The sequence below is a fragment of the Heterodontus francisci genome, chromosome 26, assembly GCF_036365525.1.
Source record: "Heterodontus francisci isolate sHetFra1 chromosome 26, sHetFra1.hap1, whole genome shotgun sequence".
Lineage (NCBI taxonomy): Eukaryota > Metazoa > Chordata > Chondrichthyes > Heterodontiformes > Heterodontidae > Heterodontus > Heterodontus francisci.
Genome location: NC_090396.1, coordinates 57,884,516 through 58,028,694, shown reverse-complemented (window position 1 = coordinate 58,028,694; position 144,179 = coordinate 57,884,516). Strand labels below are relative to the sequence as shown.

The 144,179-nt window shown below is 43.3% G+C and overlaps 1 long non-coding RNA gene across 3 annotated transcripts; it reads left to right on the top strand.

The window, feature by feature from the left end:
• The first annotated feature begins 60,888 nt into the window (after positions 1-60,888).
• On the top strand, positions 60,889-128,477 carry LOC137384568 (uncharacterized). 3 transcript variants are annotated; one of them, XR_010977614.1, is made up of 4 exons: positions 60,889-60,947; positions 89,689-89,798; positions 119,775-119,948; positions 127,798-128,477. It is a non-coding gene; the product is annotated as an uncharacterized lncRNA (long non-coding RNA). The 3 variants fall into 3 exon arrangements; XR_010977613.1 differs by having other exon boundaries at positions 60,903-61,079; XR_010977615.1 differs by lacking the exon at positions 119,775-119,948 and having other exon boundaries at positions 60,903-61,079.
• Positions 128,478-144,179: the final 15,702 nt, after the last annotated feature.

Sequence of the window (144,179 nt, the reverse complement as noted above, 5' to 3'; positions counted from 1 at the left end):
CCTTCATTGGGTGGAAAGTGGTTTGGGATGTCTTGAGGCTGTGAAAGGTGCTAGACAAGTCTGTCTTTGTAGAGAGAAAATGGATAATCTCATGAGAAGACTGCTTAAAAATCATGAGGGAGTCAAGACGTTGTTTGAAAGTCTCAGAAGAGACAGGCTGATATTTCTGACAGAAAAGAGAAATACTGTGTGTATTTGAAAGTTATCTACAAAAACTTAGTTCGGCTCCTAGAGTTGGGATCTTTAATTTTATGTACTCAAGGAGTTGGAAGAAAGATGTTCAATAAATACATAACTGTATTTGATCGCTGTTAGATTATTTGTATTGCATTTTAATACTTCAAATCCAGGCTCTGGGATGCTTTATCTCTTCTAAGACTGAACTGTAATCTTATAGAGGAATAAGACAGTCCAGTGTGTAAAAGCAGTGCTTGCTGATTGTTTACCTGGCAGTGCTACAAGAACTTACAAAGATCTCAAAGGATAGATGGGCACCTTGAAAGCTTTGGAGGGTTGAGATTCACCCATGACATCAAATAATCTAGGATAAGAATATATATTTTTTAAAGTGATACCAACCTTTATGTAAAATTGTGTTAAATGTCAATGCGTGAAATTGTTCAACATACTTTGTCAACATTAACGTACTTTTTTTTTGCTTTGTAGGCTATTCGAGGTGCTGGCCATTTTGTGTATGTTGATCAACCAGAAGTCTTCAATCAAACAGTACTGCAGATTTGCAGTACTGTAGACTAATGATCCTTCAGCACTGGGAATCTGCAGTACTGTACATTAACAATCAAACAGCACTGGGAAAGCCTGCTATCTGATCTACCATTTTTCCAATCAATCAATCTTTTCTTTCACTGAAATTTAGCTTCCAGTCCGATCCCTCGGTATTGAATTCATTGAGTTTAGGAATAGCAGTAAGAAAATGATAATTGGCCTCTGTGTTGCTCATGTTCAAATATTCATGGCCTTGTATACCAACCCCCCCCCCCCCCCCCCCCCCGCCCAACCACTCCAAATCTCTACAGCCCTACAACCCTCTGAAAACTGTGTTGACTAAAAAAGGGAGGGGGTAAGGAAATCACTAGGTTTGTACCCCTGATCACTATCCAATGAACTTAGCCACAAAGTGCTCATGTGTGAAAATTAGGGGCAGGGGGTGGGGGCGTTGATTCCTGGAGATGGGATCAGGCTCAGATTCCCCACAACTCCATCTGCAGGAATAACCTGCTGCCGGAACGGATGAACCAGATCACAACATTGGACAAGATAGAGCACAATAACCTGTTTGAAATCATTAACTTTATTATGATAGTTAGGTCGGGTGCGAAAAAAATTAAAGGACTCGGGCTCAGGTCAGGTTCGGGTTAGATGTGGTCGGGCCGGGCCCGGCCCGGGTCATGTTTCAATTTTATACCCGAGCAGGCCTTTACTGACATAGTTCCAGGGTCCATCGTGGAATTCGGTTCATTCTTGATTTATGAGTGAATAAGCCAAATCTGAGTTTTGGGCAAAGGAGAAAATGGTGATTTTGTATTTTAAAATATGGTCCAGATGATGGAGTGAGAGCCTTTTCTGTTGCCACACTCAAAATGCTTTTTTTTAAAACTTACCACCAGCTATTTGTTTATACAATGTTCATTTTTTAAGTTTATCCTTACAGTTTTCCTATTTTTCTGATCCAAAAGGTAAATAATGTCAACAGTCACAAATTGAAAATGTTTCTACTTTATATGGCTGGTGCTGTTTGTGGAACATTTCTGTGCACAAATTAGCTGTTACGTTACCTACATTATAACAGTGACCACACTTCAAAAGTACTTCATTGGCTGTAAAGCACTTTGGGACCTCCTGAGGCTGTAAAAGGTGCTATATAAATGAAAATCTTTCTTTCTTGATAAGAAAATATTGTAAGAAAAAGGTAGTTATTGTAACTTATGTAGTAAAAGCTGAGTTGAAATAGCAGTAAGAGAGGGAGAGAGTGAGGGAAAACGCCAGAGGCAAGCCAAAGTAAAATGCGCTGTTTTATATTAAATTATTTTAAGTGCTTGTTTTGTAGTTTATTATACTGATGAAACTACTTCTGATATCTGAGTAGTTTTATTGTTGTGATATGAGTGTTGAAAGTTAAAGCAATTTTTTCAGCAGTCTAAGGGTTAAGTTAATCTGATTTTGTAACTAGCTAAGGCGTACAAGCACTTCATGCAATGATGGCATGCTTGAATAATCTATGGCTTAAAAATAGGTTCAGTCAGCCTCTTCATCCCAATTCTGGTTCACATCCAGTTCCAAATATTTATTGTCTGAGATACTGTCACATACTGGCCTGCGATCCAGCATTATCTTTGAAGTGTTAAATGCAAAATGTAAGCATGATCCAGGTTGCACTTACTGTTCTGGTCCAAGGCACCACAATCCATTTTCTTTTAAAGCTTTCTGGCTCAGATTTTTTTTTAAAGATTATTTTCAATGTCATCTTCAAAATGCAAAATCATTTTCTTTTCTTTAAAATATTGTAGACAAATGCAAGCAGGTGAAGCCAAAATGCTAATTGCAAAAAATATTGGAAAACAACAGCTGTTCCCAAGTTCTAGTTTATCGGGTCCAATTGGCAGAGGATTTATATAGTGAAATGCTACACCTTGACGCTCTTAAGCTTGACATTGAAGGGCACAGCACAAAGATATGTAAGATGAGGGAGATCATTCAGCCCATCTTACTCATCGTTCCATAGCACTGTACACTCTCCCATCCCAACTGCCTTTTCAGTGACTCCCAGTAGCTGCACTACTCAGAAGACCATTCCCAGTATTAACAACTCATTGAACGATGAACTGCTTCCTGATTATAGTTCTGAACTTTCCTTTTTCAAGTTTGTACCTGTGTTCCCCCACACTGCCTCTCTCAGTCTTACAGTTAGGGTTTAACTTTAAATAGTGCTCAGGATTAGTTTTCTTCTAAACCTTATATAAGGTTTCATCTTTATTTGCTTCCTCCCAAGGCTGAAATGTCCAAAATTTTTTAAAGTCTTGCCTCATAACTATGACACCAAGGATTAACCTGACAGCCTGTCTCTGCACCATCTTTTGGGCTTGGATGGTCCCATTGGGCCTGAGTAACCAGAATTGTACACTGCAATCATTGTGCACCCTGACCAGAGCATTATACAGCACTACTCCCTCAGGCTTAGAAAATGGACATATACTAGTTACTAGGTAAAGCCAACTGCCCATTTCTTCATGCATTTGGTATGGTTGCTGCTGTTTAGCAAAAACACAACTATAGTAGGTGGTAAGAGGATGTGTAAAGTTTAGGGCTGCTTTGAAGACATAACACATTTGTGTTTCTCTGACTTTGAATCAAAGCCCAACACCTAAATGTATTGGGTTACTTAAATAACTGTGCACTGTAAAACTGACTTCCTGTTTGCATTCAATTAAAAAGAAATTTGGTACAACCCATATATCTCCTCATTTGCACTTACACTGGATTTGTAATTTTGTGCTGCTGTGGTCCAGGCAGTGGTGTAATGTCATAAAAAAAGATTTCATTCAGCTCTTGAGATCACAAGCTGTATCCAAACAAAAGCTCGTGAGCTGTGATGTGGTGCTGCTGTTAGGTCTTTACAGTGCAGTTACATTGTGGATTGTGCATCACTGCATAAGTAGATTTCCATGTTGCTATTAACACTAATTGGAGGTAAAACTGCAGCTCAACTTGTGTCCATCAGGCTTTTATAATGAGCATCAGATCACCTCAAACAGATCGTAACATTGCTCCAGCTTCATACCAGCTGTGTGTCTGACCTAGGAGCTCAGAAGTAATGGTCATTGGTAGCCAGGACATCACTGTTCCTCAGGGTAGTGTCCTAAGCCCAACCATTTTCAGCTACTTCATCAATGACCTTCCCTCCATCATAAGGTCAGAAGTGGGGATGTTCGCTGATGATTGCACAATGTTCAGCACCATTCACGACTCCTCAGATACTGAAGCAGCCCGAGTCCCGATGCAACAAGACCTGGACAACATCCAGGCTTGGGCTGATAAGTGGCAAGTAACCTTCGCACGACACAAGTGCAAGGCAATGACCATCTCAAACAAGAGAGAACCTAATCATCGTCACTTGATGTTCAATGGCATTATCATCACTGAATCCCCCACTATCAACATCCTAGGGGTTATCATTGACTAGAAACTGAACTGGACCAGCCACATAAATACTGTGGCTACAAAAGGAAGTCAGTTGTAAATTCTGCAGCAAGTAACTCACCTCCTGTCTCCCCAATGCCTGTCCACCATCTACAAAGCACAAGCCAGGAGAGTGATGGAATACTCTCCACTTGCCTGGATGGTTGCAGCTCCAACAACACTCAAAATGTTTGACATCATCCAGGACAAAGCAGCCCACTTGATTGAGACCCCATCCACCACGTTCAACATTCACTTTCTTCACCACTGACGCATAGTAGCAGCAGTGTGTACCATCTACAGGATGCACTGCAGCAATTCACCAAGACTCCTTCGACAGCACCTTCCAAACCAGGTCCTCTACCACCTAGAAGGACAAGGGCAGCAGATACATGGGAACACCACTGCTTGCAAGTTCCCCTCCAAACCACACACCATCCTGAGTTGGAACTATATCGCTGTTCCTTCACTGTTGCTGTGTCAAAATCCTGGAACTCCCTTCCTAACAGGGCTGTGGGTGTACCTATCACCCAAGGACTGCAGCGTTTCAAGAAGGCAGCTCACCACCACCTTCTCAAGAGCAATTAGGGATGGGCTGTAAATGCTGGCCTTGTCAGTGACGCCCACATCCCATAAATGAATAAAAAAAAGATGGCACCAATTGAACTTTAATATTCTGGTGCTCACCTCCATGTCTTCAGCCTGCCCCAAAATCTTCATGGATCGTCTCTGGGAGGAGGCAGGCCACAGCACCTCTTTCACTAACTCTGCCCTTGTGGATTCAGCAAGCAGACCAATAGGGAAATGAGGCAGAGGCTGGGAAATGTCCCTTCCTGCTTCCTTGCCATAGCTTCTACTGGAAGGTGCCAGATATGCTATATCCCTCAGGAATGCCCAGCAATTTCAGGGCTGCAGACACCCAGTAATCTGGGGCAGGATTTTGCAACTGGGATCAGGAACCCAACGTTGGAAGTTTTTCTGGGTCCAAAACCCCACACCGAGGGGGTTCTGTCGTGCGGGCCCAATTTAAAGGCACCACATCCGCCATTACTGTGGCAGCTGTTTTGAAGCAGTAAGCAAGCTGCAATGCGACAGGAGGAGAGGCAGAGGCCTGGAACCTGGAGCAGGGCTACCCCACACATCAAGGATGCAGATCTTGAGGTGCCATTGGAGGCTGTGAGAGAGAGGCGGGAGGTCTTGTTTCCATGTTATAGAAAGCACAGACCACCCCCATATGTGAGATCCGTGCAGGAGTGTAATGCAGGTTGTCACCTGACCAGTTTAGGCACCAGAACTGCGTCTTCTGAATCCCAATGGCCTGCTCAATGGTGGTTGCTCAATGGTGGTCCTTGTGAGCAGATTGGTTCAGCTGTAGCGCCTCTGAGGCTCCGTCTTGGGGTCATGTAGAGGGGTGGGTAGCCATCCATCCACGGGGTTTTAATTGTGGCATGAAGAGCTGCTGCACCCTGGACTGCCAGAGGATGAAGGCACCATGCCAGCTGCCAGGACAGCAAGCGCACACATACATAAAGCTCTAGTTGTGGTTTCACACCAGCTGGACATTGAGGAAGTGGAAGCCCTTCCTGTTGATGAATCTCACTGTCCATTCACTCAGTGCCTTGATGATGTCCTCCACCTGGGGGAATCCAGCAATGAAAGCAAAACCCGCTGCCCTTCGTGCCTGTGAGGCTTCATCTATTTGAAACTATGTGCACTACCCAGCTTTCGCAAATAGTTGTTTCAAGACTGCTTCCGTTTCTTTTGTAAAATATGTCTTAAAGAACTTATATGAACATACGAATTAGGAGCAGGAGTAGGCCACTCGGCCCTTCGAGCCTGCTCCACCATTCAATAAGTTCATGGCTGAACTGATTACACCACATTTCCACCTACCCCCGATAGTTTCTTGATAAGCAAGGGGGTGGACGGTTGTCTACCTCTACCTTAAAAATATTCAAAGACTCTGCTTCCACCACCTTTTGAGGAAGAGAATTCCAAAGACTCACGATTTCCTCAAATTTGTCTTAAATGGACAACCCATTATTTTTAAACAGTGGCCCCTAGTTCTGGATTCTTCCACAAGGGGAAACATCCTTTCCACGTCCATCCTGTCAAGAACCCTCAGGATCTTATATGCTTCAATCAAGTCGCCTCTTACTCTTATAAATTCCAGCAGATACAAACCTAGCTTGTCCAATCTTTCCTCATAAGGCAGCCCGCCCATTCCAGGTATTAGTCTAGTAAACCTTCTCTGAACTGCCTTCAATGCATTTACATCCTTCCTTAAATATGGAGACCAGTACTGTACACGGTACACAGTACTCCAGATGTGGTCACATCAATGCCCTGTATATGGTTGAATTCTGGACAGTGAGTCTTATGGAGATTGCTGAACTTTGTGTTTTAAAAAACAAAAGGGAAGGTCAACAGATGGTTGGCTGGTGGACAGGTCTTACTGGAAAGCATCTGTTTGCAAATAACCCAGCAGGGGGTTGTGTTTTGACCTGAAAGGATGTTTGCAAGAGAATGACAAGTCAAGATTTATAGATGTCATGCGACTTGCTGCTGAACAGTTTACTTTAATTGTGAACTGTTAAAAGCCAGTTGGTTTTAGGCCTAAAAACAGAAGGAAGAAGTTGCTGTGTGCTTGCCAGGAGAAGACAGCTGGTATCTGTCTCTCTTTGAAGAATCCCTGCATCTTTAAAGAATTCCTGCATCAAATTGTACTGTTGCTTCCTGTATTTGAAGAAATCCTGCATGTTTGAAGAAACCTTGTATCTTTGAAGTAACTTTGCATCGAATGTGTGAGAATTGAAAGTTTTGTTGCTGCACACCTGACGCAAGACCTATGTGAAGCCTACTGTGGCTCCACCTCTTTGAAAGCCTACCCAAACGGATCATCAACATTGCCTGGAAAGAACTGTTTTAGGAAGATTCTATTGACAGCCACCTATTTGCCTTTGGGACACCTTGTCAAAACAAAGGACTTCCATACCTCCTTTTCAGTCTAAGTGTTTTTTTATTCCTTCTATTTCTTTGTGACAGCTGTAAGCAAAAATCCATTTTTTCCCGGTTAACCAGTTGTGTATGCATGTTTGTGCGTGAAGGCTAGGATAAAATAAGGGGCTTTAATATTTCCATTTATGTGTATGTTTCACTTCATCATTGGTTAAGACTTGGTTTATAATAAACGGATAATTTTGTTGTATATTAAAGAAGGCTGGTTGGTGTGCTCTATTCTGGGGAAAATAGAGTATCTGATTGATGGTTTCGGTATGTGGGAAAATTTAAATATATGTTGTGACCTATGGAGAAGTGGGACTGAATTAACAGTGCACTCCACCCGCCTCCGTCGTAACAAGGTCATCAGTGACCTGCGAGATGCAATGATGTTCTGCTGCTTGAAAGGTGCCACCAAGGTCCGCAGCTGATCCTTGGAAGGAGCCAGAGGTGAAGAGGTTCAAGGCCACTATAATTTTGATGGTTACTGGCAGGGCATGACGAGCAGTGCTGCGAGGTCTGAGGTCTTCTGCTACGAGGGCACAAATCTCGATTAGCAGCTGCTTAGATAGGTGCTGACACCTGCTGCATAGTTCTCTGACATGTCTAGGTAGCTTCTTCTGCAGCAGTATACCCTATGTTGCGGGTATGGCCTCCCCTGCCTTCCTGCCTCTTGTTCCTCTCCTCAGTCCTCCTCCTGCCTGGAACTCTGCCTCTAATGTTGATCCTCATTGCTACATGAGCCAATCTCTGAAAACCTTAATCCCATGTCCAGCTGCTGTCTTGCTTGTGGTCAGTTTCACTCACAGTGATTACTAAACTCCTCCCCCCACCCGCCCCCACCCCCCATAACTCTCACCTTACAACCAGCTCCACTGCCTGAACATGCACAGAGCACTTGCTCTGCTAACTCTGCTCATCCTTTGGCCCCTCTCAGCCCTGCTCCCTTTAATGGGCACACCTAATTCCATGGTGCCACCATAACTGGCTCCCAGTGGTGGTGCCGCCTCCTTGCACCTGATCCAGCATGCAACACATTCATTCCCACCAAAAACTGGCCCTTGACGAGCTGACAACAAGCTCGTTAACAAGATCAGTTGGTCACTTATCCAAATCGGGCGGGTTGCTGGCTCCAACTTACCCCATCCTGAGCAAAATTGCCAGCGGCAGGAACAGCAACGTCAAACCAGCACACCGGCCAACGCGCCAAGTTTCGCACCTGCAACCTCTGCACTCACCCCCATCGGGGCCTAAAAATCCTGCCTCTGATTTCCACCCCTTTTTTCTAACAATGCCCATGGAATGGGCTATTCCTTCGAGGCAAAGGTCAGGAAACTCCACTTACCTAATACTTCTGGAGTATTTGTCACAAAGAATGATAACAAAACTGGTTTGCACTGAATGAAACCAGGCCAGCATAAAACAAATAATATAAATTGGTATCCTTTACAGCATCCATTAGCATGAATTTAAACAAACACAGTTTATTTGATTTTACTCGGTTCTGTTTAATTTCAAACATCAGATCAAGTCATCCTAGTTTTTATGTTTATGGTCCTGGTAGGCACACACAGGACAGTTAAATTAATTTAAGTTAGTTTTATTTAGATTATTTTTGAACGGATTATCTACCTGAACCCCAATTGCCTGGTAACAATATGATACGGATCTGCACTGTCTGGGACTTACAGTGCAACACCAGATTGCCACTATTCCTGGGTTATTACAACAAATTACATCTTTAACATTGAAGGTGTCCCAAGGTGATTCATAGCAGTATAAAGAGATTAGGAGTGCTGAAGCAAAGTTTGGTCAAAAAGGTGGGTTTTAAGGAGGGTTATAAAGGAAGAGGGTTGGGTGGTGATGAGGGATTTAGGGAGAGAACTGCAGAGTGTAGGGCCTAGATGGCTGAAGGCACAATTGCCAATGGTGAGTTGAAGGAAGGGGGAAAATGCACAAAAGGCTCAGGTCCGATGAACAGAGAGTTCTTGGGTAGTGGGATGGGAGGAGGATTGTGGGGCTAGAGAAGGTTACAGAGATAGGGAGAGACAAGGCCATGACGGGTCTTAGACACAAGAATAAGTATTTTAACTTGGGGGACTGGAAGCCAACATAAGTCAGTTTCGACAGGAGTGCTGGATGATTGGAACTTGGTGCAGAATAGGACTTTGGCAGCAGAGTTTTAGATGAGATCAAGTTTGCACAGTGTGGCGGCTGGGAGACTGGCCAAAAAAGCATTAGAATAGTCAGGTCTTGTAGTGTATGTTTAAAAAAATAATGTGCTGATACATTTCTGCTGCCTTGCAAGAAATAGCATCCATTTTGGATTTGACATGTCCAATTATTCAATCGGACTTTGGTTGTGAACTTTCCATTGGCTATCTGAATTTAATGGGGCTCCAATCAGAAGCCCCATTTTTTATACTCCTATTAGATGATGCACTTACAGGCAGAGGCGTGTTTACTGCCAACACCAGACAAACAACAGGAGGATGATACACTCTCTGGAGTTATTGTACATCATCTAAATAAATGCTGGAAAATAACTTGGCTATTTTTATGCACAATCTTTGCAAACATAAAGATCAAGAATGTGACAACAATGAACAAAAATTATTTGGCACTGGCTGATGATTATGTACAAGACTGCTACTGGCAGAGTAATTTATCATTGTGGCATTGTTGTGTGTAATATAATAATTAGACATGTTGTAAGATATCGCAGACACACAGTAGTTCAAGGCCCATATTTATGTAATGGGAAAGCAGTGCTATCATAGGCTCCCCATTGTGTTTACCTACATGTAAACTGTTGTTTCATTAAAACAGAACTTAAATTCTATCCCATTTATGTGATGACTCACAAATATCGGAATAAAGTTTCCAGCATGTTTATCCGAACAGAGTAGCATAAATAAGTTTCACTTGAGTTCCAGAGCTGTATTTTCTTTGAATCTACCCCATGAAGGTCAGAGCATGACTTTTGCATTCTGTCCTGGCCTAGTTTCCTGGCTCACTGATCATTAAGTATGCAGGACAGGCACTTGATGGGATGTAATTGCTGCCAGCCAGAAAACTTTGCCCAGAACTGCAGCAAGAGCACTACTGAAGAGGAATAGGTCACTCAAAGGGGGCAGAAGAGCCCTGAAAATCAGAAAGGGATCCTTTTAAAGCCTCAAACTTGGCTAAGGACAAAAAAATGGTGTGTTTGAGCTCTGAAGTGAGGGAGAGATGCCTAGCAATGGGCCATCTCCCTCCAAATTGGGCCTCCCACCCCAGTCCCAGGGACTACTGCCACTCCTTGTTTTGTGAAACTCTGATTTTAGAGGGATCAAGAGCAGAAAGCAGGGATGTGGAGTGTAGTGTTTGTTTCTTTTTATGAAGCACTGTTAAGCAGATCAGTGAGTCTTAAGGATAGATGTAGGCTTGATATTCAGGTTCAACACAACACTCTATTACCTTAACTGTTTACATTGTATGAGCTCTACACATTTCTCAGGTCCAGGTCTTGTCCATGCTGCTGTGTGTGCTCTGTCTGCAGGCCGTCTGCTCAGTATCTTCTTACAAGATGGTGTCTCCTGCGTGTGTGTATGTGTATATATATATATTATATATGTATATATAATATATATACTATATATATAATATATAATATATATATATATACAATAATATATATATAGTCACACACACCTGAAGTATAACAATCAAGGCCTAACTCTGAAGAGTTATGAAAAACAGACTTAGTCTTTAAAAAATTAACCTTTATTTTAAAAAGTGAACAATGGTCCAAAATGGACACCAAAGAAAGGGGATTTGCTTTTTGTGTATTTTGTGTATTCAAATTGTCAGACAAAGACAAAGGACAAATCTTCAAAGCCAAAAGATGTTAATGGAACCCATCTTACACCTATCCTAAAATGTTCCAGAACTGAATGACATCTTCTGAAACAAAGGAGGTGTGAAGTTAGCCATGTTCTGGACCATTGTGCAATCACCATGGGGAAGAGAGGTGAGAGGTGACACAGTTTTACCTTAAGAAAGACATCCAGGGAGCGAGACATAGTCACCCAGGTGAGAAGCAACCTGTAACAGCTGGTATTCCAGCCAAGCCTGCTGAAAAATTCTGACATCTACATTATACAGTAGAGAGAGCCAGAACTGACCCACCATCTTCAACAGAACCTTCAATCAAGAGAAAAAACTACAATCATCTCAGGCCTGCACCCCTCAAGAACTTGATTCTCAAGAGAATTCAACAGGTTTATCGTAACCTTTCCCCCCACTGAAAACCACCTTCCTTTTTTCCTTCTCTATCTGTCTCTTGTTTGTCTGTGAATGAACGGATGCGGTTGTGTGTGTGTGGTGGTGTTTTCAGTTACATCAGTGACTTGGTCTCTTAAAGGTGAGATCACCACTACATTACATGGAGCAGCTGTCAAGGCTCTACCTCCCAACCATCATTAATGTGTGGTGGGTGGGGAAGGAGTGTTACATAGCCTTTCTGGCTGGGGTAGTGGGAGGAATATTGAGAGTGCGGTAGGGATGTGGCTGGAGGCCGATGTTCCATTTTTCACTTCTATACAGCCTGTTTTATGGCTGCAAAGCAGTAGAAAATTCAGGCCTTAGCATCAGGTTGGAATAACATTGTACTGTAATTATAACCTGAAATTATTAAGAACATACATAAGAAAAATCATAGACATGGAAAGCTATTTAGCCTATTGAAGCTCATTCTCTTAGTACTTTAACTTTTTCATCCCAGTGTCCAACTGTATTTTGAGCAATATTGATATTTTCAGGGACAGGCACCAACACGTTGCACCATGGACATTTGACAAAATTATTGACTCAGTCATAGACATAGGGACAATTATTTATATATGAAGTGCATAGCCAACCTAATGACATCAAAACACAATCTGATTTAAAATGCATTTCTCCCTATTTAGTGAGATACCTGGCATTGTTTTTGCTTGCACAAGTAGTCAATGTCTGCCCACACACTTGACGTAGTGATGTGGAGCATACGGATAGGTGTCAATCTGTTAGGTGTGATCTTGATCTCTTTCTCTCCCTTCTTGCTCTCTCCCTCTCTGTCCATCTCTCATCCCTCTCTCCCCTCTGTGTTCATCTCTCCCCCCTTTGGGTCCATCTCTCTCCTCTCCCTCTCTCCCTCTTCTGTGTCCATCAAACTCCCCTCTCTCTCTCTCCCCCCTCTCTCTCTGCCACTCTCTCCCTCTCCCCCTCTCTCTCTCCCCCGCCTCTCTCTCCCATTTCTCTCTCCCTCCCCCTCTCTCTCTCTCCCCCTTTCTCTCCTCTCTCTCTTTCCCCTCTCTCTCTCCCATTTCTCTCTCCCTCTCCTTTCTCTCTTTCCCTCTCTCTGTCTCCCTCCCTCCTCTCTCTGTCTCTTTGACAGTTGCAGAGAGTAGGAACTCTCCCCAGAGCAGATTTGTGATTGGTCAGTTTTTAAAAATAATTCACAGCTGTCAATTTCACAGCTGACAGGTGCCTGGAGCGGCTTCCGAACTCAGGGCAAGTTTGGGGTTTCCAGCGGGCTTTTAAAAAAAAAAATCAGAACCTGCCAGAAAAACCCAAACTTGTCTTGAATTTGGAAGCTGCTGTTCCAGCTCGAAATATCTGTCAGCTGTCAAACTAACAGCTGTGAATCTTTTTAAAGTCAGACTAATCTGGAAAGAAGCTGCCAATGGGAAATTTCTCATTCCTGAAATTTTCAGTCATGGACCTCAAAATTTTTACCACAGACACTGGTGTCTGTGTATGGACACGTTGCCAACCCCTGAATATTTTTGATTGTGCTTTCTTGTCAGGTAGATTATTTCAAACATTTAACACTATTTGAGCAAAAAGGTTCTTCTTAATATCTAATCTAAATATCATTCTAAATGAGAGAAAATTTAATTTATATCCTCTGGCTCAACATTCCTAGCTTCTTTTGAAGTAAGGTTCATGCCTTAAATTATTTATAATCAGTTAATTTTGTATATGCATCAGAGCATCTCTTTAACCACTCTGTTCCATACTATAGAAATAGAGCTGAGCTTCTCATAACTCACAACCTCCGAGCAGTATTGTTGCCCTTCTTCGTATCTTTTCCAACAGATTTTGTAGCTAGTGATTAAAACAGGACACAGCATTCCAAATACACTGTGTGATAATAGTTTAGTTTTTATTTAAAAAAAAAGACATTTGCACCTATTTCACAGAGTTTTCGAAACAGCTGGAATTAAAATCAACATAGTTTTTTGCTGTCAACATTCAACAAAACCTGAGTAGCATTTTAACTCAAGTGAGCCATGTTTTTGGGCATTTTATATGTTTTAACACCAGATCATGCCAATCAGATGAAATTGGGACTTAATTTACTGTCAGGCATCACAAGGAGACTATTTGTAAGTGTTAATGTTTGTGGATTGAAGCATTCAATTTCTCTAATTGTTGAACTAGTAACAATAATAATTAGCATTTTAATTGCTCCTTTAATGTAGTAAAGTTTCTCAAGGCACTTCACAGGAGCATAAACAGACACTGAGGCACAAAAGGAGATTTTTTTTATTCGTTTGGGGGATGTGGGGGTCGCTGGCTAGGCCAGTATTTATTGCCTATCCCTAATTGCCCTTGGGAAGGTGATGGTGAGCTGCCTTTTTGAACCGCTGCAGTCCATATGGTGTAGGTACACCAACAGTTGCTGTTAGGAAGGGAGTTCCAGGATTTTGACACAGTGACAGTGAAGGAATGGCGATATAGATTTTAGGACAGGTGATCAAAAACTTGTTCAAAGTTGTAGGTCGGGCAGGTATCCTGACCGGTCAGCTCTTGACGGCTCCAGGGGGGATATCTGACAAGGGACTTTGCCCATCCATCAGGTTTCTGCTGGAATCACCCGCATTGCTTTAATGACTGACCCAAAAAATATTTATTCAAAAAGATAAAGCGGTGTGCTTTTTCATTCAGAATGCATGTTACAAAGATTAGATGTTGGTAATATAGCTGAGTTCTTAATTTTTTAAAAAATAAATCATAATTGCAACTGTATTGGTGCACTTTATGCTGCACATTTTGCATAACTGCAAAGTAGCTTTAATAATGCAGCAAAACAACTTATGCAGTGTAGCTACAAGAACACTGAGTTCAGCCTTTGTCCTAGAGTGAGACCACTTGGATTGAAATTTCACACGACTGCTTTGTCTTCACACTAATTACAGTAAAACTTAGGAGTTAAGAAAGGATTTCTCCCAAATCTGGATGAGCAGAAAGCTGGCCTGCTGAGGTCTGTGAAAATCTGTAAACATGCTCACGCAGAGTCAGACCAGTGTGGACTAAGCAAAATAACTCTATTATCTGTTTGCAGTGCTCTCAGAATCATACTGATGTAAATCCAATCCATGCAACATAATTGCACCATGTGAGGCTATTTACAGGAATGTATTGATTCCTTAAGTGGACCTGCAGAGTTTGCTTAGGTATAATCAATTCCTCAAAGTACATAATGGGGCTAACAAGGTGGTTCTACATAATTTGACCGGGGTGAAGTTTAAGAAAGAATAATACCTGAAAATGATATAACTCCAGAACTTCATATATTGTGGCATTTCCTTGGGAAGTGGGCAAGGCATTAATATTTATTCTATGTTTTGGTTTAGTACACTATATCGAGTTTAAGAGATTACCTTTGCACTCCTTGTCAGTTCATTGATGTTTCCTGCATTAAAATGCTCACGATTATAATGCCTTGCTTTTTCCAAGTTATAAGCTATGATAGCCACAATTATTCTGTGTCCAGGAACACTGGGAAGTGTGGAATAAATGATGGCTATCAAGGCTGTTGCTGCCCAAGTGATGCCAGCAGCCTCACGACCCTCTCCGGATTCCTACCACTTACCACTGAGAAAGGCAAGTCTTACAGCTCCAGCAATGGTTACTCTGTGGCACTTTTGAAGCAGCTGAGCTTTATTTTGGGCCTCTGCATTATTTTAATCGGCTCTTCCCATAGCCCTTATGGCCCCCCCACAGTGTTCACGACTTGTATACCATGCCAAGTTCCACATATGACGTTCTCCACATTCCTTTCCTTTAAAAATTGCAAACTGTTGCTAACAAGCCTGTTAATGAGCTCCTCAATGAGCTGAACAGGCACTTAATGGGAGGCATGCGGCATTGCCGATCCTCCCGGTGACCCTTTAAAAATGGCTTTGTGTTCCAGCGGTGGCGGGACCCAGTGCCAACCTCAGAGAATGTGACCTTTAAATTGCGTGCACGCCCACCCTACACCAAGCGGGATTTAAAAATCTGGCCCAATGAGGTTGACTCCAGAATATCTTTCTAATCTTACCTTCCATGTTGTTTGTCCTTAGATAATTGTTATCTTTGGCATGATACTTCCATGATCCAGCAGCTCGGGAATCTTCATGTGTAATAGATTTGATCAGCTCTATCAGTCCTCACCTTATAACCTGCAATCAGTTCCTAACCAGATAGAAAAAGGTATTAATTGGCACAACAAAACACTTCTAACTAAGGACATAGAAACATAGAAAATAGGAGGAGTAGGCCATTTGGCCCTTCGAGCCTGCTCCGCCATTCATTATGATCATGGCTGATCATCCAACTAAGTAACCTGTTCCCACTTTCTCCCCATACCCTTTGATTCCTTTAGACCCAAGAGCTATATCTAACTCTTTCTTGAAAACATACAATGTTTTGGCCTCAACTGCTTTCTGTTGTAGCGAATTCCACAGGCTCACCACCCTCTGGATGAAGATATTTCTCCTCATCTCAGTCCTGAAAGGTTTACCCTGTATCCTTCGACTATGACCCCTGGTTCTGGACTTCCCCGCCATTGGGAACATCCTTCGTGCATCTACCTTGTCAAGTCCTGTTAGAATTTTGTAGGTTTCTATGAGATCCCCTCTCACTCTTCTGAACTCCAGCAAATATAATCCTAACCGACTCAATCTCTCCTCATACGTCAGTCCCACCATCCCAGGAATCAGTCTGGTAAACCTTCGCTGCACTCCTTCTATAGCAAGAATTTTGCCTTGCACCAGAATCCCTTTTGTCATTTAAACTCTCCTGCCTTCCATCCTATCACAGATCCTCCCTTTTGTTCTTCCCCCCCGCAGCCCCCCACCGCCCTTTCCCTGTACTTTCTTAAAACCTGTCACATCTCTAACTTTTTTTCAGCTCTGAAGAAAGATCATTGACCTTAAATGTTAACTCTGTTTGTCTCCAGGACCTGCTGAGAATTTCTGCAGTTTATTGTAGTAGGCATGGCTGCCCCATTTGTAAGGGGAATGCAGTGGAGCAGCCTTTTGTAGAGGAAATATGGGTGGGTCCATCTGTTTGTGAAGGGAATATCAGGAGCAGGGGAGAATGGTCCTGTCTGCAATGTGAAAATGGGTAGAACTATGCCAATTGTAGAAACACAGAAACTTCGGCCCTTTCTACCTGTGCCAAACGCAGTTTATTCCAACTGCTATAATTCATCTAGCATTGATCACTATTTGTCATAAAGCATTCCACATTAGGATAACACTTTGTGAAAAAAGTTGCTTCTAATTCCCCCCCCCCCCTTTATCTTGTGCCCATTTTCAAGATCATTGCCACTTAACTACGAACAGAAATAGTCTATACATGTTTGCTTTGCCTATTCCTTTTGAACACCTTTATCAAATCCTCCTCTATCGTCTCACTTTGAGAGAACACAATCCTAGTTGGACCAGCCTTTCTCCATAATTCCAACCTCTCATCCCTGGTATCATCCTGGTAAATGTGCATGGTACTTTCTCCTGAGCTCTTGTATCTGGCACAGTGGTGCAATAGTTAGCACTGCAGCCTCACAGCTTCAGTGACCCGGGTTCAGTTCTAGGTACTGCCTGTGTGGAGTTTGCAAGTTCTCCCTGTTTCCGCTGGGAATTCCAGTTTCCTCCCACAGCCAAAGACTTGCAGGTTGATAGGTAAATTGGCCATTGTAAACTGCCCCTAGTATAGGTAGGTGGTAGGATAATTGAGTGAAGGTGGGGGTGTGGTAGGGAAATGGGATTAATGTAGGATTAGTATAAATGGGTGTTTGATGGTTGGCAAAGACCCAGTGGGCCGAAAGGCCTGTTTCAGTGCTGTATCTCACTATCTATCCTTCCTCAGATAAGGAGACCAAAACTGCACACAATATTCCAGGTGTGGCCTCACCAAGGCCCTGTATAATTGCAGCAAGACATCCCTGCTCCTGTACTTGAATCCTCTTGCTATGAAGGCCAGCATACCATTTGCCTATTTTACCGCCTGTTAGACCTGCATGCTTACCTTCAGCGACTGGTGTACGAGAACACCCAGATCTCGCTGCATATTTCCCTCTCTCAGTTTATAGCCACTCAGATAATAATCTGTCTTCCTGTTTTTGCTACCAAAGTGGATAACCTCACATTTATCCACATTATACTGCATCTGCAATGGACCTATTCCATTTATCAGTCCTTCATTTACTATGGAAGAAGGGAGAATGCTTCTAATCTTAAATCTTGCCTGAGATCTATTGATTTTATGCTTGTATCCTTCAGTTCAAACTATTGACTACCATCTATATTATCCATTCCTCAGCATTTTCGAAAACCTAGGTTATGTCTCCGTGCAATCTTAATCTTTAATGAAAATAGGCTGCATTTCAATGCATTACTCAGAGTCTGATATCACAGAGCGTCCTTCTCGTTCTATTCAAACCAACATATCAAAGTGTAAAAGTTCCCAAAATTACATGGTGGGCATGTATAATACCCAATAAACATTAGTATGGATCATAGGGAATAGGAGCAGGAGTATGGTTCACTATAGCTTTTCATAGACTCGATACTTTCAATAAATGGTTGATAATCCTTTTCCTTTTGGAGATCCCTTTGTCATGTGTCTGTGATTAATGCCTCCTGCTCCAATGTGCATAACTTTACTTTACCATCTGTAAAATGTCTCCACCATTCCTTAGCCCAGCCTTTCAATTGGAATTATGGATCTGTGCAGTCTCCCTTATGCTTGTCATCTGACCACATTACTCACAATCATTTTTCTCACTATTGTTATTCGAACTAACTGTCTGTAGTTTCCCCACTGATATCTGCCTCATGACCTGTGCTGAAGTTCCTAGGATCAGCTCCTAAAAATATTAATCAGGGACTTTCATAGTCCTTACGTGTTTCGTTGAGGATATTGTGGCATGTACCATTTGCTCCAAGTGCCCTGTATACAATTAATCCATTAAGATTCTTCCTAGCATATGCCTTACTAACTTCCACACCAGGCACAGATTCCTGAACGAATTTGGTTCTGGATTTTATGCACATTTTTTTTTTCTTGACGACTGATACAATTTTTTTTTTAGTTCCTGGCTCCCCCATGATATTTTTACCCAAGCTACTGCTTAAAGACCCAGCTACTCTTTAACACTGTCTACTTCCTACAATGCTAAAACAGCTTATCTTGATTCCTTGTGGAATCTAGTGAAAATGCAGTTTTTCTGCTGCAGCCCATGCACTTATAAATTTAGTAATTTAAGCTCTACCTCTGCCTTAAAAATATTCAAAGACTCTGCTTCCACCACCTTTAAAGGAAGAGAATTCCAAAGACTCACGATCTCCTCATCTCTGTCTTAAATGGACGGCCCCTTATTTTTAAACAGTGGCCCCTAGTTCTAGATTCTCCCACAAGAGGAAACATCCTTTCCACATCCAGCCTGTCAAGACCCCTCAGGATCTTATATGTTTCAATCAAGTTGCCTCTTAATCTTCTAAATTCCAGCATATACAAGCCTAGCCTGTCCAATCTTTCCTCATAAGACAGCCCGCCCATTCCAGGGGCTGAATTTTATTCGGGCGCCACGCTATGTGGTGGCGCACTTTCAACTTAGTGGGGTGCCCTCATTTAGCGGCCGCCACAGAGTCCCCGCGATACTACGCGAGGGGGCTCATTAGAATCACGGCACCAACCCACCCTCCCCATACTGCCTGGGGAGAGGCGGGACATTCGGCGCAGTGAGACAGTTTTTGACAGTTGTGCAGCAGGTTCTGGGGCCTATTTTAAGCACCCCAGCACCTACTTCCTGACAGCTGTCAAAGAATACTTACCTAACCACTGAAGAGTGGGGCTATTGTTAATCTGGCAACAAAGCAGAAAGTGCTGCAGAAATCCAGCAGGTCAGCCAGCATCTGTGGAGAGAGTAGCAGAGTTAACTTGTCCAAGTTCACAGACCTGAAAGTTAACTCTGCTTCTCTGTCCACAAATGTTGCCTGACTTGCTGAGTTACCCCAGCACTTTCCACTTTGCTGCCACATACTTACCCTGCTGTGTCCCAGTGTCCTGTGAAGTTGCGATCCTCTTTTAGGGAAGGCATGATGAGGATGTGATGAGGACACAAAGAATCTGCAAAGGGATACAGATAGGTTATGTGAGTGGGCAAGAACATGGCAGATGGTGTTTAATTTGGGAAATTGTGAGGAAATCCACTTTGGTAGGAAGAATACAAAGGCAGATTATTATTTAGATGGAGAAAGACTACAAAATAGTGCAGTACAGAGGGATCTGGGTGTTCTTGTACAGGAAACACAAAAAGTTAGCATGCGGGTGCAGCAGGTAATTAGGAAGGCAAATGGAATTTTGGCCTTTATTGCCAGGGGGTTAGAGTTTAAAAATAGGGAAGTCTTATTACAACTGTACAGGGTGTTGGTGAGGCCACACCCGGAATACTTCGTACAGTTTTGATTCCGTATTTAAGGAAGGATATACTAGCATTGGAGGCAGTTCAGAAAAGGTTTATTAGGCTGATTCCTGGGATGAAGGGGTTGTCTTATCAAGAACGGCTAAACAGGTTAGACCTTTATTCATTGGAGTTTAGAAGAATGAGAGGTGATTTTATTGAAACATATAAGATTCTAAGGGGGGCTTGATTTGGTAGATGTTGAGAATATGTTTCCACTGGTGGGGGAATCTTGAACTAGGGGACATAGTTACAGAATAAGGGGGCACACTTTTAAAACTGAGATGGGAAGGAATTTCTTCTCTCAGTGGGTGGTGAATCTCTGGAATTTTCTACCTTAGAGAGTTGTGGAGGCCAGGTCACTAATTGTATATAAGGAGGAGGTAGATAGATTTTTGAAATCTCGGGGAGTCGAGGGTTATGCGGAGCAGGCCCGAAAGAGGAGTTGAGGCCTGGGACAGATCAGCCATGATCTTATTGAATGGCAGGGCAGGCTCGAGGGGCTGAATGGCCTACTCCTGCTCCTACTTCTTGTGTTCTTGTGTGTTCTTCTCCCACTCAAGTGTAACATTCCTTCTTGTAGGCGTGCCGCACCAGGGTGAAAAAAGTTGAGGCCCCAGCGCAGTTCCCTGTGGCACACCACTCGTTACATCTTGCCAACCAGAAAATGACCCATTTATGCCCACTCTCTGTTTCCTGTTAGCTAACCAAGGTCTTAAAAAAACTGACTGTGCTGTATAATAACTATTTCTCATCCACATTCATTTCAGTCTGAGGAATTTCGAGAGATTGCCTGGGGCGCTACGTGCCGCTATACCTATCAAATTATCCCATTGTGGAAATAGTGTGGCTGAGTAATTTTCCAGTATTTAATCACATGCTGAAAAACATGATTCTTGCACACGTCCAATTATACTCAGTATAACCCTTTGTTTTTCCCTCAATATTGAGAATGCAGGCTAAAGTTAATAGGCACCTTCTTTACATAGACAATTAATATGGCAATTATATTTATTTATTTTTATTTAGAGATACAGCACTGAAACAGGCCCTTCGGCCCACTGAGTCTGTGCCGACCAACAACCACCCATTTATACTAACCCTACAGTAATCCCATATTCCCTACCACCTACCTACACGAGGGGCAATTTACAACAGCCAATTTACCTATCACTTGCAAGTCTTTGGCGGTGGGAGGAAACCGGAGCACCCAGCGAAAACCCACACGGTCACAGGGAGAACTTGCAAACTCCGCACAGGCAGTACCCAGAATCGAACCCGGGTCCCTGGAGCTGTGAGGTTGCAGTGCTAACCACTGCAGCGCCATATGTTCCATACCACAACAAACAAAGCTACCAAAGGGACAAACAAGCCCTGTATTCATCACTGATGATGTTGGTATCTCCATTGTGCTGATTGAGTCAAAACATGAGAAATCTCAAATGACCAATGACATGAGTTTTGCGGAAAAGTCAGGTTGTGTTATGCCTTGAGCTGCTGTCACCAGTATCTGTTGTATTTAGCCATTCCTGTTTGTCAAGTCAGAGCCCTCTCTTTGTTCTTCTGCTTTGCCCTCTGTCATTTGTGGAGGACGGTAACAGGCGTCCGTCACTATCCTCCACTGCTGATGTCTCGAAAGCTGCTGTCAGGTTTGTTCGGGCACTCTAGCTCCAATTTCTCCAGAGCCACACTTCAACTATCTCTAAAAATAACAGCTGTATATGATGTCCGTGGTGAGTCTGTGAATCACATGCTAACTACCTTTGTTAATGATGTGTCGTTTACAAAGTGATTCATGACAACGCTTCGTCAGTGCCGACGTCATCATGATGCGCCGCGGTGCGCACATGCGCAGACGGTCTCCTGCTCTCTGCGCATGCGCTGCGGTCCGGCTTTTTGCTGCATGTGCCAAAACAGCGCCACCTACCGTTCGCATTGTCAACAAATGCGGTCATGTGTTTAATGATGCAAATTTGTCCTGCACTTGTGAGGATGAATAAAGCATGCATAGCAATAACAAACATACCCTTTAATGCAGACATATCATTAAACATTATTACCCAAAATGCTTGTGCTACTAACATGTACAGTTTCCAGACAAAATGGGGTATTGCTTTAGTGCTATGTAATTAGAGATTAAAAACCAGGATCATTGGGGCAACATGCCGTGGGTCAGAAATTTGCATAATGATGGGGAATACTGTCTAAAGATAAAAAAAATGGACTTAATTTTGCATGCACCCCCACTGCCCCTGCCCCACCATCCTGAAGACATTGACTGCTGGAATTCCCCAGGTTACAGCTTCTCTCTGGTACTGTGCCCAAGTGTCCATGCTTCATGTGTGGGCTGAGTCAGTTAATGATGAGAGGCTATACAAATGCAGAGAACATCAGAGCTGAGTCTGATCTTGTTCAAATATAAAAGCAAAATACTGCGGATGCTGGAAATCTGAAATAAAAACAAGAAATGCTGGAACCACTCACATCTGGCAGCATCTGTGGAAAGAGAAGCAGAGTTAACGTTTCGGGTCAGTGACCCTTCTTCAGAACTAGCAAATATTAGAAATGTCAAAGGTTATAAGCAAGTGAGGTGGGGGTGGGGCAAGAGATAACAAAGGAGAAGGTGTAGATTGGACAAGGCCACATGGCTGACCAAAAGGTCATGGAGCAAAGGCAAACAATATGTTAATGGTGTGTTGAAAGACAAAGCATTAGTACAGATAGGGTATTAATGGACTGAAGATTGAACAGCAGCAAGTACAAACATGAAAAAAAACAATGGGTAAGCAAACTGAACAAACTAAGATGAAATGAAATAAACAAAAAAAAAATTGTAAAAAATGACAAAATAAAAGTAAAATGGGGGGCCTGTCATGCTTTGAAATTATTGAACTCAATGTTCAGTCCGGCAGGCTGTAGTGTGCCTAATCGGTAAATGAGATGCTGTTCCTCGAGCTTGCATTGATGTTCATTGGAACACTGCAGGAAGCCCAGGATAGAGATCTGAGCATGAGAGCAGGAGGGAGTGTTGAAATGGCAAGCAACCGGAAGCTCAGGGTCCTGCTTGCGGACTGAGCGGAGGTGTTCCGCAAAGCGATCACCCAGTCTGCGTTTGGTCTCCCAAATGTAGAGGAGACCACATTATGAGCAGTGAATACAGTATACTACATTGAAAGAAGTACAAGTAAATCGCTGCTTCACCTGAAAGGAGTGTTTGGGGCCTGGAAGAGTGAGGAGAGAGGAGGTAAATGGGTAGGTATTACACCTCATGCGACTGCAGGGGAAAGTGCCATGGGACGGGGACGAGGTGGTGGGGGTAATGGTGGAGTGGACCAGGGTGTCGCGGCAGGAACGATCCCTTCGGAATGCTGACAGGGGAAGGGAGGGGAAGATGCGTTTGGTAGTGGCATCACGCTGGAGGTGGTGGAAATGGCTGAGGATGATCCTTTGGATATGGAGGCTGATGGGGTGGAAAGTGAGGACAAGGGGAACCCTATCACGGTTCTGGGAGGGAGGGGAAGGGGTGAGGGTAGAGATGCGGGGAATGGGCCGGACACGGTTGAGGGCCCTGTCAACAACAGTAGGGGGGGGGGGAATCCTCGGTTGAGGAAAAAGGAGGTCATATCGGAAGCACCGTCATGTAAGGTAGCATCATCAGCGCAGATGCGTCAGAGATGGAGAAACTGGAAGAATGGAATGGAGTCCTTACAGGAGGTAGGGTGTGAAGAAGTGTAGTCGAGGTAGCTGTGGGAGTCGGTGGGCTTATAATGGATATTAGTAGACAACCTATCCCTAGAGATGGAGACAGAGAAGTCGAGGAAGGGAAGGGAAGTCTCAGAGATGGACCATGTAAAGGTGAGAGAAGGGTGGAAATTGGAAGCAAAGTTGATAAAGTTTTCCAGTTCGGGGCAGGAGCAGGAAATGGCACCGATACAGTCATCAATGTACCAGAAAAAGAGTTGGGGGAGGGGACCTGAGTAGGACTGGAACAAAGAATGCTCGACATATCCCACAAAGAGACAAGCATAACGAGGACCCATGCGGGTACCCATAGCAACACCTTTTACTTGAAGGAAGTGAGTGGAGTTGAAGGAGAAGTTGTTCAATGTCAGAACAAGTTCAGCCAGGTGGAGGAGGGTGGTTGTGCATGGGGACTGGTTGGGCCTCTGTTCAAGCAAGAAGCTGAGAGCCCTTAAACCATCCTGGTGGGGGATGGAGGTGTAGAGCGATTGGACGTCCATAGTGAAGAGGAGGCGGTTGGAACCAGGAAACTGGAAATTGTCAAAATGACGTAGGACATCAGAAGAGTCACGGATGTAGGTAGGAAGAGACTGGACCAGCGGACAAAAGATAGAGTCAAGATAGGAAGAAATAAGTTCAGTGGGGCAGGAGCAGGCTGACACAATGGGTCTGCCGGGACAGTCCCGTTTGTGGATTTTGGGAAGGAGGTAGAAGCGGGCTGTCCGGGGTTGCGGGACTATGAGGTTGGAAGCTGTAGAGGGAAGATCTCCAGAGGAGATGAGGCCAGTGACAGTCCTGGAGACAGTAGCTTGATGTTCAGTGATGGGGTCATGGTCCAGAGGGAGGTAGGAAGAAGTGTCTGTGAGTTGGCATTGAGCTTCTGCAAGGTAGAGGTCGGTACGCCATACAGCAACAGCACCACCCTTGTCTGAAGGTTTGATGACCATGTCGGGGTTAGACCTGAGAGAACGGAGTGCCTCAAGTTCAGAGGGGGACAGGTTAGAGTGAGTGAGGGGGGCAGAGAAATTGAGATGACGAAGGCCTCGCCGACAGTTTTCAATGAAGAGATCAAGAGCGGGTAAGAGGCCAGGGAGCGGGGTCCAGGTAGAGGGAGAATGGTGGAGGCGGAATGGGTCTGCTGGTCAGGGGGAGGACTCCTGGTCAAAGAAGTGAGCCCGGAGGCGACGGAAGAAGAGCTCAACGTCATGCCAAGCGCGAAATTCATTGAGGTGGGGACATAAGGGGATTGAACTGAGACCTTTGCTGAGTACAGAACGTTCAGCATCAGAGAGGGTTCAGTGAATACACGGCAAGGGGTCAGATCAGAAGGGGTGGGGTCAGAGGGAAGTGAAGCAGAAGGAGGATCTGGAGGAGCATTCGTCCCCATCAGCTGCTGGAGCTTGCGTTGCTTGATATCTGAAAGGAAGAAAAACTGTTTTTTGTTAATGCATCGGATGAGACAAAAGATGAAATGTAACTGCGGAGTAGAATAGCTTTGAGATGAGGTGAGGCGGTGCTGCTGGGGAGAGAGGTTCAGTGTGTGCATGTGGCGGCGCATAGCACTGAGTGTGGATCTCAGGATGCGGCGAGAGTAGCAGTCCGAGGAACATTGTATTTCTTGGAGATACCTGTAATCCTGGGTGGATTCAAAACGTAATGGGTGAAAATGCAGTTGGAATCCATGTGGAATAAGTCGGAGCCAGAGGCAGTCACTGAGGAAGGAGATCTGGCTGTGAAAACGAGTTTTGGTAGACACTTTATCAAACACCAGGAGGGAAATAGAAAGCAATGAAGGTGAACAAGGTAAAAGAGACAAACGAAAATCCCGTCGGAGAGAAGATCAGAACTTCTTCAAGGTAGGCATTCCTGGAAGAGAAGTGGCAGTGAATTAAACACTAAAATGATCTTGTTCTAACTTGATATCCACAAACATACTTTCCAGAACAGTTCACTGGACAGTAATCTGGAATATAAACCTTGCCAGGCACAATAACAATGGTTGTTCATCTCCATTGCTCGCCCAGCTGAGATCGACCAATTCAGCACAGACCCAGGATCGAGCCTTTCTTTGTTTAGCACAGCGCCAGGCACCCACTGGGTCATGCTTTAAAACTGCCCCCATTTTAATTGCCCCGTTATACTTTAACTTATTTTTGTTCATAATTTCTAGTCAAGAGCTGTTACTTCATTTACAAACCTGTCCGTGCTGAGTTTATTACTTGTTTATTAAAAACAAAAAACTCATAGTAATGTCCTATCAGAAACAGTGGTGGAAACAAAATATGTATTTTTTTCAAAGGGAAGTGGATAAATATTTGAAAAAGGATAGACGGTGAAAAGGGCCTGGGAATGGACAGGCAGATGGGAACCAAATGGAAAGCTCTTGCAGAGAGCTAGCACAAGTGTGATGGGCTGAATGGCCTATTTTTGTGTTGTAAAATTCTATATATAGTTTCACAATGTTTCTGTTTCTGTTTCACAAGCTTGAGCAAAAGTGCTGCAAAATTAACCTGTGGGGGTCCTTTTACACATCCGATTGTATTTTTCCATCTACACTATGGAAGATCATTTTAATAATAGTTGGTTGCAACTGTCCCTAACGTATGAACACTCACAGGATAAAGGGAGAATGTTGCTTATGAGATGCATGGATGTTCTACATTAAATGTTATGCTTGGACCAGGAATACTGTAGAAACGGAATGAGTAGGAAGCATGATAAATTGGAATTCCATGCTTGGTCAGAATTATGCTTGGTTCCGGTACACATTTACATGAAGTCAGTTACATTGGCAGTGTGTACTGGGAATTCAAATGGATTCATGAATTAGGAGACATTTGTCACAGAATAGTTTCCTCTGGAAATAGTTATTGGCTTGTTAATAAACAGTGAGCTTTCTTCATTGCAGCATTGAAAAGTGTAAGAAAGAACTTGTATTTATGCAACAACTTGCACTTATCTTGCGCTTTTAACATGCAAAAACATCCCAAAATGCTTCACAGGAGTGTTATCAAACAAAGTTTGACACTATCAGTTGCAGAAGGAGGTATTAGCTCAGGTGACCAAAAGCTTGGTCAAAGAGGTAGGTTGGAAGGAGCATCTTGAAGGACGATAGAGAGGTAGGAGGTGGAGATGTTTAGGAAGGGAATTCCAGAGTTTACAGCAGGGCCACCAAGGGGAGAGATTAAAATTGGATATGCACAAGAGACCAGAATTGGAGGAGTGCAGATATCTCAGATGGTTTAGGGCTAGAGGAGGTTCCAGCGAAAGAGAGGGGCGATGCCATGGAGGGATTTGGAAACAGAGATGAGAACTTTAAAATTGAGGTGTCGCTCAACCAGGAGTTAATGTAGGTCACAGACACAGGGGTGATGAGTGAACAGGACTTGGTGCGAGTTAGAGTACGAATAGCAGAGTTTTGGATGAACTCAAGTTTACAGAGGTTGGAAGATGGGAGGCCGGCCAGGAGTGTGTTGGAATAGTCAAGTCTAGAGGTAACAAAGGCATGGATAAGAGTTTCAGCAGCAGATGAGCTGAGGCAGGTCAGAGTTGGCCATTGCTACAGAGGTGCCAATAGGTGGTCTTAGTGATGATGCAGATATGTTGTCATAAGTTGATCTCGGGGTCACATACGATGCCAAGTTTGTTGACAGTTCAGTTCCAACAGTTGTCAGGGAAAGGGATAGAGTCAGTGGTTACGGACTTGAATTTAGGATCATAGGAAATAGGAACAGGAGTAGGCCATTTGGCCCCACGGGTCTGCTCTGCCATCCAACTAGATCCTACCTCAACACCATTTTCCCGCACTATCCCCGTATCCCTTGCTATCTTTATTATCTAGAAATCTATTGATCTCTGTCTTGAACATACTCAATGAATGAGCCTCCACAGCCCTCTGGGGTAGAGAATTATACAGATTCAACACCCTATGAGCGAAGACATTCATCCTCATCCCAGTCCTAAATGGCCTACCTCTTATTCTGAGACTGTGGCATTTGTGGCAGAGACTGTAGGCAATGGTTTCAGTCTTTCCAATATTTAGTTGGAGGAAATTTCTGCTCATCCAGTACACAATGTCAAGCAAGCAGTGTGACAATTAAGACACAGTGGAGGGGTCAAGAGAGGTGGTGGTGAGGTGGAGCTGGGTGTCATCACAGTACAAGTGAAAACTGATGTTTTTGTATGATATCATTGAGGGGAAACATGCAGATGAGAAATAGGAGGAGTCAAGGATAGATCCTCAGGGGACACCAGAGGTAACGGTACAAAATGGGAAGAAAAGCCATTGCCAGTGGTTCTCTGGCTACGACTGAATAAATGTGAATGGAATTAGGCAAGTGCATTCCCACCCAGCTGGTTGATGGGTGGAGAAGCATTGGAGGAGGATGGTGTGGTTGACTGTATCAAAGGCTGCAGAGAGGTTGAGAAGAACGAGGAGGGATAGTTTCCAATGGCCGTAGTCACTGTGACTTTGAGAAGAGCTGTTTTGGCACCGTGGTAGGTGCAGGGAGGTGGAGGGATTCAAACATTGTGCTCATGGAAAGATAGGCACAGATTTGGGAGGTGACAGAGTGTTCAAGGAATCTGGAGCGAAAAGGGAAGTTGGAGATGTGGCGGTTGTTTGCAAGGACGGAGGGATCAAGGGTTGGTTTTTGAGAAGAGGGGTGATGACAGCAGATATGAAGGGGAGGGAGCAGTACCTAAGAAGAGAGAACCATTAACAATATCAGTTAATGTGGGGACCAGGAAGGGAAGTTGAGTGGTCCTGCAGTTTAGTGGGAATAGGGTCGAGGGAGCAGGAGGTGGGTCTCATGGACAGGATGAGCTCAGAGAGAGCATGAGGGGAGATAGGAAAGAATCTAGAGAAAGATGTGAATTTAGGGCTAGGGCAGGGGGGCACTTTAGAGTAAATTTGGCCTATTGGATTAGGGGATGAGAAGGAGGTGGCAGAGGCAGCTGGAAGGATGGACTTAATCTTACTGCCAAAGAAGTCCCTAAACTCCTTGCACTTGTTGGAGGTGAAGGTAAAGGAGCAGGAAGAGGGGTTTAAGGAGATGGTTTGTAGTGGAGAAAGGAACACGGGGCTTATCTTTGTATTTAAGTATGATCCTGGAATAGTGAGCAGTTTTGGGAGAGAAGAGTGGGGCCCTACAGCAATGTTTCCTCCAAACCTTCTTTGTATTGGGCAGGCTAAAAGCCGCTGTGAACACTTTTGTCCATGGGCAGTTTACACTTTCAAAGTCATGACTTCCATACGCTGGAAATTTCTCCTGACGAATGGACGACCTGTTTAATTCAGCTTGTGGTTCATTCAACATTGCTGCGCATCTACACATGCAAGCATCTTGGAGGAACATTTCCCAATAGCGCTTTATGTGGTCCAGCCAGATCTGGTGGTGAATAACTTAACCAGTTGTCCACCACAGTGGCGCAGTGGTTAGCACCGCAGCCTCACAGCTCCAGGGACCCGGGTTCGATTCCGGGTACTGCCTGTGTGGAGTTTGCAAGTTCTCCCTGTGTCTGCGTGGGTTTTCTCCGGGTGCTCCGGTTTCCTCCCACAAGCCAAAAGACTTGCAGGTTGATAGGTAAATTGGCCATTATAAATTGTCACTAGTATAGGTAGGTGGTAGGGAAATATAGGGACAGGTGGGGATGTTTGTTGGGAATATGGGATTAGTGTAGGATTAGTATAAAATGGGTGGTTGATGGTCGGCACAGACTCGGTGGGCCGAAGGGCCTGTTTCAGTGCTGTATCTCTAATCTAATATACATTCAAGACGGTGTCCCTTGGACTTAAGGGGGCAGAGATGAGGGTCTTCCAGGGAAAAATGACCAGGGTGAGAGAGGGTAATTGTTTTAATGAGAACAGGTCATCAAAGGTGGAGTTAAGGGTATGGTTGAGCAGATTGGTAGCTACAGAAATGTGGTAAATGGAGGGCCAAAGGCTAAACAGTTGGGATTTTGAAAGGTCCCTTGCGAGTGAGTTGGGAGAGAGTTTTGTCGAGGGGCGGACACAGAAGGAAGTAGGTTTGGGAGATTGAAGGAGGTTGTGTTTGGAGAGTGCCTTATTATTTTTCTCAGAATGTGCAGATGTGCTTCACAACTAACTAATTACTTTAACGTATTGCTTTGTCACTGTGGCAGCCATTTTACACAGCATCTTATAAACAGCAATCAGATCATCTATTTTTGTGGGTGAGGTAGGAGTGCGGAGTGTTGGCATGCGAAAAGAGAATTGTGCTTGTTTGACATGAAGAGAGGAAAAGAAAAGACAAATGTATTTGGAAGAAAAAGGGAAGTGTCTTTGTCTGCCCTTGTGATTGTATATTGAAGAAAATGATGGAGGGAAGTAATAATTGAGAATGCAGGGGAAAAGGATGAGAGAGCTATTGTGAAGTGTTATTGAAAGCGGTGGAGTGGTGAAGAGCTGTACTTATTCTTGCTGCTCATTTGAGGTCATTAAACCTCTTCCTGCTTTAACCCCAAGTCCTGGACTGATGCTTTTGGCACTGGCCCTATTAGCCACCTCTCTTCAGGCCTGCTGAAGTATCCTTGGGGATGGTCTTTCTGGGGAATAGAAGCTCCAACCTGGCCCTCACTTCCTCAGGGAGACTTCAGAAAAGCTGATAGAGGAGAGGGAAGGGAAGGAGGGGCAGCGCTTCAATTCCTCTGTGCTGCCAGCATCTTTTTCCAGCGTTCATCTAACAAAGATGATAGAGGGGATTGCAACCTGTCTTTAAGTGGTACATCCCTGCGTTAAGCAGAGCTGGAAATTGCTTACCTCGTGGGCTGGGCTGCCAATTTTGCAAGAAAGTGGGAGGCCAGCTAATCCTCCAAATGTTAATGAGGCTCAGAAATTAAAATGGCCCAGTCCTCATGCTAACAATGTCATGGGGGTGGTCTGTCCAATCCACTATCTGCCCCCCGACCCCCACCACCGCCTGATTCCCGCCCCAAGTTAAAACCAACTCTACTGTATTTGTGATAGAGGTTATTTGAAATCTGTAGGGCTAAGCTCTCAAGTGGGTTTACGTATCTCTTATAAACCAGAAAAGACTTGCGCATTCACCTCTTTCTTCGCAGTAAAGTAAGTAAAGTAAGCTAGTCAGTTGCAGTGGATAATGCAACTGCACTTGATGCATAACATCACATTGTAGCAGAATCACTGACCTCTTGACCTATGCTTTCCTTGCCAACCTGGAAGGATTGTAGCTCCACACACAATCAGACGGGAAACTCCTCAACCTATCAAGACTAAAAGCCAAGACAAAAGTACAGCATGTCCTGATCAGAGAACTTCTGTATGCTGATGGTGCTGCACTAGTTGCCCAAACAGAAGACCAGCTCCAAAGACTCATGGATTGTCTGTTCCATGCCTATGGCATGTTCTCCCTCACCATCGCTGTCCAGAAAACTGTAGTTATGGAACAGGGTGTTGTGCCTTCTCCATGTGATAGGACTCAAGAACACACAAATGGAAGCAGTCAGAAAATTTTGCTACCTTGAATCTATGGTGTCAGATAACCTGTCACTTGATGAAGATGTCAGCACATACATTGGAAAGGCAGCCACAACTTTGGCCGACTAACAAAACAGGCATGGAAAAACAGCAAACTGACCCAAAGAACCAAGATCCTTATCTACAAGGGCTGTATGGCAGCAAAGCCTGGACAACTTACACGACCAAGAAAAAAGGCTCACTAACTTCCATCTCTGATGTCTATGACGCATCCTTGGCATCACAGTCACCAATGAAGCAGTGAAGCAGTCCTTTTTAGGGCAAATATGCCAAGTATCTTCTTTGTGTACATCCCTATGTCAGATTTGGCATATCACAAAGAAAACAGTACTATCTCACCTTTACATGCAACAAGGAATAAAACCATCCCTTATGTATGTGGCTCCTTGTCACCATGATTGACTCAAGAAAGCATCACAAGTACGTTAATGTAAGATGCAAAGCAATACTATCACATTCTGTTAATTCAGATTACACCTATATTGTATTATATTCAATATTAGTGGATTTTACCTGATTACAGCAACCCCCTGCAGACAAGGGTGATGCTGTTGTTGTCTGGCGTACCAACTTCTACCTTGCAGAAGCTGAGCGCCAACTCTCAGACACTTCTTCTACCCTCCCCCTGGACCATGACCCCATCACTGAACATCAAGCTACTGTCTCCAGGACTGTCGCTGACCTCATCTCCTCTGGAGATCTTCCCTCTACAGCTTCCCACCTCATAGTCCCGCAACCCCGGAGAGCCCGCTTCTACCTCCTTCCCAAAATCCACAAACAGGGCTGTCTCAGTAGACCCATAGTATCAGTCTGTTCCTGTCCTGCTGGACCTATTTCTTATTTTGTCTCTATCTCGTCTCCCCGGTCCAGTCTCTTCCCACCAATATCCATGACCTTTATGACGCCCTATGTTATTTTGACAATTTTCAGTTTCCTGGCCTTAACTGCCTCCTCTTCAGTATGGCTGTCCAATCTCTCTACACCTCCATCCCCCACCAGAATGGTCTGAGGGCTTTCCGCTTCTTCCTTTAACAGAGGCCCAGCCAGTCCCCATCCACCACCACCCTCCTCCGCCTGGCTTAACTTGTTCTCACATTGAACAACTTCTCCTTCAACTCCACTTTCTCCAAATAAAAGCTGTTGCTATGGGTACCCGCATGGGTCCTAGTTATGCCGGTCTTTTTGTGGGGTATGTCAAACATTCTGTGTTCCAATACAACGCAGTGCCCCTCCCCCAACTCTTTTTCCAGTACATTGATGACTGTATCGGTGCTGTTTCCTGCTCTTGTCCCGAACTGGAAAACTTCTTCAACTTTGCTTCCAATTTCCACTCTTCTCTCACCTTCACATGGTCCATTTCCGACACTTTCCCTCTCTTCCTCGACTTCTCAGTCTCCATTTCTGGGGATAGGATGTCCACTAAAATAAGCTCACCAACTCCCACAGCTACTTCGACTACACTTCCTCGCACCCTGCCTCCTGTAAGGACTCACTTCCATTCTCCCAGTTTCTCCATTTCTGACATCTGCCCTGATGATGCAACCTTCCACAACAGCACTTCTGATATGTCTTCCTTTTCCCTCAACCAAGGATTCCCCACCCACTATGATTGACAGGGTCCTCGACCGTGTCCAACCCATTTCCCGCACTTCTGCCTTCACCCCTTCCCCTCCCTCCCAGAACCGCAACAGGGTTCCCCTTGTCCTCACTTTCCACTCCATTGGCCTCCACATCCAATGGATCATCCTCTGCCATTTCTGCCACCTCCAGCGTGATGCCACCACCAAATACATCTTCCCCTCCCCTCCACTGTCAGCATTCCAAAGGGATTGTTCCCTCCGCGACACCCTGGTCCACTCCTCCATCACTCCTGACACCCCTTCCCACGGCGCCTTCCCGTGCAAATGCAGGAGGTGTAACAGCTGCCCTTTTAGCTCCTCTCTCCTCACCATTCAAGGCCCCAAACACTCCTTTCAGGTGAAACAGCGAATTACTTGTTTTTCTTTCAACTTAATATACTGTATTCACTGCTCACAATGTGGTATCCTCTACACTGGGGAGACCAAACGCAGATTTGTGGAACACCTCTGCTCAGACCGCAAGCATGACCCCGAGCTTCTGGTTGCTTGCCATTTTAATTCACCACCCTGCTCCCATGCCCACATTTCCGTCTTTGACCTGCTGCAGTGCTCCAAGAAGCTCAATGCAAGCCCGAGGAACAGCACCTCATCTTCTGATTAGGCACTCTACAGCCTTCTGGACTCAACATTGGGTGCAACAATTTCAGAGCATGACTGCCATTTTTTATTTTTTTTATTTTTGTTTACTTTCTTTTCCAACCATGTGCATATCTTAAACTTGTTTTTCATGTTTTTGCTTTCAGCCAAAGCTGCTCATTATTCTGCCATTAACATTCTCTCTGCTTTGTCTTTTCCGACAACTATTAGCACTCACTTTGCCTTTTGTTCCATGACATCACTGTCATTTAATTTCTCCTGCCCTCCACCCAAGCACACACCTTCCCTTTTGTTCTTCTCCTCCTCCTCCCCGCTTTCACTTGCTCATAACTTATTACATTTCTAACTTTTGCCAGTTCTGATGAAAGTTCACAGACCTGAAACGTTAACTCTGTTTGTCTCTCCACAGATGCTGCCAGACCTCTGAGTATTTCCAGCACTTTCTATTTTTATTGCTGCATTCCCTTCATCAGACAGGACTTCACCATCAACAATATTATTAAGAGGTTGGTTCCCATATGACTGAATTCAGACACTGGCATCAAAGAGTGCATCAATACTGGAGCGGAAGTAGAAATTTCCTTTGTTCACACAACCCAGTAATTACTCATGCCAATATTAGCATATGACACAGTCAGAAAACATTCCTTTAATGTAAGCATTAATCTGTCTATTTTACCTGCCGTGATGCCTTTGCACTAAAAACCAGATGGAGGAATGTGATACAAATGCAGTAAGCAATATTGCCAACAGAAATTTAAATTTTTTTATGCATTAACAACATTGTAAACACAGAGAGAAAGTTTCCTATGTTTGCTACATCTAGACAATTGGTAAAAGTAATCTAAATCTTTTAGTGTCACCTTGGTTCAGTTGCACTTTAGTATGACTCAGTTGGTAGCAATCTCACCTCTTGAGAAGAAGGTTGAGAGTTCACAGTTCAGTCCAGGCTTTGAGGGCATATCCAGGCTGGTACTATAGTGCAGGTCAGAGGGAGTATTGCAATATTGGAGGCACTGTCCTTCAGATTTGAAGTTGAATTATTCTGGTGGATTAACACATCCTGTCACACTATTTAAATAAGAGCAGAAGGTTTCTTTCCATGAACTGGCCAATACTCTTCCCTCAACGCAGACAAAAAAAAAACTGCTAAACTGGTCAAGCATAGCATTTTCTATTTGTGCGTGATTGCCATATAGAAATTGACTGCTGTGACTGCAGTTAGTAAAACAATTAATTGAAAGTCTTAACATTGCACCTGGAAAAACATAGTATGATTAGCATGGTTTCACTAAAGGGAGATCCTGTTGGACAAATTTAATTAGAGTTTTTTGAGAATGTAACTAGTAGGGTAGATAAAGGGGAACCAGTAGATGTAGTATACCTGGATTTCCAAAAAGCATTCGATAAGGTGCCACATAAAAGATTAATAGGCAAGATAAGGGCTCATGGATTTGGGGGTAATTTATTACCGTGGATAGAGGATTGGTTAACAGACAGGAAGCAGAGAGTGGGCATAAATGGGGCATTTTCAAGTTGGCAGGCAGTGAATAGTGGGGTGCTGTAAGGATCAGTGCTGTGGCCTCAGCTATTTACACTCTATATTAATGACTTGGATGAAGAGACAGAGAGTAATGTGTCTAAGTTTGCTGATGATACAAAGCTTGGTGGCAAGGTAAGCTGCGGGGAGGATGTAGAGAGGCTGCAAAGAGATATAGACAGGTTAAGTGAGTGGGCAACAAGATGGCAAATGGAGTTCTTTTGGGCCTCCTTATCTCGAGAGACAATGGATACGCGCCTGGAGGTGGTCAGTGGTTTGTGAAGCAGCGCCTGGAGTGGCTATAAAGGCCAATTCTGGAGTGACAGGCTCTTCCACAGGTGCTGCAGAGAAATTTGTTTGTTGGGGCTGTTGCACAGTTGGCTCTCCCCTTGCGCCTCTGTCTTTTTTCCTGCCAACTACTAAGTCTCTTCGACTCGCCACAATTTAGCCCTGTCTTTATGGCTGCCCGCCAGCTCTGGCGAATGCTGGCAACTGACTCCCATGACTTGTGATCAATGTCACACGATTTCATGTCGCGTTTGCAGACGTCTTTATAACGGAGACATGGACGGCCGGTGGGTCTGATACCAGTGGCGAGCTCGCTGTACAATGTGTCTTTGGGGATCCTGCCATCTTCCATGCGGCTCACATGGCCAAGCCATCTCAAGCGCCGCTGACTCAGTAGTGTGTATAAGCTGGGGGTGTTGGCCGCTTCAAGGACTTCTGGGTTGGAGATATAGTCCTGCCACCTGATGCCAAGTATTCTCCGGAGGCAGCGAAGATGGAATGAATTGAGACGTCGCTCTTGGCTGGCATACGTTGTCCAGGCAAATGGAGTATAATGTAGGAAAGTGTGAAGTTGTTCAGAAAAGCAGAATTTTTTTTAAAAGGTGCGAAACTGGTAAGTGTTGATGTTCAGAGAGACTTAGGGGTATTCATACAAGGAATGCACAAAGTTAACATGCAGGTGCAGCAGGTTATTAGGAAAGCAAATGGCATGTTAACCGTTATTGCAAGGAGATTGGAGTACAGGAATAAAGAAGTCTTACTAAAACTGTACAGGGCTTTGGTGAGACTGCACCTGGAATACTGTGTGGAGTTTTGGTCTCCACATTTAAGAAAGGATACACTTGCACCAGAGGTGGTGCAGCAAAGATTTACTAAATTGGTCCCTGGGATGAGGTGGTTGTCCTATGATGAGAGGCTGAGGAAATTGGGCCTATATTCTCTGGAGTTTAGAAGAATGAGAGGCGATCTAATTGAGACACATAAGATTCTGAAAGGGCTGGATAGGGTAGAAGCTGAGAGATTATTTCTACTGGTCGGGGAATCTAGAACGCTGGGGCACAGTCTCAGCATAAGGGGCCAATCATTCAGGACTGAGATGAGGAGAAATTACTACACTCAAAGGGTTGTGAATTTTTGGAATTCTCTCCTCCAGAGGTGGATGCTCCACCATTGAATACATTTAAGACTGGGATAGATAGATTTTTTTGTCTCACAGGGAATTAAGAGATATGGTGAGCGGGCAGGAAAGTGGAGTTGAAGATCAGCTATGATCGTATTAAATGGTAGAGCAAGCTCGATGGGCCATATGGTCTGCTTCTGCTCCTATTTCTTGTGTTCTTGTGGATGTGAAGCAGTTTGAGACATCTTAAGTGATGTGATAAGATGCTAAGCAAATGAAAACTCATTCCTCTTTCACCATTTTATACAAATAGTGATCAGAAGTAATCTTCCTCACCCGATGGTCAATTTTGGTCTGCACCAGTCTTCATTATATTTCTCTGAGGTGATTGATCCCACATCAGTCTTCCATTAACAAAACATTATTCTTTTTTCAAACAGTCAGGTGAAACTACTCTTACTCCTTCTAAACAGCATTGTTCTACTCATGCAGAATATTGTTAATTAATTCAAAACATGTTGTTTGCCTCAATATGAAAGGGGCACAAAGCAAGCAATTTGAAGATCAATGTTCGATAGGGGCACAGTGTTAATTACAGTCTGGGTAATCTACAGAAAGGGATAAAGTGTCTCCAATTTGAAGTTGTTAGAATAGTCGGTATCCATGTATAGGTAAATGGAGCTTCTGTTACCGGATTATATTTCACAGGATAAACTTCAGAAGCTTAATGGAAAAACTTCATTGTTAGTCACTATGCTGTTCCCTCTCTAGTTACATTTGTCAACTTACGTCTCTCAATCTATTTTTTGAGCTTGATTTTTTCCCCTTGACTTTTTCGGAGTAACTAACCTAAAATCCCTTTCTAATCAAGGACGTAAAGTTATATTTTCCATCAATTAGCACTGCTACAGTACACAGCTATCAGTCCCTGAAATGTTTTCACTGTTAAATGAGGTGATTTTGCAAAGCTTTATGCTCAGCAGTGAGCAGAAGGTGGGTCAATGGGGTCCAATGTTACCGACCTATCTCTGCTATCACGTTTGCCACTGGTCAGTTTCTGAAAAGGAATGGGATCTCATATATTCTTCTTCTTTGGCCTCCTTATCTCGAGAGACAATGGGTAAGCACCTGGAGGTGGTCAGTGGTGTGTGGAGCAGCGCCTGGAGTGGCTATAAAGGCCAATTCCAGAGTGACAGACTCTTCCACAGGTGCTACAGAAAAAATTGTTTGTCGGGGCTGTTACACAGTTGGCTCTCCCCTTGCGCTTCTGTCTTTTTTCCTGCCAACTGCTAAGTCTCTTCGACTCGCCACACTTTAGCTCCGCCTTTATGGCTGCCCGCCAGCTCTGGTGAACGCTGGCAACTGACTCCCACGACTTGTGATCAATGTCACAGGACGTCATGTCACGTTTGCAGACGTCTTTAAAACGGAGACATGGACGGCCGGTGGGTTTGATACCAGTGGCGAGCTCGCTGGACAATGTGTCTTTGGGGATCCTGCCATCTTCCATGCGGCTCACATGGCCAAGCCATCTCAAGCGCCGCTGACTCAGTAGTGTGTATAAGCTGGGGATGTTGGCCACCTCGAGGACTTCTGTGTTGCAGATACGGTCCTGCCACCTGATGCCAAGTATTCTCCGGAGGCAGCGAAGATGGAATGAATTGAGATGTCGCTGTTGGCTGACATACGTTATCCAGGCCTCGCTGCTGTAGAGCAAGGTACTGAGGACACTGGCTTGATACACTTGGACTTTTGTGTTCTGTGTCAGTGCACCATTTTCCCACACTCTCTTGGCCAGTCTGGACATAGCAGTGGAAGCCTTTCCCATGCGCTTGTTGATTTCTGCATCTAGAGACAGGTTACTGGTGATAGTTGAGCTTAGGTAGGTGAAGTCTTGAACCACTTCCAGAGCGTGGTCGCCAATATTGATGGATGGAGCATTTCTGACGTCCTGTCCCATGATGTTCGTTTTCTTGAGGCTGATGGTTAGGCCAAATTCATTGCAGGCAGCCGCAAACCTGTCGATGAGACTCTGAAGACACTCTTCAGTGTGAGATGTTAAAGCAGCATCGTCAGCAAAGAGGAGTTCCCTGATGAGGACTTTCCGTACTTTGGACTTCGCTCTTAGATGGGCAAAGTTGAACAACCTGCCCCCGATCTTGTGTGGAGGAAAATTCCTTCTTCTGAAGACTTGAACGCATGTGAGAGCAGCAGGGAGAAAAAAATCCCAAAAAGTGTGGGTGCGAGAACACAGCCCTGTTTCACACCACTCAGGATAGGAAAGGGCTCTGATGAGGTGCCGCTATGTGGAATTGTGCCTTTCATATTGTCATGGAATGAGGTGATGATACTTAGTAGCTTTGGTGGACATCCAATCTTTTCTAGTAGTCTGAAGAGACCACATCTGCTGATGAGGTCAAAGGCTTTGGTGAGATCAATGAAAGCAATGTAGAGGGGCATCTGTTGTTCGCAACATTTCTCCTGTATCTGACGAACGGAGAACAGCATGTCAATGGTCGATCTCTCTGCACGAAAGCCACACTGTGCCTCAGGGTAGACACGCTCGGCCAGCTTCTGGAGCCTGTTTAAAGCGACTCGAGCAAAAACTTTCCCCACTATGCTGAGCAGGGAGATTCCACGGTAGTTGGTGCAGTCACCGCGGTCACCTTTGTTTTTATAGAGGGTGATGATATTGGCATCGCGCATGTCCTGAGGTACTGCTCCCTCGTCCCAGCACAGGCAAAGCAGTTCATGTAGTGCTGAGAGTATAGCAGGCTTGGCACTCTTGATTATTTCAGGGGTAATGCTGTCCTTCCCAGGGGCTTTTCCACTGGCTAGAGAATCAATGGCATCACTGAGTTCCGATTTTGTTGGCTGTACGTCCAGTTCATCCATGGCTGGTCGAGGCTGGGCTGAATTGAGGGTAGTCTCAGTGACAACATTCTCCCTGGCGTACAGTTCTAGGTAGTGCTCAACCCAGCGGTCCATTTGCTTGCGTTGGTCAGTGATTATGTCCCCTGATTTAGATTTGAGGGGGGCGATCTTCTTGATGGTTGGCCCAAAAGCTCTCTTAATGCCATCATACATTCCTCTGATGTTTCCGGTGTCTGAGGCCAGCTGAATATGACTGCATAGGTGTTGCCAGTAGTCATTTGCACGGCGCCTGGCTGTTCTTTGTGCAGTGCTTCTGGCTGCTTTAAGTGCTACGGATGTTAACCCGAAGGGTCACTGACTCGAAACGTTAACTCTGCTTCTCTTTCCACAGATGCTGCCAGACCTGCTGAGTGAATCCAGCATTTCTTGTTTTTGTCTCATATATTACCATTTGACTAAAAGCAGACATTTATCCTTTCGCTTCCATATTGTTTAGTTTCCTTCCTTCATTCTTTCAATAACTCCCCTCTTAATTTCTTTAATGGGTAAGTGTAGTCTACTGAATTGCTCTATAATCCTAAACATTAACAATGATTATTAGGTATTAATAAGTATATACACTTGTCATCAACTGTCAGTTACCCTAGCACTACAGTACTACCAAATGGATAAATGGAGTTGAGGTACAGATCTGTCATGGCTGAATGCCACAATAGGCTTGAGGGGCTGAATGGCCTACTTCTGTACCTATATATCCTATGTATGAGGAAGCTCAGCAGTGTATTTTCTGCACACCTGCCTCACATGACATCCACTCAAGTAACATCATAAATGGGAATTTCTGCCCACAATAGCTGGTGGAAGTTAAATTCAGTTCATTAATAAAAAATTGTCTCAGTAATGTTGCCATGAAACTATTATCGATTGTCGTAAAAACCCATCTGTTCACTAATGCCCTTACCTGGACTGGCCAAAATGTGACTCCAGACCCCCAGCAATGTAGTTGACTCTTAACTTCCCTCCAAAATGGCCTAGCAAGCCACTCAGTTGTACCAAACTGCTACAGAATGGTCAAAAATGAATAAAACCAGACAGACCACCTGGCATCGACTTAGGCACCGGAAATGACAACAGCACACCCAGACCTACAAAGTCCTCCTTCCTAGCATTTGGGAGCTTGTGCCAAAATTGGGAGAGCTGTCCCATGGACCAATCAAGCAACATCCTGGCATAGTCATACTCACAGAATCATACCTTACAGCCAATGTCCCGAACACTGCCATCACCATTCCTGTGTGTGTCCTGTCGCATGAGTAGGACAGATGCAGCAGAGGTGGCAGCACAGTGATGTGCAGTTGGGAAGGAGTTGCCCTGGGAGTCCTCAACATTGACTCTGGACCCAATGAGGTCTCATAGCATCAGGTCAAACATGAGCAAGGAAGAGTCCTGCTGATTACCACTTACTGCCCTCCCTCAGCTGCTAAGTGCTCCATGTAGAATATCACGGAAGAAGTACTAAGGGTGGCAAGGGCATAGAATGCACTCAGTCAGGGACTTCAATGTCCATTACCAAGAGTGATTTGGTAGCAGCACTACTGGCTGAGCTAGCCGAGTCCTGAAGGACATATCTGCCGGACTGGGCCTGTGGCAGGTGGTAATATAACCAACAAGAGGGAAAAACATATTAGACTTTGTCCTCACCAAGCTACCCATTGCAGATGCATCTGTCCATGACAGTATTGGTAGGAGTGACCACCGCATAGTTCTTGTAAACACGAAGTCCCGTTTTCACTTTGAGGATAGCCTCCATCATGTTGTGTGGCACTACCACCATGCTAAATGGGATAGATTCAGAACAGATCTAGCAGCTGAAAACTGGGAATCCATGAGGCGCTGTGGGCCATCATCAGCAGCAGCAGAATAGTATTCAACCACAATCTGTAACCTCATAGCCCAGCATATCCCCCACTCTACCATTACCATCAGCCAAGGGATCCATCCTGGTTCAATGAAGAGGGCATGCCAGGAGCAGCAGCAGGCATACCTAAAAATGAGATATCAACCTGGTGAAGCTCCAATGCAGGACTACTTGTACGCCAGACAGTGAAAACAGAATGCGACAGACTGGGCTAAGTGATCCCACAACCAACGGATCAAATCAAAGCTCTGCAGTTCGGCCACATCCAGTCATGAATGGTGTAGGACAATTAAACAACTGACAAGAGGAGGTGGCTCCACAAGTTTCGCCATCCTCAATGATGGGGGAGCCCAGCACATTAGTGCAAAAGACAAAATTCAAGGATTTGCGTCCATCTTCAGTCAGAAGTGCCAAGATCCAACTCAGCCTCCTTCTGAGGACCCCAATATCATAAATGTCAATCTTTAGCCAATTCGATTCGCTCCACATGATATCAAGAAATGGCTGAAGGCATTGGATACAGAAAAAGCTATGGGCTCTGACAAGTTTCTGGCAATAGTATTGAAGATTTGAGCTCCAGAACTAGCTGTGCCCCTAGCCAAGCTGTTCCAGTCAGGCTATAACACTGGCATCTACCCAACAATGTGGAAAATTGCCCATGTATGTCCTGTCCGTAAAAAGCAAGACAAATCCAATCCAGCCAGCTACTTTCTCATCAGCCTACACTTGATCATCAGCAAAGTGATGGAAGGTGTCATTGACAGTGCTATCAAGGGGCACTTACACACTAGTAACCTGCTCACTGATGCTCAGTTCAGGTTCTGCCAGGGCCACTTGGCTCCAGACCTCATTACAGCCTTGGTCCAAACATGGACAAAAGAGCTGAATTCAAGAGGTGAGGTGAGAGTGACTGCCCTTGACATCAAGACAGCATTTGACCAAGTATGGCATCAAGGAGCCCTAGCAAAATTGAACTCAATGGTAATAGGGGGGAAATCCACTGGTTGCGGTCATACCTAGCACAAAGAAAAATGGTTGTGGTTATTGGAGATTAATTATCTCAGTCCTAGGACATCACTGCAGGAGTTCCTTAGGGTAGTGTCCTAGGTCCAACCATCTTCAGCTACTTTAAAAATGATCTTTCCTCCATCATAAGGACAGAAATGGGGATGTTCGCTGATGATTGCACAATTTTCAGTACCATTCAGAACTCCTGAAGCAGCCCATGCCCATATGCAGTAAGACCAGGACAATATTCAAGTTTGGGCTGATAAGTGGCAAGTAACATTTGCACCACAAAAATGCAAGGCAATGACCATCTCCAACAAGAGAGAATCTAACCATCTCCCTTTGACATTCAATGGCATTACCATCACTGAATCCTCCACTATCAACATCATGGGAGTTACCATTGAACAGTAACTTAACTGGACCAGCCATAAAAATACTGTAGCTACAACAGTAGGCCAGAGACTGGGAATTCTGAGGTTAGTAACTCACCTCCTGACTCCCCAAAGCCTGTCCACCATCTACAAGGCACAAGTCAGGAGTGTGATGGAATACTCTCCACTTGCCTGGATGGGTGCAGCTCTAACAACACTCAAGAAGCTCGACACCATCCAGGACAAAGCAGCCCGCTTGATCGTCACCCCATCCACAAACATTCAGTCCCTCCACCACCGCCGCACAGTGGCAGCAGTGTGTACCATCTACAAGATGCACTGCAGCAATGCACCAAGACTCCTTATACAGCACCTTCCAAACCCGTGATCTCTACCAACTAGAAGGATAAGGGCAGCAAATGCATGGGAATAGCACTACCTGTAAGTTCCCCTCCAAGTCACACACCATCCTGACTTGGAACTATATCGCTGTTCCTTCACTGTCGCTGGGTCAAAATCCTGGAACTCCCTTCCTAACAGCTCACCACCACCTTCTCGAGGGCAATTCGGGATGGGCAATAAATGCTGGCCTGGCCAACGATGCCCACATCCCATGAATGAATAAAAAAATAAATAAATAAACTAAGTGCCCAGTTCCCAGCATATAGCAGCTATTGTTTTGGTACGTTAACATGTAAGTCTCAGAGGAAGTCAGATGGCATGTGATTTACATATATCTCCATGTCCCTTAAGAGATGTCATCAAGGCAATGGATTTTAAAAAATTCTTTCATGGGATGTGGGCGTTTGTGTGGCGCAAATGTTACTTGCCACTTATCAGCCCAAGCCTGTATATTGTCATTTCATTTAAGATGTGGCAGTTCATTACAATTCTCTTCATCAAAGCTTTCCATTTTCTTTTTATGCTGTTCTTTTTTGTTTCAGTTCTAACTTCACTTTTCTTCACTGACGTTTTTTATTATTTATCCCCTTATTTTTCACGACTGTCTTTTCTATTTCATTTCCTGTCTGTTTAATTATTTTGAGGGTACATTCTTCCCAGCAAATAAGAATGATCAGAAGAATGCGAGGGCTCTTTTCTGAAAAGCTGCATGGATCTCCACCACCCCCGCCATCCCCCAGCCATCCCCCCGCCAACTCCCCGCCCACCCCACTGCCACCCACCCCCAACCCCCTAATGTCTAGTATTTGAGCCCAATAGTTTTGGTGTTCTCTTGCTGCAGGTATCCTGATATTGCTTTCCAAATATCTATGTTAAAAACAGAGAAACGTGAGAAAATCAGACTGAATGAGTTTGAATTTATCGGAATGATCCCATTTAGGATCATTTCAGCCTTTGTATGACACACACTGGTCAGTTCAGGTAAGTACAGCTGACAGTTTTGGAAACAAATGTTCAGGTTGACAATATTCCACCATGGATTGTAAAGAAACGTGACCCTTTTTGACCCTAACCCCATACACTACCATTGCGAAGTGAATCCGTTTGAAGTGTTGGCACCGACAGCAGTAACTCCTGTGGAAAATCATCCTGACCCACTGTTGAAAAATTAAACTCTCCAACTCACCAGAGAGGAATGGCAATATCAGTTTGTAAGAGCTGAATGGCAATGGAGCACATTTGCTTTGCCAGTCATGTCAAGACGTTCCTCATTCCATTTGTGATCCTTTGTTATTTATCTGTCTGCTCCTCCACACCACCTTCCTCAACCCCAGAAACAACTATTCTTTTGTGATCTTTTGCTATTCTACAGGTGGTATTTTTTGTGCTCAGATTTTTTTTGTTTTTTTGCTCTGAGTTAATGTTCATATTTTTGCGCAATGATTTGGGTGTTTTGTTTTAAAAAGAGGAAAAATTTCTGACACAATACGCCAGACATTGAAAAGAATTTTCCAGCATTGTGCTGGCTGGCTTTCCTCCTGGCACTCTTATTAATGTCAGACCATTTCTCCATCTCTCCAGCCTCTATCCTCCTAAAAGACTTCTTGACTATAACCACTCTCCTCAAGGAATTCCGGATTCAGTTGTGGCTGAGTTTCCTAAAATTCCATGTGTTGCCCTTCTTTTCTTCCAGCAAGTTCACCATCTTTTATTCAATAAAGCAAAATTTCTCCTAGTAAAAGATACACCCGCAATATGGAAAATCTAAAAGGCTATGGAGGCTTTTGGATCAGGAAAGATTTTGCTTCAGTGAGTATTTAAAAACCAATATAAATAGAGTTGGAATATCCTGCCATGGATTCAACTGATTGGGATTTAAAAAAAATCAATCTTGTACAGTAGACTAATGTCAACAAATTACAGTGCCACTCAATCGAAGTAATTGTGCCAAACATTTCCAATATGAGGTCCCCATTTGAGCAGTCTGGCAAACAGATGTACCAAGTTGTCAGGAGATACTCTCTAAATTGGCAGGGTGAGGGATAGTAAATTTGAATCTGACTAATCCTGTACCACTCTTTTTTTTTCATTCATGGGATGTGGGCGTCGCTGGCCAGGCCAGCATTTATTGCCCATCCCTAATTGCCCTTGAGAAGGTGGTGGTGAGCTGCCTTCTTGAACCGCTGCAGTCTATGTGAGGTAGGTACACCCACAGTGCTGTTGGAAGGGAGTTCCAGGGTTTTGACCCAGCGACAATGAAGGAACGGCGATATAGTTCCAAGTCAGGATGGTGTGTGACTTGGAGGGGAACTTGCAGGTGGTGGTGTTCCCATGTATGTGCTGCCCTTGTCCTTCTAGTTGGGAATGTCTTAAATGACACTTTATGACAGGTCCAAATCTGATGTATGTGTGTCAAATGAAATTTGAAATTTTGTCGCTTTATTATTTGGAGTGTGCTTGAGTAGTTGGGATGGTTTAATCTATTTTGTTCTTGTGCCTCTGTTACTAACTGAGAACAGCAAAAGGGTTAACTTAATGAATCAAGTCCTGAAGAGGCAGCCCTATCATTTGAGTAAGGAGATGAATTTAGGAATAAGTTCTAAACTTAAGATTTTAAATGTAAACTGGAGCTTTTTAGCCAGAATAAATTTTGCATTTTTAAACTATAAAAATCCATTCATGAGGCAGTTCGTACTGTCTGTTTATAGGATATTTGGGGCAAGAGCTCTAGATTGACATACCTCTCTGAAATTATTATAATTATTTTTATCTCGAGCTACGCAATATGGAAGGAATTGTAAAACAGATTATTTAATGTCATGTCAATTTGATGAAATCACTTCTGTAACAAATACAGGTAGTAGGTATAAGGGTGGATTTTCTTTGCCTTGCACTTATACGAACATTTGAATTAGGAACAGGAGTAGGCCACTCTAAAGGCCTACTACCCGAGTTGAACCCGACAAGACCTGACAACATGTGTCAGGTTCGGATCGGGTTGGGCCCATCTTCTGGGTCCGGCTTTCGGGTTCGGGTCGGGTCGGGCAGAGTCCGGGTCGTGGTCGGGTTGGGTCTCTGGACACACACGGTAAGTGCTCTGCCGGTAAGTATTAAAAGTAAAAAACTTAGCTGAGCTGGGAGTCCGGGATGAAACTGAGTCTGCGCAGTGAGCGAGTGACATCACTATGACGTCATCACGCATGCGCTGCAGCTTCGTGGAGTTTCCCAGTCGGAAGGTAAGTAAAGGGATGGTCGGGTCGGGCCGAGTGGGGTCAAGTTCGGGTCGGGTCTGGCTCGTGGCGAAAATGGAGGGCCTCGGACCGGGTCGGGCTCTGGTCTGCTGTGGATCGGTTGGATTCGAGTTGGGTTCTTTTTCCCGACCTGAGCAGGCCTTTAGGCCACTCGGCCCTTTGAGCCTGCTCCGCCATTCAATAAGTTCATGGTTGAACTGATTACTCCACATTTCCACCTACACCGATAACCTTCCAACACCTTGCTATCAATTACTTGAAATCTAAGCTCCCAGGTTATTGACCTCTCTGCTAAAGGAAATAGGTCCGTCCTATCCACTCTGTCTTGGCCCCACATAATTTTATACACCTCAATTAAATCTCCCATCAACCTCTTCTGTTTCAAAGAAAATAACCCCAGCCTATCCAATCTTTCCTTAAAGCTAAAATTCTCCATTCCTGGCAACATCTTCGCGAATCTCCTCTGTATCTTGCTAGCTGCTTCACTCAGCCAATTCCTTATGCCCCAGTGCGATAAGAGGAGGGTCTGCCCACTTTCATTTAACTACACTGGCATGTCTCCTGTGCCTGACGGAGAGAGAAAGAGCACAGATGAAGTACAAAATATAGAAATACAACATTGAATATACATTGGACATGGTCCGATTCATAGTGGGAAGACAAAGCACATCACCTCCCTAACATATGCCAAATGCCACAACTTGTGTGTGTGCTTGCCTGTCTTCTAATTGTAGCAAGGTGGTGTGAATTATTTAAAACATTAAATATGCTTCCACCCTTTAGTGTAGCAGTCAACTTAGATATACCCTCCTTCATAAACACTAGTAAAATGTTTGAATCCTGTAATTGTTTACACTTTAATTACCCATGTGGAGTTTTATTTATTGCAAACAAAGATTATTTGGGCTCATATCCAATGCTCATCTGTGATAAAATATGCTCTGTCCTAACATGCTTATATCCTGAATAAATATAGGGGATACAAATAAGCTGCTCAAAGCAAAAGGAAAGAGAAACAAAGGAAAGCATGCTTGAAGGAGGGAGGAGATTGCTACTCATCGTATTTCTATTAGTTCTAAACAAAAGACCAACAGCCAATTCGAAATGCCAAACATTACTTTGCACTGACTCTAAAGGCCAATGGTAATATAAACCTCTAGGACATTAATGTCAGTTTTGTGGCTAGTATACTATTATTTATTGTGGCAGTTTGTCAGTAAAATGCAAAATACTTCCTGCATAGACTGCAAACCAGGAAGGTAAGTTCACCACTGTTTTGCAAAGAGGTTATAATACAGTGATGAAACAAGTAAACTTGTTGAATATTATGATTGCTTAATGTCACATTTTTCACGCAAATATTTTAACCGATCAGCTTTTCTACCATAGTATGCAAGTGTGCGTTATACTATGTTCATATGACAATATTGGTGGCTAGTGTGTGCATACCATGGCCGGAATTTAACGTTGAGGTGGGGGCCCCGCCCACCGGCTAAAAAGTCAAGGGAGAGCCCGCCATGCCAGATCTGGACGACACACTGCTATTTTGCGTGGTCCAGGCCCTTAATTGGTTTAGGTCAGGACTTCCGCCCTCTTCTTATGTTTACGCTGGTTTTAATTTTGATATCCAATTTAACTCTGAGCAATGCAGATATCACATTGTGTTAAATAAACAACTGGTTTATTTAAAGCACATTAACTATAAAATGCCTTACAAATTGTGGCACATGTCTTAATAGCAGCATGTGTTCTGTGAGACAGAATCAAAATGTCTGTTGGAAGCTTCCAGAAAACTCCCACACTTCCACTCTTGCTCAGCCGCTCCACTCGGAGGCTCAGGCAATCAAAACTGATCAGTCAAACACTACACCTCTGAGGCAAGAAGTCCCACCTCCAAAAGCTGGCGGCCAACCAGAGGGCCGGCAGATCTTCAGTCCCAGCAGAGCCACCGGGAGTGGTGGCTACTGCTGGGACTGCACCCAGCAAGAAGAAGAAAGATGGACATCGCCCTTCGAAGAGGTAAGTGGGTGTCGGGCCTCGCCAGGGACAATCAACTAGGCCCCAGTGAGGTGGGAGGTGGGTTGGAGAGCAGGGCAGTGAAGAAAGTTTTAGTGGGGGTAGCCTGTGTTGCTGGGGACCATCCATCGGGCAAAGGGTGCCTGATCAGGAGTGCACCAGGTATTACTGGGCAGCCACCTCTAGTGAAGTGCCCGTCCTCTGCTGATAAAGTAGCAGCGTCGGTGGGAGGAAGCCCTTAAGTGACAATTCATTTGCCACTTAACGACCTCAATTGGCAAGCAAGATGTTTGCCCTGCCGTTGGTAAAAGCACAGTGGGGCAGGTAGGCGACAGGCACGGCTCCCCCTCACCTCCCACATAATTCTATGCCCCCCATATACTTACTAACCTGCTCCTGGGTTGGGGGGAGGAGTGGAGGGGGGGGTGGTGGGGGGGTGAGGCGTTAAATTCTGGACTATAATTTTCACATCTTTCCAAGCATTCTTGGGCATGGACTAAAACTGTAGTATAAAATCTACTCTTAAGCAACAGTGTAAAATTTAACAAAACATTTCTATTGCAGATTCAGTTTAATTTACCCACCTTCCTAGTCCTTGCAACTGAGATAATTTGCTTTCCAGGAAGGCTTCTTTAAGGTGAAATATGATGCTTGTAGGATGCAACATATCGTGGAATCAGTGCAGGTAGCAGTGTGAAAGAACTTCCGATGCGCTGAATTCGAGCAAGGTATTTTAAAATATTACCTTTTGTTGACTGAGTTTCCACTGTTAGTTATAAATATAATAGAAGGTAGAAAGGAAAGAGATTTTAATTGCATGAAATGCAAGCACTACAATGGTGGGTGCTGTGATTTTGTAGTAAAATCTGCCAACGTGAGAAATTCCCAGACACAGAGAGAGTGGAATTCAGTGCTGTGATGGAAAATTAATTTCCATTGATGTTTTATAACGTCATGACTTGGACTTCATACCTTTCTCCCACTGACAGTGAAACAAACATTGGCAGTATCTGCACAATCTCCTGATGAACTCCAGGAAACATGATGAACTCAGGCCAGTCATTAAATCTCTCTCCAAGCTTTCACTTGAGTGAATAATAAACCAGTTCTTGCTCCAAACTAGCCCTCTGATTTCAAAGCGTGATATGGGCAGTGCTGGTCACCCAAATCTTCACTCTGATCATGTGGTTAGCTGCGTCAGGAAACAGCAAGTCACAGAGGAAATACATGGCGGTTCATAGAAAGAACTTACAAGTGAGATGGACAGAATGTGGCAGTGGGGGTCGAAACAATTCTGCAGTAATGACAGACCTATCTGTACATCAGAATCCTGGAACTTCCTCCCTAACAGCACTGTGGGTGAACCTACACACACGGATTGTATCGGTTCATGAAGGCAGCTCGCCACCACCTTCTCAAGGACAAATGAGGATGGGCAATAAATGCTGGCCTTTCCACTGATGCCCACATCCCATAAAGGAATAACAAGAAACTTGGGCAGGTTGCAGTTGTCTGTGGATAAGAAGCATCTAAAAAGCATAAACTGCATTTATATAGTGCCTTTCACATCCTCTAGACATCTCAAAGCACCTTACAGCTAATGAAGTACTTTTGAAGTGTAACCTCCATTGTAATGTAGGAAATGCAGCAGCCCATTTGTGCACAGCAAGCTCCCACAAACAACAATGTGATAATGATCAGATAACCTGTTTTTAGTGATGTTTGTTGAGGGATTAATAACAAGCAGGACATCAGGGACAATTCCCCTGCTCTCCTTCAAATATTGTCTTGGGATCTTTTGCGTCCCCCTGCGAGGGCAGACACAACCTCGATTTCACTGCTTTTATTGTCAATTGTTTCATCTTTGTCTGCACACACTGAGTTGATAAAGTGGCATAAGAATCCCCAGCAAAACTCCTGTGTCTTTGTGCTTATGTAGACAACAAAAGATTGACTGCATGAAATTAGCAAAAAGATAGCACTCTGATAAAAGCATTAATCCTCCAACAAGATACACAAATGGAAGCTGAAAATCTCCCTTTACTTCATGTGAGCAGCATCTGAAAACTGGAAGTGTTTTACCTGGAAATGTTAAACACTCATCACCGTAAAATACATTTACCGGGATATTTGTTTGCGGGAATTAAGTCAGCATAAGAATACACCCCATTAAGGAACAGCAGCATGCATGTAAATATTACTGTAGCAGATTGCTGTGGGAACAACCCTGCCAAGACTCCCACATAAAGCACCACACGTCAGTGTAAAATTCAATTACTGTAACATAAATATCATCATCTGGTTCAAAGGAAAAAATGCGTCCTCAAGCTCTGTGAGGACCAGATTCAGACATTTTGTTCTAAAGCATTCCTTGCTGTTGTAACTAAACTGGAAGAAGTAGATAAAACAACTATTATTCACATGGCATTAATAACCAGTATCTAGGCAATTCAGAAGTATCTGATACAGTAGGACAAGTGCTGCTATGGAAACACAGTCCTTGATAGGAGTGCAAGTGCCAAATGTAAGATCCTCTTCCCATCTGGAGTACACTGTGGGCAAGTTTAGTCATCAAAGGAGAGATTATGGACTAGTTCTGTGTTAGTGTGAAATTAATCTACTGTGATCAGAGGCAGATCCTTTGCTGCGTCATTTATCTTTCATACAGCTTGCGTCTGCAGTTTCTCCATGATTTCCTTTTGAGTTCACTCAGGACACATATGCATGCATGCCAGACTAGAAAACTAGCAAACACTGACCCAACGGCTTCAAAAAAACAATTTGGCACAGTCCAAAATAACTGATAGCTCAAACCTGACCCTAAATATGAGTGTATGATGTGTGAAAACAAGCAGTTGCATTGAAAATGCAGTGGAACTGAAGCTGCCCAGATATCAAGCATCCCAGTGCTCATATTGCCAGAGTTAGTGGGGGAGTAACTAGAGTTCACAATGGCCTGAATGGAATTGTGAAAATTGGGAGATTTATTTTTTTAGGGGTGGGCATGGTCCTTCAAATAAATTGGATTTTGATATTTTGGGCTGGATTGTCCTCTTCTATAGTAGAAGATGAGGAAGGGAAATGGAGTGTGGAGGCCTAACTGCTTTATCTTCAGCCCTGAAATGATCCTGTCCCTCCCTTCCATGCTACATGGTCACACAATCTCGTGGTCACATGACCTTTGAGGTCTCTATTATTGATAGAACTCTCTCTGACCACTTCCTCATCTCCATTCTTTTACACATCCCTCTGCCAGCCCTATACCTTGTCACTGTCAATTTTTAGCCTTGTTTAACAACAAAGTACCCCAAGCAAACTCTCATGTTTCTAATTTAAATCTCCCCCTCCTCTGGCCTGTCACCTGCAATGACAAAACACCTCAATAAATCTCAAGTTATCTTGTTTCCTACCTTGAAGCCTTCATTGGGCTGAGTCAGGAATCTTGGTGAGCCACTTGGCTGACTTCTCCTGTGTTCACTCCATCACCAAAGCCTTTACCTTCCACCTCCACTCTCCTTATTGCTGTCCATACTCCAGTTCATGTTTTTATTGCGTTGAGGCTCACTTTATCTAAAGTATTTTGAGCTGACTTTCCTGCCTCTATAATTTGCAATTCCATGGGAGTACAGTAGCAAAGTGGTTATGTTATTGGACTATTAATCCAGAAGCCTGGATTGATGATCTAGGGACATGAGTTCAAATCTTATCATGACAGCTGGGGAATTTAAATTCAGTTAATTATATAAAATCTGGAATGAAAAATTTGTATCAGTAATGCTGACTGTGAAAGTACCAGATTGTTGGAAAAACCCATCTCACTCACTGATGTCCTTTCGGGAAAGGAATCTGCTGTCCTTACCTGGTCTGGCCAATATTTGACTCTTAACTGCCCTGAAGTGGCCCAGCAAGCCACTTAATTGCATTCAAGAAGGCAGTTCACTGCTACTTTCTCAAGGACAATTAGGCATGGGCAATAAATGCTGGCCTAGCCAGTGATGCCCACATCCTGTGAATGAAAAAAAACCCCGTAAACATGCTATAGCCTGCATCCTCACCTGCACAAGGCTCTTCACCACCTCTGCCCCTGCCTCCTTCCTCTCCACAGGCAAGATTTTAACTCATTCAAAATCCATCCAGTTAGAATCGGGCCCCATGTGTACTAACTGATTTCAAAATTCTCCTCGATGTCAGATCCTTCCCTACCTGTACTCCACCCAACCTTAGTGATCTCCTCCCACTTTACGCTCACTCACACACCCTCTGCTCCTCTAACACCAGGCTTCTCCTTACCCTGGCTTCCTCTGCTCCTCCACTGGTAGCCACTCATTCAGTCATTAGGTTCTTGCCCTCTGGAACTCCCTGTCTAGTTCCCTCTACCTTGTTACCTCCCTTCTCTCTCTCTTACTGATCCTTCAGCCCCTACCCTAACCCTCTCAGTTTTCCCTTGCGCTCAATGCCCATTGTCTTTTAACTCATGAATGTAAGGCATTTGGAGATGTTTGCCTGCAGGTGACATGTTGTTGTACTACACAAACCTGACTCAGCCTTACAAAACAACCTGGGAGGTTGATGGAACCAAAGAGGATAGCTTTGTTCTGCTGACATTAAACTAGTGGAAATGGTGGCTCATCATGGTCAGTTCTGGATTTTGAAGGGAGATATAATTCATCCTGAAAAATATATTAGGAACCATGTACCCCCTCAAACTGCCACTGATTGCACCTATAGGATTAGTAGAAATTTTTCTGTGCTTTTATTTAACAAATTATTTGATGTTTTAATGTAACAGTTCGCATCGCGGTCCACCCACCCCACCCTCCCTGATCTTTGTTCTTTCCCATGGTCTATTTTATTTTTAACTTTAATTCACTTTCTATGATAAATTTATTAGTTCTACAATCCCATTGGGAGCTCTGCTCAAAGGGAGTTCAGGTCGCCAAATGAGCGTTGCGTTGTTGTAGACCTAACTCCAACCCATACTCCCTGAGTACAGTTGTTGCTGGGAATTTGACCTAATCTAATCTATCTACTCTTTCCTAACCCTTTCCCTCCCCATAAACTTTAAAATCTTCTATTTCTCTTCCTTCTTCTGAGTCTTACATTTTGGACATGGGAGCAATTTTGGACAGAAAGCCTATTTGTTGGTTTGAAACGCAGTTTGTTTCCAGTCACTCGATGGGCTGAGATGCTCATAAATGCAACCAGGTTAATCTTGGATCCTATTTGTATATGAGAACAGGAAGAATCTCTGCTAGGAAGTAAACACCTCGAGGATCACAAGAACTGCAACAGTGTCAAAACAGGTACGCCTAGCTACTGTGAGTGAAGGGTTTAATATCCTCATTATATCTAGCAACTCTCTGAGGCTGAACCAGTCTGTTCATGACCTTGGTGTCATACTTCACCCTGAGATGAGCTTCTGTCCACATAACCATGACACTACTAAGTCCAACTATTCCCATCTGCATACCATTGCCTGACTTAGCCCCTGCCTCAGCTCATCTGCTGCAGAACCCCACATTCATACCTCTGTTACCTCTAGGCTTGACTCTTCTAATACACTTCTGGCCACCTCCAACATTCTATGCACCGTAAACATGAGGTCATCCAAACTTCTGTTGCCCGTGTCCTAACTCGCACCAAGTCCGCACCAAGACTTAGTAGCAGACCTTCCATGTGTGGAGGTATGGGGCTTCTCTGCAATAGGGATGGGTTTTAAATATATAAACAGGCAAAGGGCATACTGTCTGACATGGTGCTGTCCTTTCTCCTAAAGGTTAACATGGTGGCATTTTTGGATCGAACTTCTTCCGTCGACATTACTTCCTGAAACTTTTCCCAGTAGTGGAATAGTGAATTTGTACGATTCTACAGCAAAGTAGCATGGGGTAGGTCTGGATTTTACAGGCTCAGCTCACATTATGGGACGAGCTATTTTTCTGATTTTTAAAAAAAGACTTAGTAGCAGATTAAGAGGGTGCAGCCATGATTTCAGTAAAGGCTGTGGCCAAGCTCACTTCCTGAGGCATCCTTTGCTGAAAACCACACTTGAGAAACACCACCCAAGTTTGCACTGTTGGCGAAGCTGTTGTCACAATGATGTGAAACTACTTACAGTCTAGCTCCTGAGCTTTCACTTTCGCTAAACTGCACAAAAAGCAAATAGAAAAACTTTTTTGCAGCAGGCAGCATCAGAAATATTTCGATATCGCAACATCGATGATTGCAATTCTCTGTGACCTCAGGAAGCTAGATAATGACATAAGGGAGAAAGGAATGGAATAATATGCAGATGGGCTTAGATGAAGAGGAGTGGGACGAGGAGGCTCGTGTGGAACATAAACACTAGCGTAGACGAGTTAGGCTGAGTGGCCTGTTTTGGTGCTGTATATTCTGCTTGACCTGTCTCCTTCTGCAACAGGTCTTGTTCTGCACCATTGAACGTGGGTGCAATGTAAACACAGCAGTCTGAGCACACATGCACAGTGGCAGGTGGGCAGCTCCAGAGAGACAGGGACCAGCAAGGTACAATGCATTGACTTTCACATACAAATGTGAATTAAGCATCCAAATGCTGAGTATCCGTGTTAAACACACTTTCAGCATTTGCACATGTGGTACAATTATATTGTTATGCCTGATAAACACTCAAGTTGGTGTGGTAATGTAATGGCTGCTTTTATTTCAAACTCTCTGGAATATTGTCTTCAGATACAATTAACAATATAAGAGATGACCCTCGCTGCAATTTCTGGAAGATGCTTACTCCCCAACAGGGCACCCTCTAGTGTTCAATTTACAACATGCAAATATAATACATATCATGACAGAACGTCATGGTGCACATTTTTAATATATAATCTCATACATATTGGTAGAGTACATGTATTCAGTAGCTTGCAGCAATTTGGATTTTTATGACATATCTTAGTAGTCTAATATACGGAAAGCTGAGTCACTTGTCAAGAATGCATTACAGAACAAAACGGAAAGGAAGAACAGCGATGTCCATACTTTTGGTCATAGCTGTGATAAACACCTTTTATGTGGTGGAAAGTTGTATATTTGTGACATTACCCAGAACTAGTTCAGCAATGTGCTTACAGCAAGTTGTTGTATAACACTGTTTGCCCCCATGATAACTTCAAGGAGACATAGAATTTAAAGAAACCGGCCATTCAGCCTAACTGGTCTAGCTTATACTCCACAAGGGCCAACCCCTACTCTAATTATATCTCCCCACCCTGACCCCCACCACTGCCCGGATCCCTCTTTTCCTTCATGTATACAACAAGCTTCCTGTGAAATGCTTCAGCCACTCTGTGGCTGCAAGTGTCACTATACTCTTGTGTAAAGATAAAATGACTGAAAGCTCTTAAATAGCTCAAACTTTTCTGATTCAGAAGTGATAAAAACAAATTTGTTTCTAGTGATGGGTCTCCTCAAATGATCATATACCCTTGACATGAGTTACTGACCTGATCACACTTCCCAGTAATTAGAATGCATCCCTTTCATTACAGTTATATTAGCAAGGTAATGGGTAAACATTCACTGGTAAATACTAATATCGACTGTCTGTAATTAGTACTCTATTCCCCACAGTTTCTGCTGATATTTTGAAGTATGATTACTTATGGCAAAGGGGACTTAAAAAAAGAAATTCCACAGTTCCCATCCTATAAGAGATTATCTATAAATATTAATGGGGGAGTCTAGGACAAGGAAACAGAACCAGAGGGAATCAGAGTCAGACCATTCAGGAAAGAAGTTAGGAAACATTCCTTCACAAAAAGGATGGTCGAAATGTGGAACTATCTCCCAGAAAAGCAATAAATGCTAGCTGAATTAATAATTTTAAGTTTTGGATCGATGGATTTTTGCTAGCCAAGGGTATTAAGGGATATGGAGCCAAGGCATGTGGATGGAGTTAGGGTTCAGAGCAGCCATGATCTCATTGAATGGTGGAACAGGCTTGTGGGGCTGAATGGCCCACTCCTCTTCCTATGTTTCTAACATAGAATGCCAGAGAAATGTACAGAAACCACTTAGGTGTCAGCCTTGACTCAATGGTCACACTCTTGCCTTTGAGTAAGAAAGTTGAGAGTTTAAGCCCCATTCCAGAGACTGTTGAACTGTCTTCCATTGCAGGTAGATGTAAAAGATCCCACTGTGTAAGAAGATCAAGTGAGGTCACCTGGCTAACATTTATCCTTCTGGTTAAAATATATTATTTCACCATTTATTTGCTTCCTGTTCTGGGAAGTTTGCTGTGCACAAATTGGCTGTCGCATTTCCTTACATTTAAAGATTGGAGTCGTGTTAATTGAGAAATCATGAAAGACATCATATAAATGCAAATTCTCCTTCTGCTTGTTCACAGAACAGGATAAAGGATTATATTAATCCTTTTTTGCAGCAAAATTAGTTGAAGGTGATTGTACAGATTATGTTGTGTAACACTTTTAGATTTACTACAATTAAATGAAATGCATTTCCTGAACACAGTATTTCCTTCCAACTCCATGATTCTGCTCATTATGTTTACAATACTGGCATCACAATTGTTAATCTCCCCATGTCATTTCTGCGCAATTTACACAGAACTCGTGACTATCACCAATTTGGATGGTACTGCTTTGAATGAGTTGTCATACATTTTAAATAGAAATAAAAGTCTCTGTGAATGGCTCAGCCTCAGCTGGAGTATTGCACCCTATCCCTTGTGTGTATGTGAATTTTCCTCTTGTAATTATTTTAATTCACATTTGAGTCAGTTCACAGTAAAGGGCACTCAAAAGTATGACATCACGTCTGTTCCCCCTTATGCAACCTTTGAGGAGTTAGTCTGTCTAAGCACTGGATTTTCTGGCAAAGCGTGAGGAAATAGGCATGGTTAATGAAAAACAGTCTACAGTGGAGAGGTCATTAAAGAAAAACTGGAACCATTTAACAATCAAGCAACATATAAATGAAACCCACATAACAACAAAAAATCACAGTAGCAGCAGCAGATTCAAAGTATTGTTGGGAAGTCAAAAAACAGATTTGTCCTGTGCCACAATCTCTAAAGTGTAATCGGCAAAGAACTAGAAGAGTGTAGCCATCTGCCCTTTTAGACAGGAGCATGGAACTCCCTATCTAACAGCACTGTGGGAGTACCTTCTTCACACAGCCTACAGCGTTTCAAGAAGGTTCACCACCATCCTGTCTACTCGGGATGGGCAAGAAATTCTGACCTTGCCAATGACACCCATATCCCATGAATGAATAAAGCACAAAAAGTGCTGCAATACTTTTGGATAAGACAATTGACAGCCATCTCAGACCCTGGACTTGACCCTCCGGTGGGAATCACAGTAGCTTATATTGTGCCTGAGGGTGGAAATGCCACTGAAACCAGCATAAGCGATAGAGCAGAATTTGGAGAATCTCATGGCTGTGATAAAGAGCCATTAGTAGTTTCATTTAACAAGTTTATTGATGTGCTCCAGGTGACTGAACCTTGTTTCGTACAGCTGTCTCATAGTATTAATGTCTGGCAATGATGGTAAATATAATTAAACTACCATTGTTTTAAACCCTGGTTTTAACCCTAAGAATCATTAATCCGCTTGACAGTCATTAACCACTGTTCATTTTTCTGCTTTGCACTTCCCAGGAGCTACTATGTTGGTGTAAGTGTATTATAATATGTGCAATTAAACGGTAAAAATCTAAGTATTTCTATGAGATACATATGTTTAAATCCTTGAAAACCTTTACGTAAATGAGAGTTAATAGAGCTTTAATATAGTGAAAACATTAACTATTTACTCTGTCAAAAATAAACAATTTTTTTCTGAGTCAGGGGACTGACAAGAATCCGGGGCTCAGTTGCATAGACCAGCTCAGTGCAGTTGAGCGTTCTAATTTCATTGTAGTACTGAGGAAGTGCTGCAATACTTTTGGATAAGACATTTAACCAAAGTTCCGTCTGTCCTATCTGTCTGGCATGAAATATCCCCTGGCACTATTTGGAGATGAGCAGAATAATTCGCACAGTATCCCTCAACAAACACCACCAAAAACAGATTATCCAGTCATTTATTTCATTGCTGTTTGTGGGACTTTGCTGTCTATAAAGTAGCCTCTGTATTTCTGGGTTATCTTTTGCTACAGATTTAACAGTCTTATTTCGCTTTATAAGATTACCTCTCATTTGCTTCCTCACTGGGCAGAAAATCTTCCCTCATAACTCACTCCTGATACTGGAGATCATGGTTCTTCTGTACTGTACCCAAGGCTTAAATATTGCCTTATTTGTTGGCAATTAGAACAGTATTCACGGTGCAATCTGCAGTCTGAAGTTTGATCATTACCTCCTCTGACGTGCATGTTACTTTTTTGGTTAAAAGATTCAACATCCTCGTCTTCCTGGGACTTCTATCGCATTCGTAACAAAGTCATGGAATTAACTTGGAATATCTTTGTTTGGAGAGGGCATGTTGCTGATGTTTACCTTGTGAATACTTCGAGGAATTAGTCATTCACAATATGTGTGCTCATCTTCTGTTTCAAGTCTGTTTGCACCTTTTATGAGTTTCGCTTTTCTGACTGTCCTATTGCTGTTGTGGATCATAAAGAATGTTGTTTTACTGTTATGCTTAGCATCTGCTGTTATGCTTTTCTCCAAGTCTCTCTGTTCACCTTTTTAAAGGGTTTACACAATTTCTTGTAATTGTCCCAGTAAGCCCCTTCTCCTTTCCTCCTGCTCAGTTTGCACTTTATTTCATTTTTAATTTTTTTGCATATTGGTTTTATGTCAGTTTTCTATTCTGATCTTGTTTTGGAAATGTATTTACCCTGCATGCTAACATGCTGGCTCAGAATTTTCTGGGAAAGTAACAGCGAGCTTAACACACTTGACATTATTTGTGTGTAAGTAACCCAGCAATTTGTGGCCAGGAAGTGATATGGTGTGAGTTGCCACAAATTGCTGGACAATTTGCGTTGCTTTTCCGTTGGTCTCTCAAAAATGGGAGCCCGCACCTGCAATGTTGAAACTCGCTGCAGAAAATTAGGACTGGCATTTAACGACGTAAAGGCCCTTTTAATGACCAGATTTATGTTCCTGCCACTCAATCTCTTCACCCCAGAAATGGAAGAACTGAAACTATGGCATTTCATTCTGTAGGTAGGAAATTGCTCCCAGAAGTTTTTAATATTTTAAATGCTTTAATTTTATCCTTTCTGTCTCTTTTTCTTCTCTTAACCCAATCTCTCTTTCCCTCTCTATTTTCTCCTTCTAAAAACATAGAAATATAAGAACATAAGAACTAGGAGCAGGAGTAGGCCATTCATCCCCTCGAGCCTGCTCCGCCATTCAATGAGATGATGGCTGATCTTCTACCTCAGCTACACCTTCCTGCACTATCCCCATATTCCTTGATTTCCTTAGTGTCCAAAAATTGATCATAATTGAGTGAAGAAATTTGTCTTTGTCTCAGTCCTAAATGATCAACCTCTTATGCTGAGACTATAACCCCTAGTTCTAGACTTCTGAGCCAGGGGAAATATCCCCCCAGCCATCTACTCTGTCAATCCCCTTAAAAATGTTATATGCTTCAATGAGATTGCCTCTCGTTCTTCTAAACTCCAGGGAATACAGGCCTCGTCTATTCAATATCTCCTCCTAGGTCAATCCCCTCATCCCAGAAATCAGTCCAGTGAATCTTCATTGAATTCCTTCTATGGCAAGTATGTTCCTCCTTAGGTAAGGAGACGAAATCTGTACACAGTACTCATGGTGTGGCCTCAGCAAGGCCCTATACAATTGCAATAAGAATTCTTTACTCTTATACCCCAATCCCTATATAATAAAGGATAATTGTGACAGAAACTACAATCATGCCAGTCTTGTATCTAATTTGATTCGAATTCACCCTATTTTCTGCACCGTTGTTCCTCTGTTCATTTTATTCTTACTTAAATCTCATTGGTTAAGGAGGCAGACTGTTGGTCTCATCATTCGTCAAGTTCCCAGATGCCCCGTTGACTTCACACTTCCAGCAGTTAGCAATGGAATTTTGTTCTGAGCTTAAGAATAAGAAAAAGAATTTAACAACTGGGGCATTGCTATGAAATCCCCCATTCCAGCAAGTTCTGGGCCATACTTTTAAAGTGTTCCTTTTAACCCCAACTGAAGGTGATATTGGACCATATATATCCCTATTCTTTAAAACAAGCAACATTTAATTTTTTCTGTAAGAAACAGCAATACATGATCAGGTGCCAACAAAATGCAATAATAGTAAAAGGTCTTTCAGGTCCTAATAATTCTATATAAAAGTAAAATTCTGCTGGATGAAGCAGAATTTTAACCTGGAGCAATTATGCATTTACACAGTGCATAACATTAAACTCACCAAATCCTTTCAGGTGCAATAACTCTACAGTCTTCTGTACTCAGCAGAAATACCAGAATGGTTTAATTTATCAAATTGAATTGATTATTCATATTTCCTCCTGTAAGTGTTACCAGCTTTTATTTTGAGGGTTTTAAGTGGTTGAATGTAGCCGGTGGGGGAGGGGCGGGGAACTGCAGAGGTTGGAGCAAGTTTAATCCAGTTTGGATAGCAATTTTTTTTTTGCAGACACTGCAAAGATGCACAGGAAGCTCAAGGATCGCATGAATAGTGCTTTTTGGTAGAAGCTGCCAAGGTTGTAATTTCTGTTATGATTAGTCCCTCTATTAATTAACAGCATTTATTCTGCATTCTGTTTCTCAGTGACTGCACACTTTAGAAAAACAAATGCTACATTTTCACGAAAGCTCTAATTGTGAATGCTCAGGTAAGTAATATTTGTTAAAGGAATGTTTACTTTTTAAAGTCAAAATTTACAATGAAGTAGGTTTTAAGGAAATAGCTGAGTTCTGTTCATATCAAATATGCTGATCTTCTCGATGCTGCATTTCTACTTTGGTGTCATCAAGTAAGTTAATTTCAGTTTCCTTTCTTTCTGTTTCATTCAATTTTTTTTGCCATTTTTATTCCTCTTTCTATTTTTGCCTGCCTTGCAACCATTAATTTTGTAATGAAACAATGGGCTGGATTTTATTCCAGGGACAGGTGTACTGGCTGTGGGCCGGACGATGATGGGGAGAATCCACCTTGGCCCTCCATTGGACCCCCGTTGCAATTAACGGCAGGCAGCCAATTAACTGCCTGTCATCAGGGAAGCCGTCCCTTTCAGGGATGAGCTCCCACCTCCAAGAGCTGATGGCCAATTGGAAGACCGGCAGTGGACATTGTCGGTATTGCAGGAGGCCCTGCAGATGTCAGAGACCCCCGGGACAGGTCAGGCGGCTGGATTTTAAGAGCCTGCCGCAGCTTTTGGCGGTGAGCTCAAAAGTGGTCCATCCTCCAAAGATACGCCGCAATGTCCCGTGCAGCAGCTCATTTAAATAGCCAAGGCAGCCCGCACCCCCCTCCCCAATCATGTGGAAGGGGCAGGCTGCCCTCCCCGGCAATGGTGTCAGCTGCCTGTGCGCAGGCGCTGGTGCCATTTTTAAAAAGCAGTCAGCCCTGCCAGCACATTTACATTTTTAAAGAAGTAATCCCAAAAATTAAATAAATAAATTTATAATGCTTCTATCCCATCCCCCCAATTACATTAACTATTTTCCCTCCCCACCCCCCCTCCCAAAACACCTACCTTTTACATCTGACCTTTCCCCCTCTTACGAAAGTGCTTCTGTTTTTGTTAAAAATAATTTTATCAGGATTCACAGTCAAACTGAAGAAATGTTGGAGCAGTTTTTTTTCAAGAGGGTCATCAAGAGGACACTGAAAGAAGTTGTTTGGAAACAACAGTTACTGGTAGTCACATGACTCAAGTTAAAAATAGAACAGAAACCCTGGTAACTGGGGGAAGATGTATACAGAGAAATGACAGGTCAGAAGGTGGACTTTCTGTTTCCAGTTTCACTTTTGAGTTGGGAATGAACTGTTGAAAAAAGGCTTGGAGTTTTTAAAAATCAGCCTGAAGGGTAGAACCCCAGCTCAGCTGAGCCTCCAGGAGAAGAAAAGAAGATAAGAAAGGAGAGAACTTCCAAAGAGAGAAGAGAATTCCAAAGGAAGGAGAGAAGACTACAAACCCAGCTCAGCTTTTCAGCACTTCTCTAAAAGACCCCGAGAAGTAGTTCATTACTGGTTAAGACTTGTTTTATAATCAACCAATAATTTTGTCGTTTATTAAAGAAACCTGGTTCGTGTATTTTATTCTGGGAAAAAATAGAGTGTATGATTGACTGTATTGGTAAGTGGGAAAAAATTTTAATATGTTGTGATCTGTGAAGAAGTGGAACTGGAATAAACAGTGCACTCCTCCCGCCTCGGTCGTAACACCTGCCCCCTCACAAACTGTACAAAGTTTAAGGTTCAACGCTTCCCACCATCCTGTACACCCATTACGTTTATTTGACCCTGTCCCTCACTCCCCGTACTGACAAATTTACCTACTCCCCCCTCTCCACATGTGTGGTGCCGCACTTCTCCGCACAGGGATGTGAAGGCATGGGAGTGCTGGCTGGCGTGCCGAAAATCACGGCGGGCCCTCAAGATCGTTGGTAAGTCTATTTAAATGTATTCTTTTTATTGATTTGAATATGTTAATTGTGGTCCTGTTACCCAGCAGCGGGGTGGGGGGGGGGGGGGCACCACGGAGCAACGCCGCCGCCGGGAGAATTGGGCTGGACCCTCCCAGCATCGAGGTCCGTGGAGGGCCTCATCCAGAGCCAGCTTCAGGCTCCCTTGCTATGGAACCCGGTGCCTGAGGGAGAACAAAATCCAGCCCATAGAGTGAGTGGGGTCGGGGTCTCCGGGGCCAGTCAGTTAGGCCTCAGCGACAGGGTGGGGGGGGTTGGGGAGGGTCTGCATACCTACAAACATACGAACATACGAATTAAAAGCAGGAGTAGGCCACTTGGCCCCTCAAGCCTGCTCCACCATTCAACAAGATCACGGCTGATCTGATTGTAACCTCAACTCCACATTCCCGCCTACCTCTAATAACCTTTCACCCCCTGGCTTATCAAGAATCTAGCTCTGCCTTAAAAATATTTAGAGACTCTGCTTTCACCTCCTTTTAAGGAAGAGAATTCCAAAGACTCACGACCCTCAGAGAAAAAATTTCTCTTCATCTCTGTCTTAAATGGTGACTCCTGGTTTAGATTGTTCCACAAGAGGAAACATCCTTTTCACATCCACTCTGTCAAGACCCCAAAGGATCTTATATGTTTCATTCAAGTCGCCTCTTACTCTTCTAAATTCCAGTGGATACAAGCCTAGCCTGTCCAACCTTTCCTCATAAGACAACCTGCCCTTTCCAGGTATTAGTCTAGTAAACCTTCTCTGAACTGCTTTCAACACATTTAGATCCTTCTTTAAATAAGGAGACCACTATTGTACACAGTACTCCAGATGTGGTCTCACCAATGCCCTGTATAACTGTAGCATAACCTCCCTACTTTTGTATTCAATTCCCCTCACAATAAATGATAGCATTCTATTAGCTTTCCAAATTACTTGCTGAACCTGCATACTAACCTGTTGCAATTCATGCAGTCAGACACTGTCATGCTCGGCCCCCACCTGCCAAGAATGAGGCACATTAATTTTGTCATGAACATTGATTTTAAACTTTTGCTGGAACGCGGAAGTGACTTGTTAAACAGATCAGCCATGGCTGGTAAAGACATTTGCATATTAACAGATTGTGCTTGGAAGGACAAAAGCCCATTCCTTAACGCATTCAACCTGCAATGGACCTTGATCACTGGGTATTGTGTGTAGGAGGAGCATTCCAGAGACTGCCAAGGTGATACAATCCAGGACTGGATGGACCAGCTGGTCACATGACTAATTGGCTGTTCCAGGGTCTTTTGAACTTGCCACAGAGAGTTTGAACTGAGAAAGACTGTTTGCTCCTGGACTGAGAAGATCTCTTCTATCTGCTCCCAACTCTTTCTCAAAGGCCTCTGAATCCACTGAAGACACATGAACCCCAAGAGAGAAAAGTCTCCTACAACAAACATGGTCTAAGAAGAATACTGGTCCCCAACAAAAAACCAAGAACTACCTACAATCAAGGACTCTACAGTGAGCTCCAAGAACCGTAAAAAAAACTCTTCAGATATTGCCTCAAACTTTTCCACTTTATTTTTCTTTTGCTCTTTTCTGTCTCTATTTGCATGTGTGTATCACGTTTGCATGCTAGCGTGGGCACGTCGTATATCCATAGGCGTCAACTGAATTAGGATTTAAGTTTAATAAAGAACAAAGAACAAAGAAGAACAAAGATAATTACAGCACAGGAACAGGCCCTTCGGCCCTCCAAGCCTGCGCCGATCCAGAGCCTCTCTCTAAACATGTCGCCTATTTTCTAAGCTTCTGTATCTCTTTTCTTCCTGCCCATTCATGTATCTGTCTAGATACATCTTAAAAGACTCCATCGTGCCCGCATCTACCACCTCCGCTGGCAATGCGTTCCAGGAGCCCACCACCCTCTGCGTAAAGAACTTTCCACGCATATCCCCCCTAAACTTTTCCCCTTTCACTTTGAACTCGTGTCCTCTAGTAATTGAAACCCCCACTCTGGGAAAAAGCTTCTTGCTATCCACCCTGTCTATACCTCTCATGATTTTGTACACCTCAATCAGGTCCCCCCTCAACCTCCGTCTTTCTAATGAAAATAATCCTAATCTACTCAACCTCTCTTCATAGCTAGCGCCCTCCATACCAGGCAACATCCTGGTGAACCTCCTCTGCACCCTCTCCAAAGCATCCACATCCTTTTGATAATGTGGCGACCAGAACTGTACGCAGTATTCCAAATGTGGCCGAACCAAAGTCCTATACAACTGTAACATGACCTGCCAACTCTTGTACTCAATGCCCCGTCCGATGAAGGAAAGCATGCCGTATGCCTTCTTGACCACTCTATTTACCTGCGTTGCCACCTTCAGGGAACAGTGGACCTGAACACCCAAATCTCTCAGGACATCAATTTTCCCCAGGACTTTTCCATTTACTGTATAGTTCACTCTTGAATTGGATCTTCCAAAATGCATCACCTCGCATTTGCCCTGATTGAACTCCATCTGCCATTTCTCTGCCCAACTCTCCAATCTATCTATATTCTGCTGTATTCTCTGACAGTCCCCTTCACTATCTGCTACTCCACCAATCTTAGTGTCGTCTGCAAATTTGCTAATCAGTCCACCTATACTTTCCTCCAAATCATTAATGTATATCACAAACAACAGTGGTCCCAGCACGGATCCCTGTGGAACACCACTGGTCACACGTCTCCATTTTGAGAAACTCCCTTCCACTGCTACTCTCTGTCTCCTGTTGCCCAGCCAGTTCTTTATCCATCTAGCTAGTACACCTTGGACCCCAAGCGCCTTCACCTTCTCCATCAGCCTGCCATGGGGAACCTTATCAAACGCCTTACTGAAGTCCATGTATATGACATCGACAGCCCTTCCGTCATCAATCAATAAATTTCAACTTTTCTTCTTTAAACCTAAGAAAACCTGTTTGTGCTGGTTTCTTTGCCTTGTAATTGGAAAGCGGTGAACAAGGATTCAGCAAGAGGTAACTAAAAACACGGTGTGTTTAAAATTAAACCCTGTTACAGTAAGACCAGGTGAAGGCTGAAAGGGAACCCAAGACCTCTTTCTCACTGAGTTTTAACAACAGCCAGATCCCTCTGCATCTCAGAGTTCTGCAATCTCTCATCATTTAGATAATATGTTTCTTTTTCATTCTTCCTGCCAAACTGGACAATTTCCCATGGTGAGGGTTGGTTGTGGGGGTGAGGGGCGGGGGGTGGGGGGGGGATGGTGGAGGTGGTGTGGTGAGGTTCTTGCTGGATTAGGTGTTGCAGCCAGCGCCACCAGGGGGCACCTCTGGTGGCCATGGATTGTCCCCAAAGGAGGGACCCCACCCCAAGCCTGCTGAAGGCTGCCAGGTCTCACCTGGCGGTGTCTCCACGTGGCAGCAGGCCCCCTCCCCCACCCCCACCCCACCCGACCATTGTCCACAAAATTATAGCAGAGGTGGAAAGAGGCCCTCAAGTAGCCATTAATCATATCCCACCCTGGACAAAATGGCAGGGGGCTGGGCAATGTCAGGAAGGGCATCCTTTGCTATTTTGTTTGCCCCCCCCCTCCCTCGCCTCTGTTCCCATCTCCAAGGGCAGGATAAAATCCTCCCCCCATATTTTCAGATGCTGCTTAAAAATGCAGAGGAGTATGAAACAATTATATGAGTTCAGAGGAATACGTGTTGGCACTAGTGAGAAGAATGCTTGTAGCTGATTCATGTGTTTGTGATAGATCTTGAATTTGTGCGATAATGTAAAATGGATGACAGCAAATTGCAGCCCGTTTCACAATTCTCTCCGTTTTTCCCATTGACTTCAATGGAAATGAAGATGTAAAACTGGCTGATGTAAAACAGTTTTGATGAAGGGTCACCTGAAATGTTAACTTTGCTTCTCTCCACAGATGTTGCCAGACCTGTTGAGTATTTCCAGCACTTTGTTTTTATTTCAGATTTCCAGCATCTGCAGTATTTTACTTTTATGTAAAACTGGCTGCTGTCTCACTTATCACTTGTTTTACATTATCACACAGTTATGATCTACCGTTTGGCCTCTGACCCAAGCTTTGGATAGATATGGTTTGTTATACTTTCCTACATTACAACAGTGACTACATTTCAAAAGTACTTCATTGGCTGTAAAGTGTTTTGGAACATCCTGAGGTGGTGAATGGTGCTATATAAATTTTTTTGAAAGAATTTTGATTTTTGAGAGCTATTGAAGAGTCCAGAGCAGAGATTGCCCCGAGTGTGGCGTTTAAGCATATATGGGAAAAATGCACGAAAAGAAAATTTCATACTATGAATCAGGCAATTTTTAAAAAAAGGTTTGGGCATTTAAAATACTGAAGGTACTATGATGGGTGGATATAGATGTATTTTCCTGAAGACCAGAATGGAAGTAGGGAGTGTGTGTTTATATCACCTGAGCTACACTTAATGGAAAGAATAATGCTTATTGAATATAGAAGAGGCTTAATTCTAAAGGAAATTGAACAAATTCTTTGTTCACAAAGGATAGCGAGATTCAGGGTTTGGTTAGTAAAATGTGTTGGTATTATCTCCTTCCTTTTGAAAGAGACTTGGGTGGTTTCAATGGTTTTCTACCTATGGTGTTGGGGGTGGTTATTGGCTCTGTATCCAGTACATTTTTCTTCTTTTCAATTGTTACTGCTGCTCAGATACCTTTTATGAAGCATCCTAAATTTCTCAACAAGCTAGGATCAGCTGCTTGCCCTCTTTAAATGAGTGAGTGGATGCAATCCTGCTGGCATTATTTTATGAAAACTAAGAGTGTAATTATATTGCTACATCTGTATTGTGAAGTGGTTTCTGCCATGCAGTGATATTGTTCAGGGAAGTAGCATGGCAGTCTGTAGGAAGAGGCTCGATACTGTATTGAGTAGAATGCCAATATGGTGTGCAGCCTATTTTTTTGAGGTGCTCTAGGGCAGTGTTGTCTATTAGAAATTGTTGACCAGCCACAGATGGGACTGTGGTGGGACTGTTTTAGCCACATGCATTAATTTTAATGGAAAACGTCTTACAGACAATCCAAGCAAAAGTGCTTCCTGTGTATATTTATTTAGCAAACATCTATCACCATGTTGGTAGCCAAGGTAACAAAGTACTCACAACAATCAAAGAACATTCATTCTCACTCTCTGTCACCATATCATTTTACCAACAAACGCACAAAAAGGTTAAAGCGCACACGCATACACCATGTGAATGAGTCTTGAAATCACATGCTCAACAATGGTTGGCTATTACTCAATTTTTACTTACCACTCTGAAGTACAATTAGCAACATCTGGATTCACACTTGTGGCTAGTGGCAACTGCTCTCAGGACCCATTGGCTCTCCAAAGCAGCTTGTCTTAAATGTTCTGAGGGTGCACTCTGCCCCCTCACACTTCCAGTAACAAACTCACTTTCCGGGAGAGTGCACAAGTACAGAGCTTTCCTAGTGACAAGTGTTGGATTCAGTCAGGCAGTATAAATAAAGAACTAAAATAAAAGCAAAATACTGCGGATGCTGGAAATCTGAAATAAAAACAAGAAATGCTGGAACCACTCAGCAGGTCTGGCAGCATCTGTGGAAAGAGAAGCAGAGTTAACGTTTCGGGTCAGTTTCGGGTCTCTTTCCACAGATGCTGCCAGACCTGCTGAGTGGTTCCAGCATTTCTTGTTTTTATTTATTATATTATAAATAAAGTACTGTCAGCTGCTGATCTCACTTTCGAAGGTTGAATTTCTTTGGCAGTGAAGGTCCTATATGAATTGAGTTTGTGGCTGTAGGCCATATCACAAACCCCCCTCCCCCCTTTAACGCGAGTTGGCATTAAATCGTCCATCTTATTTAGAACATTAAGTTGGCTAAATTGGGAAGGGGGAGGAATTCACTCTGGTGCACTTCCTTGGTTAATGTTAAACCTGTTGGATAAAATAGAACAGGCAAGCTGATTCTGCATCAGACTGTATATTGGCCTAGGACTGCTAGATGCTGGCACTGGGAGCCCAATCTGGAAAAATGTTCTTCCCCCGGCACTATTGTCTTGCCATCAGCAGATTTGGAACAGTCAGACTGGTACTTGAAGAGACTGTAATAAACTTCAGGTGGTTTCTCACTGCAAGTGATTTTTACCATTTTAGCTTAAGATTGTTCATCTTCCATATGATTTTTATTTACTATCAAAATGCCACATGGATGTATTGTGCTGCATCCTTGTTGATTTATTTGTATTTCCACACTGATGTCCCAAGACAAGACTGAGATGAAAATTCAATCTTGCCAACTTTGTCCACATGTGCTGGAACTATTGATGCCAGCTGTGTCAACCAGTGTGGCATTCCCAATGGTGAAAGCTGATGCAGTGCTAACTATAGAAGCAGAGCATGATGACAATATCAGACACAGTAGATGAACTGTGAGAACTTAATTTTTCAGGAGAAAATGGCTGATCATATGGTGGTAGCCAAATCTAGCTATTAAGACACACTATGTATTTGACCTTGAACAATGCGCTGGAGATCCACCATATTACAAGGTGTCTTCCAGGTATGACAGACATCTGAAATAGCATGTTCAAGTGGTGGTTTGGAAGGCCTTTGGCCAACTTGTACAGGACATTAGCTCACTGGTCTTTCCTCCTGAAATAGTATGCACTTGGGCGGCACAGTGGCGCAGTGGTTAGCACCGCAGCCTCACAGCTCCAGCGACCCGGGTTCTATTCTGGGTACTGCCTGTGTGGAGTTTGCAAGTTCTCCCTGTGTCTGCGTGGGTTTCCTCCGGGTGCTCCGGTTTCCTCCCACATGCCAAAGACTTGCAGGTTGATAGGTAAATTGGCCATTATGAATTGCCCCTAGTGTAGGTAGGTGGTAGGGAAATATAGGGACAGGTGGGGATGTGGTAGGAATATGGAATTAGTGTAGGATTAGTATAAAATGGGTGGTTGATGGTCGGCACAGACTCGGTGGGCCGAAGGGCCTGTTTCAGTGCTGTATCTCTAAAACTAAAACTAAAAACTAAACCCATTTATTAATCATTCCGAGGAAAGAGTGTGTGCGCCTTCTGTAACAGTAGGTCTTCTGGTGCTCAGGCATATTATCCAAGCTGACATTTCAGTGCAGTACCGAGGGAGTGCTATATTTTCTGAGGAACCTTCTTTTAGCTGAGACACTAAACCGAGGCTCTGTCTGCCCATTCAGGTAGATGTAAAAGATCCATGTTTAAAGAAGAGCAGGGAGTTCTTCGGATGTGTTGGCCAACATTTTTCTCCTAACTAGCACAGCCTAGAATAGATTAACTGGTGCCTCATTTACTGTTTGTGAGCAATTTGGCTGCCAAATCTACTTACAGAGCAACAGTAACTCCACTCGAGAAGTGCCCCACTGGTTGTGAAATACTTTGGACATGCTGAGGATGTAAAAGGTACTTTTATAAATGGTGTCTTCATTTCCTTGTCTTCGGCCACTGTACCATTTTCCACAATATTCATTTTCATTTACTTTGGAGAAGGCACACATGAATGAAAAGAGGGTGGAATTGGTCTTTGGTGAAGTTTTGAAATGGGCGGTAGTGAATCGACAGCCTCTTTATATTCATTTGCCAACATTCTGCTTGAATTCTTCTTGATGCTCAGACACTGAATGAACTCGTCTCCAAATTGTTAAGCTGCTAAACCAACTAGCACTATCATTTGTCCTTTTTGCTGGAGTAGGGTCATCCTAGAAGGTTACTAATAATGTTTGGAAGTGTTACTGCTTCAATGGACTCTCATTGCACTGGTGTATAATGCTGAAAGGTTTGCATACAAAATGGAAGATGGACCATTTTTTAATACACTCTGCTGATTAGTTATCAGCTTACTTGGTGATTTACAGATTATATTTTTTATTGCCATCTCTATTTTGTGTCAAGGGAACCTTATTTTTTTAACTAGCTTGACATTAAAATGTATTTATTATGTGTTAATGTACTATATTTTGGATATTTATTGTTTATATAGCATTATTTTACCGCGCCTGTGCTCTATTGCACTTCTGTCATGATTAGAGCCTGCCTATTGTCACGACTCATTGATCTGTCTAGACATCATTCAGAAACATTAAAAAGTACTGTATTATAATCTGTGGTCCTTTTAACACTGTTCAACATTGCAGGTATACTTGTGGGAGAATTGATGTTTCAAGTAACTGCCAATGTGCAAGAGGTTTAAGTGTTTAGCATTGTGAAACAAGCAGAGAACATATGGTGATAAATAAACATTGTAATGTAACTTAATGCTGACAAGGGACATTATTGGTTTAGTGGTCTGGAGAAAGTACTCTGCACTGCTAGCTTCCAGATGGCAAATGCACGAACATGGTGAAGCATTAGATCGAATAGGAAACCTACTGTTGTACATGAATGTTTATACAACTTTGAAAATGAAGTGAGTGCAAGGACTTGTAGAATGACATCTACTGTCCCCTACTGTTATGCCAGCTAATGTATGGTATGAAATCTTATAGGACCCCTCATCTTCCTGATGTTGTTTGTAGAATCGGTCTATTCACTATCAAATTCATGAACCATTTAATATTTCGACGCTGAGTAACAGCCATTCAAATGTCTCTTCCCAAAACCTCTTAAAATAAGAATGGTTGGTCCACATTATGCAAATAATATCTTGCCCTTTTTTACAATGTTGTCCTCCTGGTATACTGCAGTTGTTCTCAAACAGGGGTTCGTGACTTTCCACGGGGTCTGCGAATGAGCGGCGGCCGGAGTCGTCGTATGGCGATTTGATGGCGATCACATCCATCATTAGCAGCATGTTCGCGAGCCTCTGGGTTATTGCTAATAATTGTGAGAAAACCAGTGACTGCCTATCACTCCCACAAGCATCTCCTCACTTCTAATATTACAAATGCTCGCAAATGTGATGCTAATGACTGATGTGATCCTCATGTAATTGCCACATGACCTCTCGCCAATGAACCAATGAAAAGTTACAGATTTATTTCTTGAAAGTTTCTTTTCTATAAAACCTTTCCGGTGGCCATGAGCAGTGGCGAATGAGACTAAACAAAAACATTGTTGACAGCAACTGGGATGTTAGGATGTTAGCTGCTTTCATGTAGAGAGCATCTAAAAGGGGCGGCGCAGCCTCACAGCTCCAGGCACCCGGGCCCAATTCTGGGTGCTGCCTGTGCGGAGTTTGCAAGTTTTCCCTGTGACCCCATGGGTTTTTGCTGGGTGCTCCAGTTTCCTCCCACTGCCAAAGACTTGCAGGTGATAGGTAAATTGGCCATTGTAAATTGCCCCAAGTGTAGATAGGGAATATGGAATTACTGTAGGGTTAGTATAAATGGGTGGTTCTTGGTTGGCACAGACTCGGTGGGCCGAAGGGCCTGTTTCAGTGTTGTATCTCTAAATAAATAAAGAAGCTGTCCAGGGTCTGGTGTTGTACTGCATGCGATAAGTTTAAATTGATGTCTTGCATCGATATTATAATTTACATGAGGGATCTGTGATTATGAACCCATTTGAAAAGGAGTCCTTTAACCAAAAAAGTGTGCAAACTATAAGTATAATGTAACACGACTCACCTGCATGTGATGGGCGTGCCTTTACCAAAACACCAGTATACATTTCAGATTTGTTCAACTTAACCTCCACAGTTTTCAACAGAATACCACAATAAATAACCAAATGCTATCCCAGAACGCAAGACTGACATATATGCCTTAGTTGCATGTCCAGTTCTCTTCTTGCACTCTATTGCAGATATGGTAAAGTATAGATTCCTAGTTTTGTCCGTTCTCAGATTTAACACTCACGTTGATTCTTTTCTGCCACTTTCAGACAAATTGGCCTTGTCACAATAATTTAATCACCTTTCTCATAATAAATGTTCTACTGTGTGTGCAGAAAAAAATTTAAAAAAGTTATTGAGAAAACTCCATTTGAAACTAACAATATTATTTAACACATGTTCAGTGCTGTAATGTTTAAAATGATGTTTAGACTGTCGTGTTGTGGCTTCCAGCTGTCCCACTAATTCGAGACTGTTGTTTCCAAACGTTCTCACAAGTGAAAAAGGGTGGTGGATATTATGATGTAATCCATTTAATTGAGTGAGGTCAATTAGAACACTTGAATTTTTGTTGTGTTGGAAATTGTCACAATGGGATTAAGGCCAGCTATCTTAAAAGTACATTTCAACTGGAATATCCTCAGTCTGGGCGTAAGAGGAGGAAATGGCCCAGTGTACAGCAATTATCTGATTATATGTAATTGAAAACATTTTAAATAGATGCTGAAATTGTGACAAGGCCATTTTTAAGCTATTGTTTGAAATCTATGGATACATATCCATTTGGCCTACATGAATTATTGTAGATCATCTTCTGTTATGAAACTAGCATTGTCACATTTTAATTATGTGTGAGCACCTGCTATAAATGTTCCACATGAGTTTCAGATCAGATAATACAGCTGCGTATATAGGCAAATGAGATTCATGTGGAAGTAAGAGGGTTATTAGAATATGAAATGTTTTGCTACAGGGAATAGTTGAGACAAAGGTCATTGCATCTTTTAAGGACAGACTAGATACACAGTAGATGCACCAAACGGTGCATGGCTAAAGTGAGAGAATTTGGGCATGAGATTAGTTTTGCATTGCTCCAGTATAAATCCAGAAACATGATGGGCTGCATGCCCACCTTCTGTGCTTTACAACTTTATGGTTCTTCAGGAAATGTTTAACTTTGTCTCTTGTTATTATGCCATTATCTAAAATCTGCAAGTCATTACAAAGTTTTGCCCTCATTCAGAAGCAGATTTGGATGGGTAGAGGGCATGTTCCAGACTACTATTATCTGTTAATTAAACAATACAGACTATTTCAGGGCACAGATAAGGTTTCTGCCACTGATGAGCAATGCCATAGGAGATCATCTTGTGTATGTGTTGTATAAAATTAAATCAAGTGGGCGGCACAGTGGCGCAGTGGTTAGCACTGCAGCCTCACAGCTCCAGTGACCCAGGTTCAATTCTGGGTACTGCCTGTGTGGAGTTTGCAAGTTCTCCCTGTGTCTGCGTGGGTTTTCTCCGGGTGCTCCGGTTTCCTCCCACAAGCCAAAAGACTTGCAGGTTGGTAGGTAAATTGGCCATTATAAATTGCCACTAGTATAGGAAGGTGGTAGGGAAATATAGGGACAGGTGGGGATGTTTGGTCTTGTCTTTTGGGCCTCCTTATCTCGAGAGACAATGGATACGCGCCTGGAGGTGGTCAGTGGTTTGTGAAGCAGCGCCTGGAGTGGCTATAAAGGCCAATTCTGGAGTGACAGGCTCTTCCACAGGTGCTGCAGAGAAATTTGTTTGTTGGGGCTGTTGCACAGTTGGCTCTCCCCTTGCACCTCTGTCTTTTTTCCTGCCAACTACTAAGTCTCTTCGACTCGCCACAATTTAGCCCTGTCTTTATGGCTGCCCGCCAGCTCTGGCGAATGCTGGCAACTGACTCCCACGACTTGTGATCAATGTCACACGATTTCATGTCGCGTTTGCAGACGTCTTTATAACGGAGACATGGACGGCCGGTGGGTCTGATACCAGTGGCGAGCTCGCTGTACAATGTGTCTTTGGGGATCCTGCCATCTTCCATGCGGCTCACATGGCCAAGCCATCTCAAGCGCCGCTGACTCAGTAGTGTGTATAAGCTGGGGGTGTTGGCCGCTTCAAGGACTTCTGTGTTGGAGATATAGTCCTGCCACCTGATGCCAAGTATTCTCCGAAGGCAGCGAAGATGGAATGAATTGAGACGTCGCTCTTGGCTGGCATACGTTGTCCAGGCCTCGCTGCCGTAGAGCAAGGTACTGAGGACACAGGCCTGATACACTCGGACTTTTGTGTTCCGTGTCAGTGCGCCATTTTCCCACACTCTCTTGGCCAGTCTGGACATAGCAGTGGAAGCCTTACCCATGCGCTTGTTGATTTCTGCATCTAGAGACAGGTTACTGGTGATAGTTGAGCCTAGGTAGGTGAACTCTTGAACCACTTCCAGAGCGTGGTCGCCAATATTGATGGATGGAGCATTTCTGACATCCTGCCCCATGATGTTCGTTTTCTTGAGGCTGATGGTTAGGCCAAATTCATTGCAGGCAGACGCAAACCTGTCGATGAGACTCTGCAGGCATTCTTCAGTGTGAGATGTTAAAGCAGCATCGTCAGCAAAGAGGAGTTCTCTGATGAGGACTTTCCGTACTTTGGACTTCGCTCTTAGACGGGCAAGGTTGAACAACCTGCCCCCTGATCTTGTGTGGAGGAAAATTCCTTCTTCAGAGGATTTGAACGCATGTGAAAGCAGCAGGGAGAAGAAAATCCCAAAAAGTGTGGGTGCGAGAACACAGCCCTGTTTCACACCACTCAGGATAGGAAAGGGCTCTGATGAGGAGCCACCATGTTGAATTGTGCCTTTCATATTGTCATGGAATGAGGTGATGATACTTAGTAGCTTTGGTGGACATCCGATCTTTTCTAGTAGTCTGAAGAGACCACGTCTGCTGACGAGGTCAAAGGCTTTGGTGAGATCAATGAAAGCAATGTAGAGGGGCATCTGTTGTTCACGGCATTTCTCCTGTATCTGACGAAGGGAGAACAGCATGTCAATAGTCGATCTCTCTGCACGAAAGCCACACTGTGCCTCAGGGTAGACGCGCTCGGCTAGGAATATGGGATTAGTGTAGGATTAGTATAAATGGGTGGTTGATGGTCGGCACAGACTCGGTGGGCCGAAGGGCCTGTTTCAGTGCTGTATCTCTAAACTAAACTCTTTATTGCTTTGACTACAACAATCAATACCAGGTATTATGGAACAAAAACAATTGGCGGTGACACCAATTTGACTTGGAAGGAACATCTTATCACAATACCTATATGGGCTTTATCTGAATGACAAGGTGCTTTCTCCAAATGATTAAATTTTGGACAGTTTTATATTTCTTTGGCCTTTGTCCTTAATGTTTTTACTTTGCTCAGAATAAAATTACTTAAAAACTGCCGGTTTTCTGAAACGACTATTATTAATGGTAGCGTAGTAATCCGCTCAGATTTGTTATTTAATTTTACCCCTTTTTTAATTCCCAGGACAGCCAGCAGAGGTTTGCAGAGTATGTCTGAGATGGTTATACTTACCGTTTATATTTTTTTTATATTCGTTCATGGGATGTGGGCATTGCTGGCTTGGACAGCATTTATTGCCCATCCCTAATTGCTCTTGAGAAGGCGGTGGTGAGCTGCCTTCTTGAAGTGCTGTTGTGAGGTAGGTACACCTATAGTGCTGGTAGGAAGGGAGTTCCAGGATTTTGGCCCAGTGACAGTGAAGGGACAGCGATATAGTTCCAAGTCAGGATGGTGTGTGGCTTGGAGGGGAACTTGCAGGCGGTGGTGTTCCCATGCATCTGCTGCCCTTGTCCTTCCAGATGGTAGAGGTCACGGTGTTTGGAAGTGCTGTCTAAGAAGCCTTGGTGCGTTTCTGCAGTGCATCTTGTAGATGGTACACACTGCTGCCACTGTGGTGGTGGAGGGAGTGAATGTTTTTGGATGGGGTGCCAATCAAGCGGGCTGCTTTGTCCTGGATGGTGTTGAGCTTCTTGAGTGTTGTTGGAGCTGCACCCATCAGCCAAGTGGAGAGTATTTCATCACACTCCTGACTTGTGCCTTGTAGATGGTGGACAGGCTTTGGGGAGTCAGGAGTGTGAGTTACTCGCCACAGCATTCCTAGCCTCTGACCTGCTCTTGTAGCCACAGTATTTATACATGTACTCCAGTTCAATTTCTGGTCAATGGTAACCTCCAGGATGCTGATTGTGGGGGATTCAGTGATCGTAATGCCATTGAATGTCAAGGGGAGATGGTTAGATCCTCTCTTGTTGGAGATGGTCATTGTGTGGCACTTGTGTTGCACAAATTTTACTTGCTACTTATCGGCCCAAGCCTGGATATTGTCCAGGTCTTGCTGCATTTCTACAAGGACTGATTCAGTATCTGAGGAGTCGCGAATGGTGCTGAACATTGTGCAATCATCAGTGAACATCCCCACTTCTGACCTTACGACTGAAGGAAGGTCATTGATGAAGCAGCTGGAGATGATTGGGCCTAGGACACTATCCTGAGGAACTCCTGCAGTGATATCCTGGAGCTGAGATGATTGACCTCCAACAACCACAATCATCTTCCTTTGTGCTAGGTACGACTCCAACCAGTGGAGAGTTTTCCCCCTGATTCCCTTTGACTCCAGTTTTGCTCAGGCTCCTTGATGCCATACTCAGTCAAATGATGCCTTGATGCCAAGAGCAATCACTCTCACCTCACCTCTTGAGCTCAGCTCTTTTGTCCATGTTTGAACCAAGGCTGTAATGAGGTCAGGAGCTGAGTGGCCTTGGTGGAATTCAAACTGAGCGTCAATGAGCAGGTTATTTCTAAGCAAGTGCTGCTTGATAGCACTGTCTATGACACCTTCCATCACTTTACTAATGATTGAGAGTAGACTGATAGGGGCAGTAATTGTTCAGCTTGGACTTGTCCTGCTTTTTGTGTACAGGACATACCTGGGCAATTTTCCACATTGTCGGGTAGATGCCAGTGTTGTAGCTGTACTGGAACAGCTTGGCTGGTGGCGCGGCAAGGTCTGGAGCACAGGTCTTCAGTACTATTGCCAGAATGTTGTCAGGGCCCATAGCAGTATCCAGTGCCTTCAGTCGTTTCTTGATATCAAGTGGAGTGAATCGAATTGGCTGAAGACTGGCATCTGTGATGCTGGACACTTCAGGAGGAGGCCGAGATGGATCATCAACTCGGCACTTCTGGCTGAAGATTGTTGCAAATGCTTCAGCCTTATCTTTTGCACTGATGTGCTGGGCTCCCCCATCATTGAGGATGGGGATATTTGTGGAGCCACCTCCTGCTGTTCGTTGTTTAATTGTCCACCACCATTCACGAATGGATGTGGCAGGCCTGCAGAGCTTAGATCTGATCAGTTGGTTATGGGATCACTTAGCTCTATCGTATGCTGCTTATGCAGTTTGGCATGCAAGTAGTCGTGGGTTGTAGCTGCAGCTGAAGTTGACACCTCATTTTGAGCCTGGTGCTGCTCCTGGCATGCCCTCCTGCACTCTTCATTAAACCAGGTATGGTCCCCCAGCTTGCTGGTAATGGTAGAGTGGGGGATATGCTGGGCCATGAGGTTACAGATTATGGTGAAGTACAATTCTGCTGCTGCTGATGGCCCACAGTGCCTCATGGATGCCCAGTTTTGCATTTCTAGATCTGTTCGAAATCTATCCCATTTAGCACAGTGGTAGTGCCATACAACATGATGGAGGGTATCCTCAATGTAAAGACAGAACTTTGTCTCCACAAGGCATGTGTGGTGGTCACTGTTACCAATACTGTCATGGACAGATGCATCTGCGGCAGGCAGATTGGTGAGGACGAAGTCAAGTATTTTTTCCCCTCTTGTTGGGTCTCTCTCGACCTTTCGCAGACCCAGTCTAGAAGCTATGTCCTTTAGGACTTGGCCAGCTCTGTCAGTAGTGGTGCTACCAAGTCAGTCTTGGTGATGGACATTCTGCGCCCTTGCTACCCTCAGTTCTTCCTCCAAGTGGTATTCAACATGGAGGAGTCCTGATTCATGAGACATCATGGGGTCTGGAGTCCATGTTGAGGACTCCCAGGGCAACTCCCTCCCGACTGTATACCACTGTGCCGCCACATCTGCTAGGTCTGTCCTGCTGGTGGGACAGGGCATACGTGGGGATGGTGATGGTGGTGGCTGGGACATTGTTTGTAAGGTATGATTCAGTGAGTATGACTATGTCAGGCTCTTGCTTGACAGTCTGTGGGACAGCTCTCCCAACTTTGGCACAAACTCCCAGATGTTAGTAAAGAGGACTTTGTAGGGTCAACAGGCCTGGGTTTGCAATTGTCATTTCCGGTGCCTAGGTGAATGCCGGGTGGTCCGTCCGGTTTCATTCCTTATTGACTTCATAGCAGTTAGATCAACTGATTGGCTTGCTCGGGCATTTAAGAGTTAACCACATTGCTGTGGATCTGGTGTCACATGTAGGCCAGACAGGTAAGGACAGCAAATTTCCTTCCTTAAAGGACATTAGTGAACCAGATGGGTTTTCACAACAATCAGCAATGGTTTCATGGCCATCATTAGACTAGGTTTTTAATTCCAGATTTTTTTATTAATTGAATTCAAATTCCACCTTCTGCTGTGGTGGGTTTCGAACCCATGTCCCCAGAACAATATCCTGGATCTCTGGGTTACTAGTCCAGTGATAATACCACTATGCCACCACCCATCTACCACAGAACCTGAGATGGCAGTAAATACCTGAATGCAAATAGCTGAGGTTCAATGGGCTTCTTAATTTCACAGTCATTATCAGCTTTCCCCAATGATTTTTAACCTCCATGGCTTCGACCCCCCCCACACCCCGCCCCCATCCCTGTAACCTCCTGCAGTCCCATAGCTCCCCAAGATCTCTGCATCCCTGCAGTTCTGACCTTTTGCACGTTCCTGATTTTCATCACACCATCATTGGTGACAGTGCCTTCATCGGCCTAGGCCCTAAACTCTGGAATTCCCTCCCTAAACCTCTCTTCTTCTTTAAGATTTTCTTTCAAACCTACCTCATTGACTAAGATTTTTCCCTACTATCACATTATGGGACTCGGTGTCAAGTTTTTTGATGATGTTGGGACGTTTCACCATGTTAAATGCAAAGTTGTTGTTGAGTGGGTTTCGGGCAAGAGAGAAATGTGGGATGACTGCAAAAAGTTGGCCTAAATTTCAGGCCTGGGGTATTTTAATTCTCTGACCTTATTTAAATGCCACTGGTCCACATCCCACCACGAACAGGCTGGATGAGCATGCAGGGTGGCTCCCGGTCGGAAAAGATTGTGAAGCTCGTGACCTACCACTGGTTTACTGGAATGTGGCAGGATGAGTTTCGGGCTGGTCTCATGGGAGGGAAGGGGTGCTGAGGAAGTCACAACTTTCCAGAGGAGCGCTGCTGTCCCCACAAAAGAACATCTTACACTTACATCGGCGGGCCTCTCCTGTTTGTAGAACAGCTGCAGACTTGCTTTAGCCTGGCTGTTTCCCTACTCGGGTCCCAGGTAAAAGGTAATTGGGGTCCCAATGACATAATAGTCTCCCAATTTGCATAAATTCATGAGGCTTCCACTTGCTTTACATGAGCACTTCACCCACTTACATTGGGTAGCCTACTCGGTTTTAACTACACACATAGTTCGGTTTCTGCCAGACAGACATGGTCATAATTGACTCGAAATACTGCTCGCTCATCACCCCATCCTCCCCGATTTACATTGGCAAGCTACTGTTCTTGCCATTCTCACTTTAAGTAAAAGAAGCCATTGGTTTCTCTGTCTGCCTGTACAGCTTGTGTTGCTTGATTGAAGGTACTATTGCGATTTCGTGGCTGTGTTTAACTTTACTCTGTTTAAAGCAGCTACAATCCCTTCGATAGAGCTGTTCTAAATTCTATAAAAGAAAAGAAAATCAGTAAAAGACATTCAGCAAAAAGACAGGTTTAGGATCTGTCTCTTGGAGGACGTGGAATATGACAGTTCTTTATTTCTCCTGCTGCTGCTCTTGACATTTAGGGACCTATTGACATTTTTTGGGATGTAACCAAACACAGTGATTGTTGTCACAGAAATAAATGAATGGAATTTGATTCTTAAATGCCAATAAAAATCCCAGAATACCATGTAACAGAAAGAAACTGTTACGTATTAAGTTACAGTAAATCAGTGGCTCTGAATATAATTTATAGCATATAGAAAGAAATGAAAAAAACAAAAATAAATACACAAGTGAATATGACGTGTTCAAGAAATCCCACCTCAGGGCAATTGGGGCATGAAATGCTGGTCTTGTAAGGTATTCCAGAGGCTGAGAGTGAATAAAAACAATTTGGAAAGTGAAACTGAATTATGCCAATATGAGTGATAATAATGTTACCTTTTGGTTGCTTTGCCATGGTACAGCCCCATTGGTTTTCTGTTTTCGAGTATACCAACAACAGCAACAGTTTGCATTAATTTAGCGCCTTTAACGTAGTAAAATATCCCAAGGCACTTCACAGGAGTGTTATTGGAGAGGAATTGGCACCAAGCTATATTAGGACAGGTGATGGTCAAAGAGTTAGGTTTTAAGGAGTGACTTAATGGAGAGAAGAGAGGCAGAAAGGTTTAGGAAGGGACTGCCTCCCAGTGGATTCATCAAACCGCAGTACATTTCAAAACATGTGACTAAAAAATTCTACGCATTTCCATAAGGATCAAAACATTTAGAAATATATACAATATAACAGGTATACAGTGTATCCTGTCACAAAGCCTGGTATTATCTCTGGTGCTGTGTTACAGTACATCAGCAGCACTGACATATATTGCATCATTACAGCTTTGAATTCTTTAACATGGTTACAGAGTTAGCTTTTTTTCTATTCGTTCATGGGATATGGGCATCGCTGGCTAGACCAGTATTTATTGCCCATCTCGCATTGCCCTTGAGAAGGTGGTGGTGAGCTGCCTTCTTGAACCGCTCTAGCAGTTTGATACAACTGAGTGGCTTGCGAGGCCATTTCAGAGGGCATTTAAGAGTCAACCACATTGCTGTGGATCTGGAGTCACATGTAGGTCAGACTAGGTAAGGACGGCAGACTTCCTTCCCTAAAAGATATTACTGAACCAGATGGGTTTTTACAACATTTGACAGTAGTTTCATGCTCACTGTTAGACTAGCTTTTAATTCCAGATTTATTAATTGAATTCTAATTTCATCATCTACCATGGTGGGATTTGAACCCATGTCTGAAGAGTATTTGTCAGGGCCTCTGGATTATTAGTCCAGTGACATTACTGCCTCCCCAATCTGAATGATTGTCCAACACACTGAAATATCTGTTCTAATGAAAGGTCACAGACCTGAAACATTAACTCTGCTTCTCTCTCCACAGATGCTGCCAGACATGCTGAGTATTTGCAGCATTTTTTGTTTTTATTACACTGGAATATCTGTTGCAGAAAGAGTGGAATTAGTAAGTTATTATAAATAGTGCCCATGCAAAATATAGTTTTGTTTTTTCTCAATAAGAAAAGGAAAAGATTTTGGAGAAACTGTTGTGTTTGGTGTAATGAAGGCAAATGCAGTGACCCTAAAGACCCTTGGTACAATGAGCTAATTAAATAACCTACACATCACTTTGAAAACATAGCACAGTTCCAAGGTTAATCCTTGATGTCTTGTGAATCTCTGTAATGCACAGGTATTGTAGATCTTTTAAAAAACCCTGTATTAAATATCACTGGAGCTGAGATTTGGGTTAATAAGGAGAGGCTTGCTGGAAATGTCTGCATTACCAGCTGCAGTATGAACACAACAACATTTTATCTCCTCTCAGAGCTGGAAGGGGGGGATAGCTCAACCTCAGCCTTTCCTAGTTATCTGCCATATTTAATTAATGGCAATGGATCCATTGTCTTGTTAAAAATATCAATATTATGTATTATGAAGTATATGAATTCCAGTGCTGATGCGATGCCAGGTATGAAGGCCATACGTCTCAAAGATTGGCGGATCGTTTCAAACAGCACATTCCTTCAGCTGTTCACAATAGGCAGAGTACTGACCATACTCAACCAGCCCATACTTGTACAACTCAGAACACAATGTCTAACATTAGCTGTGATTCTGCGATTGGACAGCACTTACTGAACAATCCCCAGTGTGCTAAGAATTACACTAATAACCAATTTAAGATTATCAGTCTGGCTCGCAATGTTACTTACGTTTGCTAGAAGCTACATATATTCACATGCTGGGACTGTCCTCTGCAGGCAAAAGGAACATGTCCAGGCCTTGTGTCTTTTTTGAATTTAACAAAAGTGTGGGGACAATAGTTCCCTGGTGCATTCTCCGTGGCAATGCCTCAACAAATCAGTGTCATCTTGCCCAGCAATCAGCACCCTTTTCTCATGCAGTATAAATTGTTGCTCCCTTTGAAATTTGGCATTCTTGCATCTGTCCTGATGAGTGCAAGACGAAAAGCTTCGACGGCATGTCTCTTTTTTCAGCAATATTATGTTATTTTAAAAGGCCAAGTATTCTTTCATTACGGAAGACCTGGCGTGATTATGAACAATTTAGCATTGCGTTACTTATTTCCATCCTGGATTTTTCCACCAACTTGGAATTTTCCAAATTGATCAGTTTTAGTTAGAATTTGCAGTGATTATTTATTTTAGTAAGCTTTTGATAATATGAAATATATAAGGTACTAAATGGTATGGAAAAGAAAAGTCTGGAAAATTATTTCAAACTTAGTTGTGAGAGTAGGACAAGGGATCATGGGATAAAACTAGTAAAAAAACAATTATAGTCTGATACCAGGATGATGTTCTTGATGTAAAGAGTGATGGATCCATGGTATGGACTTCCAGGTAGAGCAGTGGAGACAAAAAACCTAGATATATATATCAGGATGATGCAATGAGGGGAATGTTGGGGTTCTTTTGGATGGATGAATTAAGATGGGCTGAATGGTCTTCCTCACTCGCAGTTATCCTTGTGATCTTATGATTAGGGTAAATTAATTCCCTTTACAAATCCTGGAAGTTTTTACACTTACTCCATGCACTGTGATTTGCAATTCAGGAGGCTTGGCGGCAGAGAGAACATTGACTTCTGGGTGGACCTGAGCAAAAACAAATCATGGGAGGGTGCTTCCATTGACTGTTGATATTTTGCATGTCAACTTCTGCAGCATCACAGAAACTTTTACCTAGCTCTGTCCACTCTATCTTTTCTAATGATGTAACATCTAATTCCATGCACTTTACATGCTGTAGTTACATTGTAGACTTGAAAATGGTTTTGAGTTTCAGCACAGCGCACATGCCATTTTTGTAAGGTAATACATGCAAAAATTACTTTTTAGTATCAGTAGTTTAACTGAAAAAGAATAAAGTGTTATGTGTAAAGCTGCCATGGACCTAAGTTTTAGGCTACGTGCCTTTCCTACAAGTGCCAATTGAGTGTCAGCTGCTACTCAGTTGGTAGCACTCTCACCTCTGAGTCACAAGTTTGCAAGTCCGTCACAAGTTTGAAAGTTCAAGTCCCAATCCAGAGAATTGAGTACAAAATCTAGACTGATGCTCTAGTGCATTACTGAGAGAGTGCTGCACAGTTGGAAGTGCTATTTTTCAGACAAGACATTAAACTGAGGCTCTGCCCACTTTCTGAGGTGGACATAAAAGATCCCCTGGCACATTTTCAAAGAATAGGGGAGTTAACCCTAGTGTCCTGGCCAATAATTATTCCTCAATCAACATCACGAAAACAGATTATTTGGTCAATCTCACATTGCCATTTGTGGGAGCTTGCTGTATGCAAATTGGCTGCCATGTTTCCTACATTAGAACAGTGACTACACTTCAAAAAGTATTTCTTTGGTTGTAAAGTGCTTTGGGATGTCCTGAGTTTGTGTAAGGTGCTATAAAAACGCAAGTCTTTTTTTTAATATATGTACAAAATAAAATCTGTAATTATAAATCTGGTAGGATTTGGGATTTGATTATAAATCTTTTGCCTATAGTTTTAATTGAATGTAACTGCCCCTTGCTCAAACATGCTCCGCTTTAGTTTAGAAAGTATGGAACAGGAAGAAACATCAGAAATGCTGTGATACGTTATTAAATCAGAAAAGAACGATCAGCTTTCTTGTGGAATCTAACAAGTATAAACCAGGCTTGACTTAGTCTTATAAATTAGATTATTGGAAAATAAAATGGATTTTGCCCTTCTATAACCAAAAGAGCCCTTCAACTCTTATAAAACATGAAACATTCACTTATTATTCCATTGTGGGTGATGTACTGTTTTTGGAATGATTTAGATTTATGAACAATAAATTATACTGGTTTTTATTTTTATTACTGAAACCCTGCAGTCACAGAATTGATGCTATCAACAGGCAGACCCACTGTTAAAGGCCCAATTGTGTATGTTGGAAGACACTGTCTGATTATAGGTTTTCAGGCCTTGGACACCAACAGCAAGCTGAGCTCAGAAATTTACTGTGTGGATTCACAGTTGCAAGCCCACATCCTACCACTGAGTAACACATTGGATTGAAGCACCCACATTCTGTACCACTGCAGGTCAGGCAGTATTTGTAGAGAGATAAAACAGAGCTAACGTCGACCTGAAACATTAACTCTATTTAAATCTCCGCAGATACTGCCTGACCTGCTGAGTATTTCCAGCATTTTCTGTTTTTGTTTCAGATTTCCAGCATCTGCAGCATTTTGCTTTTGTGTTCTGCACCACTGTGCCACCTGTTAAAGGTATGATTCTCATCGAAAGCAATCGTGTTTCCCCCTTGGGTCTGTGCTGAGTTAACTCGAACGATGGGTGTTGGTGCTAACATTGACCACACCTCCCTTTGGTTAAAGAAGGGAAAAATCACCCAAGATTCCCACTGCCGATTATTCCAAGGCAGCCTCTGCTGGAAGACTCGTCAGCAGACATCAGGTGAGAACAGCTTCACACTCATTTGTAACATCCTCCTCAGATGGATAGTCAGCCAACACTCCTTGGTAAGACTCGTGTGTGAATAAAAGCCTATTGATCAAATTACTTGCAATATTTTGGTATCAATGGAACTCAACAGGAATGCCATCATATGTCTCAAAGTTGATTCCCATGTTGCTTGTTGAAAACAAGTCCTGTTCCATATGTTCATTTGGTGGTAGTTCTTTTGGCCAGTTGGTTTCATCCCATTTGCCTTCCACCCAATGGCTATTTTGACCAGCATCATCAGAACAAAATCCACCACAATCTATTTTGTGAAATCCTCCATCCTAAAGAAGCCAATGCCTTCAAGAGAATAGCCAAGGGTGAAATTTGGGGGAGGAAAATAACTATTTACATCGATATCATGCAAATGCCTTTTTGATTGATGTGCACACTTGTTACAGAGGAAATTGGGTAGTTTTTGGGTGGAAAGAAAGGAAAACAGGAGAATACGTCATCCCATGACACTCCGAGTGTCTGATTTACAGATTGCCATTCACAGACACTGGACACCAGGTCACGCATGTGCAATTGTGTGCAACATGGGAAGGTCAAACAAAGAGAAGGAAGGAATTGCACAACAAATCCATAGAAATATCAGAAAGTAAGAACGAGAAATTCTTACTTGTGTTGCTGAAAGCTCACTGCATGAGCTGTCAGACAGCTCAACAGGAAGTATTCCAGTGTGCAACACCAATGGCATAGCTGAGTTTTTAAAGCAGCTCTCACAGCAGGTGGCACAGTTTATTGAATTCATGTAACTCACCAAATAGCATGACAAATGTCACTTCAGGAATCACCATCACAGAGTCAGTCTCCAGTGCTAATATATCACCATGAGGAGTTTCTTTGATGTGAACAGTTATACCAAATGTAATCAAGTGTAAAACGAAGCTTTATTGGAGCTGGAACCAAACAGTAAATGTCTGAGTCATTGTGAACTTTCTCAACAGGATTTAGGGAATTAAACATCCTTTTTAAACAATTTTAGGCTAGTAATTACAATGCAATGACTTTTACAAAGAATGTTAACATTGACGTGAGCCACCAGCATATGAAAATGTTTTCACAGAAAGTTAATCAACAATAATTTGCATTTTTAAAAGTGCTATTGATAGCTGCCTTAACATGACGGCCTTTATGTAGAATGCTTATTTTTCTATCAGGTATCAGTACATGGCATTCATACAGAATGTTATGAACTTTATGCTTTTTTACTCTCCTGCTCTGAGTTTGAGGATTTTGAAAAGAAGACAACATTTAGGCTTGGGCTGAGAAGTGACAAGTAACATTCGTGCCACACAAGTGTCAAGCAATGACCATCTCCAACAAGAGAGAATCTAACCACCTCCCCTTGACATTCAACAACATTACCATCGCTGAAGCTCCCACCGTCAACATCCTGGGTCACCATTGACCAGAAACTGAACTGGACCAGCCACATAAATACCGTAGCTACAAGAGTAGGACAGAGATTGGGAATTCTGTGGCAAGTAAATCACCTCCTGTCTCCCCAAAGCCTGTCCAGCGTCAACATGGTGCTGTCAGGAGTATGATAGAATACTCTCTACTTACCTGGATGAGTGCAGCTCTAACAACACTCAAAACGCTTGATGCCATCCAAGCGGGCCACTTGATTGGCACCCCATCCACCATCTTAAACATCCACTCCCTCCGCTACCGATGCACAGTGGCAGCAGTGTGTACCATCTACAAGATGCACTGCAGCAACTCACCAAGGTTCCTTCGACAGCACCTTCCAAACTCTCAACCTCGACCACGTAGAAGGGCAAGGACAGCAGACATATGGGAACACCACCACCTGCAAATACCCCTCCAAGGCACACATCATCCTGACTTGGAACTATATCATCGTTACTTCACTGCCAGTGGCAGTTCGACCAGGTGGCTCCCCACCACCTTCTCAAGGGCAATTAGGGATGGGTAATAAATGCTGCCCATGCCAGCAATACTCACATCTTAGGAACAAATAAAAATAAAGATGCCGAGGAGGTTCGGGGAACCAACCTCTACAATTTGCATGCTCTAAAATAAAACACTGATTAATAACACTGCACTTTTATTGTATCCCCAGACTTCTTGACAGCATTTGGGAGCAACACCTCTCTCCGGTGGAGGGAATATGGAGATTTCCACTCTTGTCCCCAATCCAACCTTCCTGCTTGAGAATTATCAATGTAACGAGACAAATGAGAGTGGAATCATACCATAGCAAGTTATTCATTGCGCTCTGAGATTTTCTTCCGTTGGAGGGTTAATCAAAGATTGATGAAAATTAATACAAGTCATGGGGTTGAGAGTCTGCAGAGTTCTGGCAGATGTGTCCTTGGGACCTGGAGAATAGCCGACCCATTCTCTATGAAAATGTAGCATTGAAATCTGCAATGAAGAAAGAGGCTGTAATTGCAGCTAGAGTCCATTCTATAAAACATGGAAGGCCTGAAATTCTTGTACAGAAAGATTTGCATTTATATAGCACCTTTCACAACATCCCAAAGTGCTTTACAGCCAATGAAGTACTTTTGAAGTGTATTCACTGTTGTAATGTAGGAAATGTGGCAGTCAATTTGTGCACAGCAAGCTCCCACAAACAAAAATGTGATAATGACCAGATAATTTTTTTTGAGTGATGTTGGTCTTGAGTGTAAGGAGAATCATTTTTTTTTGATATTGCTATCTTCCATTGGTAGTGCGGGCTGCTGTATCTTGTGTCCTCCCCCCTCAAATAGCTCTGTACACATGTTACCAGAAGACGCGGCATTGGTGGAATGACGTCAGAAACCCTGCCCGTCCTGCTTTATGGCCCTACACTAAGTATTGCAGGATCAGATTGTGGCAGAAGTGAGACCCAGAGCCATCTAGAATGCAAGTTTCCCAATGGCAAACCATCACAGAGCAGTCAATTGTTATTGACAAAGTGAAAATTTGGAACTTCTAACAGCCTTATAAGGTTCTAGCCATCTTTGACTGGCATTCCTGGTTTCTTCACAGCATGGCAAGGTGCAGCATGGCAACTCCTGTCCCCTTCCTACAGAGATAGGCATCCAGTAATGATGCGCACACACCAAAATGCATATTAACCTTATCTTGGGATCTGGGGCAGTGTCAGGGGTGCAGCAGACAGGTGAGTCCAAGTCCCACTCTACTGCAGTTCTGGTGGTGAAGCACAGTCCAAGATCCTTAGGTCCACGTTATCTTTTGGCTGGTCTGTTTGATAGGCAACCTTGTGTGTGTGGTGATTGGGTGTGGGGTAGGGTGGAAGAGGTCACATATGCTTGTTACACATGTGGAAAGGGGAATGGATCTTAATGGTCCGTTAAGAAATTTCAGATCTCTCAAAGTGTAAATCCTTATTAACTAAGTTACAAATGCGGTTATAGTCCTGTTCTTGCATAGTCCTATTCTTGTAAAGCCTCTACAATAAGTTCACCAAATATGTCAACTGCTGTTGCTAATCCTGTGGGCAACAGAACGGAAATGTTATTTGGCTGTTACTGTTTCCCTCTTGATGGACAATATTGGAGGGGTTTTGGGGGCTGGACCTGAACAACTCATAGAGCTAATGGCTGGCCAACCATCATAAATGTTGGTTACCCGATAAGAACTGCCCAGTGTGTGCACATTGATATAAGCAAATATGGTATTGCTATGCTGTATCTAGGAAACCATTCTTGTAACCTTCAACACTTCTGTTTACATTGGAAATGGTTGTTTAAAAAGTAGGGATTTTGCCCTGCATTTAGTAAAGCATTTCAATAACATACTCACAGAGAAGACCTGTATCGATTGTTCTGTGCCAATACGTGTCTTTATTGAAGAGAAACCCAGTGTGCGTAATTAGAACCTCACTTTCTCCAGAACTGTAGGGAAAAAACTCACTGTTTCTTTCTAAAGTGCCTGTTAGTTCAATAATGAAGATGTTTTTAAGTAAAATGGACCTGACAATGTATTCGAGAGCTGCATTACAGAGTGGGCTGCTCACGGATCAGAGTGCAAGGGCTAGCAGACACGAATTGCACTGTCAGAATAGCTCTTCAACCTGAAACATTTTCTCTTAATTCAGAAGTATTATACTAATTGAGACAATCTTGTTGTTGACAGCATGCACTGTGGAAATGCACCTTGCCTTTGTCGAGAAAAATGCTAATGTCACTAGCACCATCTCATCAGAACAACAAACAGCACATGGCTCAGAACAGATGGCTGAATTCGTGAGTACATTATTGACATTTATCCTGTTGCAATGAGGCTGGGACTCCTATTTGAGTTCTTAGTCTGCCACCCAGTGACAGAAGTTTGAAAATATAAAGAGGGCTCAAAAGTCACTGCATAGAAACTCCGGCGAGGAGGTTGTGGAAATTTGTCACCGCCTGGTTACAAGCACGATGTTTGGAATGTGGCTGCTGCCTGTGCCCCTGAATGGTGGCCACAGGTAAATACCATAGTGGGAGGAGGGAGTAGAGGCCCTCGGGAGTGCTGTGGAGCTGGGAGGGAAACTGCTCCTGATCCTGTCTCCACATGGGCTACAAAGCTCACTAAAGCTCATCTTTTCTGTGGTGACTGTTCCTTAGGTCACATTCATGCCAGGTAAATCTGCGCATAGCAAGCCCTGCACCTCGGGACACCAATTTTCCCAAGCAATAGGCCTCTCATTTGGATACATACGAGGCCTGTTTTTGGAAGGTGCTGGGAATGCCTGAAGAATCATTTTCAATTCTGACATCTTTTAGGTGTTCATGGGGCACAGAACATTCATTCCCGAAATTGGGCTTCATTGCACCCATCTGTGGCTCATAAAATAGGTGCAATGAGGTCTAATTTCTACACCATGATTTTCAAACTTTCAAATTTTATGTATATATAATTTAGCTAACTCCATTACTTACCATTATTGAAGCAGTTAAATGAGAACCTGGACTGTCAGATGCGTATAAAATATGCAGTGTCGCTGATAGTTACAGGAACCTTCTCATCATTACCGGTAGCTTCAGATTCTTCCGAATAACACCAATGGCATCAATCACAGCTCCATATTAAAAGCTATTTGCCCGATTGCACGTCAACTGGGTAAGACAATAGATTAATCTGTTTTGTTTCTCATAGTGTTACAAAGTTCTGCAATACTGTTTAGCTCAGTGTTAACAACTCTTGCCTCTCTGTTAGAAGGTTGTGTGTATTTTTCCATAATTAGAACAATATAACAATGTCAAGAATTAAGTTTAAATTATCTGATACAAACCTATGAATAATTTCTGATCAATGGAGCATAATTCAATGACAAAGCCTATGAAGAATATTATGTATAAGGCATCATACAATGTCGACTATTTAGTGAAGAAATTTTATTAATTGGGCCCTCATAATTATGCCAGTAAGAGTTTTGATGAGTTGTAACATCTGTGTCATGGTGCATGTTATCATTGTTAGCATAGTTTCCTTGCCCTTACCTTGTCGACCATAACCCCGAGAATGCCAGCAATGTTATGAAATATGCATTGATCTACAGAGATCTGTGTGGCTCCTTTCTTGGACTATAATGTAATAATATTCCCCCAAACTGTTCAATCTTACTTCCGGTATGAAAGGAACCCCTTGGTCATATGCTGTTTGACCCAATGAGTTTTAGGACATTTCTGCCATAGAGGTGTTTAAGGACAGGGAATTCATGCCATAAATCACGGCTTCAGTCATTACCCAATCATCTATTACACAAAGTTAGTAATATTGTTAAGCCTTGAAGATTTACAATAGGATGAAAGGACAAATTCTACTTGAGAAATCCAGGATGGTCAACTTATATGAAAATGTTTAACAAGCTGTATTTTCAAAGGGTTAAATGATTTTTTTGTTAAAATAGCTTCATGAAAATGTCACATTAATGTAAAAGGAGTACAATAGTTAGCTCTAAAAAAACAAAAGGTCTGTGCCACATTTCACAGAAAAGCACCAAAACTGTTCAAAATTGAATTGCTTTTTGAAATGCAGGTGACTTATGTTTGCAAATACAGCAGCCACTTTGCATAAAGTAAGCTCATTTAAACATCAGTGTGATAAATGACCATTTAGTTAGTTGTTCCTCGCGCCCCCAACCGCATCTGCCAGTGATGTTTGTTGAGAGAGGTACGTTGCTGAGGGATAATCTGCTTTTCCTTCAGTAATGCTACAAGCAGAGGCAAACAAGGGATTAATTTAATATCTATCTGGGCAGCACCGCCACTAATACAACACTCCTTCAGTATTATACTGGAATATCAAACTGCCGTTATGTACTTGAGCCATAGAGTGGGCCTTGAACACGCAGCGTTCTAACAGAGAAGTGAGAGTGTTAACATTGAGTCTAACAGTGTTGTCAAATTTGTAATGCTGTGGGAAAGGAATACATTGCTCTATTGTCTTAACAGGGGGTTAAACCGCAACCAAATTTCAGCTGCTTTGCTCTGTTACTAAAGTAAGCAGTAATTTTGCTAAGCTTTTCCTCCCTAGGTGGCTATCTTAGAATAGAATGCTGAGGCCAGTAGCTTAGGGCAGTGGCTACTCCAGTGTATCCATTGCCAAATCTGCTGAAGATAGTCGGTCAATTCCAAATTTAACACAAGTTGTTTCTACCCGCTGTCAATGGAATAATACACTTTCCATCTCTTAACCTATATTTGCCTTATAGCTTATGATGCCCGCTTAGAATGTTCCATTGAGTCTATAAATATACCTCAGCAATTTAGCCATTCTGTGAGACATACTTTTAGTTATAAGATACGATACTGTGAATAGACAAAGGTAAAAATAGTAAGCTAACAAAGGGGCAACATCAATCATATACAGTGTTCCCTGGCCATAAGTAACTTAATAAGTTGAGCATAACTCAGTGACAGCAGCAATATGGAGCCTTTTCTCCAGTGAATGAATACAATCTAGAGCTCTTGTAACTTGTGGCCTATTGGCATGTTATTAAAAACAGGTAAATCAGTCTTGATTTATGCTGATTTCAGGATGATGTTTCCTGACTGACCTGCTAAATAAGTTTGTACAGCCCTTTTTTTGGATTATTTATTAAATGTCTGAAACATGTTTGATCCACACCTAAATAGCTCATCTCAGGAACATAGTGCCAATTTTCAAAGTGGGTGTGGAGGGTTTATTTCCCAGAGCCATTGTTGTCAAGTACTCCAGGAAAAAAAATGGAATTCTCACACTTTATTTGGTCCAACTTAAAACACATAAGCCAGATGCCTGTGGCAACGACTTCCCCCTTTATCCCAAGCATTCAATCCTGAATCCACATTTTACTGGGACTGCAATGCCAATGCTATGGTTCCTGCAAACCTGGGCTTGTTTACATTTCGAAGCTTCAAGAACAGAGATACAGCTGTCTGTTTGCACTTTGCTGCATTTCTTGGGCTGAATTTTGTCAGGGTGGCGGGGCCCCGACGACAGGCCCAAAAGCCGGGGGCAACACCGTTTTGGCCGTTGTCTGGGACCCTTGGCCGCATTTTGGGCCCATTTGGCAACTAATTAGTTGCCAGTGGGGCCCCTGTCCCTTTCAAGGATGAGAACCCGCCTCCAGGAGCTGCTGCCCAATCAGAGGGCCGGCAGCTCTTTAGTGTAAGCAGCGTCACTGTAGGAACATACCCCACCCCAAGCCTGCAAGGAGGCCACCAGGCCAAAATGGTGTTGCCCCCGGCTTTTGGGCCCATTGTCGGGGCCCCGCTACCCTGATAAAATTCAGCCTGAGGAATGCAGCTAAGTGCAAACAGGAAGCAAGGTTCATCAGACAATTTCCCCACGTGGCGGATGGCCTACCTGCTGCTGGTAGAATGCCATGGGCTGGAGGGCCATCCTCCACCTTCCCCACTGCTGGTAAAATGCCATGGCATTGAGAAGGCGATGGGCACTCCACTGTCTGCCCCCCACCTTTCCTTGCCATTTTATGGGATCCCCCACCACCCAGACAGTTCCTAGATGGCTGGGAAAATCCAGCCCCTCTAGTGTAAAAGCACCTCTTACTCAAGAACACCAATATTCCAAAAGACGGTGGAAAATCTTTAAAAGCTGGGCATTGAGGATGAGCCTGTAGAAAACCATATGGGGCCAATTAACATCTCAGCTCCCAAACCATTGGTGCATCCTACAAGAGATTTATACTCTGTGTTGAAGGGAAGCTATTAGTACATCAGGAATTTTCTGACAGAACCAGAGTCTTGGACCAGCTAGGTTTGGTAGCCTAGTGGTTACAGCAATAGATGAAAAACCTAGAGGTGGTGTTAAATTCCGCCATCACAAATTGTGAAATTGAACTTAACAAATCTAGTTGGCGAGCAGTGGAAACACTGACCTTAAAAGCTGCCAGATTGTTGTAAACAGTCAAATGTCATATTCTGGCCTATACATAGCTCCTATGCTATATGGTGTACTTTCAATGTGCTCCAAAGTGAATAGCAGCTGATGAAGTGCTCCATCTTTTTAATGGAACAGGACGGGCAGTAAAAACAACCACATTCTGAAAATAAATTTAAAAAAAAGTGTATAAGGAAAGTTGCAGCAGAATTTACAGCTAATAGTATGACATATTTACAAAATAAGCTTACCTCTGTGATGAAAGCAGATATGACTGTTCAGTGTGTGTTTAACCCATTACATCATTTTCTTTTAATATGAGAATTAAGCCAGAAAATGGGAAACAACACAGTTCAGTAAAGTGTGATTCAGGCTGGATTTCTGACAAAAGTAATATATTTTTACGTAAGGACTGAACACTCTCTAGATGGGGATACTCTACAGTAAACTACATTCTATCTTGAAGTTGGGTGAAATTTGGTATTGGCAAATCTCTCTTTTGAGTGTGCAAATCACGATTGCTATTAAAATTCAAAATTCAATCTTTTATTTTCAACAGTATCACAGGAAGATGCACGTGGCCCAAAATACTCTCCAATCTGATTTTCATTGCCTTTCAAATGATTACTGAACCCACAATTTCTATCATGTGACATTGTTTATATAATTGTAGCAGAGCTTAAAGTGTTCTTTTCCTTTTACTTGATTTCATTTAGGATTATTTTGCTAGTTGCTAGTTTAGATTACAGCAGGCACTAGGTTAGTTAATCTCAGAATAAAGAACAGAATCTGTACCTTTTGTACCTGGTACATAAAACAAAAACAAGTGAATGTTTTTTTGTTTAAGAATCTCTGGTTTATTGGCATTGTTCTGTGAACCCCATGGTCCTGAAGTGAAACATCTGATCCTGTAGCTGCAAGGGAAATATTCCTCGAGAGGTGAGAATATCACATGCATGCACTTACCTTTCCCTTCCCCTCTGCTGTGAGGAAAGTTCTATGCCAACGGCCCTGTAAGATAGTCTACTAGTTGAGGCGTGTAGGCCAAAGCTCATGGGAGTAAATCATGTGGAGGTATAAGGCTGTTAAAGTGAAGGAAGGGGTTTTAGGGTTGTGCATGGAAGTAATTGCTGTGAGGAGAGCTGGGTAGACATAGGGAAAGGTACTGAATTGGACCTCCCCGCCCCCCCACTCTCTTTTAACCAGAGTGCATTGTGAACAAGTGCTGCTTTAGGGTGAAGGGTATGCTGGTACCCAAAGTAAGCAAGGAAGGGAAGGAGAGTGTCTGCTAATTACCTTGCCTGCCCTCCAAAGGATGTAGAACATTCTGTGGCACTGTTCTCCAAACCTATGGGTGAGGGAGTTGACTGTCAGTGTCACTTCCCTCCAGGTGGCATGAGTGATAATTCTTGGTGCCTTTTGGTGGCACTCATACCAGGGGCTGAATTTTTCTTATTCTTTCATGGGATGTGACGTCACTTGCAGTGCCAGTATTTGTTGTCCATTCCTAATTGTCCTTGACAACTGAGTGGCTTGCTGGACCATTTCAGAGGGCAGTTAAGAGTCAACCACATTGCTGCAGGTCTGGAGTCACATGTAGGCCAGACCAGGTAAGGACGACAGATTTCCTTCCTTAAAGGATATTCGTGATCAGATGGGTTTTGACAACATTTGATGATAGTTTCATGGTATCATTACTGAGACTAGCTGTCAATTCCAGATTTTTATTAATTAATTGAATTTGAACCTGTGTCCCTGGGGCATTAGACTGGGCCTCTGGATTATTAGTTCATTAATATTACCACTACACCAGGCAAGAAACAGGAGCCAGGTCTGTTTTTGGGTCAGAAATCCCCCTCCAGTGAGAAACTGATTAAAGTTCAGTATTTTCACAGAGGTGAACCCTTAATTGGCATGGAGATGGGTTTTCTGCCCACTTAGAGCCAGTGAGGGTAGTAGCAGAAGCGAGTCAGATGAAGTGTGGGACACATTTAGATGCCTCATGGTAGCCATCACTGAGGCTGCTCGTTGTCCTGAGGGACAAATCTGTAGTTTGTACCAAAGCCTTCCACAGCATCAGAGGGAAGCGAGGTGTCACAGGGGAGCCAGAGGCCTGGCACCCGGGGCAGGGCAGACCCTTGCTTCATCAATGTCAAACTGGATCCAATGCTGGAGGCAGTGAGGGAGAGGATGGAGGTCCTCTTCTTAGAGGGTTGCAGGAGGAGGCCACCTTGTCGTGGAGCAGGGGCACCCCTCTGTTCAGTGTCATCTTCTTCTGCCTCCTCTTCCTCCTCCTCTCTCACCTCCTGCTCCTCCCCCTCTCCTTCCAGGGCCTCACGTCTTTGGCAGGCCATGTTATGGAGAGCACAGAAGACCACCATAATGACTAAGACTCTTTCAGGTGGGTATTGAAGGACACCACCCAACCAGTCCACACCCCAGAATTGCTTCTTCCATAGCCTGGTGGCCTGATCAATGGTTATCCTGCTGAGCAGGTGGCTGTATTGCTTCTGTTCCTCTGTCTGGGGCTCCTGTAGGGGGGTCAGTAGCAATGTCTTCAAGGGATATCCCTTGTCTCCTTGGATCCATCCATGCACTTCAGGAGTTGGAGTGAAGATCTCAGGCAGCCTGGACTGCTGGAGAATGAAGGAATCATGGCAGCTGCCAGGAAAATGAGTGCACACATGGAAGAAGCTCTTGTTGTGGTCGCAGACCAGTTGGACGTTGAGAAAGTGGAAGCCCTTCCTGCTGATGGATTTCACTGTCTGCTCACTCAACACCTTGATGGCCACATGGGTGCAATCGATGATTCCCAGCACCTGAGGGAATCCAGTGATGAAGGCGTCGCCAAATTCCCTGTGTCCCTGCAAGACCATGTCTGTTGTTAAATGAATCTGCGGTCCAATTCTGGCAAAGGGGGCATCAGTGACCTGCCAGTCACAGTGCTCTGCTGCCACTTGCGATATGCCACTAATGTCCGCAGCTGATTCTTGGAAGGAGCCAGAAGCGAAAAAAGTTCAAGGCCACAGTGACTTTGACAGCCACTGGCAGGGCATGGTGACCAGTGCTGCATGGTGCGAGGTCTTTAGTGATGAGGGCACAGATGTCTGCGACCATCTGCTCAGAGGTCCTCTGCAGCACTGGTTCTTGGTCATCTCCAAATAGTTCCATATTCTGCTGTCAATCCTGTGTTGAGGTTTGGGCATCCGTTGCCTTCTTGCCCTTCTTTCCTCTCCTGTATCCTCTTGATGCCTGGGACTCTGCCCTTCCTGCAAAGGATGTTGTTCGTCATCACCACCGATCCCAAAATCTGACAGTCCTGCCCCCATTGCCAGCTGGAACCTTCCTTCTGGGAAGTTGGCCATCCAATAGTCCTTGGTCGCCTTGCCCCTTGCTCCTCTGTCCCTGCGATGCCAGGGAGGTGGTGACCCCATTCAAAGCCCAGGCACTGAGTGCCCACTCTCCCTGCCACCTGTGCAGCGCCAAGGGCATCCCCTTACCAACTGCCCAGTCCTCCCGCCTCGCTGATACCTTTAAGGGGCCGAGGTTATGCTCTGGAGCAACCATGGCTGGCTTCCCACTCTTTAGCCGCCTGCCTTCAGCTGGTCAGTTTCTGAACATGTGGGTAAGCTGTCTACCCTTTTAAAAATGTCAAGGTCACCCCTTGACTGGCTCTTAGCAAGGTTTTAACGGTTTTAATTGGCTTTAATTGGGAAGAGAACGGGATTTCTGTCCCGCACTCTCCCTACCCTGGTGATTATCGCCACGCTGGAATTGGCACATTTAAATTGACATGCTGCCCAGTGCTGGTATTTTCGGGGACCCCCGCCTCTGTTTTCGACTTTGCGGGGCCCTGAAAATTTAGCTCCAGGTGTCTGTTCCACCCAAAAGGTCTGAATCAGTAAAGTTGTACATTTCTCTTCTCTGGCCTGGGTGCCAACCTTGCGACCCTTCATGGGCACTTGCTGATTGAGTGGTTGTAACATAGAAACATAGAAAATAGGAGCAGGAGTAGGCCATTTGGCCCTTCGAGCCTGCTCCGCCATTCATTATGATCATCGTTGATCATCCAACTCAGTAAACTGTTCCTGCTTTTGCCCCATACCCTTTGATCCCTTTAGCCCCAAGAGCTATATCTAACTCCTTCTTGAAAACATACAATGTTTTGGCCTCAGCTGCTTTCTGTGGTAGCAAATTCCACAGGTTCACCACTCTCTGGGTGAAGAAATTTCTCCTCATTTCAGTCCAGTAATTCTCTGATGGAAATATTGCTAGGATCTGCAATGAAGGTATTTGACAGCAAAGTGAATGAACACAAGCACTGTTCCTCCCTTATCTGGTTGTCTCCTAGTTTACTGCTGAAGTGTGCAAGCTGAACTGCTGTTGTAAAGGCTGCAGAGCGATTTCCATGTAGTTCAGCTGCTTACACACGGTTTGCACAAGTTTTACATCTATGTCCCAAGCAAATGAATAGACTAGGGAAACTCTCAGTGTTGCTCCCTCTAGACACCATCTTGAAAATTTTAATAACTCCTATAAAGTCCCTCCTCTCCTCCTTTTCTTCAGAGAGTAAAGTCCCAGTGTGGACAATCATTCCTTATAAAACAATCCTCTAATTTCAGGATTCATCCTTGTAGATCTTTTCTGGACTCCCTCAAATGACTATATCCCTCTGTAAAATGAGATCAAAACTAAACACATCATTCCAGATACAGTCTCACCAAGGCCAAACAAAATGTCAAAATCACGTCCATTAACTTAAAAGTCATACCCTTGGAAGTACATGCAACAATTTTCCCTTAAATTGTGAATCGCCAGAAGTTGTCAGGCTATTTGCACCACTCTGGTGTTAACCTCAGGAAAATGCCCGCTCGCCCTCAAACCCCCGTGAGTTTCATGAAATTGCTGCATTTGCTTATTAGTTCCCAATTAAACTCATCACAGAAAGTTCGGGCTGCTACTTAACAGCACAAGTCTCTCTTTAATTTATATTTCCACAATGCCAATCAACCTCTCTGCCTCAAAAGGGAATAATTTAAACTGTGGAGTCTCATTTCTACAGGTAGTAAATTGTTGTGAGAGATTTTACTTTTTTGTTTCTTTTCTGTCTCTTTTTCTCTCTTAATCAATCTATCTTTCATAGAGTCATAGAGTTATACAGCACAGAAATAGGCCCTTTGGCCTATCGTGTCTGTGCTGGCCATACAGCACCCAACTATTCTAATATCATATTCCTGCACTTGGCTCGTAGCCCTGTATGCTATACTCATCTAAATACTTCTTAAATGTTGTGAGGGTTCCTGCCTCCACCACCTCTTCAGGCAGTGCGTTTCAGATTCCAACCACCCTCTGGGTGAAAAAATGTTTCCTCAAATCTCCCCTAAACCTCCTGCCCCTTACCCTAAATCTGTGCCCCCTGGTTTTTGACCCCTCCACTAAGGGAAAAAGTTTCTTCCTATCTAACCTATCAATACCCCTCATAATCTTGTACACCTCAATCATGTCCCCCCTCAGCCTTCTCTGCTCCAAGGAAAATAACCCTAGCCTTTTCAGTCTCTCTTCATAGCTGAAATGCTCCAGCCCAGGCAACATCCTGGTGAATCTCCTCTGTACCCTCTCCATTGCAATCACACCCTTCCTCTAGTGTAGTGACCAGAACTGTACACGGTACTCCAGCTGTGGTCTAACTAGCGCTTTATATAGCTCCATCATAATCTCCCTGCTCTTATATTCTATGCCTCGGCTGATAAAGGCAAGTATCCCATATGCCTTCCTAACCACCTTATCTACCTGTGCTGCTGCCTTCAGTGATCTATGGACAAGTACACCAAGGTCCTTCTGACTTTCTGTACTTCCTGGGTCCATATTGTGTATTCCCTTGCCTTGTTAGTCCTCCCAAAATGCATTACCTCACACTTTTCAGGATTAAATTCCATTTGCCACTGCTCCGCCCCTCTTACCAGCCCATCTATATCTCCCTGTAATCTAAGGATTTCCTCCTCACTATTTACAACACCACCAGTTTTTGTGTCATCTGCGAACTTACTGATCAGTCCTCCTATATTCACGTCTAAATCATTAATGTATACTACAAACAACAAGGGTCCCAGCACCGATCCCTGTGGTACACCACTGGTCACAGGCTTCCAATCGCAAAAACAGCCCTCGACCATTACCCTCTGCCTCCTGCCACTAAGCCAATTTTGGATCCAATTTGCCAAAAAGCCCTGGATCCCATGGGCTCTTACCTTCTTAACCAATCTCCCATGCGGGACCTTAACAAAAGCCTTACTGAAATCCATGTATACTATATCTACTGCTTTACCCTCATCGACACCTCTAGTCACCTCTTCGAAAAATTCAATCAAGTTAATTAAACACGATCTCCCCCTGACAAAGATTCGCTGACTATTCCTGATTAATCCCTGCCTCTCCAAGTGGAGATTAATCCTGTCCCTCAGAATTTTTTCCAATATTTTCCCAACCACTGATGTTAGACTCACCAGCCTGTAATTACCTGGTTTATCCCTACTACCCTTCTTGAATAATGGTACCACATTCGCTGTCTTCCAGTCCTCTGGTACCACTCCTGTGGCCAGTGAGGATTTGAAAATTTGTGTCAAAGCCCCTGCTATCTCCTCGCTTGCCTCACATAACAGCCTGGGATACATCTCATCTGGGCCTGAGGATTTATCCACTTTTAAGCCCGCTAAAACAGCTAATATTTCCACCCTTTCACTGCTAATATGTTCAAGTATATCTCAATCCCCCTCCCTGATCTCTACACCTACATTGTCCTTCTCCATAGTGAACACTAATGAAAAGTAATCATTTAAAACCTCACCTATGTCCTCCAGCTCCACACATTGCTCCATTACTCTTTCCCTGGTTACCCTCATAGCCTTAATATACTTATAAAACGCCTTGGGATTTTCCTTTATCTTGCCCGCCAGTGTTTTTTCATGCCCCCTCTTCGCTCTCCTAATCACTTTTTTAAGTGCCACCCTACACTTTCTATACCCCTCTAGTGCCTCCACTGTTTTCAGTGCTTGGGATCTGCTGTAAGCCTCCTTTTTTTTCCTGATCCAATCCTCTATATCCCTTGACATCCAGGGTTCCCTGGGCCTGTTAGTCCGACCCTTCACCTTTATGGGTACATGTTGGCTCTGAACCCTCACTATTTCCTCTTTCAATGACTCCCACTGGTCTGATGTAGGCTTTCCTACAAGTAGCTGCTCCCAGTCCACTTTGGCCAGATCCTGTTTTATCAAATTGAAATCGGCCTTCCACCAATTCAGTACCTTGATTTCTGGTCCATCTTTGTTCTTTTCCATAACTACCTTAAATCTTAGAGTCATGGTCACTATCCCCGAAATGCTCCCCCACTGACACTTCTACCACTTGACCTGTTTCATTCCCTAGGATTAGGTCCAGTACTGCCCCTTCCCTTGTAGGATTTTCTACATACTGGCTCAAAATCTCTCCTGTATGCATTTTAGGAATTCTGCCCCTTTTAAGCCTTTTGCATTAAGGCTATCCCAGTTAATATTATTTTTACACCTCTCAGAGATTTGCCTACATATCTGCTCCTCTATCTCTTCCTGACTGTTTGGAGGCCAGTAGTAGACACCCAGCCAAGTGATTGCTTTCTTTTTGTTTTTAAGTTCTACCCAAATGGCTTCATTTGAGGAACCTTCTAAGATGTCATCCCTTCTTACTGCCGTAATTGACTCCTTGATCAACAGTGCAATGCCACCTCCTCTTTTATCCCCTCCCCTGTCACACCTGAATATTCTATCCTGTGGAATATTGAGCTGCCAGTCCTGTCCCTCCCTCAACCATGTCTCTGTGATAGCAATAATATCATAGTCCCATGTGCTAATCAACACCCTCAATTTATCTTCCTTGCTAGTAAGACTCCTTGCATTGAAATAGATGCAATCCAACCTTGCATTTTTCCCTTGTGCCTGACCAGGTCTATATTTGCTCTGCCTCCCAGGCAGACTCACTTTCTGTTCTATATTACCCCCGACTGTACCTCCACTCTGTATTCCATCCCCCTGTCAAATTAGTTTAAACTCCTCCCAACAGAACTAGCAAATCTCCCAGCAAGGATACCTGTCCCATTCCGGTTCAGGTGCAACCCATCCAACTTGTACAGGTCCCACCTTTGCCAGAAACAGACCCAGTGATCTAAGAAACTAAAGCCCTCCCTCCTGCACCATCTCCTCAGCCACGCATTCATCTGCTCTATCCTCCTATTTCTAAACTCACTCGCACGTGACACCGGGAGTAATCCAGAGATTACAACCTTAGAGGTCCTGCTTTTTAATCTGCTACCTAGCTCCCTAAGCTCTTGTTGCAGGACCTCATCCTTTTTTCTACCTATGTCATTGGTACCAATGTGTAACACAACCTCTGGCTGCTCCCCCTCCCCCTTCAGAATGTACTGCAGCCGCTCTGTGACATCCTTGACCCTAGCACCAGGGAGGCAACATACTATCCTGGAGTCACGTTTGTGGCCACAGAAACACCTATCTGTACCCCTTACAATAGAATCCCCTATCACTATAGCTCTTCCACTCCTTTTTCCACCCTGCTGTGCAGCAGAGCCATCCTTGGTGCCACAGACCTGGATGTTGCTGCTTTCCCCTGGGAGGTCATCCCCCAACAGTATCCAAAGCGGTATATCTGTTTGAGAGGGGAATGGCCACAGGGGACTCCTGTACTACCTGCCTGCGCCTACTACTCCGCCTGGTGGTCACCCATCCCTTTTCTGCCTGTGCTGCCATTACCTGCGGTGTGATCAACTCTCTAAACGTGCTATCCACGACATCCTCAGCATTTCGGATGCTCCACAGTGAATCCACCCGCAGTTCCAGCTCCGTAATGCGGGTAAGTCAGTAGCTGCAGATGGATACACTTCCTGCACACATGGTTGTCAGGGACACTGGAAGCATCCCTGATTTCCCACATAGTGCAGGAGGAGCATACCACAGGGCTGAACTCTCCTGTCATGACTTACCTTTAAATTAATTTAGTTACTCCCTTTGAAAAAACTAATGACACTAGTGGTCTTGTTCTACTCCAAATACGACCCAGTACAATCTGAAGTTCTTAATAAATTACTCTAATTTAAGTAGTACTACTCACCTTATCACTTGAGGTTTTGTTTAAAAAAATACTTTTCCCTTTTTTAAACAATTTAAATGCACTAACAGCTGTTGCTTACCCAACCAATCACCTTGCAGAATTCCCGTGATGTCACTGTAAGTTTGTTTTCCCTCTTTTCGAGTCTCAGCGCGCGCTGAGAGACACAGGGAGTCTGCCGCCGCCCTGGATCAGCTTCCATGCTTCTCTTCATTTCTCTTTCTGTACCTGATTTGACTCTAATTCACCCTAATTCCTTCTGGATCTTTCCTTTGTTTCTTTTTCAATTTTTAAATCCCATTGGTTAAGGAGATTGACTGTTGGTCTCGTCATTCGCCAAGGTCCCAGGTGCCCCTTTATCAGCTTGAACTTCTGGCAACTTACAGGTCTAAACATTTTTGAGCTGAAGGATGAGGCAAAAGTCTAACAAACAGGGTGCCCTTCTGGCAAAAACTGAGCCATTATTTCTTTCCCTTTGAGCCTAGATTCAAAGCTAAAGGCCTGAAGGAGAAGAAATAATATTATCACACATTACACCAGTCAGTTCTCTTCATAGAAGACAATAGTTGAACTTCCTCATAACTATTCAAAACATAACTTCAATGCAGTATTTCCTTAATGAACTAATTGAATGCAATAAAGTCTTTCCTCTCCCATTTTGTTTCAGATACTACAATTCATTATTTGGAAAAAATAATCAATCTTAGTGCTGCTTTAAAATGTATTTCAAAATTGCTAGCTTTTACTCTGAATTGCAGCTAATGAGGATAATCTCAAAATAACATGCAGTTGCTACATTACATCTGATGTAAAAGAAAATCCATTTCATACATAATTAATGTATATGTTAACTTGGGACACAGCGCTATATTACCTAGTCCTAGCTGCACTTAATTCAATGTTCTGAAAAGCAGCATGTTTATTTTAATAATTGATCGCAGGGCCAATCTTAAGTTTCTATCCTTGTGAATAGCTGGTCTGGTAAACAAAAATATATTTTAATGGATGAGTTGAGAAAATGCGAAAATGGGGAGTACATTTCTATGACTGGTAATTAAACCACACAATAACACTAATAACAATCCTTTAATATTTAGAGTCCTATAATAATCTAGTTCATAGAGCTTGAAATTTAAAAGGCTGTTACGTGCTACCAAATCTTTAGTTCTTGGTTATCGTGTTGGAGTGGATTATGATTAGGAGCAGGCTATCTTTCAAGATCATTCTGTGTTGTTTGGCATTTTGCTAAACTCAAGGAAGGCTTCAGTGCTGCGGACTCATGTCCATGAATGACTGAATTAACCCTTTTAAGATTGCAGTTTAATTTAGTCCCTCCTGTTATTACAATATGAGTTTTGGCAGTATCTGCCCAAGATTTCTAATGTCAATCCCTACTGATGGTCCATCCAAGATAGGGGGACAAATTCTTCCTGCAAAAGTGAAAACCACTTCATGGAAGAACATCACACATACTAAAACTTCCTTTCAATTTACGATAGCACAGTCTAAATCCAAATCTATACAGTGAGAACATTTTTTTCTAAGAACGTATTGTGGCTTTGCGAGCCCGAAAAGCCCTAGCTTCTCCGGACGTTGCTCACAGTTCATCCCTTTGATCCAAGGAGATCAGCCTCATTGTTTCTGTACTGCTAAGATGGTCCTAGAATTATACCAGGCCTGACCAGAGAATGTTTCAGACAAAATTTCATTGACCTGAAACTTAAAATCTGGTTATTTCTGACCAGTCAACTTTACAACTTTAAATTTATTTCTGGTGGTTTGAAGTTTTGGCATCTTATTAATTTTGTTCCAGGAAGGATGTAAAAAAGTTTTGCATTTATGTAATGCCTTTCATGACCTCAAGAAGTCCCAAAGCACTTTACAGCCAATGAAGTACTTTTGAAGTGTAGTCATTGTTGGAACTTAAGAAACGCAACAGCCAATTTGCACATAGCAAACTCCCACAGACAGCAATGAGATATTGCCCAGATAATCTGTTGGTTGAGGGATGAATATTGGCCAGGACACTGGGGAGAACTCATTTGCTCTGCTTTGAAATAATGCTACGACATCTTATATGTCCACCTGAGAGAGTCAATGTGCCCTCAGTTTAACATCTCATCTGAAAGAAGGCACTTCTGATCCCAGTTCTGACTCTGCTACACTTGGGTATCAGTCTAGATTTTGTGCTCAAGTCCCTGGAGTGGGACTGGAACTCACAACCTTCTCACTCAGAGCTGATGAGGGAGCTGAAGCACGATTAGTGGGCTGTATCTAGCCAAAGGGTGCACAATGACACAATACTGAGCCCACATCATCTTTTCGTTGACTACAATCTGTTAAACTCCAGAAAGTTTGTTATGGAAGGATGATGCTGGAGCCTATCTTTACTCAGTTTCACATTTATTGTACATAGTAAAAGGATTACAAACATGTAGCTCCTCACTCAAAAAAAACTCCACCAGTCTGAGTAAGTGTCTGCTTACAAGTACTCTAGTATACCCACAATTAACATCCTCCACCTGCATATAATCAAACAATTGACACACAATTAACAGATTAACAGGCTCTGTCATTTAATGAACTAGTTCATTCGGAGGAAGTGGGTTCTGCATTGCAATGCTTAACTAATGACAGAGTCGCCAGCATTCATGTTGAATTCTTAACAGCTGGTATAGACACGGGAAGGAGAGAACAACAGTGATCTTGACAGTAGTGCCAGGAGACACATACATCCCAGGTGTTCCAGATCACAGTTGCAATTTTCATCCACAAAAAAGTGAGAGTCTAATGAAACTTGAAAATTACTACAGAATCTCAGTGATATCAGTGGCTTAGGGAGCCGGACTTTCAAATGGCCGCGGAGGCGGGACCAGAGGAGGCTGAGCTGAAGAATTGCCATGGGAGAGTGATGTGTCAGTTTGCCACCATCTTCCCACCTCCAGGCCATTTTCAAGGAGAATGGGTCAGAGGTGCAACAGATACCTGCCCGCAGGTGGCAGGTCGCCAATTGAAGCAATTAAGGGAACACGGCCTGTGAAAATAGGCGATCCTCAACAGCAGATTGGGGGCCCTAGCACTCCACAATCATTTAAACCAACCCCCCCCCATCCCCCCATTGCCCATGCTGCCAATCCATAAAGATGGCCACAATGGAAGCCACAGGTCCCCCTGTGGTGAGGATCCCCCTCTACAATGGCGGTCTGGCAGCTGTGGACTTTTTTATTTTCAAGACTTTTAAAACTGCTGAGAGAGCTCCTCCATCTTGAGGCACCCTCTCTCTCCCTTACCTGCATCGACACGGTGCAGCTCTGTCAGTTCTCAGGGGCTTCCTACTGGCCCTCCAGTGTTGGGAGCTCACCTGCTGCCCTTAATTGGATGGTGAGCCCACCCTCGGCCATTAATTATGATGGGTGATTCTTTCTGAGAGCCCAGCCTAACATTTGATCCCAGACGTCGAAACAAAAATCCTGCCCAACGTGTTTCACACAGATGTACTAGAGGATAGGGTAGCAATCTGAAAGGAACAGGATGGATTTCAGACTTGTGAGGAATGCAGAAGACAAGCGTAATTTTATATAAGATTTCAGAAATTCAAAATGTTCAGGAATCCCATTTGCTTTGCTTTTGTCAATTTTCATTTTGGTCCTTCTTACCTTTCTTCAATGGCCAGTTAAATCCCAATGCACAGAAAACTTCTGGTGTGTAAGATGTGTTCAAATGGTTCTTCTGTATGATTTGTAACTCCTGGGCATGGAACACTGCCTGTTTTGCTCTGAAAGAGCTCTCAGCACAGTCTGGATCATGTGTCATGATTCGTCATGGTCTGCTGTATTCTGCAAAACCTCACCATCATGAGGGCACAACCCTTGCCACCAGGTATATGGTGACCAGCTGAGGAAGAGGAAGAGAAAGAGCTGGAGGAAGGGAGTAGACAACCAACTCAGCTCCTTTCCAGCCAGGCTGTCAATGCTCGGCTCATTCGATTGTGGTACCAGCAAACATAACTCCAATTCTCCATTCAACAACAGCCCCACACCTTACCTTCCCTCTGACACTGACCATCAGAGTGCCTTCTTGGCCACAATGGTGAAACAAAACAAACATTCCAAGGCAATTTTCCATCCAATATTGCATAGTAAATTCAACTTATCACCTTTGTTCTCTTGGTACCTGTCTTCCATGTGCCTTTGCCTATTCTAGTGCTCCAATGCAGAACTATGCCAATGGCTGCAGCACGGCTGGTGGAAGGCTGCTGACTTTCACTGTAGGAGGTTGCAGATGGCCTTGCTGAATTCAAGGTGGGAGGACAAGTGCTGTCATCCTGAGAAAGGACAGCAGGTTCGTGCTTCACAGAGCCACTGCCATTCCCCCAGCCTGCACCTCAACAATCTGAGTAATCTGCTGGAGAATAGGTTTCTGGACTGCTGTAAGACCCTTCACGGGGGGACAGTGTCATAGCGGTGATGTCACTGAACTGGAAATTCAGAGGCCTCGTCTAATGCCCTGGGGACATGGGTTCAAATCCCACCACGGTAACTGGTGGAACTTAAATTCAACAAATTAATATAAATCTGGAATTGAAAGCAAGTCTCAGTAATGGTGCCATGAAACTGTCAATGATTGTCATAACAACCCCTCTGGTTCACTAATGTCCTTTAGGGAAGGAAATCTGCTGTCCTTACCTAGTTTGGCCTGCATGTGACTCCAGACCCACAGCAATGTGGTTGACTCTTAACTTCCCTTTGAAATGGCCTAGCAAGCCATTCAGTTGTCAACACCAATTCCGGATGGGCAAGGAATGCTGGCCTTGCCAGTGATGCCAACATCCCATGAAATTTTTTTTTAAAAAAGGCTCCTTGAACACTGCACCCATGATGACAGCAGCCTGAGCTTGCATGACTTCAATTTGAGCTTCCACTGCAGCACTCAGATGTCAGGTGGCTACTGCTTGTGCTGCAATGGAAGCCGAGACATCGGCCATCAGAAGCTGCATCATGGGTGGGTCCACAATTGTGCTAATAGAGTTGGCCACCACTTTCAAGCTGGAAAGGATGAGCTCCAAGCTCTGCGCAAAGCCATGTGCAAGGTTGATGCCGGACTCCTCCATGTTCCTTGACAGTGACCACAGTCTCTCTGGCAGGGCTGCCAATGCACCAAGCATTTCGTTGTGCCTGCCCAACAGCCTTTTTCTGTACACCGCTCCATCACAGTTCTCATCTGAGTCCTCTGAGCTGGCACTTGTGTTACCCTTACCCCATGTCATGGCTGCAGGTCACTTGAGCCCAAGGTTGCACCACATGGAGATCCCATGGTGCGCAGGTAAGTGAGAGGTGAATGTTTAGACCGTGTGCATCTTGTATAGCAGTACAGATTGTAGGATGAGAGGGAAGTGGGATGTGAGAAGGAGCATTAGGTTAGGCATGAGCTTTCAGCCTCACTGCTGGCCACAACCTCTATCATGGTTACTTCAATGGTGGTGAGCACTGTCTTCTCCATTAGGTTGAGGACACACATGCAGCTGTCCTTGTCCTGCAAGAGAGAGGGTGTGTGTCAGTGAGTGTGGTGACAAAATGTTTGGGTGATGTGGCTGTCACGGTTGAATTGCTGGCAGTGTGTGCAAGCTGTGGGATTTGGGTGTGAGGCTTGCCGCAGTGCCAGATGTGTGAGTGTGAGGTGAAGCTATGAATGTGAGGTATGAGTTGTGATTGATGGGGATTGTTGATAGGTGAGTGCTGGGGTTGTGGTGCAATTAGCAGATTGTGAGGCTAGTGGTGGGATATGACATCTGAAGATGCCTTCACTGACCTTGACCACTCATATGAGGTCATTGAATTTCTTGTGACACTGTGTCCAGGTCCTCAGGACCAGACTGCAAATATTGAGCAAGACTGCTATCTGCTCCCACTGTCTTCACAGTGTCTGTCTCAAGGGCCTTCCAGTCTCCTGTAGATAAAGGACCACTCTGCTCCTGTCCACCAAGGCCTCCAGTGCAGCATCAGAGAACCTTGAAGCCTGCACCTCCCCTGTGGCACCATAGTCACCTTTCTTGCAGGTCAGATACTTCTAGCATTTGCTGCAGTCAAAATGCACTTCCCCTTCAAGAGGTGCAGCTTGCCTTTAAGTTGTGCAGGCTAGCTTGAACTCGCGCTAGCCTGTCATGATTTTGTGCTCCCTGCTCAGGTGTGCAGCCACTCAACAGTGCATTTAACGCTAGCTGAAAACATGGAAATGAGCAGGCAGCATCAAGTTTGCATGTTGCTTGCATCAGAAGCAAAGGGCACAGGTTAATCGCACATCGTGACCCATGCGGCCATTTTTGGGTTTTACTGAATTTTGCAGCCGTAGTGACTAATTTACATTTTAAACAGTCAATCATTTGGCCTGCTAAATGCATTCAAATGGATAGTATTCTCTCTATATGTTCCCATCCCGTTCTTCTATGCAGGAGCTAACATAGAATTCTCCCCACCACGGCTCATTCACCTTCAGCTTTCTCCCCTTTAAGCAGTTCTTTGCATGTGTGAATAGACAACTCTTGATATAAAGAACAGGATTACAGTCACAAGGGCATTTGCAAATGACTTACAAGAAGGAATGGGAAGCAGAGCCCTGTCGATTGTGGTAGATAGTTGGTATCGAATGAACTGACATGTGTTTCATTCATGGTATAATTGGGGCGGATTTTCCTCTGGGACAAAACATATGAAGGAATATTGGCTGGAGAGGATTGTAGGTCAAGAATGGAGGCCACATGTTTTTCCATCCGCTTAAATTAATATGGCATAGTCTGTTTATGTTTTAGCATAACAATTCACCTTGCTTCAAATACAGCTTAAAAAGAATTAGACCAGTAATATCCGACCATATTGTGCCAATTTCAGAAAGCGATTAAAAAACTCTGTAACACTAATGAGTTCTGAGAAGAAAGGATTTATCCTGACATTATCGCATAACCAAGCTGCTTTCTGTTCTAATTCTATCAAACTCCCAACTGGAGAATATAATACAGTTCCTAACTACAAACAGAGAACTGTCATTAAATTTAAATAAAGCTCCATTTTAAATGCATGTCATAATGAGATATTAACCCTTTATCCACACTGGCCTAGAAATTGGGCCATGATTCACCCATTTTTCAGATGCGACCTGTCATATCCCCAAAAGGGCAGGCAGGCAGTGCGCACCTGCCATATAGGGTAAGGACAAACACGAGGCATCTTTTACCCATGCCAAAGCAGCAGCAGCCATTAGGATCTTTGCATATTCGAATAATGGACCGAATGCCTGTGTGAGGTCACCTCTGCACCATTGGCTTGCCCTAAGGTAGTCTGCGCCATCTCTGGCTGCACTTGGGGAAACCAACCCTACAGGACGCCTGCAGAGCAAAGGTAAGTTAATTAACCGTAAACAACTCTGTCGATCGCCATTGCTCCTGGCAACCCCTCAACCCCTGACTCAACCTCTAATTTCCCTCCTCCGCCGAGATCCCCGACCTCTAGGCCCAGGCTTCACAACCCCATGATCTCCCTCGCCCTTGGCACAAATCTCCAGGCAAAAATGATTGCTCCTGAATTTTCAGCTGCCTATGTCTTATAGGACATTTGTCACCCTCTGGTTAAGAGGGATAATATCAATTTATAGCATAACCAAACGCAATTGCCTGAAATTTATTCACTAAGCAGTGGTAGCTCACTCTGAAGATGCCAAAGAGGAGTGAGGACCAATTTCTGACAATCTGCTGGCCTCCTAGCTTTGGTGTTCACTGCCCCTGTGGCCTGGGCCTAAAACTGGGCCCAGCTTGAAATCTATCCCAAATTCTTTTCTTTTTTAAATTGTGTTAAACTTTAAAAATATAACATAACATTTTTCCTTTGACAAATATCTTTGTCAAATTTTAGATTTAAATAAGGGATTCAGTAATAATGCTTGTTTTTAGGTAAAATAAGTTTAGCTGCAGATGTGTGCATGCATCTGGGTTTTGTGTGTTCTGTGGAGTGTCTGTATGTTTATACATGTATATTTATGTATGTGTGTTGGGGGTGTTGGAGATTACTACGTGATGACTGCCAGCTTTTCATCAGTTTTGCCCTCTGATAGATTCTTGTTAAAGGTCTTAAAGTGTATATATAGGTAACTAATCCCTTGGACCTACATTACTGACTCCTTTTGGATTGAAATCAACTCTATAAAAATCTTTGCCCTCGAGATATAAAATGTAAGGAACCACTGAACTTTTTAGTAGCTAAATACATGGGCATCACAAAGGGGGATCACTCTCATTACTTGGACTGGACGCTCACTGTTACTTACTAGTTACTGTCCCCCCTTGCTTGGAAATGCATTGCTGTCTTTTTTTCCCCCCACTGATGGTTTCTAGATATTATGATCAGTGATCAGTTATACTGCCTACTGTATTCTGTAATTGTTTGCTGTCATTCAGACTTCTGCTGTTGCTAGGTAGCTCAACACATTAAGCAGGCACAGGTTAATGTTGCTGTTTGGAGTCAGAACGTACAGTTGCCAGTGACCTTGTGGGTTGCATGGATCTCTTCCAATAATCTTACAGCTGGTACAATTGAGACAAATATTACAGTCCTAACATAGTGCAACCAGCTGAATGAAGCGGACTTAGGTCCAGTTTGACTACAATAACACATTGCATGGGGATTAAATTAAAATATTATTGAATAAAACGCCAGAGAAGGTCACTGGAGCATGGCATAAAGCTGCTGAAAGGATAATGAAGTGTGTTTGTGAAGAGAGAAAGGATTGAGGGAGATGATATGGAGAGGTATCTGGGATGGAGATCGATCAAATGAACAATAGGCTTCTTGGTTTAATGAACCATTGAATCATACAACACAGAAGGGGGCCATTCGGCCCACCATGCCGATGCTGGCTCTTTGAAAGAGCTATCCAATTAGCTCCACTCCCTTGCTTTTTCTCCATAGCTCTACAAATTTTCCCGCTTCACACGGCTATGGGAATTTTGGGAAACAAGGTGCTAGAGTGTGAGTTTCTTTCAATTATAGTGATTACCATTTAACTTGTTTTTTCTTAGACTTTCAAATAATGGCACCAATAGGGAAAAATATCTATTCGATGTGTTCACTTTGACAATGTACAAACAGAATCCACAGGGAAAAGCAAAATATGGGAATATGTTTTACTGAGTTTGGCAAGATGATGTGAAGTACTCGAGTAGAAGCTGTGTTTGCTATTGTTAAATAGCTGCTAACAATCACAATTTATTATGTCACAGATGCCCTCAACTTCCGAGCCTGCGAAATTGGGCTTTGTTGGTGCCGGCAGTATGGAAGCCCTGATATCAGAAAATGGTGCGCGCTGTGCTTCTGGCCACTTCTGGTCTGGCCCATATGGTGCCCCATGCTGGGAAAGGCGCTAGGGCAGGCATGCCGTGCATTCATCAGAAGCTTTCAATACAAAAGCAAAATACTGCAGATGCTGGAAATCTGAAACAAAAACAGAAAATGTTGGAAATAGTCAGCAGGTCCGGCAGCATCTGTGGAGAGCCAAACAGAGTTAACATTCCATCAGAACTGGGAAAGGTTAGAAATGTAATAGGTTTTGAGCAAATGAAAGGGAGGAGGGTGGAAAGAAAAAGAAACTGGAAGGTCTGTGATAGGGTGGAGTGCAGGAGAGATTAAATGACAAAAGTTTATGATACAAGGCCAAAGGGAGTGGTAATGGGATAAGTAAAGAAACAAAAGGGCGGCACAGTGGCGCAGTGGTTAGCACCGCAACCTCACAGCTCCAGCGACCCGGGTTCAATTCTGGGTACTGCCTGTGTGGGGTTTGCAAGTTCTCCCTGTGTCTGCATGGGTTTCCTCCGGGGGCTCCGGTTTCCTCCCACATGCCAAAGACTTGCAGATTGATAGGTAAATTGGCCATTATAAATTGTCCCGAGTATAGGTAGGTGGCAGGGAAATATAGGGATAGGTGGGGATGTGGTAGGAATATGGAATTAGTGTAGGATTAGTATAAATGGGTGGTTGATGGTTGGCACAGACTCGGTGGGCCGAAGGGCCTGTTTCTGTGCTGTATCTCTAAATAAAAGCTGTGTCTGGAGGAGGTGTGACTGGCAGGATCCTGAATAAATGCCATCTGAAAACAAATAAAAGGAAATAAGAGAAAAACAAGAAAAAAAAAACAAAGACAAATGAAACAAAATGAGGGCAGAGGTTACAACCTAAAATTGTTGACATCAATCTTGAGTCGAAAAGACTGTAAAGTGCCCAGTGGAAAAATGAGATGCTGTTCCTGGAGCTTGCATTGAGCTTCGTTGGAACACTGCAGCAGGCCAAGGACAGAAAGGTCAGAGTGGGAGAAAGGTGGAGAATTAAAATTATAGACGACTGGAAGCTCAGGGTCATGTTGCAGACTGAATACAGATATTCTGCAAAGCGGTCACCCAGTCTGCGTTTAGTCTCCCCAATGCAGAGGAAACCACAACATGAGTAATGAAAACAGTACAAAATTAAAAGAAGTACAGTTAAATCGCTGTTTCACCTGGAAGGAGTATTTGGGGCCTTGGACAATGAGGAGAGGAGGTAAAAGGGCAGGTGCTGCATCTCCTGCGCTTGCATGGAAAGGTGCGTAGGAAAGGGATAGGGTGTTGGGTGTGACTGAGGAGTGGATCTGGGTATTGTGAAGGGAACAATCCCTTCGGAATGCTGAAGGGGGAGGTGGGGGAAGATGTTTTTGGTGGTGGCATCACATTGGAGGTGGCAGAAATGGTGGAGGATGATCTGTTGAATACAGAGGCTGGTGGGATGGAAGGTGAGGACAAAGGGAACCCTATCATTGTTCTGAGACGGAGGGGAAGGGGTGAGTGCAGAAGTGCATGAAATAGATTGGATGCAGTTGTCATGAGTTTCTTTGTGTTATCTTATGTAACACAAGGTACGTGGATTCTAGATCCATGAAAATCTCTAGAAGGTTTATTAACAGCTAAACTAGTACATACAATACAGAGCAAGCTATATACAGAACCTTTGTCCAGGGTGTTGCTGTGCAGAGTGACTCTGGCTTCTAGTCACATGACTACATCCTGGTATTAGCTCATTAGCATACTGAGTTCTTAACGGGACATCACTCTTAAAACGATCATACAACATCCCCTTTATTTCCAAAGATAAGTCTCGTACGCTACAAGTAAAAACACATAAAATTGGATAATATCAAGATTAGTTATATAGGGGTAAAGATTATAAAATTTACAAGTATAAAGATAACGATTGTGAAATTTACAAGTGCAGAAGCTTAAGAGTCCTAATATCATTTTGATGGTTTGACAATTCTTCCTGAACTTGTTAGGGTATAACCTTCTGCAGATATGGCTTTCACCCTTGGATGTTCTTGCAGACATGTTGTCAATGTGTTGGCTGTTGTCCTGTTGTTCCATCACACCCTAATTGTTGGAGTGCACTCTTGGGAGTATGTTGTGCGCAATTGGAATATTGCACACTTGTCTAAATTGGCTTCAGTTCCTCCTCAACACTGCTCCATTAGATGTTGTACGCTCGTATGACCTAGGCTCACTGCATACTTTGGATACCTCTGTTGGTAACCATGTTTTCATTGTGGGGTGTAATGACCCTGACTTTTCATCCTATCTGTAGCTGAGGTAGTTCCACCCCTGCATGTCAGTCATGCACCGTCTTCATTCTCCCTTGTTTTTCGAGCAGTGTCTCCTGCATAATGGAGAATTTGGACAGATGATGGCTTGGCAGAATCGTTCGCGCTTGTCTGTCAAACATGATCTCTGCTGGTGATGGTAGGCCCATATCGATAGGTGTAGCTTTGACGTGTAACAAGGCAACACGAAAATCTTGTTTCGTTGTTCTACACTTCAGGATAAGTGATTTAACTGTGCGAACCATTCGCTCGGCAAGACTGTTGGATCTAGGGTAATGAGGTGAGTACGTCACATGGTTTACGCTCCATTTGGCACACATATCCTTGAAAGGTCTCTCAGTATACTGTGATCCATTGTCAGAAATAATTTCTTCAGGTGCACCAAATAGACTCTGTATGGCACTCAATGTGTCTGCGACGACTGTGAAGTGTCTTTTACCTGTTTGAGAATTGGAAATTTGGAGAAATAATCGGTGGCTAAGATAAAGTCTCTCCATTCATGGTAAATAGATCATTTGGCGGAATGCCTCATCACCAGAACTTTCAAACAAGCACCAAGATGTAGCTTGGCTGGTGGTGAGAAGGGCCCTCCCCGTCAGATCCTTCATGCACACCCGAAGTCTCGCCCCCTCCGCACAGTGCCCCCGCGTTGGCTGTGGTGGGGAAGAGACGGTCGCCCACCTCCTCCTGGAATGTGCCTTTGCAAAGCAGGTGTGGAAAGAGATGCAGTGGTTTTTGTCAAGGTTCATCCCAAGCAGCTCTGTAACACAGGAGTCTGTGCTCTACGGGCTGTTCCCAGGGACGCACACCGAGACAAACATCAACTGCTGCTGGAGGACTATCAATTCGGTGAAAGACGCCCTTTGGTCTGCCCGAAACTTGCTGGTCTTCCAGCGCAAAGAGTTGTCCACCACCGAATGTTGCAGACTGGCACATTCCAAGGTCCAGGACTACGTGCTGAGGGACGCACTAAAGCTTGGGGCAGCCGCAGCAAAGGCTCAATGGGGAAAGACCACAGTGTAAGGTTCCCCCACCAAGCTGGACTGAGGGGCTGGAACCATGGGAAGCCCCTCGAACTGTATCGTTAATATTCTCAATTGCTGTAAATGTAAAACTGTAATTGACATGACAATTGTGAAACGGAAGGGTTGGGAAGAAACTCATGACATTATTGAAAGAAACTGATCTCTTTTGCAATGTTTGTATTTTTTCGTGCTGTTTGGAAACTGTTTGGCAATGTAATTTTTACAGATTTTTATGAATAAAGTATATTTTGGAAATTAAAAAAAAAATCAGTGGTGATTTTGGACCAAGGGACTGATGGAATCTCATGAGGGTGTAGAGGTTCTTTATGTTGTTGTTGCTGGTGGCTCTGGCATACCTCACACATCCTCACTAACTTTTCGATGTCACCGTTGATCCCTGGCCAATAAACTGTGTCTCGTGACCGGCTATCTCATTCACTCTATACCCATATGGCCTTGGTGAAGTTGTGACAAGATGTCCTGTTGGAAAGCTTTGGGCACAATCACTTGTTTTCCCTTGAAGGTGATGCCTCTCGCGATACCAAGTTCATCTCTACAAGGCCAAAAGCATCTGAAGGTTTCCATCACCTCTTTTACTGTATCAGGCCAACCTTCTATGATGACTCTCCACAGTGTCTTCTTTTGTAGGTCATTGGCTGCTTCTGATTGTAGTTGGTCACATTTGTGCTGACCAAAGTGCAAAAAATCGATTTTGAGCACATCTTCCACCTCGATATCCATGCTGTCTAATTGTAGATCCAGTGGGACTTATTCATTCTTATTCGGATTTGGCAATCTGCTCAGCATATCTGAGGTGACCATTTTGGTACCCGGTTTGTAGCAAATATCGAAGTAATACCCCTGTACTTTCACTAAGAGTCGCTGTAGTCAAGGTGGTGTGCTTGCCAATGGTTTGCGCCAGATCATCTCCAGTGGTTTGTGGTTGGTTTCCATAGCGAACTGCTTACCAAACAGGTAGATGTGGAACCTTGTGATCCCAAACACCACAACAAGGTGTCTTGCTCTATGTTTGAGTAATTGGACTGTGCTGAGGATGAACGTTTGGATCCGAATGCTTGCCATCCTGTAAGATGCATGCTCCTAGCCCTTTCTGTGAGATGTCGACTTGCAGGGTTGTCTTCTTCCTTGGAGCATAGTACTGCAGGGTACAGGTTTCTGCTGACAATGCTTGTTTGAGAGATTCAAACATATGCTGATGGTCCTCCTGCCATACATATGGTGAGGTATGTCTTTCTTTAAGAGCTCTCTCAGTGATGATGTTTTGTCAGAAAAATTTGGAATGTATGGTGCCAAGAAGTTGAAAAATCTAAGATATCTCTGTAGATCCTTGTCTTGTGGAGTAGGCATATGCCTCACATCTTCGACTTTGCCTGGGTCAGGATGGATTCCGCATCATGAATAGATGGGGGCAAAGAAATTGATCTGACTTACGTTCACCTGACACTTCTTGCTGTTAAAAACAAGCCCTTCGCAACAAGCTACTGCCATCAGTGAATGAAGATTTCGATCATGCTGTTCTTTGGTTTTGCCCATTACCACAATATCATTGGCAATGCATATACATCCAAGCACGTTTTCTATATTTCTGTCCATATGCTGCTGAAACCGATCTTGACTGACAGATAAGCTGAAGGGTAGTCTCTTGAAGCAATATCTTCCAAATGGTGTTCTGAAGGTGGTGACTTCCTGAGATTCCTTCGCTCGATGTACTGACCAAAATACATGTTTAGCATCCAAATTGGAGAAGAATCTGGCTCCTGTGAACTTGGGATTCAATTCCTCTAGTGTTGGAATCCTGTGGGAGCATCTCTTTAGGAAGAGGTTTAGATGCTTCAGATCTAGACATACCCTGATTGCTCCATCCTTCTTTAGCACACACATAATTGAGCTGCACCAGTCTGTGTGATGATGCACATGACGGATGATGCCATTGCGTTCAATGTCATCCAACATGTGCTTAAGCCTTTCTTGCACATGCACGCTGCACTTTCTGGAAGGGTCGATTGACGGAATTGCATCCTCTCTGAGATGCAGTACGGCATTGCCTTTGGCGTTGAACCTGTCTGGGTAAATTTGTCGTAAGTCCTGGACTGACTCAATGCGGGTACCCTTGGTCTCTTCTGCTGTAATGGGTACCTTGGTGACCTCATGGATAGTCACGATGTGGAGGTCCTTATGTGCTTGTAGTCCTGCCACTGCTGGTCTGCTCATGTCTACCAGATAAAATATTTGTGGTTTCCATGCTGAATTGCTATAGCTGCATTGCATTGTTAGTGTGCCACTGCAAGGGATGGGTGACCCATTGTATGCAGTTAACTTTGCAGTTGTCGGTTGTGTCATTAATTTCCAATTACCCCGATACATATCCTTCAGGATTCGGACTGGTAGGATATTTGCTTTGGTTTTTTTTTCAGTTTGTGTGCTTTTCAGGGTTTTCCTTTTTTTTCCCTCTCTCATATGAAGCCTTTAGAAAATGAATGTTTTTTAAAGACTTCAAAGGCTTTTTTTTAAACCAGGATTTCTCAATCGTTGGCACAATGATTCACCCGATTGCTTGCTTTTCAGCCTCGCTTCCATTCTATGAAGCTTTTCTCAGCCTTCTAAGGTATGTAGCTTTCTTTCACTCATTTCAGGTTCTTGTTTTAAAGTTTCTTCATTTGTTTTCTGTTTTACCCATGGTCTTCAAGCTTATAGCTTGTCTTTTCACCACCACTGCCACCATATCATGTGTTTCTTTGTATTATCTTTAGAAACACAATGAGGTATGTGGATTCCAGATCCTTGATGATATCTAGAAGGTTTATTTACAGCTAAACTAGTACATACAATACAGAGAAAACTATATACAGAACCTTTGTCCAGAGTGTTGCTGTGCAGATCGACTCTAGCTTCTCGTCTCATGACTACATCCTGGTACTTAGCTCATTAGCATACTGAGTTCTCAAAGGGACTCTTAAAGCGATCATACAACAGCAGTGGAGGGCCCTGTCAACCCCAATGGGGCTGGAGTGGGGCGGAATCCTCAGTTGAGGCAAAAGGAAAACATATTGGAAGCACTAGTATGGAAGGTTGCATTGTCCAAACAGTTGTGACACAAATGGAGCAATTGGGAGATTGAAATAGAGTCCTTACAGGAAGCGGGGTGTGAGAAGATGTAGTCAAGGTAGCTGTGGGAGTCAGTGGGCTTTTAATGAATATTGCATCAGCTTTCAATGTGGAAAAACAGCCATTCCAGAATCTTCTCTTGGTAAAGCTCAATACTGAATCCTTCGCTGCTCTTTTAAAAATATCAAGACAGAGTCTTCTGAAAAATTAATGACACCTGAGCAATGATTGGCGATATTAATGTCATCCAACAACTTGTAGTGAGGCGGATACCTCGTGAAATTGTGAATCAGCATAAGGTGCTGGATAGTTTTCGCCACTCCACGATTAGCTGCACAGTGACAGCATCTCGCATCTAACCTCCCTGTGATTTTATGATGTTGTTCCATTTGCACATTAACTGCCCATTAAACTTAACACAAAAAATAAAATCTTTTATTTAACAGTATAAATACCCATTAAACCACGTGATAATTGTTAATGGTTGCCAATCAACCTCCCTTACCCAGAAAGTAATTAATTATCAGTGTGGAGTTTCATTCCTTCAGGTTGTGCATTGTTCAGCTAGGTTCTAGATGCCCTGCTGCCCACCCTGTGCCATTATCAGCTCACATGCCCATCAACTTTGTGGGTAAAAAATTGTAAAACCTAAACGTCCATGGACAAGTCTAACTAGCCAGGCACGCCGCAAGATGCCCCAATCTAGCATTTCTGGGCCATTGAATTTACTTATCATCTCTGTAAACTATGCCCAGCCTTTACATGTATGATGTTGGCTCTGCTGTTTAATATTCAGATACGTGCACTATTGATAGCAACAATTATCACTCTGATTTTCAATGTTTTGTCACTGTGAGCAGTTAACTGATTTTTTAAATTCTGCATTTTTTGCAGGCAAGTTCACCAGAATAGACTGCAATATTAATGATCCCAGTGTCAACACAGATGAAAGAAATCATTGAATCAAATATTCTTTAAGTGATGCATCAAGAAAAATTCTACATGTATGAAAAACATATTATGTCGTGATCAAAACATTTCACTGCTGTGTTTTTAGTCAATTTGCTGGTACGACTATTAACATCCAACCTACTTTTTTTCTTAAAGGGAAGATCAGGAAAAGTATTTCGAATGAAACATATTTCTTCCTTCTCCTTTCAATGGTTAATGGAAAGTAAATAGAAAGCCTTTTCATTTCAGAGAGTACTTGATAATTTTGAAATGAGGTAGCTGAGTGAATGTTGCCATGGTGAGGCCCACATTGGCAAAAGGAAACCAAATAGCTTCGTGACAGAATTAATTTCTAAAGGTTGCAATGTGATTGAAAGGTTTCTATGACATATCTTTATTATATAACAGTGCTGATTCAGAATGGGAGTCTGCATTCAAGGAGAATACAGACCCACTTGTTGTTGGCATGTTGTGAGCATTTGGCTTTTATATTTATTCTGTTTAAAACTATTATTACCTCCAATTTGTGTCCGTGTTACAATCGCTATTAAACATCCACCCAGAAAGAACCGATTGTCCCCTACCCATCCACCAGTTGTGTCTTAAATCATTCCAGTACCCCATCCAGAATCCCTCAGTGTGAAGAGTATCTTGACACTAATCTTATATTTTTTGTTGGCTCATTTTGAATTTGAAGGAAAGAACCTGCATTTATATAACACCTTATCATGTTTCTCATCATAGCCCAAATGGATTCACGGCCAATTAATTACTTTTGAAGTGCTTAGTTATACAGGCAAATGCAGCAGGCAATTTGCATTCAGCAAGGTCCTACACACAGCAATTAAGGTCAGTGACTGCTTAATCTGAATTTGGTAGCTTTGATTGATACTTGAGTGCAGCACTGAGCGGGGAACAAAACAGAACATTCTGGAAACACCCAGCAGATCAGGCAGTGTCGAGAGGGAGAATAGACAAGCTGTTGTTTTGGGTGTGGAGCCTTTGTCATGACTGGAAAATACCAGCAAAGAAGAGCATTTGAAAAAGAACAGAACGAAGGAGAGGAGTGAAAATGTGCACAGGCGCACAAGGTTTTCCATGGGGGGTGGCTTTCAATTAACACCTGAAGCAGGTGAAATGTTAGCAAAGCACCCACTCCACCTTCCCATTCATGCTGGTGTGAGGCCCGAGTCAATTTGAAGCCTGGGTCTCATTAGCATTCAAATATGGGCTGGATTTTGTTGAGCTCCCGACATCGGGCTCTGTGGCAGGGGTCAGGGGGTTGGCGGAAGATTGCACTGACAGCGGTCTGCCATAGAACCTGACACTGGGATTGCCGGGCTCGATCTTCCCGGGAGCAGCGAGGCTCAGTGGCGTCTCCCCTGCTACTTGGTGATGGGACCCGGCTTTAAATATTTAAATAAACTCTATGCATATGTTTAGGTACAATTCCCCGCAACCTTACCTTCAGATTCGGATCTTCAGTGCAACGGGCGGCACTCACGTGCCTTCACTTTCCCGTTAAGGGAAAGCTGGTGCCACCGAGATGGGGAAGGGGGGATAAGAGCATTTTCATGTAGTGGGGAGGGGGCGGGGAGTGGGGTCAACCCTGCAAGTTCAGTGTATTGGGTGGGGGGGACAGGGCAAAGATCTATTTTCAGTGTAGTGGGGGGTGGAACGGAGGCAACTCTACATTCTCTGAGCAGGGCTAGCAGCCCTTTAACAATTGCGCCAGCGCCTGTGCAGAGACAGCTGACACTTTTTTTATATTCATTCATGGGATGTGGGCGTCACAGGCCAGGCCAGCATTTATTGCCCATCCCTAATTGCCCTTGAACTGAGTGGCTTGCGAGGCCATTTCAGAGGGATTTTAAGAGTCAACTACATTGCTCTGGGTCTGGAGTCACATGTTGGCCACACCAGGTAAGGACAGCAGATTTCCTTCCCTGAAGGACGTTAGTGAATGAGATGGGTTTTTACAACAATCGACAATGTTTTCAAGGCCATCATTAGACTAGCTTTTTTTCTAAATTCCAGATTCATTAATTGAATTAAAGTTCCACCTTCTGCCATGGTGGGATTCAAACCCATGTCCCCAGCGCAGTACCCTGGGTTGCGAGTCCATTGATAATACTAATACGCCACTGCCTCCCCCTACGTTTCCCTTTTATTGTCATTTGAAAATTGCAATCATGGTCCTACAACTGGCATAGAACTGCAATTGCATATGTAAGCAGTCTCATGTCTATTTCAAAGGGACAGGTTGCTTGTCTATTCACAGGTCCCCTGAAAGTTGCATCAGACAGGCCTTGGGCATCAATAGCATCAACCAAGTTGCACCTTCTGTTTTCTCTGGTGGGAGACTTTATGACAAGGCACCATAGTCATGTCTTCACTCAGATGGTTGCGAATCTACTTCAGAGGGCTGTGGATGCTCAGTCGTTGAGTATATTCAAGACTGAGTCAATAGATTTTTGGGGCATTAAGGGAATCAAAAGATATGGGGATAGGGCAGGAAAATGGAGTTGAGGTTAAAGTTCAGCTATGATCATATTGAATCGAGGCCCTCCTCGAGCAGCCATATGACCTACTTCAGCTCCTAATTCTTAAGGTCTTCCTAGTTTTCAATTGTTGACTGCCTGTTTTTCAGTTGAGAAACAAAGCAGCATATGGGTGGAAATTATCTTTTTTGTTGAGTGTAGAACTGTACTCCAGCAAAGATCCATGCCTTCAAAAGAGAAAAGTGAGAAAATAAGGAAACAGTTAAAATGCAGAGAAGGATAGATCTTTTTATTATGCCTGTTATTAGCAGCAACTGATGAGACTATGGGCCGGATTTTCAAAGCGTTTTGGGAGTGAGCATTACCTCTCATTTGGCCATTTTCCTATGCAGTTAGGCCACTGGCTATTCGTGGTTCTGCCTGCTCTCTTCTGCAAGGCAGCGTCTGGCCCCATCGTGACTGCCTTCTGCCTTTGCCGATCGTACTCTGCAGGCAGCAACCGCCTCTTGGTAACGCTCGGCGCCACTAATTGGGTGCCGAGCTTGCCCCTGTCCCAATTAGGGCATTGACATTTGGCGTGGGGTTAGGGCTTGAAAATTATCCGGGCGCGGGTTCCTGACCCCGAATTCAAAATCAACCCCAATGTCCCTATGAATCATGTGAAGTTTTTAAAAAAGAGATAAATCATTAAAGTACCACAAGCAACTACAATGTTGCAATCCATCAATCTTCAATAAAATCCCAAGTGTTCCTAATTATGGTAAACCTTTATGAGTTGAGGCCACAGTCAGTCCCAGCTCTGCCATCTCTGTCCCACACTGGTCTTGGAAATAACTTTACTTCTTCGCCTAGCCAGTTACATAGACCAGGATTCCATTGCATGTGTTTGTGAACTTCGTTCATTTCCGTATCAACTCCAGGTGTAGGCTTGAGGATATGAGTGTTGCCAAACCCTACATTAGTATTCCACTGACAGATGAATAGACTGGTCAGGAAAAGTCTTTTGCTAATTGCTGTTCAGTCTGAGAAGATGACTGTTATTGCTCAAGAAACAAAGGATTATGGAAAGTGAGTTTCTGAGTGACAAAATGGGAATGAAGTACAGGACTATCCTAATAATCAAAGCTTGCTCAAGTAAGCTTACATCCCATAAGTTGGGTTCAAACAGAATTCCTTTATACTTGAAGTAATTTTATGAAAGAACTGATCAATGTCCCTTTTGTTCCAATTCCACAAATTCAATTTCACAAAGGGACTTTTGAGCCTTCTTTGTCCTGTTGTTTCTTTCTCAGAATGACCCAAAAATGTGCAAACTTTAACAGCCCTTTTCAAATGAAATATATTGAAGATAAAGAAAGAGCTTTCTAACAGAAAAAAAATGAGAGTCACCACAGTTGCACACATTTTTAAAAAGGGAGGAAGAATTAACCTGGGTATTTGCAGGTGTTATGATCAGGTGAGGAGGGGCATAAGACTCTTCTCTTGTCCTTCTCTCTGTTTGACTGCAACAGAGTTTATTCCCTTTTTTAAACAGTGGATGTGTTTAACACTTCATTGAGTGTTTAACCTTTACCTTTGTTGTGACCATAAAAGAAGCAATCGGACAGGTTTTCTTGAGTTTAAACAACAGTTGAGTTTATTGTACTTAACCAAAAACCCAAGCTAGATAAAATAATGAACTATTCTACACTTTTACTCACACACACACAAGAATCACACACACACACAAGTAGATTACAGAATGGAGAGGAATAGATTGGATTGGAGTCCTGAACAAATAAAAATAATATACAGCCTGTGGTGTCTGTTAATTCAGTTGTCTTCCAGCTGAATCTGGATTCCTGACTTTCTTGGTTGGCAGATATTCTTGGAGACAGTGGAGCAGGTGGTCTTCTTCCCAGGGTTTTTATCTTGGATCTTTTCCAGCCAGCAGGTAAACTTCGAATGCCCAAGGTCACCTGGAGGGAGAGAGACACACACCCACTATGGGTTCTGCACACGTTCAAATCTCAGAAGCTTGTCCTTTTGCAAAAGACTGCTAGTTTTTCACAGATGGGGAGGCAGTCACATGATTGTCCTGTGGCCTCGTTTACAATTTAATTAGATTCAAGTCTAGAAGTTCTCAATCTCTCTCGGGTGTCACTGTTTCAATATTTACCCCTGGAGGTATGTCTCCACCCATGAATGCTTCAAGATGGCTTTGACTAGCTTGCTAATGAGGGTAATACTGGATAATCTACTCAGCTTTTCAAGCGATTGTCCTGGATGGGAGTCTTTTTAGACATGCGTCTCCAATTCGATGTCCTGGAATGTGAGATATTTCAATGTAAATTGTGGTGCCATCTTGACTGCAAGTTGTTTAAAAGTTAAATGTAAGATCCCAGTTTTCCTTTCTAAAAGTTTTATGTAGGTTTCCAACTGATGAATTAAGAAGTCCTCATTCAGCATAGCATGTTTTCGTGACACAGGCCAGTTAACTTTGCATCTACAATAGAACTATTTTTACAGTACCTATTTAGGGAAGAAAGTATGGGGCTACTTCTGTTCTCTGCATATCAATGATTTGGACATCAGCCTAGAGGAAGTGGTGTCAAAATTTACAGATAATATCAAGATAGGAGATATGGTTAATTCTTTAGATCCTCAAAGAAGGCTACAAAGAGATACTCATAAGATGTGGACATGGGCTAACAAATATCTGATGAAATTCAATGCTCATAAGTGTGTGATGATGCATTTTGCAAAACAAAAGCAGTTAATTGTACTCTGAATAGAAGTAGATTTGGTGCTATGGAAGCGTGGAGGGATTTGGGACTATCGGTTTGCAGGACATTAAAGGCAGCATCCCAGGTTAACAAAACCATTTAAAACAAAAACTAATGAGTTAATAAGCCAAGAAGTAAAGATGAACCTGAAAAAAATCTTAACCCCAGTTGGAGGACAGTCTGCAGTATTGGGCTCCACGCGATAGGAATAATATTGCGGCTTTAGAGAATGTGTATCACAGATAGTCTAGGATGCTGTCTGGGAGGAGGAAATATGAAGAAAGATTTGAAAAAATGGGCTTTTCTCATGAGAAAAGGTGCAGATTACAGGGAAATATGACAGAAGTGTTTAAAATTATGAAGCAATGAAACAGGTTAGATAGAAATGAAAGCAAAATACGGCGAATGCTGGAAACCTGAAATAAAAACAAGAAATGATTCCAGCATTAGATAGAAATGAATTGTTTCCAGTTGTTGATGCATCTTGAAAGAGATACAAGATTAAATATAAGAGATTTAGAACAGAGAGCATGAGAAATATCTTTATGTTATGAGGCTGTGGAATATGTTCCAGGATTAGTGGTTGAGGCAAAAATTGTCAACGTTCAAGATTAGATTGAATAGGTGGGTGAATGAGAGGGGAATAAAGGGATGTGAAAACTGGATAAATGTAATTAGGACTATTTGCTCATGTGGAGGTTAAACACTAACATAACTGGTTAGGCTGATTGGCCTGTTTTCAGGTTGTAATGTTTACACAATTTCTCATCCAGGGAATCAGATTTTGCTGCTTGTTGGGTCAGGAATGCACATCCAGTTGATACACTAAACTCTGGAAAAATCTAATTTAGTTTTATTCCTAGATGGCATGGTGATATGACATATTAGAACTCTAATGTATTGTGGAATGGTGCTGCAAAGCACAGATAGATGCCCAAAATAACCCACACCATACCATGGAACAGTAGGACATGGGTTCACAGCCAGGTTTCTTCACATACTGAGTACCTAAACTTAGCCATGCCATGAATGAAAGATGCCAAATATAACAACAGTAATACAACAACCTTTATTTGCATAATTCCTCTTCACATAGAAAAAAAGAGCTTGTTACAGTGGCTGAGGGCAGGGTAGGGGGTGAGGGTGGGGAGGGTGGCAGGAGGATGCCGAGGGGATTAAATGGGAAGATATTGATGAGAGGGAAGTGCAGAATCCGATGAAGCTTTCAACAGAAGGCAGAACTGCAGCAAGGTGGCTTAGCTTTGGGAAACAGTTGCAAGGAGCAAGGGGCACAGTGTTGAGACCATCTGTGTCTGTGAGCATGTTACTTGCTCACCATTTTTGCTTTGGGAATGGTTTATGTTACGGAGAAGTGTAATGAGACGAAGGGACGAATTGCAGCACTGGGACCAAAGGGAAATCCTTATTTCCATGAGCAATTCCATTCATCTTGAAAACATTTCACCAGCTCATTTTAAACTTTTGACATTGCTTTTTGTAAAGTACTATAATAAATGGGCCTGAATTTTTGTTTTCCTCATTAAAGCAAATTACTAAACCAATAGATTCTGTCAGCATGAAAGTTTTTTTTAAAAAAAACTTATTTGTAACACTTTGTAGAAACTTGCTGACATGACTTTCCACAAACGAGTCCTGCCACAATCCATCGTGAGCTTTAAACCATATTAATGAGGCAGATACAGGGCAGAGTGGCAATAATAAGAACTCAGTCAAACTGTCACACATTACAGCTTTGTACCAGCATAGTGTAAAATAGCTTTGTAAGTAATAGTCAATACGGGCCAGATAAGTAATTGAAGGATGCACACCAATTTCACACATCTAATAACAAGCGATCTGACTGAAAAAGGCGTATAAAAAATTACCAGCGTCTGTATATTCATTTCCAATGTGATACATCACAGTTTCAGACCTTGGTGAATCTCTGATTTTTCTTCTTCACAATTTTTGTTTGCACAAGACATAACAATAATAGGGTAACTTACCACTTACCTCAAAATATTGGGGTCAGAGCAAGACTAAATTTCACAAGTAAAACAGTTTGAATGTATCCATTGTTATGCAATTATTAATATGTGCCCAGAGTCATTTCAAAGTGTATGATGGCACAAGAGTGTTATCTCATGATTTGGGCAAAATAAGCATTTCATATTTCTTGTGTTATTTTGTACAATTCCTATTTTTAAACCTTTAAGGATCACTGACCATTTTTTACCACAACTGAAATAATATGAATAAAGACTAATCGTATGAATATAGTAAGTCAAAGAATTTTGTATTGGCTCTCTCATTCACACCTACAGCCATGGGAGATGGGCTAAACTAGCCAGCAACTTGCAGCAAATTCTAATTTATCAACCTGAGACCTTTGCGGAATTGATGTGTTTGTGGTGGAATTTTCTTCAATCAATTTAAGGCTTCTTCTTTCCCACGTAACAAAGATTGTGCACTTTATTCATATTTTATCAGGTTCATATATTTGTCATACCTGTCATCCTAATACTTAGAAAAATGTTGCATAGTATACTAAGTATATGAATAATTAGGTGTGGTGAATTTTGTAATGTTTGTTAGATTACAGTATGCAAATAGATAGGTGTTGAATTGAACTGTGAGGCTTTTGCCATAGCTGATGTATAAGGTAATTAATCTTTCTCCTCTTATCTCTTTCTCAATCAGAGTCTTGTGTCTAACATCTGTCACAACTGAACCGTGTATCAAACTGACATCGAATTGAGACAGGTATCAGATTCACACAGCATCCAAAAAGAACCATAATTGTACAACCCAGACTTCCCTCAGGAGCAGCATTTAGCCTTTGCCTGGCCTCAGGATGTGCCTATTAGAGCAATTCCCCATCGGGAGTATATTTTCTGGCCTCAAATGGACAGGTGACCTTAAACTCTACGTCACCCTATGGGTATACAGCTTCTCTCTAAGTGCTTACTTTATGCCTATTAGGACTACTTAGAGATAAAGACTCCCTCATTATTATATATGTTGTGTCACACGGTTAATGTCCCAGTTTTCATACAACAGCACTTTCTCTAATTTACTGTGAGCGATGTGAAAAATCTGCCAGCTACATGTCAAAATGAATGTATGTTTAATTAGTGTTATTCTAATGTTATTGTAATAAGAATATGCTTCTGCGCATTGCCCTCTTTGCACTGCACCTCTGAAGATTATAAAAATATTACAGAAAGTAATTCTTGCTAGTGTGTGTGAAAAAAATGATGCTTGCCTTCTGAAAGCAGAAAAGGACATCTCTGCTTTAGAGGAATAAGAACTGGTCACTGCTATGCTCACATAACCCTCATTCAATCTCAAGTGCTAGCGCAGCACAAGTCTTCAATAGCTAGGGGGACTTTTAGCATCCTTTATAATTATTTAAGTATACAGCATCTTCTGAATGCAGTGCAGTGCTGAATGAACAGATGTAATTCAATTAAAAATAAAAATACTAAATACTAATGGAAAGACTAAGAAAACAGAAGTTAACCACACAGTAAACATGTAACTAAGCTACAGCAGCTGAATGGAGCTAGCTTTCCAGTATTCTGAAAATAAGGCTAAATTTAGAAAGGGCACGTGATTTGGTGTGTCCTGGTAAATCTAAGTTGACCTGAAGATAGATCTAGGAGCAGGAGAGCAGGAGAAGGCCATTCAGCCCTTCCAGTGTGTTCTGCCATTCAATTAGGTCATGGCTGATCTGTGTCTGAACTCCATCTACTTGCCTTAGATCTATAATCCCGAAATTCCTCATGAATTCCACAAATTCTCCAAGGGAGAATCCCTGCAGAATATCATTATTCCAGGCACTTACTTTCAGTGTACTTTGAAAAGAGTTTGCATTTATAGTGCGCCTTTCATGAGCTCAGCGCGTTCTCAAGCGCTTTACAGCTAATGGAGTATTTTCGAGGTGCATGCACTGCTGTAATGTAGGAAACACAGCAGCTGATTTGCGCACAGCAAGCTCCCCCAACAGCAATGCAATAAATGACCAAATTAAACTGACCTTAGCGATATCGGTATTTATATATTGATCAGGACACTTGTGAGAACAGTCCTGCTCTTCTTTGCAATAGTGCCACCTTAGAACATGGAAAGCATGCAGTAGAACGTACCCTGTGGTGTTCAACCAAGCAGAAGTAGCTGTGTGGCAGCAATAATGTCATCTAGACATTCTTGGTCAACTCTGTCGCCCCAAGGGCCAATGATTGGGAATTCTCAATCAGTACTTTTGTATTATCATACAAGATCTGCTGTAGAGGTTGCAGTTTAAGAATCAGTATCTTCTATACGTTACTGAAAGCCCTCTGAGAAAAAGTAAAGCTTTCTGTGTTGTTAGAAGGTTCTGTTTCACTGCTTCTTTTATGGAGAATCCTGTGGTGTGGGACAGCACTGGCTGAAAAGCATTGACTAAAAAAAGAGGTAAATCAAAAAGCTGTGGGTCGGGTTACAGCAAAATTGAATTTTAAGATTACAGTGTGGTGGGGAGTGGGGAGGTGAGGAGATCCACAGCTTGGAGGTGCTGGTAAAATAATAATTTACTCTGTGATGGAAACCACACCTGCCAAATGGAAACATATTAGTTTTGTCATATGGAACACTATTTGAACATTTACTGGACATTGAACATCCTCACTGGCCCTCCAGTGCATTGGTGACCTCCCTGATGCAGCAGTGGACTGCTGACTGTATGAGCCCACGAAGATCTCTGGTGGGCCCCTAAAAAGGTGCAGAGGCGTCAGGCTTGAGAACCGCTGCCACTATGAGGAACAAAGGCATGGGATGTCCATCGGAGCCCCTGGGCTGCAGGTCATTCTTGAGTAAGGCACAGAGACATGTCACCACCCTCTCTATATGTGCAATCGCCTCTGATACTGGTGCTCTGACATCTGACGGCATGTCATATGGGGCCTGTAGATGCATGGCAACCGTAATGGCGAGCTCCCCTTGGGGGCTGCTGCTCACGACCAGGGGCCTCTACATGGATAGCACCTGCCTGTTGATATTGCCTCTGGCGCATATGATCCTCAGAAGCAGAGGATCGCACAATGTAGGATGAGCCATACCTATTTCCGTGTGATAAATAAAGCTAAACCCTTCATGTATTCGAAGGTTCCTAACAGGGCAAGGATTGGTGTTGACGGGTACATCAGCAGCTTTTCTGGATCAACTATGTGGCGTGCCATGGCATTGCCCATCTTGGTGAACATTCAGAGTGGCACAGCATGACCACATCAAGATCCTACCAGCTGAATCGATTGCCCCCACCATCCATACAACTATAATGCTCCTGCCCTTTCTGGCACCCTCCCCAAACACAGGGTGCCTAGTGTGCCATTGCCCCCTCATAAACACAAACAAACACAAAGTGTACACTATTAATGGAGGGATGGTACACAGTACCTCCCTTCATGCCAGCAGACCTTGCCCACCTATAATCCCAGACTCCTTCCCTTTTGGAATGCAGAGTGAGACGCTTGTGTAACCCCCTTCCCTCCTCCCTTTAAGAATACAGTGTGAGACCCCTGTAATGCCCTCTTCCCTCCTCCCTTTAAGACTGCAGAGTGAGATCCGTGTAATGCCCCCCTCTCTCCTCCCTTTAAGAGTGCAGAATGAGACCCCTGTAATGCCCCCCTCTCTCCTCCCTTTAAGAGTGCAGAATGAAACCCCTGTAATGCCCCACTCTCTCCTCCCTTTGGGTATGCAGAGTGAGACCCCTGAAAAGAAACTTACCTTCTGCCGTGAAGCCTTCTGCCTCTGAGGACTCGCCGGCACGTGACGGTTGCCCGTTCATCGAAAAATCAGGAAGTGTCAGTGGAGAGGTGGCGGGCTGCATAATCAACAAAGGTAAGTACCGTTTACCATATGCTAATTGTAGTGCTGCCGCCGTGTGGCGGGGGGGCCGCACCAAGGTCCTGCCACCTGTAATATGCGGTGGGCCCTTCTCGGCATCGGGGGTCGAGGTGGGCCTCTCCCCGCAGCATTTTACCGGCCCCAGTGCCGCGATCTGCAGCGTCGAGGGGCCGGTAAAATTCAGCCCAGTGTGTTGAAAAATAAAACCCTGTTACAGTAAGACTAGGTGAAGGCTGAAAGGGAACCCTAGACACCTTTCTCACTTGGTCGTAACATCTTTCTTGTTTAAACCTGAAAAAGCCTGTCTGATTGAGTGATTTACAATTACAATTAGAAAGCAGTGAGCAAGTACTCACTGAGGTGAAACTAAAAACACTGTATTTTAAAAGTTAAACCCTGTTACAGCCAAACCAGGAAAGGGGCGAGAGGGGAGCCTGAGACCCCTTCCTCACCTGGTTGTAACAACTGTGTCATATCCTGGAGCTTTCAACTATGGTGAGATGTATATTGGGCAATATGGGATCAGTCTCCCATTATTGGGTGTCTGTATAACGGGTGATATAGGATCGAACTCCCATTATTGGGTGGGCGTATAACCGATGGCATGGGATTGCTCTCCTGTTATCGGGTGGGTGTATAACAGCTGATAAGGGATCGAACTCCCATTATTGGGCGGGTGTATAATGGGCGATATGGGATCGGTCTCCTGTTATCAGGCGAGTGTATAATGAGTGATATGGGATTAGTCTCCCGTTATCGAATGGGTGTATAATGGGTGTTATGACCAAGGCGGGAGGAGTGCACTGTTAATTCAGTCCCAGTTCTCCATGGGTCACAGAATCACAGAATCGTTACTGTGTAGAAGGAGGCCATTCGGCCCATCATGTCCGCACTGGCTGTCTGAACGAGCAATTCCCTCAGTTCCATTCCCCTGCCTTCTCCCCATAACCCTGCACATTCTTCCTTTTCATATAACTGTCCAGTTTCCTTTTGAATGCTTCAATTGAACCTGCCTCCACCACACTCTCAGGCAGCACATTCCAGACCTTAATCACTCGCTGCGTGAAAGTTTTTCCTCATGTCACTTTTGCTTCTCTTACCAAATACTTTAAATCTGTGCCCTCTCATTCTCAATTCTTTCACGAGTGGGAACAGGTTCTCTCTATCTACTCTGTCCAGACCCCTCATGATTTTGAATACCTCGATCAAATCACCTCTCAGTCTTCTCTTCTCCAAGGAAAACAGTCCTAACTTCTCAAATCTACCTCCATAGCTGAAATTCCTCATCCCTGGAACCATTCTTGTGAATAAAAGCAAAATACTGCGGATGCTGGAAATCTGAAATTTAAATACAAGAAATGCTGGAACCACTCAGCAGGTCTGGCAGCATCTGTGGAAAGAGGAGCAGAGTTAACGTTTCGGGTCAGTGACCCTTCATCGGAACTGACAAATATTAGCAAAGTCACAGGTTATAAGCAAGTGAGGTGGGGGTGGGGCAAGAGATAACAAAGGAGGTCTAGATTGGACCAGGCCACATAGCTGACCAAAAGGTCACGGAGCAAAGGCAAACAATATGTTAATGGTGTGTTGAAAGACAAAGCATTAGTACAGATTAGGTGTAAATACACTGAATATTGAACAGCAGCAAGTGCAAACCTGAAAAAAAACCCTGAAAAAAAAACCATTCTTGTGAATCTTTTCTGTACTCTCTCCAATGCCCTCATGTCCTTCCTAAAGTGCGACGCCCAGAACTGGATGCAATACTCCAGCTGAGGCCGAACTTAGTGTCTTATACAATTTCAACATAACTTCCTTGCTCTTGTACTCTATGCCCCAGGACACTGCATGCTTTATTAACAGCTTTCTCAACCTGCTCTGCCACCTTCGATGACTTATGCACATATATACCTAGGTCCCTCTGCTCCTGCACCCCTTTTAGAATTGTACTCTTTATTTTATATTGTCTCTCCGTGTTCTTCCTACCAAAATGAATCATTTCACATTTCTCTGTATTGAACTTCATCTGCCACCTGTCTGCCCATTCCATCAACTTCTCTATGTGCTTTTGAAGTTCTACACTATCCTCCTCACAGTTCACAATGCTTCCAAGTTTCATATCATCTGCAAAATTTGAAATTGTGCCCTGTACACCAAGATCTAAGTCATTAATATATATCAGGAAAAGCAAGGGTCCCAACACTGATCCCTGGGGAACTCCACTACAAACCTTCCTCCATCCCGAAAAACACCCATTAACCACCAGTCTTTGTTTTCTGTCACACAGCCAATTTCGTATCCACCTTGCTACCATCCCTTTTATTCCATGAGCTACAAGTTTGCTCACAAATCTGTTGTGCGGCACTGTATCAAATGCCTTTTGAAAGTCCATGTACACCACATCAACAGCATTGCCCTCATCAACCCTCTCAGTCACCTCCTCAAAAAACTCTAGCAAATTAGTTAAACATGATTTTCCCTTAAGAAATCCATGCTGGTTTTCCTTAATTAATTCTCATTTGTCCATGTGACTATTGATTTTGTCCCGAATTATTTTTTCTAGAAGTTTTACCACCACCGACGTTAAACTGACTGGCCTATCGTTGCGGACTTATCTTGACATTCTTTTTTGAACAAGGGTGTAACGTTTGCAATTCTCCAGTCCTCTGGCACCACCCCCGAGTCTAAGGAGACTGAAAAATCATGGCCAGTGCCTCTGCGATTTCCACCCTCACTTCCCTCAGTATCCTTGGATGCATCTCATCTGGTCCTCGTGCTTTATCTACTTTAAGTACAGACGGCCTATCTAATACTTATTCTTTATCAATTTTAAACCCCTCTAATGTCTGACTTACCTCCTCTTTCAACATTGCCTGGGTTGCATCTTCTTCCTTGGTAAAGACAGATGCAAAGTATTCATTTAATACCTCAGCTATCCCCTCTGCCTCCTTGTGTAAATCCCTTTCTGGTCCCTAATCAGCCCAACTCCTGCTTTTACCACCCTTTTACTATTTATGTGCCTACAGATAACTTTGGGATTTCCCTTAATGCTAGCTGCCAGTCTCTTTTCATGCTCTCTCTTTGCTTCTCTTATTTGCTATTTCACTTCCGCTCTGGACCTTCTATCTTTAGCCTGGTTCTCAATAGTATTTTCCACCTGGCATCTGTCAGAAGCACACTTTTTCATCTTTATCTTAGTCTCCGCCTCTTTTGTCATCCAGGGATCTCTGGATTTGTTTGCCCTACTTTTCCCCTTCGAGGGAACATACCTTGACTGTGCCTGAACCTTCTTTGAAGGTAGCCCATTGTTCATCTACCTGTTTTCCTGCCAGCTTTTGACTCCAATTTATTCATCCCAGCTCCATTCTTATCCCAATGAAGTTGGCTTTCCCCCGGTTAATTATTCTTACTCTGGATTGTTTTTTGTCCTTTTCCATAGTCAGCCTAAAACCTATGATACAATGATCACTGTTCCCTAAATGCTCTCCTACTGATACTTGATCCACTTGGCCCACCTCATTCCCAAGAACCAGGTCCAGCAGTGCCTCCTTTCCCATTGGACTAGCAACATACTGTTGTAGAAAATTTTCCTGTACACACGCTAGGAACACTTGCCCCTCACTGCCCTTTATACTACTATTATCCCAGTCTATGTTTGGATAATTAAAGTCCCCCATTATAACTACCCTATAATACTTACACCTCTCTGTAATTTCCTTGCAGATTTGTTCCTCCATGTCCTTCCCTCTAGCTGGTGGCCTATAGACAATACCAAGCAATGTAACCGCACCTTTTTTGTTCCTAAGCTCTAGCCAAATTGATTCTGTCCTCGACCCTGCTGGGACATCCTTTTCCTCCAGCACTGCAATACTCTCTTTTATCAATGCCGCCACCCCTCCCCCTTTTTCCCTTTCCTATCTTTCCTGAACACCTTTTATCCAGGAATGTTTAGCATCCAGTCCTGCCCTTCTTTGAGCCAGGTCTCTGTTATAGCCACATCATATTTCCACATGGCAATCTGCATCTGTACTTCACCAGTCTTCTTAACTACACTCCGTACATTCATATACATGTACATTATCCCTGATTCAGACTTTATTACTTTCCCCCCTACTCTGACCCCACCTCATAACTTACTATTCCCTACTCTTGTGCTATCAATCTCCCCCATATTCTGCATTCCTTGGTATTCCTCTCTGATATATGCTTCTGGCTCCCACGCTCCTGACAAGTTACCAGTTTTCCTTCCCTCCAATCTGAGCTCCCTCTCAGGATCCCATCCCCCTGACAATTTAGTTTAGACCCTCCCCAGCAGCACTAGCAAATTTCCATGCGAGGATGTTAGTTCTGGTCCTGTTAAGATGTAGTCCATCCATCTTGTACAGGTCCCTCCTGCCCCAGAACTGGTCCCAATGCCTCAGAAATCTGATGCCCTCCCTCCTACACCAATTCTCCAGACACATGTTCAATCAATCAATCAATCCTCCTATTCCTATGCTCACTAGCACGTGGCGCTGGGAGTAATCCTGAGATTACTGCTTTGGAGGTCCTGCTTTTTAATTTCCTACCTAACTCCCTAAAATTTGCTTTCAGGACCTCATCCCTCTTCCTACCTATGTCATTGGTGCCAATGGGGACCACGACCTCTGGCTGTTCACCCTCCCCCAGAAGGATGTCCTGCAGCTGCTCCGTGATATCCTTGGTCAAAATCAAATTTCAGATGCCTGCTTTTTTTTGTCCAAACTCACTGACTTTTAAAGTTCAAAACTGAAACTGAAACTTCCAAAAAAAAAGTCACATGCCCAGTCATAAAGTCTCACTTGTCGCTCAAAGAGTAACTCTGAGGTCAAACCCCTTGCTGGATTCCTTGAAATTACCTGCTTTCAAGTTCTTGTTTACAAGTTCAGCTTTTGTTGAAGTTCCCTTCAAAACATCCATAAAGTTCAACTATTTGCAAGTCTCAATGTCCACTGAAATCCTTTTTCAGTTTTTTAAAACACATAGAATCCTAAGTTTTTTAATACAAAGACAAAACCCTTGTAACACGGGTGATATGGTCTCCCATTATCGGGCAGGTGTATAATGGGTGATATGGAATTGGTCTCCCGTTATTGGACGGATGTATAATGGGTGATGTGGGATGTCCCATTATCGGGTGGGTGTATAACGAATGATATGGGATCGGTCTCCCATTATCGGGAGGGTGTATAACGAATGATATGGGATTGGTCTTCCGTTATTGAACAAGTGTATAACGAGTGATATGGGATCGGTCTCCCATTATCGGGCGGGTGTATAATGGGTAGCTGATCCGCCTACCAAAATTGAATGACCCGAGGCCGCTTCTGTTGAAGCTGATTAAAAGTATGAAAACGAGTGGGGACAGGGAGCTCATGATGTCATATAAATATCACCAGAGAGAAAGAAATTACAATTTAGAAAGCCAAATCAACCTAAGACAGTAAAAGCTCGAGCACAGTAAGAACATGTACCTCGTCTAAATCAATTTTAGGTCATTTTCTTCCCTTTTACATTTAGTGGTGGTGCTGTTTCATTTGTAAGTGATGTTAAATGTCCTCAGTTTGATCTTCCTGTAGCAGGGTGTCTGTGGAATTTATTGATTGTTTTATGATTCACCTGTGGTGTAAACATGTGCAAAAATGAACAGGAATCACAGTGGTGCAGAGAGCTCAGACTCTGTATAGAATGAAATCCATCATTTCCAAACATTGCAAGTATCAAGAAAATTAAGCAAAAGGACTCGAGATTCTTCTTACTGAAAATGGAAGCAGGCCCATTTCTCACTGTAATCAGGACAATGGATTTTTATATATATATTGTCTTCTATGCAATCCTACATCCCAACATGCTTCACAGACAAGGGGTGTGTGGTCAGGGGATGAACAGAAGATAGTAAAGGTGACCAAAAGTGAACTAACAAGAGACTCTGATGACCTAGCAAGAATGCTTGGCTTTGAAACATGACCTTACCCCCCTTGATATTTCATTAGATGTTTATTAATTATGAAGAACGACAGACATTGTCCTGCTGCTAATTAAAAATAAACTTGGCATCATTATTTTATAAACCTAAACGAGTTGAAGCAGTTCACAGTCAGCCCGAGCTCCACTAAGACTTGAGGGCTGATGATTTACTCACTGAAAGGAATACGAGGTGGCTTCAAAGTATGACAACCTTCACAAAAAAACACTTTACGCAAAAACAAAAACTTTGGCAAACATTTACCTTGACATGCTTGCTAAAGAGATGACAAATGACTTCCTGCCTCTGTAAATGTCTTCCTGCAAGTACAATATCCCCTTCATTATCCTGCTATTTCTCCTCTTGTCAATGAACAGCTGCAGCTCTGGCAATGTGTCAGTAGTTCACAAGGCTAATGGGATGTGCCAGGAACCAGTCATTGGCAAGGTGAAATGACCAGCAGTCAGCAATGGCCTTTCCCTTTCAAATGCCCCTAATCTTTTGGCATCCCTGCTGTGAGAAGCAACATAAGTACTGGGAAATGCCAACAGCTTCTTCGAAACTTGCCACATTTATCCTTGTTACTGAAGGCAAGTTGTAATAACATGCTTTATTAAGGGGAAAGGCAGCTGGGATCAGGATTGATAACAAGTGCTGCCCTTCCCTTTGCTAAAGCTGAACTTGTATTTATAGATGGAAAAACAAATTCTTTCTAACTGGCGCGTTTCTTTTTGAGAATTCCTTCAAGTATTTAATGCCATTATTAGCAAAGCCATCAAGGCTTTTAATATACGTTGAGAAATGTTTTACGGAAAACAAGTTGCACCTTATTTCAATAACATTTCCCTTCAACTTATTTTTAATCAGAAATAATAACTTTTGCTGCTAAGAACACATTATTATTTCCGCTATATGGGAAATGGCTGCAATGTATAGTATTTTACAAAAACATAACTTTAAACACTTAACAAATAAAATACGACTTTGTTTCACCTTGTACTTTTCCTGTCAGAGGAAATGCTTTTCATGGGAAAGTCCTGCATTGTAACTCTCTTGAAATCAGGTGTGATTGACAATGTTTGTGACTGTAAAGAGCTTTGAAAATGCTGAGATTCAAAGGAGTTAAAAATTACAGTAACTATAAAATAGAACATTGATACTGATGTTAATGCGAGGCTGCAGTGCATCAGTAATTCTAATCAGTAAGAATCATGTGATACATTCAGGTATTATATATATATGTAACAATCCCCATGGTCCTTTTTCATGGTCAAATAATCTTGATCTAGGTTTCGCATGCAGTTCAAATGGCTTGGGTGAGTAGAATAAGTGCCTGCAGAATCCCAGTAACTAAAACAACAAGTTATATAGTAGCTTTAATGTAATAAAATGTCCCAAAGTGCTTCACAGGAGCATTATAAAACAAACAGACACCAAGCCATATAAAGAGATATTAGGTCAGATGATCAAAAGCTTGGTCAAAAAGGTAGGTTTTAAAGAGGTGTCGTAGGGAGGAATATGACACAGAGAGGCAGAGAGGTGTTGGGAGGGAATTCCAGAGTTCAGGTCCTCGGCACAGACACCAATGATGGAGTGATTAAAATCAGGGATGCTCAAGAGGCCAGAATTAGATCAGTGCAGATATCTCAGAGGGTTGTGGGTTTGGAGGAGATTACAGAGCTAGGGAGGGGTGAAGCCAATGAAAGATTCGAAAACAAGGATAAGAATTTTAAAATCAATGTGTTGCTTGACCAGGAGCCAATGTAGATCAGCAAGCACAGGGGTCAAAGGTGAACGGATCTTGGTGCGAGATAAGACACAGGCAGCAGAGATTTGAATGGCTTCACATTTACAAAGAGTCATAGAGTTATACAGCACAGAAACAGGCCCTTTGGCCCATCGTGTATGTGCTGGCCATCAAGCATCTAACTATTCTAATACCATTTTCCAGCACTTGGCCTGTAGCCTTGTATGCTATGGCATTTCAAGTGCTCATCTAAATACTTCTTAAATGTTGTGAGGGTTCCTGCCTCTACAACCCCTTCAGGCAGTGTGTTCCAGATTCCAACCACCCTCTGGGTGAAAAAAGTTTTCCTCAAATCCCCTCTGAACCTCCTGCCCCTTCCCTTAAATTTATGCCCCCTGATTATTGACCCCTCTGCAAAGGGTACAATGTAGGAGACCAGCCAGAAGTGTGCTGGAATAGTCAAGACTAGAGGTAATCAAGGCATGAATGAGGTTTTCAGCAGCAGATGAGCTGTGACAGAGTGAAGTTGTGCAATGTTACAGAGGTGGTGGCATGAATATGGGGTCGGAAGCTCATCTCAGAGTCAAATATGACACCAAGGCTGCGAACAGACTGGCTTAATGTCAGACTGTTGCAAGGGAGAGGGATGGAGTCAGTAGCTAGGGAACGGAGTTTGGAGCAGGGACTGAAAACAATGGCTTACATCTTCTCAATATTTAATTGGAGCAAATTTCTGCTCATCCAGTGCTGAATGTCAGAATAGCAGTCTGATAATTTAGCAATAGTTGAGGAGTCAAGAGAGGTGGTGATGAGGTAGAGCTGGGTGTTGCCAACGTACATGTGAAAACTAACGCTGTGTTTTTGAATAATGTCGCTGAGAGGCAGCATGTCGATGAGAAATAGGAGGGGGCCAAGGATAGATTCTTGGTGGGGGGTGGGTCACCAGAGGTAACAGGGTGGGAGCAGGAAGAGAAGCCATTGCAAGTGATTCTTCAGCTATGATTTGAACAAGGTGAGAGCAGTCCCACTCACCTGGACAACAATGAAGGGGTGTTGGAGGAGAATGGTGCAGACAGATTGAGAAGGATGAGGGGGTGATAGTTTATCTTTGTCACAGTCACATAGGATGTTGTTTGTGACTTTGATAAGAGCAGTTTCAGTACTGTGGCAGGGGTAGAGACCTGATTGGAGGGATTCAGACGTGGAGCTCCAGGAAAGATGATACAGAACAAAGTCTGTGAGTGGGTTGAACATTGACAGTTGAAATTTAATGTAGGCTAGCAGAGACACACAAACCATTTGCAGTGAAATTAGTATCTTTATTGCAAATGTACTTCATTACATCCTCTTCCCATGCCATCCCTCACATGCCATAATGATCCCATTTCTTTCATCCCTCTCATATCATGCCTATCCCATCCCCATCCCACCCTTCTTCCCATGCCATCCTTGTTCCCCATTCTATATGTCCCATCTCATCCCAACCCTATCTCCCATTCCATACTTCCCATACATTCCCCCCCATTCTGTCCCCTCTTCCCATGCTTTCCCCTCTCATGTCATCCCCCCTGATGCCATCCCCCCACTCTCTCATGCCTCCCCCCCCCCACTCTTCCATGCTGTTGCCCCTCCCATGCCTCGTCCCACCCTCCTTCCCATGCTGCGTGCTATCCGCAAGGCCACCCCCCTCCCTAAATCCCACCGGCCAGGTTTACTCTTGTTGTTGAGCTCTGCTAACCTTCTGCAGTTTTTATTCTCTACCAACCCCACCCCTCCACCCAGCCACTGCCACCGCCGCCAACCATTAAACCCCATGTATGCCAGGCTCCGCCCACCAAGTCAACCCACTGACAAATCAGAACAGTGCAGACAGACAAAAACTGGGTGTTATTTTTGTAGACAAGTGTAAAGTATTACACAGAGGAAGGAAAAATGGACACCATGCTAAGGATGAAGTTGAAAGAGATCTAGGAGACTCAACACTCCATGGGGTAGACTTCCACCTTCACTGCTTGGGTGGTAAACTCGTGAAGTAGATCTTCCCTCCACCCCCATTGCCTCCCCCATTGAAATCAATGGAAATGAAAATGAGAATTGCTGAAAATAGAGACAATTGTCAAAGCTTTTCGTCTTGCACTCATCAGGACAATACGCAAGAATAACCAATGCAGGGGAAAACAACAATTTATACTGCATGAGAAGAGTGTACTGATTGGTTGGCAAGTAAATTCTGACTGGTAGAGGCATTGCCATGGAGAATGCACCAGTTTATGGTGACTGACAGTTAGCTGCCAAGCTTTGTTTGAAATTTAAACCGAGCAGCTTGAGTCTGATTGGTCAAGGCATTGCCCTGAGGAACGAACCAGGGAATGGCTGTCACTTATTTTGTTCAGCTGAAACAGGCACAAGGTGTGTACATGTTCTTTCTGTCTGCAAAGAACAGGGCCCTGTGTATTAATAGATGTAGCTTCCAATACGCGTAAATGCGCCACACTGTGAGCTCTGCTGACAATCTTAAATTGGTTGTCAGTGTAATTCTTAGCACACTGTGGATTATTTAGCAAATGTTGTCCAATCGCGGAATCACATCACATGACAGCTCCAAATTCGTATCCATTGGACCTGCCGCTCAACATGACAGGACAACCTTGCTCGAAAGTTAGCTTAAAAAATGCTTGCTGGACATGTGTAAGAGCAATGTGCTGCCGGGTGAAATATATGACCGGGTTCGTCCTCACGGCTCGCTGCATACGCGTATGTATGTGCTGCCCAAGACACACAAAAGTATTGTTCCTCTACGCCCTATCATACCTATGACTGGTTCTGCACAACATAAATTGGCCAAATGGTTGGGCAAATTGTTGTAACCAGTTTTGAGCAAGTTCTCACATACACTGTGAAGGATTCCTTCACATTTGCGGAAGACCATACAGGACTTGCCTATCGATAGCAATGCCATGTCCATGTGCTCATTTGACATTGCTAGCCTATTCACCAATGTACCACTTAAGGAAGCCATAGATATTTGCACTGCAGCACTAGATCATGGCGATCTAGACCCACTACCATTGCGTGAATCAGTATTCATTGAACTTATGAACTCGGTAACTTACAGAGTTGAGTTCAGTTTTAACGACACCATGTATGTCCTAATAGATGGTGTTGCCACGGGATCCCCTCTTTGTTGGGTTCCATGGGAAAGGTGTCTTTGAGGGAATGACACCTAACCTCCTATCTCTTGAATTTTTCCGATATGTGGATGATACGTTTGCTATAATTTGAATCCGCAGCTGCAGGCAATCATTGCCTTGCATGTCTCAGTGGGCTCCATCCTGCGCTCAAATTCGCCTTTGAAATGGAGCAGTCAAATGAACTCTCTTTTCTTGACATACTAGTTGAGAAATCTGCTAAGGGGTTCTCTACCATGGTCTACCGCAAACCTACCTTCACTGGTCAATACACAGTTGGAATTCTTACAGTTCCACACGCTATAAGATTGGCCTTATTGGCAACCTCATAAACAGGGCCCGAGCCATTTACTCACCATGCAAGCTTGATACTGAAATTGGACAAATCAAAGACATCCTGTGTGACAATGGCTAACCTGATCAGATCATTTCTCACTGTATATTGCACAAACTTATGAATGGGCCTAAGGCCGTCATTTTCGGCCCTGAAAAGTGCCCAGTCTACCTCAGATTACCCTGGAAGGGTAATGTATCCCAAAAATTTGAGCAACAGGTAAAGCTACCTGTTTCAGGCTGCTACTATGCAGTAGCAACACGTGTGGTGTTCGCCATTAACAGGATGCTGCCGTCAAGCCTAAAAGGCGTCCTGCCTATCACACAAATGAATAATATGGTATATGAATTTCAATGCCAGTGTGATGCTAGGTACATAGGCCATTCGTCCCAAAGACTGGCGGATCATATCAAACAACACGTCCCTTCCGTGTTCACAATGGGCAAGGTACAGGCCGTACCCAAACTGCCCGTGCTTGCAAAACTCAAAACACAGTGTCCAACATTAGATGTGATTCCACGATTGGACAACATTTGCTAAATAATCCACAGTATGCTAAGAATTATGCTGGCAACCAATTTAAGTTTGTCAGTAAGGCTCACAGTGTGGCGCATTTGCGCATATTGGAAGCAACATATATTAATACACAGGGCCCTGTTCTTTGCAGACAGAAAGAACATGTACACAAATTGCGCCTGTTTCAGCTGAACAAAATAAGTGACAGACATTTGCTGGTTCGTTCCTCAGGGCAATGCCTTGACCAATCAGAGTCAAGCTGCCTGGTTTAAATTTCAAACAAAGCTTGGCAGCTAACTATCAGTCACCATAAACTGGTGAATTCTCCATGGCAACACCTCTACCAGTCAGAGTTCACTTGCCAACCAATCAGCATTCTATTCTCATGCAGTATAAATTGTTGTTTTACCCTATATTGGTTATTCTTGCGTTTTGTCCTGATGAGTGCAAGACGAAAAGCTTCGACAACATGTCTCTATTTTCAGCAATTCTCAAACTCTATACTACCAAACGACTATTTGGAAATGAAAATTGTACACTTTTTATAAAGAGCAGGAGGTCCTTGAAGACAAGAATCCATTCCCACACATCCAGCACTGACAGCAAATCTAATTGAGTATTGTATTACATAGCCAAAACAGTGGAATATAAGTCCAAGAAAGTTTGAATCAAACTGTACAGTTCTCTAGTTGGACCACACCCTGAGTGCTGTGTCCAGTTCTACTCACTGGGATACAAGGGAGACATTCAATTGCTGGAGACAGTGCAGAGAAAAGCCATGAGGTTGATCCCCAGTGTCAAGTGTCTGAGCTGTGAGGATGCTCAAGTAACTTAAACTTTTCAAAGTGGAAAGGAGGCATCTGAGTGATGATCTCATAGCAGTATATAAGATTGCAAATGGTATGGAAAAGATTAATCTAGAATACCACTTTATATTAAACACTGGGAGTAGGAAAAAGGGATACTTGTAAATGGTAATTTAAGGATTGATGGACTTCCAAACACAGTGCTGGAGATGAAACCCATGAAATCATTTAAGAAGTAATTACATGGAGCAATGGGGAATCATAGGGTGGTTTTAGTTGGATGAATTAAGATGGACCAAATGATCTTCCTCTTCGTCCAGAAGTTCCTTTATCACACTTGTGGAGAAATTGCGTTGAAATTGACAATGATTTCTGGACTAATGTTGTCAACGGGAACTTCTGCCAAAATTTCCTGCTGGGCTCACTTATCATGTGGGAACATAAGTGATGTAAATACAGCAGCGCCAATAGGGCTAATCGTGAGTGGGCTGCTGTTATCTACCATGGCATCCCACTCTCAGAGTATCCTCTATAGAATAGAGAATAAAAATTTACTGCACAGAAGGAGACTGGTGTGTCCATGCTGGCTGGCCAGGAGCCATCCAGCCTATTCCCACTTTCCAGC